The following is a 144179-nucleotide window of genomic DNA, read 5'->3' as shown; positions in this document are numbered from 1 at the left end:
CGCCTCCTTTTCTACCCTTCCTGTCCCGCCTGAAGAGTTTATACCCCCCCCCATAGCTGTAGTCCAGTTATATGAGTCATCCCACCATGTTTCTGTGATGGCAACGACATCATAGTCACCATGCCCTACAACGGCTTCCAGCTCCTCCTTCTTATTGCCCATGCTGCATGCATTGGTGTAAATGCACTTCAGCTGGGCTGACGACCCTTCAGCCCTCATAAAGGGAATAGAGTTCATTCCTAATTGACTGGTCCTTGGAATAACTAACTCCACAGTGCCAGTTTCATTCTTGCGGTCCCCAGCTGTACTCGCCTCCACTTGCTCTTTGGTGGTGTACTGGCGGTCCACTCCAGCACACCATATCTCAGTCGCTGGAGTCCCACTTCCAGGCTCATTCCCCACTAACCTGGTCTCCACCCCCTCCCCCTTCACATCTAATTTAAAGCTTTATTTAAGAGTGTAGCTAGATTTTTAGAAAGTACTTTAGTCCCCCTTGGAGACAAGCGTGTCCCATCCCTAGTAAGAAAGCCGGGGGGTGCGTGGGTCACTGCATGATCAAAGAATCCAAAACCTCTCTCCTCACACCAGGCTCGGAGCCAGGCATTAATCAGCTGTTTGTCCTTGACCTCCTGTTCCATATTCCTTAGTGTTGGCATGGAACTAAACACCACTTGTGCTCCAGAGCCCTGCATCATTCTCCCTAGAGCCCTGAAGTCTCTTTTGATGGCTTTCAGCTTTCTGCACTGTAAGTCATCAGTGCCTACTTGAAATACTAGCACGGGGTAATAATCTGTTTCCTTAATCAAGGAAGTTTCCTAGTGACATCCTTCACTGATGCCCCCGGTAAGCAGCAGACCTCCCTGTGGAGCAGGTCTGGTCTGCAGATGGGTCCCTCCGCTCCTTTTAGAAGGGAATCCTCTAGGACAATCGCTCTCCTCTTTTTATTTACAGAGGATGTTTTTAAGGTCCTCTGAGGATGCCGGAGCCTAGGGAATGTTTCTAGGCTGTGGGAGACATCGTCTTCTTCCTTGGGGATAGGCTCCACCTGCAGCGCTTCATATTCATTTTTGAAGGTGATTTGGGGGTTTGTTGTCTGGGTGGGGGGAGCAGGTTTCCTGCGCCGGGCAGGAACTTGCTGCCATTCCCCATCTCTTGTTCCCCCAGCCTTGCAGTTCGTAGGTGGGAACTGCTTAGCCACACTGACTCCAGCAGCCTGCTGAGTTTGTGAGAGGGCACTGCTCCAAAGATCTATTTCCCCCTTACACTCCCTGGTTGTCCTTAACCTATTTACTTCCTCCCCCAGCTCTGCCACCATGTGAAGGAGTTCCCCTACGCGAGCACAGCTCCCACAAGTCCACAGCCGGTACCAGAGGCATGAGCTGGTGTGGGAGGGGGGCACTGCCTACAGCCCAGGGTCTGCGTAGCTGCGTGGACTCACTGAGGCTCTGTCGGTGTGGCAACATCCATCCTGTTCGCTGCGGCACTCGGAGCAGTTTTAATCTTCTGCCTGGTAGCCACCACGGTCCACGGCCCCGTCTGACCAGCCACCAGCCTCTCCCTGAGCCCTTCCTGCTCGAACTGCCGCTCGAACTGCCCCTTTGTACTAACATGCGACACTTCTCTACACCATGCTCCCAAGGGACCGTTTTAAATCTCCTGCGGTATCCACCGGGACCACCCCCTCCCGTCAGGCATCGCGCGGGACCGTCCGCTGCTGCGTGTCAGGAGTCGAGCGCCGCCCGCCCCGTTACCGCTTGGGTTTTCCTAGGCTTTTCCCGTCTCAGGGAAGTGCCCCGCCGCCTCAGAAGGCCACCCCACCGCAGTACTCACCGTCCTTGTTGTAGCATAAAGAGGAAGGAAAGAAAAGGAGACAAGCTCAAACATGTGATCAGCTATCCCCAACAGAGAGGCTGCCACGCATTTAGCTTCAATGGTCTTAACGCTTACACAAAATTGTTGTGGTGGGACCAATGGCTCGAATTTTGTGAAGTGCATTTCACAGTGACAGTTCTGCAAGAGATGTGATTCACTTCATTTATCCATATTATCCTCACCTCCTCAGATCTACTCTCCAAACTATGTTTCTGAACACTCTTTTCCTTGATTTAAAGAAAATGATGTAATAAAGTAGATTACACAGTCCTTAAAAGTCCTCCTCACCACCGGGTTCGATCTCCCTTTGCAGACACGTCCGTATAGATCGGTTCCTTCATCTGGTCACTAGATGGCGGTACCGCTCCACCACCCGCACTTTGTGTCTACAGTTTCCTGTTCACGGTCCTTTTCAAACAGACAGTTTGGTGGCAGTGGCCGTTTGGTTTTCGGCCCGCAAGTCTGTCAGTGCGTCTAATGCTAAGCACCACGTTGTTAAAACTGCACTTGCGTTTAAATCTCCCTTGGAGGCACCCTCAAACAATTTTTTGCCTGCCTCCTTCGAAGTCCCACTATCAAAAACACGTGGGGATTCTGGGGGGATGTTATTGCCTCTTAACCAGGCTAATAACAATTCCAGTTTATGTTCTTCATACAGAGTTCCTTTCCTTTTCCAAATGTGCTTAAACACCTTTATTATTGCCTTTTCTTCTGTCGACATATAACCTAAACATAACCCTAAATTTTAACCCACACCCTAAATCCTAATATGAACCCTGAACCTAAATCCTAACCTTAAGCCTGAACTTAAATCCCAGCTTTGAACCTAACCTTACCAGTGCCCTTTACTTGGCACTGGTGAGACCACACCTTAAATGCTGTCTTCAGCCCTGGGCTCCTTGCCACAGGAAGGATGTTGACGCTCTGGAGCGTGTCCAGAGAAGAACAATGAAGCTGGTGAATGGGCTGGAGAACAAGCCGTACGAGGAGGAGCTGAGAGAACTGGGTTGTTTAGCCTTGAAAAGAGGAGGCTGAGGGGGGACCTTATTGCTCTCTACAACTACCTCAAAGGAGGTTGTGAAGAGGATAGTGCTGGCCTATTCTCCTAAGGGACAGGGGACAGGGCAAGGGGGAATGACTTCAAGCTGAGCCAGGGGATGTTCACACTGGATATCTGAAAAAATTATTATACAGAAAGGGTCATCAGGCACTGGCAGAGGCTGCCCAAGAAGGTGGTTGAGTCACCATCCCTAGAGGTATTTAAAAGACCGGTAGACACGCTGCTCAGGGACATGGTTGAGTGGCAGACAGGAGTCTGTTTTATGTAAAGGCTGGAATTAGGATGTACTTTTAGGCTTAAGATTTAGGGTTAGGATTTAGGTTCAGATTTTGGGGTTGGGATTCTGGATTAGAGTGAGGGTAGAATATAGGTTTTGAGTTAGGATAGGTTAAGAGTTCGGGTTAGTGTTAGGATTTAAGCTTTGGGTAAGGTTAGGTTCAAGGTGTGGGTTAAGATTTAGGTTTAGGGTTAGGTTTCTTCATTTAGATTTTGATTTGTTAACATAAATAATAATCTGTAATTCTCCAAGGAACAGAGAATTATAGAATTCTAGGCTTAGAGTTAAGCTTAGAGTTAGTATTCAGCTTCAGGGTTAGGTTTAGATTCAGGCTTAGTATTAAAGTTAAGATTTCTTTTCAGAATTAATATTAGGTTCAGGGCTAAGGTTAGGTTTTAGGTATTATAGATTCTTCACATAAACATATTGTACATTTTACAGTGACAGTTCTGCAAGACATGTGATTCACACACAGCTTTTTAGGAAACAAGAAACTTCTCATTGTTACTTAGGCAGAGAGGTTTTGCTGCGAAGAGGAAAGTCACAGGTCTATAGTACAGTGTTCTATTCGCGATTTGCTGTTTGCAATGAAGGCTTTTCCGTGACAAAAAGCTAACGACCAGCAGCATTCCGGGCTAGCAGGTTACACTGCAAAGGAAGGTTGATCTTGAAAACACCAATAACCTATTGTGGAATTATAAATGGCCAACTTCCAATTCCAAATCATTCATTTTAAATCTTGAAACATAATTCAGAATTTAATAAAATGCTACAACTATTGAATTAAACTGTTTTAAAGTTTTGTTACATATATACTTTAAATTATCACAACTCATTCACAAACGAATCTTTGTTGGATCAAATATTTGAATGCTTGAAGTTTTATATGACATGCAATTCAAAAAATTGCAAATCAAAAAATTTAGTTATTCAGATGATCAGAATATCACTATCTATGTTGGCCAAAGGCAATGTTTCTGTAATGAAGGCTTAACCATGTAAAGTGACCTGAAGTTTAAAGAAGTGGATTTTTTGTGTACTATAGATTCTTCCGCTGTAACTTTCCTGTGGAGACCAAGACCTGTCTGTCTAACTAACAATGAGAAGTATTTGTTTCCTAAAATGCTGCGTGCGAATCACATCTCTTGCAGAACTGTGATTGTAAGATGCCCAACATGTTTAGGAGTCTGCTTAAGTATTAGAATAGTCAGCCGCGACAGGAATGTGCTCAGGAAAGATCTGCTGGCGAATTAGAAACATTCACCAATAACAGATACGGGGAACGTGCTAGCCCAGAATGCTGCTGCTCGGTACCTCTTGGTCCCAGGAGCGTTTCATCACAAAACGCAAATCGCCAAAGGAACACTGTACTATAGACTGTTCACTTATGACTTTCCTCTTCACAGCAAAACCCGACTGCTTTAACTAACCATGAGAAGTATCTCGTTTCCTAAGAAGCTGCGTGTCAATCACATCTATTGCAGAACTGTCACTGTACAATGCACAAGATATTTAGGAGTATGCTTGAGTATAGATTGGTCATTTGACACAGGGCTGTGCTCAGGAAAGCTCTGCTGGTGAATGCGAATTATTCACTAATAACAGCTAAGGGGAACGTGCTAACACAGAATGCTGCTACTCCTTAGCTCTTGGCGCCGGCAGCGCTTTCATTGCAAACTGAGAATCGCCAATAGAAGAACAATGATTGTTAAACTGTGACTTTCCTCTTCACAGCAAACCCTGTCTGACTAAATAACCATGAGAAGTATCTCGTTTCCTAAGAAGCTGAGTGTGAATAACATCTCTTGCAGAACTGTACACTGTACAATGCCGAATATGTTTAGGAGTCTTCTTAAGTATACATAAGTCAGCTGAGACAGGAATGTACCCAGGAAAGCCCTGCTGTTGAATTGAAAGCATTCCCCAATAACAGACCAGGACAACGTGCTAGCCCAGAATGTTGCTGCTCGTTAGCTCTTGGTCCCTAGAGAGTTTTCATCGCAAAATGCTAATCGCCAATAGAATAACACGGTACTATAAATTGTTCACCTATAACTTTCCTCTTCACAGCAAAACCAGTCTGTCTAACTAACCATTAGAAGTACCCTGTTTCCTAAGAAGATGCGTGTGAATCACGTCTCTTATAGAACAGTCATTGTACAATGACCAATATGTTTAGGAGTCTGCTTAAGTATAGATCGACCAGCTGCTTCTGTTTAAATCTTGGTCCCGGGAGCGCCTTCATTGTAGACTGAGAATCGCCAATAGAAGAACACTGTACTATAGATTGCTCAACTGTGACTTCCAGTTCAATGCTAAAGCTGTCTGTCTAACTAACCACTAGGAGGCTCTTGTTTCCTAAATTGCTGCCTGTGAATCACATCTCTTGCAGAACTGTCACTGTACTATGCACAATATGTTTAGGAATCTGCTTAAGTATAGATTGGTCAACTGGGACAGCAATGTGCTCAGGAAAGCTCTGCTGCTGAATTGGAAACATTCCCAAATAACAGCTACGGGGAACGTGCTAGCCCAGCATGATAGTTCTCGTTAGCTCTTGGTCCCGGCATCGCTTTCATCGCAAACTGAAAATCGCCAATAGAAGAATACTTCAGTATAGATTGTTCATCTGTGACTTTCCAGTTCACAGCAATACCTGTCTGCCTAACTAACCCTGAGAACATGGAAGAAAAATCTAGTTTTCATAAAAAGCTGCGTGTGAACAGCAGAACACTGTACTATAGATTGTTCAACTGTGACTTAACAGTTCATTGCTAAAGCTGTCTGTCTAACTAACCATTAGAAGCTTCTGATTTTCTAAATTGCTGCGTGTGAATAACATCTATTGCAGAACTGTCACTGTAGAGTGCACAATATGTTTAGGAATATGACTAAGTCTAGATTGGTCAACTGGGACAAAAATGTGCTCAGGAAAGCTCTGCTGGAAAATTGGAAACTTTCATCGATAGCAGCAGAGGGGAACGTGCTAGCCCAGAATGATGCTTCTCGTTAGCTCTTTATCCCGGCATCGCTTTCATTGCAAAGTGCAAATCGCCAATAGAAGAATGCTGTAGTATAGGTTCTTAATCTGTGACTTCCCAGTTCACAGCAAAACCTGTCTGCCTAACTAACCATAAGAAGTATCTCGTTTCCTAAGAACCTGCGTGTGAATCACGTCTCTTATACAACTGTCATTGTACAATGACCAATATGTTTAGGAGTCTGCTTAAGCATACATTGGTCAGCTGCGACAGGAATGTGCTCAGGAAAGCTCCATTGTACAATTGGAAATTTTCCCCAATAACAGCTACGGGGAAGTGCTAGCCAGAATGCTGCTGCTCGTTAGCTCTTTCTCCCGGGAGCGCTTTCATTGCAAACTGCAAATCGGGATCACAAGAACACTGTACTATAGATTCTTCATCTGTGATTCCCCTGTTCACTGCAATTACTTTGTGCCTAAACAAATATCGGAAGTTGCTTATTTCCTAGAAAGCTGCTTGAGAAACAGATCTCTTGCTGAACTGTCACTGCACTCTATGTTTATGAATCTGCTTATTTAGGAATTGGGCAGCTGAGACAGGAACGCGCTCAGGAAAGCTCGGTGGTGAATTGGAAACCGTCATAGATAACAGCAGAGGGGAACGCGCTAGCCCACATTGCTGCTACTCGTTAGCTCTTTTTCCTGGCAGCGCTTTCAATGCCAACTGCAAATCGCGATTACAAGAACACTGTACTATAGATTTTTCATATGTGATTCCCCTGTTCACTGCAAATTACTTTCTGCCTAACCAACCATGGGAAGTTGCTTGTTTCCTAGAAAGCTGTATGAGAAACAGATCTCTTGCTGAACTGTCACTGCACTCTATGTGTATGAGTCTGCTTAAGTATAGATTGGGAGCTGCGACAGGACTGAGCTCAGGAAAGCTCGCTGGTGAATTGGAAACGTTCAGTGAAATCAGATAGGAGGAATGGGCTAGCCCAGAATGCTGCTGCTCGTTAGCTCTTTCTCCCGGGAAACTGCAAATGGCTATTACAAGAACACTGTACTATAGATTCTAAATCTGGGATTCCCCTGCTCTCTTCAATAGCTTTCTGCCTAAGGAACCATGGTAGTTGCTTGTTTCCCAGAAAGCTGCATGACAATCAGATCTCTTGCTGAACTGTCATTGCACTGTATGTTTAGGAGTCTTCTTAAGTATAGATTGGGCAGCTGCGACAGGACTGTGCTCAGGAAAGCTCGCTGGTGAATTGGAAACCGTCATAGATAACAGCAGAGGGGAACGCGCTAGCCCAGAATGCTGCTGCTCATCACTGATGCTGCTTATCAGTGGACCCCAGATGAAGACTCTATAGTATAGTCTTCTTGTAATCGCAATTTGCAGTTGGCATTGAAAGCGCTCCCAGGAGAAAGAGCTAAGCAGCAGATTATTCTGGGTTAGCCCGTTCCCCTTAGCTGTTATTGTTTAATGTTCCCAATTCTCCAGCGAGATTTCCATAAGATAATCCTTTCGCAGACGCCTAATCTATACTTAAGCAGACTCCTAAACACAGAGTGCAGTGACAGTTCAGCAAGCGATTTGATTCTCATACACCTTTCTAGGAAACAAGCAAGTTCCCACGGTTCCTTAGGCGAAAAACTTTTGCAGTGAACAGGGGAATCCCAGATAAAAACTCTAAAGTACAGTGTTCTTGTAATCGCGATTTGCAGTTGGCATTGAAAGCGCTGCCAGGAAAAAGAGCTAACGAGCAGCAGCAATGTGCGCTAGCGCGTTCCCCTCTGCTGTTATCTATGACGGTTTCCAATTCACCACCGAGCTTTCCGGAGCACGTTCCTGACTCATCTGCCCAATTCCTAAATAAGCAGATTCATAAATATAGAGTGCAGTGACAGTTCAGCAAGAGATCTGTTTCTCAAGCAGCTTTCTAGGAAATAAGCAACTTCCGATATTTGTTTAGGCACAAAGTAATTGCAGTGAACAGGCGAATGACAGATGACGAATCTGTAGTACAGTCATCTTCTAGTCGAGATTTGCAGTTTGCAATGAAAGCGCTCCCGGGAGAAAGAGCTAACGAGCAGCTGCATTCTGGGCTAGCACGTTCCTTTCTGCTGTTATCGCTGAACGTTTCGAATTCACCAACGAGCTTTCCTGCGCACAGTCCTTTCGCAGCTGACCAATCTATACTTAAGCAGATTCCTAAACATAGACTGCAGTGACAGTTCAGCAAGAGATCTGATTCTCAAGCAGCTTTCTAGGAAATAAGCAACTTCCCATGGTTGGTCAGACAGAAAGGTTTTGCAGTGAAAAGGGGAATCCCAGATGAAGAATCTTTAGAACTATGTTCTTGTAATCGCGATTTGCAGTTTACAATGAAAGCGCGCCCGGGAGAAAGACCTAACGAGCAGCAGCATTTTGGGCTAGCCCATTCCTCCTATCTGTTTTCACTGAACATTTCCAATTCACCAACGAGCTTTCCTGCGCACAGTCCTGTCGCAGCTGCCCAATCCATACTTAAGCAGACTCATACACATAGAGTGCAGTGACAGTTCAGCAAGAGATCTGTTTCTCAAGCAGCTTTCTAGGAAACAAGCAAGTTCCGATATTTGTTTAGGCACAAAGTAATTGCAGTGAACAGGGGAATCACAGATGACGAATCTGTAGTACAGTCTTCTTCTAGTCGAGATTTGCAGTTTGCAATGAAAGCGCTCCCAGGAGAAAGAGCTAATGAGCAGCAGCATTCTGGGCTAGCACTTTCCCCTCTGCTGTTATTGGTAAACGTTTCGTATTCACCAGCAAGCTTTCCTGCGCACAGTCCTTTCGCAGCTGACCAATCTATACATAAGCAGATTCCTAAACATAGACTGCAGTGACAGTTCAGCAAGAGATCTGATTGATTCTCATGCAGCTTCCTAGGAAACAAACAACTTCCCATGGTTGGTTATGCAGAAAGGTATTGCAGTGAACAGGGGAATCCCAGATGAAGACCCTATAGTACAGTCTTCACCTAGTCTTGATTTGCAGTTTGCAATGAAAGCGCTGCAGGGAGAAAGAGCTAATGAGCAGCAGCATTCTGGGCTAGCACGTTCCCCTTAGCTGTTATTGTTAAATGTTCCCAATACTCCAGCAAGCTTTCCTTAGCATAATCCTTTCGCCGATGCCCAATCTATACTTAAGCAGACTCCTAAAAATAGTGTGCAGTGGCAGTTCAGCAAGAGATCTGATTCTCATGCAGCTTCCTAGAAAACAAGCAAATTCCCATGGTTGGTTAGGCAGAAAGGTTTTGCAGTGAAAAGAGGAATCCCAAATGAAAAATCTATAGTACAGTGTTCTTGTAATCGCGATTTGCAGTTGGCATTGAAAGCGCTGCCAGGAAAAAGAGCTAACGAGCAGCAGCAATGTGCGCTAGCGCGTTCCCCTCTGCTGTTATCTATGACGGTTTCCAATTCACCACCGAGCTTTCCGGAGCACGTTCCTGACTCATCTGCCCAATTCCTAAATAAGCAGATTCATAAATATAGAGTGCAGTGACAGTTCAGCAAGAGATCTGTTTCTCAAGCAGCTTTCTAGGAAATAAGCAACTTCCGATATTTGTTTAGGCACAAAGTAATTGCAGTGAACAGGCGAATGACAGATGACGAATCTGTAGTACAGTCATCTTCTAGTCGAGATTTGCAGTTTGCAATGAAAGCGCTCCCGGGAGAAAGAGCTAACGAGCAGCTGCATTCTGGGCTAGCACGTTCCTTTCTGCTGTTATCGCTGAACGTTTCGAATTCACCAACGAGCTTTCCTGCGCACAGTCCTTTCGCAGCTGACCAATCTATACTTAAGCAGATTCCTAAACATAGACTGCAGTGACAGTTCAGCAAGAGATCTGATTCTCAAGCAGCTTTCTAGGAAATAAGCAACTTCCCATGGTTGGTCAGGCAGAAAGGTTTTGCAGTGAAAAGGGGAATCCCAGATGAAGAATCTTTAGAACTATGTTCTTGTAATCGCGATTTGCAGTTTACAATGAAAGCGCGCCCGGGAGAAAGACCTAACGAGCAGCAGCATTTTGGGCTAGCCCATTCCTCCTATCTGTTTTCACTGAACATTTCCAATTCACCAACGAGCTTTCCTGCGCACAGTCCTGTCGCAGCTGCCCAATCCATACTTAAGCAGACTCATACACATAGAGTGCAGTGACAGTTCAGCAAGAGATCTGTTTCTCAAGCAGCTTTCTAGGAAACAAGCAAGTTCCGATATTTGTTTAGGCACAAAGTAATTGCAGTGAACAGGGGAATCACAGATGACGAATCTGTAGTACAGTCTTCTTCTAGTAGAGATTTGCAGTTTGCAATGAAAGCGCTCCCAGGAGAAAGAGCTAACGAGCAGCAGCATTTTGAGCTAGCACTTTCCCCTCTGCTGTTATCGGTAAACGTTTCGTATTCACCAGCAAGCTTTCCTGCGCACAGTCCTTTCGCAGCTGCCCAATCTATACTTAAGCAGACTCCTAAACACAGAGTGCAGTGACAGTTCAGCAAAAGATCTGATTCTCAAGCAGCTTTCCAGGAAATAAGCAACTTCCCATGGTTGGTTATGCAGAAAGGTAATGCAGTGAACAGGGGAATCCCAGATGAAGACGCTATAGTACAGTCTTCTTCTAGTCGAGATTTGCAGTTTGCAATGAAAGCGCTCCCGGGAGAAAGAGCTAATGAGCAGCAGCATTCTGGGCTAGCACTTTCCCCTCTGCTGTTATCGGTAAACGTTTCGTATTCACCAGCAAGCTTTCCTGCGCACAGTCCTTTCGCAGCTGACCAATCTATACTTAAGCAGATTCCTAAACATAGACTGCAGTGACAGTTCAGCAAGAGATCTGATTGATTCTCATGCAGCTTTCTAGGAAACAAGCAACTTCCCATGGTTGGTTATGCAGAAAGGTATTGCAGTGAACAGGGGAATCCCAGATGAAGACTCTATAGTACAGTCTTCACCTAGTCTTGATTTGCAGTTTGCAATGAAAGCGCTGCAGGGAGAAAGAGCTAATGAGCAGCAGCATTCTGGGCTAGCACGTTCCCCTTAGCTGTTATTGTTAAATGTTCCCAATACTCCAGCAAGCTTTCCTTAGCATAATCCTTTCGCCGATGCCCAATCTATACTTAAGCAGACTCCTAAAAATAGTGTGCAGTGGCAGTTCAGCAAGAGATCTGATTCTCATGCAGCTTCCTAGAAAACAAGCAAATTCCCATGGTTGGTTAGGCAGAAAGTAATTTGCAGTGAACAGGGGAATCACATATGAAAAATCTATAGTACAGTGTTCTTGTAATCGCGATTTGCAGTTGGCATTGAAAGCGCTGCCAGGAAAAAAGAGCTAACGAGCAGCAGCAATGTGCGCTAGCGCGTTCCCCTCTGCTGTTATCTATGACGGTTTCCAATTCACCACCGAGCTTTCCGGAGCACGTTCCTGACTCATCTGCCCAATTCCTAAATAAGCAGATTCCTAAACATAGACTACAGTGACAGTTCAGCAAGAGATCTGATTCTCAAGCAGCTTTCTAGGAAATAAGCAACTTCCCATGGTTGGTTAGGCAGAAAGGTTTTGCAGTGAAAAGGGGAATCCCAGATGAAGAATCTTTAGAACAATGTTCTTGTAATGGCGATTTGCAGTTTACAATGAAAGCGCGCCCGGGAGAAAGACCTAACGAGCAGCAGCATTCTGGGCTAGCCCATTCCTCCTATCTGTTTTCACTGAACATTTCCAATTCACCAACGAGCTTTCCTGCGCACAGTCCTGTCGCAGCTGCCCAATCCATACTTAAGCAGACTCATACACATAGAGTGCAGTGACAGTTCAGCAAGAGATCTGTTTCTCAAGCAGCTTTCTAGGAAACAAGCAAGTTCCGATATTTGTTTAGGCACAAAGTAATTGCAGTGAACAGGGGAATCACAGATGACGAATCTGTAGTACAGTCTTCTTCTAGTAGAGATTTGCAGTTTGCAATGAAAGCGCTCCCAGGAGAAAGAGCTAACGAGCAGCAGCATTTTGAGCTAGCACTTTCCCCTCTGCTGTTATCGGTAAACGTTTCGTATTCACCAGCAAGCTTTCCTGCGCACAGTCCTTTCGCAGCTGCCCAATCTATACTTAAGCAGACTCCTAAACACAGAGTGCAGTGACAGTTCAGCAAAAGATCTGATTCTCAAGCAGCTTTCCAGGAAATAAGCAACTTCCCATGGTTGGTTATGCAGAAAGGTAATGCAGTGAACAGGGGAATCCCAGATGAAGACGCTATAGTACAGTCTTCTTCTAGTCGAGATTTGCAGTTTGCAATGAAAGCGCTCCCGGGAGAAAGAGCTAATGAGCAGCAGCATTTTGAGCTAGCACTTTCCCCTCTGCTGTTATCGGTAAACGTTTCGTATTCACCAGCAAGCTTTCCTGCGCACAGTCCTTTCGCAGCTGACCAATCTATACATAAGCAGATTCCTAAACATAGACTGCAGTGACAGTTCAGCAAGAGATCTGATTGATTCTCATGCAGCTTCCTAGGAAACAAGCAACTTCCCATGGTTGGTTATGCAGAAAGGTATTGCAGTGAACAGGGGAATCCCAGATGAAGACCCTATAGTACAGTCTTCACCTAGTCTTGATTTGCAGTTTGCAATGAAAGCGCTGCAGGGAGAAAGAGCTAATGAGCAGCAGCATTCTGGGCTAGCACGTTCCCCTTAGCTGTTATTGTTAAATGTTCCCAATACTCCAGCAAGCTTTCCTTAGCATAATCCTTTCGCCGATGCCCAATCTATACTTAAGCAGACTCCTAAAAATAGTGTGCAGTGACAGTTCAGCAAGAGATCTGATTCTCATGCAGCTTCCTAGAAAACAAGCAAATTCCCATGGTTGGTTAGGCAGAAAGGTTTTGCAGTGAAAAGGGGAATCCCAGATGAAAAATCTATAGTACAGTGTTCTTGTAATCGCGATTTGCAGTTGGCATTGAAAGCGCTGCCAGGAAAAAGAGCTAACGAGCAGCAGCAATGTGCGCTAGCGCGTTCCCCTCTGCTGTTATCTATGACGGTTTCCAATTCACCACCGAGCTTTCCGGAGCACGTTCCTGACTCATCTGCCCAATTCCTAAATAAGCAGATTCATAAATATAGAGTGCAGTGACAGTTCAGCAAGAGATCTGTTTCTCAAGCAGCTTTCTAGGAAATAAGCAACTTCCGATATTTGTTTAGGCACAAAGTAATTGCAGTGAACAGGCGAATGACAGATGACGAATCTGTAGTACAGTCATCTTCTAGTCGAGATTTGCAGTTTGCAATGAAAGCGCTCCCGGGAGAAAGAGCTAACGAGCAGCTGCATTCTGGGCTAGCACGTTCCTTTCTGCTGTTATCGCTGAACGTTTCGAATTCACCAACGAGCTTTCCTGCGCACAGTCCTTTCGCAGCTGACCAATCTATACTTAAGCAGATTCCTAAACATAGACTGCAGTGACAGTTCAGCAAGAGATCTGATTCTCATGCAGCTTTCTAGGAAACAAGCAACTTCCCATGGTTGGTTCAGGCAGAAAGGTATTTGCAGTGAAAAGGGGAATCACAGATGAAGAATCTATAGTAACTAGTGTTCTTGTAATCGCGATTTGCAGTTTACAATGAAAGCGCTGCCAGGGAGAAAGAGCTAACGAGCAGCAGCATTCTGGGCTAGCCCGTTCCCTCTGCTGTTATCGCTGAACGTTTCGAATTCACCAACGAGCGTTCCTGACTCATCTGCCCAATTCCTAAATAAGCAGATTCCTAAACATAGACTGCAGTGACAGTTCAGCAAGAGATCTGATTCTCAAGCAGCTTTCTAGGAAATAAGCAACTTCCCATGGTTGGTCAGGCAGAAAGGTTTTGCAGTGAAAAGGGGAATCCCAGATGAAGAATCTTTAGAACTATGTTCTTGTAATCGCGATTTGCAGTTTACAATGAAAGCGCGCCCGGGAGAAAGACCTAACGAGCAGCAGCATTTTGGGCTAGCCCATTCCTCCTATCTGTTTTCACTGAACATTTCCAATTCACCAACGAGCTTTCCTGCGCACAGTCCTGTCGCAGCTGCCCAATGCTATACTTAAGCAGACTCATACACATAGAGTGCAGTGACAGTTCAGCAAGAGATCTGTTTCTCAAGCAGCTTTCTAGGAAACAAGCAAGTTCCGATATTTGTTTAGGCACAAAGTAATTGCAGTGAACAGGGGAATCACAGATGACGAATCTGTAGTACAGTCTTCTTCTAGTCGAGATTTGCAGTTTGCAATGAAAGCGCTCTCAGGAGAAAGAGCTAACGAGCGGCAGCATTTTGAGCTAGCACTTTCCCCTCTGCTGTTATCGGTAAACGTTTCGTATTCACCAGCAAGCTTTCCTGCGCACAGTCCTTTCGCAGCTGCCCAATCTATACTTAAGCAGACTCCTAAACACAGAGTGCAGTGACAGTTCAGCAAGAGATCTGATTCTCAAGCAGCTTTCCAGGAAATAAGCAACTTCCCATGGTTGGTTATGCAGAAAGGTAATGCAGTGAACAGGGGAATCCCAGATGAAGACGCTATAGTACAGTCTTCTTCTAGTCGAGATTTGCAGTTTGCAATGAAAGCGCTCCCGGGAGAAAGAGCTAATGAGCAGCAGCATTCTGGGCTAGCACTTTCCCCTCTGCTGTTATCGGTAAACGTTTCGTATTCACCAGCAAGCTTTCCTGCGCACAGTCCTTTCGCAGCTGACCAATCTATACATAAGCAGATTCCTAAACATAGACTGCAGTGACAGTTCAGCAAGAGATCTGATTGATTCTCATGCAGCTTCCTAGGAAACAAGCAACTTCCCATGGTTGGTTATGCAGAAAGGTATTGCAGTGAACAGGGGAATCCCAGATGAAGACTCTATAGTACAGTCTTCACCTAGTCTTGATTTGCAGTTTGCAATGAAAGCGCTGCAGGGAGAAAGAGCTAATGAGCAGCAGCATTCTGGGCTAGCACGTTCCCCTTAGCTGTTATTGTTAAATGTTCCCAATACTCCAGCAAGCTTTCCTTAGCATAATCCTTTCGCCGATGCCCAATCTATACTTAAGCAGACTCCTAAAAATAGTGTGCAGTGGCAGTTCAGCAAGAGATCTGATTCTCATGCAGCTTCCTAGAAAACAAGCAAATTCCCATGGTTGGTTAGGCAGAAAGGTTTTGCAGTGAAAAGGGGAATCCCAGATGAAAAATCTATAGTACAGTGTTCTTGTAATCGCGATTTGCAGTTGGCATTGAAAGCGCTGCCAGGAAAAAGAGCTAACGAGCAGCAGCAATGTGCGCTAGCGCGTTCCCCTCTGCTGTTATCTATGACGGTTTCCAATTCACCACCGAGCTTTCCGGAGCACGTTCCTGACTCATCTGCCCAATTCCTAAATAAGCAGATTCATAAATATAGAGTGCAGTGACAGTTCAGCAAGAGATCTGTTTCTCAAGCAGCTTTCTAGGAAATAAGCAACTTCCGATATTTGTTTAGGCACAAAGTAATTGCAGTGAACAGGCGAATGACAGATGACGAATCTGTAGTACAGTCATCTTCTAGTCGAGATTTGCAGTTTGCAATGAAAGCGCTCCCGGGAGAAAGAGCTAACGAGCAGCTGCATTCTGGGCTAGCACGTTCCTTTCTGCTGTTATCGCTGAACGTTTCGAATTCACCAACGAGCTTTCCTGCGCACAGTCCTTTCGCAGCTGACCAATCTATACTTAAGCAGATTCCTAAACATAGACTGCAGTGACAGTTCAGCAAGAGATCTGATTCTCAAGCAGCTTTCTAGGAAATAAGCAACTTCCCATGGTTGGTCAGACAGAAAGGTTTTGCAGTGAAAAGGGGAATCCCAGATGAAGAATCTTTAGAACTATGTTCTTGTAATCGCGATTTGCAGTTTACAATGAAAGCGCGCCCGGGAGAAAGACCTAACGAGCAGCAGCATTTTGGGCTAGCCCATTCCTCCTATCTGTTTTCACTGAACATTTCCAATTCACCAACGAGCTTTCCTGCGCACAGTCCTGTCGCAGCTGCCCAATCCATACTTAAGCAGACTCATACACATAGAGTGCAGTGACAGTTCAGCAAGAGATCTGTTTCTCAAGCAGCTTTCTAGGAAACAAGCAAGTTCCGATATTTGTTTAGGCACAAAGTAATTGCAGTGAACAGGGGAATCACAGATGACGAATCTGTAGTACAGTCTTCTTCTAGTAGAGATTTGCAGTTTGCAATGAAAGCGCTCCCAGGAGAAAGAGCTAACGAGCAGCAGCATTTTGAGCTAGCACTTTCCCCTCTGCTGTTATCGGTAAACGTTTCGTATTCACCAGCAAGCTTTCCTGCGCACAGTCCTTTCGCAGCTGCCCAATCTATACTTAAGCAGACTCCTAAACACAGAGTGCAGTGACAGTTCAGCAAAAGATCTGATTCTCAAGCAGCTTTCCAGGAAATAAGCAACTTCCCATGGTTGGTTATGCAGAAAGGTAATGCAGTGAACAGGGGAATCCCAGATGAAGACGCTATAGTACAGTCTTCTTCTAGTCGAGATTTGCAGTTTGCAATGAAAGCGCTCCCGGGAGAAAGAGCTAATGAGCAGCAGCATTCTGGGCTAGCACTTTCCCCTCTGCTGTTATTGGGAAACGTTTCGTATTCACCAGCAAGCTTTCCTGCGCACAGTCCTTTCGCAGCTGACCAATCTATACATAAGCAGATTCCTAAACATAGACTGCAGTGACAGTTCAGCAAGAGATCTGATTGATTCTCATGCAGCTTCCTAGGAAACAAACAACTTCCCATGGTTGGTTATGCAGAAAGGTATTGCAGTGAACAGGGGAATCCCAGATGAAGACTCTATAGTACAGTCTTCACCTAGTCTTGATTTGCAGTTTGCAATGAAAGCGCTGCAGGGAGAAAGAGCTAATGAGCAGCAGCATTCTGGGCTAGCACGTTCCCCTTAGCTGTTATTGTTAAATGTTCCCAATACTCCAGCAAGCTTTCCTTAGCATAATCCTTTCGCCGATGCCCAATCTATACTTAAGCAGACTCCTAAAAATAGTGTGCAGTGGCAGTTCAGCAAGAGATCTGATTCTCATGCAGCTTCCTAGAAAACAAGCAAATTCCCATGGTTGGTTAGGCAGAAAGGTTTTGCAGTGAAAAGAGGAATCCCAAATGAAAAATCTATAGTACAGTGTTCTTGTAATCGCGATTTGCAGTTGGCATTGAAAGCGCTGCCAGGAAAAAGAGCTAACGAGCAGCAGCAATGTGCGCTAGCGCGTTCCCCTCTGCTGTTATCTATGACGGTTTCCAATTCACCACCGAGCTTTCCGGAGCACGTTCCTGACTCATCTGCCCAATTCCTAAATAAGCAGATTCATAAATATAGAGTGCAGTGACAGTTCAGCAAGAGATCTGTTTCTCAAGCAGCTTTCTAGGAAATAAGCAACTTCCGATATTTGTTTAGGCACAAAGTAATTGCAGTGAACAGGCGAATGACAGATGACGAATCTGTAGTACAGTCATCTTCTAGTCGAGATTTGCAGTTTGCAATGAAAGCGCTCCCGGGAGAAAGAGCTAACGAGCAGCTGCATTCTGGGCTAGCACGTTCCTTTCTGCTGTTATCGCTGAACGTTTCGAATTCACCAACGAGCTTTCCTGCGCACAGTCCTTTCGCAGCTGACCAATCTATACTTAAGCAGATTCCTAAACATAGACTGCAGTGACAGTTCAGCAAGAGATCTGATTCTCAAGCAGCTTTCTAGGAAATAAGCAACTTCCCATGGTTGGTCAGGCAGAAAGGTTTTGCAGTGAAAAGGGGAATCCCAGATGAAGAATCTTTAGAACTATGTTCTTGTAATCGCGATTTGCAGTTTACAATGAAAGCGCGCCCGGGAGAAAGACCTAACGAGCAGCAGCATTCTGGGCTAGCACGTTCCTTTCTGCTGTTATCGCTGAACGTTTCGAATTCACCAACGAGCTTTCCTGCGCACAGTCCTGTCGCAGCTGCCCAATCCATACTTAAGCAGATTCCTAAACATAGACTGCAGTGACAGTTCAGCAAGAGATCTGATTCTCAAGCAGCTTTCTAGGAAATAAGCAACTTCCCATGGTTGGTTCAGGCAGAAAGGTATTTGCAGTGAAAAGGGGAATCCCAGATGAAGAATCTTTAGAACTATGTTTCTTGTAATCGCGATTTGCAGTTTTACAATGAAAGCGCGCCCGGGAGAAAGACCTAACGAGCAGCAGCATTTTGGGCTAGCCCATTCCTCCTATCTGTTTTCACTGAACATTTCCAATTCACCAACGAGCTTTCCTGCGCACAGTCCTGTCGCAGCTGCCCAATCCATACTTAAGCAGACTCATACACATAGAGTGCAGTGACAGTTCAGCAAGAGATCTGTTTCTCAAGCAGCTTTCTAGGAAACAAGCAAGTTCCGATATTTGTTTAGGCACAAAGTAATTGCAGTGAACAGGGGAATCACAGATGACGAATCTGTAGTACAGTCTTCTTCTAGTAGAGATTTGCAGTTTGCAATGAAAGCGCTCCCAGGAGAAAGAGCTAACGAGCAGCAGCATTTTGAGCTAGCACTTTCCCCTCTGCTGTTATCGGTAAACGTTTCGTATTCACCAGCAAGCTTTCCTGCGCACAGTCCTTTCGCAGCTGCCCAATCTATACTTAAGCAGACTCCTAAACACAGAGTGCAGTGACAGTTCAGCAAAAGATCTGATTCTCAAGCAGCTTTCCAGGAAATAAGCAACTTCCCATGGTTGGTTATGCAGAAAGGTAATGCAGTGAACAGGGGAATCCCAGATGAAGACGCTATAGTACAGTCTTCTTCTAGTCGAGATTTGCAGTTTGCAATGAAAGCGCTCCCGGGAGAAAGAGCTAATGAGCAGCAGCATTCTGGGCTAGCACTTTCCCCTCTGCTGTTATCGGTAAACGTTTCGTATTCACCAGCAAGCTTTCCTGCGCACAGTCCTTTCGCAGCTGACCAATCTATACATAAGCAGATTCCTAAACATAGACTGCAGTGACAGTTCAGCAAGAGATCTGATTGATTCTCATGCAGCTTCCTAGGAAACAAACAACTTCCCATGGTTGGTTATGCAGAAAGGTATTGCAGTGAACAGGGGAATCCCAGATGAAGACTCTATAGTACAGTCTTCACCTAGTCTTGATTTGCAGTTTGCAATGAAAGCGCTGCAGGGAGAAAGAGCTAATGAGCAGCAGCATTCTGGGCTAGCACGTTCCCCTTAGCTGTTATTGTTAAATGTTCCCAATACTCCAGCAAGCTTTCCTTAGCATAATCCTTTCGCCGATGCCCAATCTATACTTAAGCAGATTCATAAATATAGAGTGCAGTGACAGTTCAGCAAGAGATCTGATTCTCATGCAGCTTCCTAGAAAACAAGCAAATTCCCATGGTTGGTTAGGCAGAAAGGTTTTGCAGTGAAAAGGGGAATCCCAGATGAAAAATCTATAGTACAGTGTTCTTGTAATCGCGATTTGCAGTTGGCATTGAAAGCGCTGCCAGGAAAAAGAGCTAACGAGCAGCAGCAATGTGCGCTAGCGCGTTCCCCTCTGCTGTTATCTATGACGGTTTCCAATTCACCACCGAGCTTTCCGGAGCACGTTCCTGACTCATCTGCCCAATTCCTAAATAAGCAGATTCATAAATATAGAGTGCAGTGACAGTTCAGCAAGAGATCTGTTTCTCAAGCAGCTTTCTAGGAAATAAGCAACTTCCGATATTTGTTTAGGCACAAAGTAATTGCAGTGAACAGGCGAATGACAGATGACGAATCTGTAGTACAGTCATCTTCTAGTCGAGATTTGCAGTTTGCAATGAAAGCGCTCCCGGGAGAAAGAGCTAACGAGCAGCTGCATTCTGGGCTAGCACGTTCCTTTCTGCTGTTATCGCTGAACGTTTCGAATTCACCAACGAGCTTTCCTGCGCACAGTCCTTTCGCAGCTGACCAATCTATACTTAAGCAGATTCCTAAACATAGACTGCAGTGACAGTTCAGCAAGAGATCTGATTCTCAAGCAGCTTTCTAGGAAATAAGCAACTTCCCATGGTTGCTTAGGCAGAAAGTAATTTGCAGTGAAAAGGGGAATCCCAGATGAAGAATCTTTAGAACTATGTTCTTGTAATCGCGATTTGCAGTTTACAATGAAAGCGCGCCCGGGAGAAAGACCTAACGAGCAGCAGCAATGTGCGCTAGCGCGTTCCCCTCTGCTGTTATCTATGACGGTTTCCAATTCACCACCGAGCTTTCCGGAGCACGTTCCTGACTCATCTGCCCAATTCCTAAATAAGCAGATTCCTAAACATAGACTACAGTGACAGTTCAGCAAGAGATCTGATTCTCAAGCAGCTTTCTAGGAAATAAGCAACTTCCCATGGTTGGTTAGGCAGAAAGGTTTTGCAGTGAAAAGGGGAATCCCAGATGAAGAATCTTTAGAACAATGTTCTTGTAATGGCGATTTGCAGTTTACAATGAAAGCGCGCCCGGGAGAAAGACCTAACGAGCAGCAGCATTCTGGGCTAGCCCATTCCTCCTATCTGTTTTCACTGAACATTTCCAATTCACCAACGAGCTTTCCTGCGCACAGTCCTGTCGCAGCTGCCCAATCTATACTTAAGCAGACTCATACACATAGAGTGCAGTGACAGTTCAGCAAGAGATCTGTTTCTCAAGCAGCTTTCTAGGAAACAAGCAAGTTCCGATATTTGTTTAGGCACAAAGTAATTGCAGTGAACAGGGGAATCACAGATGACGAATCTGTAGTACAGTCTTCTTCTAGTCGAGATTTGCAGTTTGCAATGAAAGCGCTCCCAGGAGAAAGAGCTAACGAGCAGCAGCATTTTGAGCTAGCACTTTCCCCTCTGCTGTTATCGGTAAACGTTTCGTATTCACCAGCAAGCTTTCCTGCGCACAGTCCTTTCGCAGCTGCCCAATCTATACTTAAGCAGACTCCTAAACACAGAGTGCAGTGACAGTTCAGCAAAAGATCTGATTCTCAAGCAGCTTTCCAGGAAATAAGCAACTTCCCATGGTTGGTTATGCAGAAAGGTAATGCAGTGAACAGGGGAATCCCAGATGAAGACGCTATAGTACAGTCTTCTTCTAGTCGAGATTTGCAGTTTGCAATGAAAGCGCTCCCGGGAGAAAGAGCTAATGAGCAGCAGCATTCTGGGCTAGCACTTTCCCCTCTGCTGTTATTGGGAAACGTTTCGTATTCACCAGCAAGCTTTCCTGCGCACAGTCCTTTCGCAGCTGACCAATCTATACATAAGCAGATTCCTAAACATAGACTGCAGTGACAGTTCAGCAAGAGATCTGATTGATTCTCATGCAGCTTCCTAGGAAACAAGCAACTTCCCATGGTTGGTTAGGCAGAAAGGTATTGCAGTGAACAGGGGAATCCCAGATGAAGACCCTATAGTACAGTCTTCACCTAGTCTTGATTTGCAGTTTGCAATGAAAGCGCTGCAGGGAGAAAGAGCTAATGAGCAGCAGCATTCTGGGCTAGCACGTTCCCCTTAGCTGTTATTGTTAAATGTTCCCAATACTCCAGCAAGCTTTCCTTAGCATAATCCTTTCGCAGATGCCCAATCTATACTTAAGCAGACTCCTAAAAATAGTGTGCAGTGGCAGTTCAGCAAGAGATCTGATTCTCATGCAGCTTCCTAGAAAACAAGCAAATTCCCATGGTTGGTTAGGCAGAAAGGTTTTGCAGTGAAAAGAGGAATCCCAAATGAAAAATCTATAGTACAGTGTTCTTGTAATCGCGATTTGCAGTTGGCATTGAAAGCGCTGCCAGGAAAAAGAGCTAACGAGCAGCAGCAATGTGCGCTAGCGCGTTCCCCTCTGCTGTTATCTATGACGGTTTCCAATTCACCACCGAGCTTTCCGGAGCACGTTCCTGACTCATCTGCCCAATTCCTAAATAAGCAGATTCATAAATATAGAGTGCAGTGACAGTTCAGCAAGAGATCTGTTTCTCAAGCAGCTTTCTAGGAAATAAGCAACTTCCGATATTTGTTTAGGCACAAAGTAATTGCAGTGAACAGGCGAATGACAGATGACGAATCTGTAGTACAGTCATCTTCTAGTCGAGATTTGCAGTTTGCAATGAAAGCGCTCCCGGGAGAAAGAGCTAACGAGCAGCTGCATTCTGGGCTAGCACGTTCCTTTCTGCTGTTATCGCTGAACGTTTCGAATTCACCAACGAGCTTTCCTGCGCACAGTCCTTTCGCAGCTGACCAATCTATACTTAAGCAGATTCCTAAACATAGACTGCAGTGACAGTTCAGCAAGAGATCTGATTCTCAAGCAGCTTTCTAGGAAATAAGCAACTTCCCATGGTTGGTCAGACAGAAAGGTTTTGCAGTGAAAAGGGGAATCCCAGATGAAGAATCTTTAGAACTATGTTCTTGTAATCGCGATTTGCAGTTTACAATGAAAGCGCGCCCGGGAGAAAGACCTAACGAGCAGCAGCATTCTGGGCTAGCCCATTCCTCCTATCTGTTTTCACTGAACATTTCCAATTCACCAACGAGCTTTCCTGCGCACAGTCCTGTCGCAGCTGCCCAATCCATACTTAAGCAGACTCATACACATAGAGTGCAGTGACAGTTCAGCAAGAGATCTGTTTCTCAAGCAGCTTTCTAGGAAACAAGCAAGTTCCGATATTTGTTTAGGCACAAAGTAATTGCAGTGAACAGGGGAATCACAGATGACGAATCTGTAGTACAGTCTTCTTCTAGTCGAGATTTGCAGTTTGCAATGAAAGCGCTCCCAGGAGAAAGAGCTAACGAGCAGCAGCATTTTGAGCTAGCACTTTCCCCTCTGCTGTTATCGGTAAACGTTTCGTATTCACCAGCAAGCTTTCCTGCGCACAGTCCTTTCGCAGCTGCCCAATCTATACTTAAGCAGACTCCTAAACACAGAGTGCAGTGACAGTTCAGCAAGAGATCTGATTCTCAAGCAGCTTTCCAGGAAATAAGCAACTTCCCATGGTTGGTTATGCAGAAAGGTAATGCAGTGAACAGGGGAATCCCAGATGAAGACGCTATAGTACAGTCTTCTTCTAGTCGAGATTTGCAGTTTGCAATGAAAGCGCTCCCGGGAGAAAGAGCTAATGAGCAGCAGCATTCTGGGCTAGCACTTTCCCCTCTGCTGTTATTGGTAAACGTTTCGTATTCACCAGCAAGCTTTCCTGCGCACAGTCCTTTCGCAGCTGACCAATCTATACTTAAGCAGACTCCTAAACACAGAGTGCAGTGACAGTTCAGCAAGAGATCTGATTCTCAAGCAGCTTTCCTAGGAAATAAGCAACTTCCCATGGTTGGTTATGCAGAAAGGTATTGCAGTGAACAGGGGAATCCCAGATGAAGACTCTATAGTACAGTCTTCACCTAGTCTTGATTTGCAGTTTGCAATGAAAGCGCTGCAGGGAGAAAGAGCTAATGAGCAGCAGCATTCTGGGCTAGCACGTTCCCCTTAGCTGTTATTGTTAAATGTTCCCAATACTCCAGCAAGCTTTCCTTAGCATAATCCTTTCGCAGATGCCCAATCTATACTTAAGCAGACTCCTAAAAATAGCGTGCAGTGGCAGTTCAGCAAGATATCTGATTCTCATGCAGCTTTCTAGGAAACAAGCAACTTCCCATGGTTGGTTAGGCAGAAAGGTTTTGCAGTGAACAGTGGAATCCCAGATGAAGACTCTATAGTACAGTGTTCTTGTAATCGCGATTTGCAGTTGGCATTGAAAGCGCTGCCAGGAAAAAGAGCTAACGAGCAGCAGCAATGTGCGCTAGCGCGTTCCCCTCTGCTGTTATCTATGACGGTTTCCAATTCACCACCGAGCTTTCCGGAGCACGTTCCTTGACTCAGCTGCCCAATTCCTATAATAAGCAGATTCATAAATATAGAGTGCAGTGACAGTTCAGCAAGAGATCTGTTTCTCAATGCAGCTTTCTAGGAAATAAGCAACTTCCGATATTTGTTTAGGCACAAAGTAATTGCAGTGAACAGGCGAATGACAGATGACGAATCTGTAGTACAGTCATCTTCTAGTCGAGATTTGCAGTTTGCAATGAAAGCGCTCCCGGGAGAAAGAGCTAACGAGCAGCTGCATTCTGGGCTAGCACGTTCCTTCTGCTGTTATCGCTGAACATTTCGAATTCACCAACGAGCTTTCCTGCGCACAGTCCTTTCGCAGCTGACCAATCTATACTTAAGCAGATTCCTAAACATAGACTGCAGTGACAGTTCAGCAAGAGATCTGATTCTCAAGCAGCTTTCTAGGAAATAAGCAACTTCCCATGGTTGGTCAGGCAGAAAGGTTTTGCAGTGAAAAGGGGAATCCCAGATGAAGAATCTTTAGAACTATGTTCTTGTAATCGCGATTTGCAGTTTACAATGAAAGCGCGCCCGGGAGAAAGACCTAACGAGCAGCAGCATTCTGGGCTAGCCCATTCCTCCTATCTGTTTTCACTGAACATTTCCAATTCACCAACGAGCTTTCCTGCGCACAGTCCTGTCGCAGCTGCCCAATCTATACATAAGCAGACTCATACACATAGAGTGCAGTGACAGTTCAGCAAGAGATCTGATTGATTCTCATGCAGCTTCCTAGGAAATAAGCAAGTTCCATAGTTTGTTTAGGCAGCAAAGGAATTGCAGTGAACAGGGGAATCACAGATGACGAATCTATAGTACAGTCTTCTTCTAGTCGAGATTTGCAGTTTGCAATGAAAGCGCTCCCGGGAGAAAGAGCTAACGAGCAGCAGCATTTTGAGCTAGCACTTTCCCCTCTGCTGTTATCGGTAAACGTTTCGTATTCACCAGCAAGCTTTCCTGCGCACAGTCCTTTCGCAGCTGACCAATCTATACTTAAGCAGACTCCTAAACATAGACTGCAGTGACAGTTCAGCAAGAGATCTGATTCTCATGCAGCTTTCTAGGAAATAAGCAACTTCCCATGGTTGGTTATGCAGAAAGGTATTGCAGTGAACAGGGGAATCCCAGATGAAGACCCTATAGTACAGTCTTCACCTAGTCTTGATTTGCAGTTTGCAATGAAAGCGCTGCAGGGAGAAAGAGCTAATGAGCAGCAGCATTCTGGGCTAGCACGTTCCCCTTAGCTGTTATTGTTAAATGTTCCCAATACTCCAGCAAGCTTTCCTTAGCATAATCCTTTCGCAGATGCCCAATCTATACTTATGCAGACTCCTAAAAATAGCGTGCAGTGGCAGTTCAGCAAGATATCTGATTCTCATGCAGCTTTCTAGGAAACGAGCAACTTCCCATGGTTGGTTAGGCAGAAAGTAATTTGCAGTGAACAGGGGAATCACATATGAAAAATCTATAGTACAGTGTTCTTGTAATCGCGATTTGCAGTTGGCATTGAAAGCGCTGCCAGGAAAAAGAGCTAACGAGCAGCAGCAATGTGCGCTAGCGCGTTCCCCTCTGCTGTTATCTATGACGGTTTCCAATTCACCACCGAGCTTTCCGGAGCACGTTCCTGACTCATCTGCCCAATTCCTAAATAAGCAGATTCCTAAACATAGACTGCAGTGACAGTTCAGCAAGAGATCTGATTCTCAAGCAGCTTTCTAGGAAATAAGCAACTTCCCATGGTTGGTTAGGCAGAAAGGTTTTGCAGTGAAAAGGGGAATCCCAGATGAAGAATCTTTAGAACAATGTTCTTGTAATGGCGATTTGCAGTTTACAATGAAAGCGCGCCCGGGAGAAAGACCTAACGAGCAGCAGCATTCTGGGCTAGCCCATTCCTCCTATCTGTTTTCACTGAACATTTCCAATTCACCAACGAGCTTTCCTGCGCACAGTCCTGTCGCAGCTGCCCAATCTATACTTAAGCAGACTCATACACATAGAGTGCAGTGACAGTTCAGCAAGAGATCTGTTTCTCAAGCAGCTTTCTAGGAAACAAGCAAGTTCCGATATTTGTTTAGGCACAAAGTAATTGCAGTGAACAGGGGAATCACAGATGACGAATCTGTAGTACAGTCTTCTTCTAGTCGAGATTTGCAGTTTGCAATGAAAGCGCTCCCAGGAGAAAGAGCTAACGAGCAGCAGCATTTTGAGCTAGCACTTTCCCCTCTGCTGTTATCGGTAAACGTTTCGTATTCACCAGCAAGCTTTCCTGCGCACAGTCCTTTCGCAGCTGACCAATCTATACTTAAGCAGACTCCTAAACACAGAGTGCAGTGACAGTTCAGCAAAAGATCTGATTCTCAAGCAGCTTTCCAGGAAATAAGCAACTTCCCATGGTTGGTTATGCAGAAAGGTATTGCAGTGAACAGGGGAATCCCAGATGAAGACTCTATAGTACAGTCTTCACCTAGTCTTGATTTGCAGTTTGCAATGAAAGCGCTGCAGGGAGAAAGAGCTAATGAGCAGCAGCATTCTGGGCTAGCACGTTCCCCTTAGCTGTTATTGTTAAATGTTCCCAATACTCCAGCAAGCTTTCCTTAGCATAATCCTTTCGCAGATGCCCAATCTATACTTAAGCAGACTCCTAAAAATAGCGTGCAGTGACAGTTTAGGAAGATATCTGATTCTCATGTAGCTTTCTAGGAAATAAGCAACTTCCCATGGTTGGTTAGGCAGAAAGGTTTTGCAGTGAACAGGGGAATCCCAGATGAAAAATCTTTAGTACAATGTTCTTGTAATCGCGATTTGCAGTTGGCATTGAAAGCGCTGCCAGGGAGAAAGAGCTAACGAGCAGCAGCATTCTGGGCTAGCACGTTCCTTTCTGCTGTTATCGCTGAACGTTTTTAATTCACCAGCAAGCTTTCCTTGGCATAGTCCTTTCGCAGCTGACCAATCTATACTTAAGCAGATTCCTAAACATAGACTGCAGTGACAGTTCAGCAAGAGATATGATTCTCATGCAGTTTCCTAGGAAACAAGCAACTTCCCATGGTTGGTTAGGCAGAAAGGTTTTGCAGTGAAAAGGGGAATCCCAGATGAAGAATCTTGAGTACAATGTTCTTGTAATGGCTATTTGCAGTTTACAATGAAAGCGCGCCCGGGAGAAAGACCTAACGAGCAGCAGCATTCTGGGCTAGCCCATTCCTCCTATCTGTTTTCACTGAACATTTCCAATTCACCAACGAGCTTTCCTGCGCACAGTCCTGTCGCAGCTGCCCAATCCATACTTAAGCAGACTCATACACATAGAGTGCAGTGACAGTTCAGCAAGAGATCTGTTTCTCATACAGCTTTCTAGGAAACAAGCAAGTTCCCATGGTTGGTTAGGCAGAAAGGTATTGCAGTGAACAGGGGAATCCCAGATGAAGACTCTATAGTACAGTCTTCTTCTAGTCGCGATTTGCAGTTTGCAATGAAAGCGCTGCCAGGAGAAAGAGCTAAGGAGCAGCAGCATTCTGGGCTAGCCCGTTCCCCTTATCTGTTGATGTTTAATGTTCCCAATTCTCCAGCAAGCTTTCCTTAGCATAATCCTTTCGCAGCTGCCCAATCTATACTTAAGCAGACTCCTAAACACAGAGTGCAGTGACAGTTCAGCAAGATATCTGATTCTCATGCAGCTTTCTAGGAAATAAGCAACTTCCCATGGTTGGTTATGCAGAAAGGTATTGCAGTGAACAGGGGAATCCCAGATGAAGACTCTATAGTACAGTCTTCACCTAGTCTTGATTTGCAGTTTGCAATGAAAGCGCTGCAGGGAGAAAGAGCTAATGAGCAGCAGCATTCTGGGCTAGCACGTTCCCCTTAGCTGTTATTGTTAAATGTTCCCAATACTCCAGCAAGCTTTCCTTAGCATAATCCTTTCGCAGATGCCCAATCTATACTTAAGCAGACTCCTAAAAATAGCGTGCAGTGGCAGTTCAGCAAGATATCTGATTCTCATGCAGCTTTCTAGGAAACAAGCAACTTCCCATGGTTGGTTAGGCAGAAAGTAATTTGCAGTGAACAGGGGAATCCCATATGAAAAATCTATAGTACAGTGTTCTTGTAATCGCGATTTGCAGTTGGCATTGAAAGCGCTGCCAGGAAAAAGAGCTAACGAGCAGAAGCAATGTGCGCTAGCGCGTTCCCCTCTGCTGTTATCTATGACGGTTTCCAATTCACCACCGAGCTTTCCGGAGCACGTTCCTGACTCATCTGCCCAATTCCTAAATAAGCAGATTCATAAACATAGAGTGCAGTGACAGTTCAGCAAGAGATCTGATTCTCATGCAGCTTTCTAGAAAACAAGCAACTTCCCATGGTTGGTTAGGCAGAAAGGTTTTGCAGTGAAAAGGGGAATCCCAGATGAAAAATCTATAGTACAGTGTTCTTGTAATCGCGATTTGCAGTTGGCATTGAAAGCGCTGCCAGGAAAAAGAGCTAACGAGCAGCAGCAATGTGCGCTAGCGCGTTCCCCTCTGCTGTTATATATGACGGTTTCCAATTCACCACCGAGCTTTCCGGAGCACGTTCCTGTCTCAGCTGCCCAATTCCTAAATAAGCAGATTCATAAACATAGAGTGCAGTGACAGTTCAGCAAGAGATCTGTTTCTCAAGCAGCTTTCTAGGAAATAAGCAACTTCCGATATTTGTTTAGGCACAAAGTAATTGCAGTGAACAGGCGAATCACAGATGACGAATCTGTAGTACAGTCTTCTTCTAGTCGAGATTTGCAGTTTGCAATGAAAGCGCTCCGGGGAGAAAGAGCTAACGAGCAGCAGCATTCTGGGCTAGCACGTTCCTTTCTGCTGTTATCGCTGAACGTTTCCAGTTCACCAGTAAGCTTTCCTGCGCACAGTCCTTTCGCAGCTGACCAATCTATACTTAAGCAGATTCCTAAACATAGACTGCAGTGACAGTTCAGCAAGAGATCTGATTCTCAAGCAGCTTTCTAGGAAATAAGCAACTTCCCATGGTTGGTTAGGCAGAAAGGTTTTGCAGTGAAAAGGGGAATCCCAGATGAAGAATCTTTAGATCAATGTTCTTGTAATCGCGATTTGCAGTTTACAATGAAAGCGCGCCCGGGAGAAAGACCTAACGAGCAGCAGCATTCTGGGCTAGCCCATTCCTCCTATCTGTTTTCACTGAACATTTCCAATTCACCAACGAGCTTTCCTGCGCACAGTCCTGTCGCAGCTGCCCAATCTATACTTAAGCAGACTCATACACATAGAGTGCAGTGACAGTTCAGCAAGAGATCTGTTTCTCAAGCAGCTTTCTAGGAAACAAGCAAGTTCCGATATTTGTTTAGGCACAAAGTAATTGCAGTGAACAGGGGAATCACAGATGACGAATCTGTAGTACAGTCTTCTTCTAGTAGAGATTTGCAGTTTGCAATGAAAGCGCTCCCAGGAGAAAGAGCTAACGAGCAGCAGCATTTTGAGCTAGCACTTTCCCCTCTGCTGTTATCGGTAAACGTTTCGTATTCACCAGCAAGCTTTCCTGCGCACAGTCCTTTCGCAGCTGACCAATCTATACTTAAGCAGACTCCTAAACACAGAGTGCAGTGACAGTTCAGCAAAAGATCTGATTCTCAAGCAGCTTTCCAGGAAATAAGCAACTTCCCATGGTTGGTTATGCAGAAAGGTATTGCAGTGAACAGGGGAATCCCAGATGAAGACTCTATAGTACAGTCTTCACCTAGTCTTGATTTGCAGTTTGCAATGAAAGCGCTGCAGGGAGAAAGAGCTAATGAGCAGCAGCATTCTGGGCTAGCACGTTCCCCTTAGCTGTTATTGTTAAATGTTCCCAATACTCCAGCAAGCTTTCATTAGCATAATCCTTTCGCAGATGCCCAATCTATACATAAGTAGACTCCTAAAAATAGCGTGCAGTGGCAGTTCAGCAAGATATCTGATTCTCAAGCAGCTTTCTAGGAAATAAGCAACTTCCCATGGTTGGTTAGGCAGAAAGGTTTTGCAGTGAAAAGGGGAATCCCAGATGAAGAATCTTTAGTACAATGTTCTTGTAATGGCGATTTGCAGTTGGCATTGAAAGCGCGCCCGGGAGAAAGACCTAACGAGCAGCAGCATTCTGGGCTAGCCCATTCCTCCTATCTGTTTTCACTGAACATTTCCAATTCACCAACGAGCTTTCCTGCGCACAGTCCTGTCGCAGCTGCCCAATCTATACTTAAGCAGACTCATACACATAGAGTGCAGTGACAGTTCAGCAAGAGATCTGTTTCTCATACAGCTTTCTAGGAAACAAGCAAGTTCCCATGGTTCGTTAGGCAGAAAGGTTTTGCAGTGAACAGTGGAATCCCAGATGAAGACTCTATAGTACAGTGTTCTTGTAATCGCGATTTGCAGTTGGCATTGAAAGCGCTCCCAGGAGAAAGAGCTAAGCAGCAGATTATTTTGGGTTAGCCCCTTCCCCTTAGCTGTTATTGCTTAATGTTCCCAGTTCTCCAGCGAGATTTCCGTAACATAATCCTTTCGCAGATGCCTAATCTATACTTAAGCAGACTCCTAAACACAGAGTGCAGTGACAGTTCAGCAAGCGATCTGATTCTCATGCACCTTTCTAGGAAACAAGCAAGTTCCCATGGTTCGTTAGGCGAAAAACTTTTGCAGTGAACAGGGGAATCCCAGATGAAGACTCTATAGTACAGCGTTCTTGTAATCGCGATTTGCAGTTGGCATTGAAAGCGCTGCCAGGAAAAAGAGCTAAGGAGCAGCAGTATTCTGGGCTAGCCCGTTCCCCTTATCTGTTGATGTTTAATGTTCCCAATTCGCCAGCAAGCTTTCCTTAGCATAATCCTTTCGCAGCTGACCAATCTATACTTAAGCAGACTCCTAAACACAGAGTGCAGTGACAGTTCAGCAAAAGATCTGATTCTCAAGCAGCTTTCCAGGAAATAAGCAACTTCCCATGGTTGGTTTTGCAGAAAGGTATTGCAGTGAACAGGGGAATCCCAGATGAAGACTCTATAGTACAGTCTTCACCTAGTCTTGATTTGCAGTTTGCAATGAAAGCGCTGCAGGGAGAAAGAGCTAATGAGCAGCAGCATTCTGGGCTAGCACGTTCCCCTTAGCTGTTATTGTTAAATGTTCCCAAATCGCCAGCAAGCTTTCCTTAGCATAATCCTTTCGCAGATGCCCAATCTATGCATAAGAAGACTCCTAAAAATAGCGTGCAGTGGCAGTTCAGCAAGATATCTGATTCTCATGCAGCTTTCTAGGAAACAAGCAACTTCCCATGGTTGGTTAGGCAGTAAGTAATTTGCAGTGAACAGGGGAATCACATATGAAAAATCTATAGTACAGTGTTCTTGTAATCGCGATTTGCAGTTGGCATTGAAAGCGCTCCCGGGAGGAAGAGCTAACGAGTAGCAGCAATGTGGGCTAGCGCGTTCCCCTCTGCTGTTATCTATGACGGTTTCCAATTCACCACCGAGCTTTCCGGAGCACGTTCCTGACTCAGCTGCCCAATTCCTAAATAAGCAGATTCATAAACATAGAGTGCAGTGACAGTTCAGCAAGAGATCTGATTCTCATGCAGCTTCCTAGGAAACAAGCAACTTCCCATGGTTGGTTAGGCAGAAAGGTTTTGCAGTGAAAAGGGGAATCCCAGATGAAGAATCTTTAGAACAATGTTCTTGTAATGGCGATTTGCAGTTTACAATGAAAGCGCGCCCGGGAGAAAGACCTAACGAGCAGCAGCATTCTGGGCTAGCCCATTCCTCCTATCTGTTTTCACTGAACATTTCCAATTCACCAACGAGCTTTCCTGCGCACAGTCCTGTCGCAGCTCCCAATCTATACTTAAGCAGACTCATACACATAGAGTGCAGTGACAGTTCAGCAAGAGATCTGTTTCTCAAGCAGCTTTCTAGGAAACAAGCAAGTTCCGATATTTGTTTAGGCACAAAGTAATTGCAGTGAACAGGGGAATCACAGATGACGAATCTGTAGTACAGTCTTCTTCTAGTCGAGATTTGCAGTTTGCAATGAAAGCGCTCCCGGGAGAAAGAGCTAACGAGCAGCAGCATTCTGGCTAGCACTTCCCCTTAGCTGTTATTGGGGACAATTTCCAATTGTACAATGGAGCTTTCCTGAGCACATTCCTGTCGCAGCTGACCAATGTATGCTTAAGCAGACTCCTAAACATATTGGTCATTGTACAATGACAGTTGTATAAGAGACGTGATTCACACGCAGCTTCTTAGGAAACGAGATACTTCTTATGGTTAGTTAGGCAGACAGGTTTTGCTGTGAACTGGAAAGTCACAGATTAAGAACCTATACTACAGCATTCTTCTATTGGCGATTTGCACTTTGCAATGAAAGCGATGCCGGGATAAAGAGCTAACGAGAAGCATCATTCTGGGCTAGCACGTTCCCCTCTGCTGTTATCGATGAAAGTTTCCAATTCTCCAGCAGAGCTTTCCTGAGCACATTGTTGTCCCAGTTGACCAATCTAGACTTAGTCATATTCCTAAACATATTGTGCACTCTACAGTGACAGTTTTGCAAGAGATGTTATTCACACGCAGCCATTTAGAAAATCAGAAGCTTCTAATGGTTAGTTAGACAGACAGCTTTAACAATGAACTGTTAAGTCACAGTTGAACAATCTATAGTACAGTGTTCTGCTGTTCACACGCAGCTTTTTATGAAAACTAGATTTTTCTTCCATGTTCTCAGGGTTAGTTAGGCAGACAGGTATTGCTGTGAACTGGAAATTCACAGATGAACAATCTATACTGCAGTATTCTTCTATTGGCGATTTTCAGTTTGCAATGAAAGCGATGCCCGGACCAAGAGCTAATGAGAACTATCATGCTGGGCTAGCACGTTCCCCGTAGCTGTTATTTGGGAATGTTTCCAATTCAGCAGCAGAGCCTTCCTGAGCACATTGCTGTCCCAGTTGACCAATCTATACTTAGGCAGATTCCTAAACATATTGTGCATAGTACAGTGACAGTTCTGCAAGAGATGTGATTCACAGGCAGCAATTTAGGAAACAAGAGCCTTCTAGTGGTTAGTTAGACAGACAGCTTTAGCATTGAACTGGAAGTCACAGTTGAGCAATCTATAGTACAGTGTTCTTCTATTGGCGATTCTCAGTCTACAATGAAGGCGCTCCCGGGACCAAGATTTAAACAGAAGCAGCTGGTCAATCTATACTTAAGGAGACTCCTAAACATATTGGGCATTGCACTATGACAGTTCTACAAGAGACGGGATTCCCACGCAGCTTCTTAGGAGACGAGATACTTCTTACATTTAGTTAGGCAGACAGCTTTAGCAGTGTACAGGAAATTCACAGAAGAAGAGTCTATAGTACCGTGTTCTTCCACTGGCGATTTGCAGTTTGCAATGAAAACGCTCTTGGGACCAAGAGCTAACGAGAACCATCATTCTGGGCTAGCAAGTTCCCCGTAGCTGTTATTAGTGAACGTTTCCAATTCACCAGCAGAGCTTTCCTTAGCACATTCCTGTCGCAGACGAAGAAGCTAATACTTAAGCAGACTTCTAAACATATTTAGGCATTGTACAGTGATAGTTGTGCAAGAGATGTGATTGACACACATCTTCCTAGAAACGAGAAACTTCTCATGGTTTGTTAGGGAGACAGTTTTTGCTGTAACGAAGAAAGTCACAGTTGAACAATCAATAGTACAGTGTTCTTCAAAGGCGATTTGCAGTTTGCGATGAAAACGTTCCCGGGACAAAGAGCTAACCAGAACCATCATGCTGGACTAGCAAGTTCCCCGTAGCTCTTTTTGGTGAATGTTTCCAATTCAGCAGCAGAGCCTTCCTGAGCACATTGCTGTCCCAGTTGACCGATCTATACTTAGGCAGATTCCTAAACATATTGTGCACAGTACAGTGACAATTTTGCAAGACATGTGGTCCACACGCAGCAATTTAGGAAACAAGAGCCTTCTAGTGGTTAGTTAGACAGCTTTAGCATTGATCTGGAAAGTCACAGTTGCACAATCTATAGTACAGTGTTCTTCTATTGGTGATTTGCAGTTTGCGATGAAAGCGCCCCTGGGAAAAAGCGCTAACGAGAAGCAGCATTCTGGGTTAGCACGTTGTCCTGGGCTGTTATTAGGGAATGCTTCCAATTCTACAGCAGAGCTTTCCTGAGCTCATTCCTGTTCCAGTTGAGCAATCTATACTTAATCAGACTCCTGAACATATTAAGCAATGCACTGTGACAGTTGTGCAAGAGTTGTGATTGACACTCAGCATTTTAGGAAACGAGATACTTCTCATAGTTAGTCAAAGCAGACAGGTTTTGCTGTGAAGAGGTAAGTCACAGATGAAGAATCTATACTACAGTTTTCTTCTATTATCCATTTGCTGTTTGCAATGAAAGCGCTCCCGGGACCAAGAGCTAACGTGCAGCAGCATTCTGTGGTAGCACGTTTCCTGTAGCTCTTATTGGTGAATGTTTCCAATTCACCAGCAGAGCTTTCCTTAGCACATTCCTGTCGCATATGACCAATCTATACTTAAGCAGACTCCTAAACATATTGGTCATTGTACAATGACTGTTCTATAAGAGACGTGATTCACACGCATCTTCTTAGGAAACAGGGTACTTCTAATGGTTAGTTAGACAGACTGGTTTTGCTGTGAAGAGGAAAGTCATAGGTGAACAATTTATAGTACCGTGTTATTCTATTGGCGATTAGCATTTTGCGATGAAAACTCTCTAGGGACCAAGAGCTAACGAGCAGCAACATTCTGGGCTAGCACGTTGTCCTGGTCTGTTATTGGGGAATGCTTTCAATTCAACAGCAGGGCTTTCCTGGGTACATTCCTGTCGCAGCTGACTTATGTATACTTAAGCATACTCCTAAATATCTTGTGCATTGTACAGTGACAGTTCTGCAATAGATGTGATTGACACGCAGCTTCTTAGGAAACGAGATACTTCTCATGGTTAGTTAAAGCAGTCGGGTTTTGCTGTGAAGAGGAAAGTCATAAGTGAACAGTCTATAGTACAGTGTTCTTTTGGCGATTTGCGTTTTGTGATGAAACTCTCCTGGGACCAAGAGGTACCGAGCAGCAGTATTCTGGGCTAGCACGTTCCCTGTATCTGTTATTGGTGAATGTTTCTAATTCGCCAGCAGATCTTTCCTGAGCACATTCCCGTCGCGGCTGACTATTCTAATACTTAAGCAGACTCCTAAACATGTTGGGCATTTTACAATCACAGTTCTGCAAGAGATGTGATTCGCACGCAGCATTTTAGGAAACAAATACTTCTCATTGTTAGTTAGACAGACAGGTCTTGGTCTCCACAGGAAAGTTACAGCGGAAGAATCTATAGTACACAAAAAATCCACTTCTTTAAACTTCAGGTCACTTTACATGGTTAAGCCTTCATTACAGAAACATTGCCTTTGGCCAACATAGATAGTGATATTCTGATCAACTGAATAACTAAATTTTGTGATTTGCAATTTTTTGATTTGCATGTCATATAAAACTTCAAGCATTCAAATATTTGATCCAACAAAGATTCGTTTGTGAATGAGTTGTGATAATTTAAAGTATATATGTAACAAAACTTTAAAACAGTTTAATTCAATAGTTGTAGCATTTTATTAAATTCTGAATTATGTTTCAAGATTTAAAATGAATGATTTGGAATTGGAAGTTGGCCATTTATAATTCCACAATAGGTTATTGGTGTTTTCAAGATCAACCTTCCTTTGCAGTGTAACCTGCTAGCCCGGAATGCTGCTGGTCGTTAGCTTTTTGTCACGGAAAAGCCTTCATTGCAAACAGCAAATCGCGAATAGAACACTGTACTATAGACCTGTGACTTTCCTCTTCGCAGCAAAACCTCTCTGCCTAAGTAACAATGAGAAGTTTCTTGTTTCCTAAAAAGCTGTGTGTGAATCACATGTCTTGCAGAACTGTCACTGTAAAATGTACAATATGTTTATGTGAAGAATCTATAATACCTAAAACCTAACCTTAGCCCTGAACCTAATATTAATTCTGAAAAGAAATCTTAACTTTAATACTAAGCCTGAATCTAAACCTAACCCTGAAGCTGAATACTAACTCTAAGCTTAACTCTAAGCCTAGAATTCTATAATTCTCTGTTCCTTGGAGAATTACAGATTATTATTTATGTTAACAAATCAAAATCTAAATGAAGAAACCTAACCCTAAACCTAAATCTTAACCCACACCTTGAACCTAACCTTACCCAAAGCTTAAATCCTAACACTAACCCGAACTCTTAACCTATCCTAACTCAAAACCTATATTCTACCCTCACTCTAATCCAGAATCCCAACCCCAAAATCTGAACCTAAATCCTAACCCTAAATCTTAAGCCTAAAAGTACATCCTAATTCCAACCCTTACATAAAACAGACTCCTGTCTGCCACTCAACCATGTCCCTGAGCAGCGTGTCTACCGGTCTTTTAAATACCTCTAGGGATGGTGACTCAACCACCTTCTTGGACAGCCTCTGCCAGTGCCTGATGACCCTTTCTGTATAATAATTTTTTCAGATATCCAGTGTGAACATCCCCTGGCTCAGCTTGAAGCCATTCCCCCTTGCCCTGTCCCCTGTCCCTTAGGAGAATAGGCCAGCACTATCCTCTTCACAACCTCCTTTGAGGTAGTTGTAGAGAGCAATAAGGTCCCCCCTCAGCCTCCTCTTTTCAAGGCTAAACAACCCAGTTCTCTCAGCTCCTCCTCGTACGGCTTGTTCTCCAGCCCATTCACCAGCTTCATTGTTCTTCTCTGGACACGCTCCAGAGCGTCAACATCCTTCCTGTGGCAAGGAGCCCAGGGCTGAAGACAGCATTTGAGGTGTGGTCTCACCAGTGCCAAGTAAAGGGCACTGGTAAGGTTAGGTTCAAAGCTGGGATTTAAGTTCAGGCTTAAGGTTAGGATTTAGGTTCAGGGTTCATATTAGGATTTAGGGTGTGGGTTAAAATTTAGGGTTATGTTTAGGTTATATGTCGACAGAAGAAAAGGCAGTAATAAAGGTGTTTAAGCACATTTGGAAAAGGAAAGGAACTCTGTATGAAGAACATAAACTGGAATTGTTATTAGCCTGGTTAAGAGGCAATAACATCCCCCCAGAATCCCCACGTGTTTTTGATAGTGGGACTTCGAAGGAGGCAGGCAAAAAATTGTTTGAGGGTGCCTCCAAGGGAGATTTAAACGCAAGTGCAGTTTTAACAACGTGGTGCTTAGCATTAGACGCACTGACAGACTTGCGGGCCGAAAACCAAACGGCCACTGCCACCAAACTGTCTGTTTGAAAAGGACCGTGAACAGGAAACTGTAGACACAAAGTGCGGGTGGTGGAGCGGTACCGCCATCTAGTGACCAGATGAAGGAACCGATCTATACGGACGTGTCTGCAAAGGGAGATCGAACCCGGTGGTGAGGAGGACTTTAAGGACTGTGTAATCTACTTTATTACATCATTTTCTTTAAATCAAGGAAAAGAGTGTTCAGAAACATAGTTTGGAGAGTAGATCTGAGGAGGTGAGGATAATATGGATAAATGAAGTGAATCACATCTCTTGCAGAACTGTCACTGTGAAATGCACTTCACAAAATTCGAGCCATTGGTCCCACCACAACAATTTTGTGTAAGCGTTAAGACCATTGAAGCTAAATGCGTGGCAGCCTCTCTGTTGGGGATAGCTGATCACATGTTTGAGCTTGTCTCCTTTTCTTTCCTTCCTCTTTATGCTACAACAAGGACGGTGAGTACTGCGGTGGGGTGGCCTTCTGAGGCGGCGGGGCACTTCCCTGAGACGGGAAAAGCCTAGGAAAACCCAAGCGGTAACGGGGCGGGCGGCGCTCGGCTCCTGACACGCAGCAGCGGACGGTCCCGCGCGATGCCTGACGGGAGGGGGTGGTCCCGGTGGATACCGCAGGAGATTTAAAACGGTCCCTCGGGAGCATGGTGTAGAGAAGTGTCGCATGTTAGTACAAAGGGGCAGTTCGAGCGGCAGTTCGAGCAGGAAGGGCTCAGGGAGAGGCTGGTGGCTGGTCAGACGGGGCCGTGGACCGTGGTGGCTACCAGGCAGAAGATTAAAACTGCTCCGAGTGCCGCAGCGAACAGGATGGATGTTGCCACACCGACAGAGCCTCAGTGAGTCCACGCAGCTACGCAGACCCTGGGCTGTAGGCAGTGCCCCCCTCCCACACCAGCTCATGCCTCTGGTACCGACTGTGGACTTGTGGGAGCTGTGCTCGCGTAGGGGAACTCCTTCACATGGTGGCAGAGCTGGGGGAGGAAGTAAATAGGTTAAGGACAACCAGGGAGTGTAAGGGGGAAATAGATCTTTGGAGCAGTGCCCTCTCACAAACTCAGCAGGCTGCTGGAGTCAGTGTGGCTAAGCAGTTCCCACCTACGAACTGCAAGGCTGGGGGAACAAGAGATGGGGAATGGCAGCAAGTTCCTGCCCGGCGCAGGAAACCTGCTCCCCCCACCCAGACAACAAACCCCCAAATCACCTTCAAAAATGAATATGAAGCGCTGCAGGTGGAGCCTATCCCCAAGGAAGAAGACGATGTCTCCCACAGCCTAGAAACATTCCCTAGGCTCTGGCATCCTCAGAGGACCTTAAAAACATCCTCTGTAAATAAAAAGAGGAGAGCGATTGTCCTAGAGGATTCCCTTCTAAAAGGAGCGGAGGGACCCATCTGCAGACCAGACCTGCTCCACAGGGAGGTCTGCTGCTTACCGGGGGCATCAGTGAAGGATGTCACTAGGAAACTTCCTTGATTAAGGAAACAGATTATTACCCCGTGCTAGTATTTCAAGTAGGCACTGATGACTTACAGTGCAGAAAGCTGAAAGCCATCAAAAGAGACTTCAGGGCTCTAGGGAGAATGATGCAGGGCTCTGGAGCACAAGTGGTGTTTAGTTCCATGCCAACACTAAGGAATATGGAACAGGAGGTCAAGGACAAACAGCTGATTAATGCCTGGCTCCGAGCCTGGTGTGAGGAGAGAGGCTTTGGATTCTTTGATCATGCAGTGACCCACAGCCCCCGGCTTTCTTACTAGGGATGGGACACGCTTGTCTCCAAGGGGGACTAAAGTACTTTCTAAAAATCTAGCTACGCTCTTAAATAAAGCTTTAAATTAGATGTGAAGGGGGAGGGGGTGGAGACCAGGTTAGTGGGGAATGAGCCTGGAAGTGGGACTCCAGCGACTGAGATATGGTGTGCTGGAGTGGACCGCCAGTACACCACCAAAGAGCAAGTGGAGGCGAGTACAGCTGGGGACCGCAAGAATGAAACTGGCACTGTGGAGTTAGTTATTCCAAGGACCAGTCAATTAGGAATGAACTCTATTCCCTTTATGAGGGCTGAAGGGTCGTCAGCCCAGCTGAAGTGCATTTACACCAATGCATGCAGCATGGGCAATAAGAAGGAGGAGCTGGAAGCCGTTGTAGGGCATGGTGACTATGATGTCGTTGCCATCACAGAAACATGGTGGGATGACTCATATAACTGGACTACAGCTATGGGGGGGGGTATAAACTCTTCAGGCGGGACAGGAAGGGTAGAAAAGGAGGCGGGGTAGCCCTCTATGTTGGAGAGTGCTTTGATACCCTTGAGCTGGATTACTGTGAGGAAGGGACTGAGTGCTTATGAGTTAAAATCAGAGGAACCCACAAGAAGGCAGATATTGTGATGGGAGTCTGCTACAGACCACCCAGCCAAGAAGAAGCAGCTGATGAGCTCTTCTATAAACAGCTGGGGATAGTCTCCAGATCTCTACCTCTTGTCCTCGTGGGTGACTTCAGTCTTCTGGATATCTGCTGGGAGTACAATACAGCAGAAAGGAAGCAGTCTAGGAGGTTCCTGGAGTGTGTGGAGACAACTTCCTCACACAACTGGTTAGTGAACCAACAAGGGAGGGTGCCCTCCTTGACCTGCTGTTTGTGAATAGAGAAGGTCTTGTGGTGGATGTGACGGCTGGAGGACGCCTGGGACTAAGCGATCATGAGATGATAGGGTTTTCGGTGCTAGGTGGAATAAAGAAGAGGATTAGCAAAACAGTCACCTTAAACTTCCAGAGGGCAGACTTTGGACTGTTCGGAAGTTTGGTTGGCAAAGTCCCATGGGAGACAGTCCTTCAGGGCAAGGGAGTCCGTGAGGGCTGGGTGCTCTTAAAAAATGAAATCCTAGCAGCTCAAGAGCAAGCCATCCCTGTGTTCCGGAAAAGGAGCCCGTGGGGGGAAAAAGCTAGCTTTGTTGAGCAGGGAGATCTTGAGATGCATCAAAAAGAAGAAGTCTATGAGCTTTGGAAGAAGGGGCAGGCATCTTGGGTGGACTACAGGGAGGAAGTGAGATCGTGCAGGGAAAAAAATCAGGAGGGCTAAGGCCCAACTAGAAATCAAATTGGCTAAGTCTGTGGAAGATAATAAAAAAATCTTTCTACAAACACATTAACAAGAAAAGGAGGACTAGGGAGAATATTCAGTCCCTATTGGATGCAGAAGGAACAACGCTGACAAGGGATGAGGACAAGGCTGAGGTACTTAATGCCTTCTTTGCCTCAGTCTTTAATAGCAAGGGAAGTTGTTCCACCTGTGTACAAACCCAGGAGTCAGAGGGGCAGAATGAGTCTCCCATGATCCAAGAGGAGGAGGTTAGAGACTTGCTTGCCCACCTAGACACCCACAAGTCTATGGGGTCGGATGGGATCCACCCAAGAGTATTGAAGGAGCTGGCTGATGTCCTTTCCAAACCCCTTTCCATCATCTTCCAGTGGTCCTGGCTGACTGGGGAAGTTCCACTAGACTGGAGGCTGGCTAATGTTGTGGCCATCTACAAGAAGGGTTGCAGGGAGGATCCAGGGAACTACAGGCCTGTCAGTCTGACCTCAGTGCTGGGGGAAGTCATGGAACAGGTAATCTTGAGTGCTATCATGAAGCACGTGCAAGAGAACCGGGTGATCAGGCCCAGTCAACATGGGTTTACGAAAGGCAGATCTTGCCAAACTAACCTGATCGCCTCCTGTGACAAAGTGACTCGACTACTGGATGGGGGAAGGGCTGTGGATGTAGTCTTCTTGGACTTCAGTAAAGCCTTTGACACAGTTTCTCACAGCATTCTGCTTCAGAAACTGTCAGCCTCTGGCCTGGACAGGTGCACACTCTCCTGGGTTGAAAACTGGTTGGATGGCGGGCCCAGAGAGTGGTTGTAAATGGAGGCCAGTTACAAGTGGGGTTCCTCAGGGCTCAGTACTGGGTCCAGCTCTGTTCAATGTCTTTATCAATGACCTGGATGAAGGCATTGAGTGCACCCTTAGCAAGTTTGCAGGTGACACTAAGCTGTGTGGAAGCGTGGACCTGATTGAGGGTAGGGAGTCTCTGCAAAGGGATCTTAACAGGCTGGACTGCTGGGCCGAGACCAATGGCATGAGGTTTAACAAGACCAAATGCCAGGTCCTGCACTTGGGGCACAACAACCCTGGGGGAAGAGTGGCTGGAGAGCTGCATGGAGAAGAAGGAGCTTGGGGTAACGGTTGACAGCCAACTGAACATGAGCTAGCAGTGCGCCCAGGTGGCCAAGAAGGCCAATGGCATCTTGGCTTGTATTAGAAATGGCATGACCAGCAGGTCCAGGGAGGTTATTCTCCCTCTGTACTCGGCACTGGTAAGACCGCACCTTGAGTACTGTGTTCAGTTCTGGGCCCCTCACCGCAAGAAGGATGTTGAGGCTCTGGAGCGTACCCAGAGAAGAGCAATGAAGCTGGTGAGGGGGCTGGAGAACTAGTCTTGTGAGGAGCGGCTGAGAGAGCTGGGGTTGTTTAGCCCGGAGAAGAGGAGGCTGAGGGAAGACCTTATTGCTCTCTACAACTACCTCAAAGGAGGTTGTAAAGAGGATGGTGCTGACCTCTTCTCCTAAGGGACAGGGGACAGAGCAAGGGGGAATGGCCTCAAGGTGAGCCAGGGGAGGTTCAGACTGGATATCAGAAAAAAATTGTTATACTGAAAGGGTCATCAGGCACTGGCAGAGGCTGCCCAAGAAGTGGTTGAGTCACCATCCCTGGAGGTATTTAAGAGACAGGTAGACGAGGTGCTCAGGTTTAGGGGCAGACAGGAGTCTGTTTTATGTAAGGGTTGGAATTAGGATGTACTTTTAGGCTTAAGATTTAGGGTTAGGATTTAGGTTCAGGTTTAGGGTTAGATTCTGGATTAGAGTTAGGGTAGGATATAGGTTTTTAGTTAGGGTAGGTTAAGAGTTCGAGTTAGTGTTAAGATTTAAGTTTTGGGTAAGGTTAGGTTCAAGGTTAAGATTTAGGTTGAGGGTTCATGTTAGGATTCAGGGTGTGGCTTAAGATTTAGCATTAGGGTTATATTTCTTCATCTAGATTTTGATTTGTTAACAAAAATAATTGTAGGACAAGGTCTGACAGGCAGTGGAAAAACCCAAAGTACAGAACGATTGCTTAAGGGGATGTGCTGGAACTTGTCAGCCACAGACCTTGGATAAGCTAAAAACAAGAACTTCCCTCAAGAAAACAACAAGGAGTAACGGCTACGTGGGCTATGTGCAAATGGCATAGCAACCATCTGGATAGGAGGAAATATTGTTACTGTCTAAAGAAGCTAATGTCCTGCAAAAAGAGTAGATATCTGTAGCTATGCAGCAATGCCAAATATTAGCTCATACAGCAATGGACTATGTGGTCTTGTTAACCAATCTGTGATCACCAAGTTTAGGGTAAGAACCAATCAGCGTGTAACGCGTCACTTATAACTAGTATAAATATATGTTAAGAATACAACAAAATTTACATCTTGTTTGCATCAGGCTGTGTCCCGTCTCTCAATCGCGGCAAATTGGTGAACCCGACATGATCGATACTAGGGCCTATGATCCACCTATCTGAGTGGCATGCTTCGAGTCCCACAGAGAAGGTTCTTGTGAACCTTGGGTTTTGTGTATATGTTATACCTGTGAGAAGGAGTGGTTGGCACTGAGCAACTCTCGCAAGGCGATGGTGTGAGGACTGTTTAGAAAAAGATTGATGTGGTAAGACTTTTGCTCCCCACAGGACATGAATTATCAGGGAATGATCGATATGTATGAGAGTGCATAAATTGGGCTAATATAGTAGAAAAAAGGGCACGAGAGACTATTATTTGTAATATAGAGTGCAGTAGAATAAATTTAGTACCTGCTATATGGACCGTCCTTAAACAGGAATGGACTCAAACAAAAGAACGATGCAAGAAACGGTTTGCATGGAAACTCGAAAAGGGACAAAAGGCATTTTTCAATTAGTAATTCTTATTATGATCATGTCAGGAAGCACGTGGAGCTACCCTTTTTTGCCCGCTCTACCTAAAGTTAATATATGGGTGACACTAGCAAATCTCACAGGACAAGACACGTTGTGCCTTGCCACTGCTTCTCCCAGTAATCCATTTTCTACATGTCTGGTGGGATTACCACTGGATAAGTGGCGAACACCTGAGAGTCTCTTGAAAACCCCTTTTCAAAACAGCATATCTAAAAAAGTCGCTGACCTTTGGGATGCATGGACCCCATATGTTCCTCCTGCTGCCCTAGAGCCACAGGAAATTGAACGCCTTGGATCAGTGAAAATGGATTTTTGTGTCAGGTTTAATTATGTGGGAAAAAAATCAATCCAAAGTATGGGATGTTTCTCCCATTCATCCCGTTTTTAGAAATCCTACTGTTTGGTGTCATTATACAGCGATAAAGTTATCCAAATCTTGAACTTCCCTCAAGAAAAGAACAAGGAGTAACGGCTATGTGGGCTACGTGCAAATGGCATAGCAACCATCTAGATAGGAGGAAATATTGTTACTGTCTAAAGAAGCTAATGTCCTGCAAAAAGAGTAGATATCTGTAGCTATGCAGCAATGCCAAATATTAGCTCATACAGCAATGGACTATGTGGTCTTGTTAACCAATCTGTGATCACCAAGTTTAGGGTAAGAACCAATCAGCGTGTAACACGTCGCTTGTAAGTCACTTATAACTAGTATAAATATATGTTAAGAATAAAATAAAATCGACATCTTGCTTGCATTAGGCTGAACCTAAATCCTAATGCTAACCCTAAACTCAAATCCTAACCCTAGCAGTATGAAACTGTAAGGAGATGATATTTAGTAACACGCTTATGAAGCTTTTCTTCCATTAAAATGTTGCTTCAGGCAAGAATGTGTTGCTTTATTAGTTTTTTTGGAGAGCAGATTTTCATTCATAATAAGGATATGCATCTCAGTCATAGTTACTAATTTGAATGAAGATGCTTTAAAAAAGAAAATTGAAAGAAATCAAGGCCAGAAAGCTGTCAGGACAGCTTAAACCACCATCAGATCTTGACAAGGTGGGCAGTCCAGTCTTATAATAATGTTTAGGTACCATGGGAAGCATACACTGCTCAAGAGTCACTGCTATCAGCAATGCGGTCATTCACAGAGCAATCAAATTGGATCATTCAGTGGTCTTGATCCTTTCCTCCAGTGGTTCTCTACTGTCCTTGGCTTTTAGGGTGTGGTGGACACAATTGCATGCTGCAGCTTTCTGAGGGCTGGATGCCTGCTTCTCATCTGTTGGCTGAAGAGACGAGTGGGTTTTTTTGCTTAAAAAGGGGGATCCTTACTGCAGTACCTTGCAAAGGGTTCACCTTTGTCCTGCAGATTGCAAGTGTCTCTCCTGATCAAGTGGAAGGTGAAATACAAAAGTAAAACAGACACCTCCTTGAAACAGCCAATTTTACTGGAAAGGGCCAACTTCAATATATTTTCCCTTTTTATGATAATCTGTGTTCTGCAGATAAGGCAGGACCAATGAGTTCTGCTGTTCAATGCTGTCATTCCTCTGCTCAGTACAAAGTATGGTGATTTGCACCTAGGACATCCACTGTGCAGAGAGGAGAGCAGGTTAATGCTGCCTTGTTTGCATGTTGCATTGACCACATGAATGCATCAATAGTGAGAGATAACACAACAGAAACTGGCAATAAAGTGAAATTGCAGTGTCTTGCAGAGAGAGAATTATATGAAGGACTTAGTCATCCCTTGTAGGTATGAGTTTGACAGGAGAGTTAGAGTGGATGAAGGTTAAACACAGATGGCAATGAATAATGGTAGTCAGAAATGAAGGACTGCCTCATGAGCACTAACAAAAGCTGAAAGGGCATCTTTTACTGCTTATAGATGAACTTGTGTCCTTCCCAGTCTTCACTTAGGTTCATCTTCTCTCTCCTCAGTGAGTTTAGCCCTGAACAGTCAAGGAAGTCCTTCCCAGCCCCACACTGAAACGAAACCCTTTGAGCGCAGGAGCTTTGAAGCACAGGGTTAAAGCCAAGATCAGCAGGCTGAGGCTTACTTGAGAAGTAGGTACCCAAGAGAAGAACAACTAGCATATCTGTGTGAGGTAGCAGAGCCTCCAGTCTGTCTGCCCTACAGAGAAATACGTGCTTGCTAGTTAGAGGTACCACTTTTAAATTGCTCTTCTGTCCTCCTGGAATCTGTTTACTAGGGGTCTTTCCCTTGAGATCTGAGCTCTGAGTTTTTGCATGGAGGATCCTGATTGCTCCCAAAGTTTCCTCTCCGATTACCTCCCAGCTGGGTTGAGAAAGCTAACAATGTGACTGTGGCCAGGCTGCCAAAACATAGTAGCTGAAAATTTTTCCCCTTAAAATCATCCCGATTTGGTTTCTTTCCTCTTAATTATAGTGTTGCTGCTACTGTATGAACTTTGGGATGTGATAAACTGAAAACAGTCAAAACTGTTACCAAAAAATCAAAATGAACTCTCGAACTTAAGAAAAAAATGTATGAATTTCTGTTTTTCTCCCCTGTTTCCATACTTAACTGCTTTTGTGTTTCCTTCTGATGTGGAAATTTCTATTACGATTGCAGCCTTGCAAGGAAAGCCAAATGCAGGAACTATTGCTGGATAACCTGTTCACAGGAGGTTTATAGGGAAAAAAGTAAACCTACCTAAATATCTTAAGGCTCAGACACTTCTTGGAGCTAAATTAAGCCACAACCCCTCTGCCCAGTTCTGCTCATTCAGTCCTTCCCTGAGTTTGATGTGGTTGACAAAATCCTACAAATTTCATGCAAGCTGCAGGATAGTTAAAATTTCTGCTGTTTCTCTTTTCTCCCAAAGTACTGGAGGTTCTAGCTCCTGTTCTTGATGATTTCTCCCTGCTGTAACACAAGCTGCTTGACAGATTATTAGCATGCATTTTTTATCTGTCAGTTTCTATTGTGTACTGTGAACCCTGGGAGTATTTTTATTGCCTGTCATTTTCTCCAGAAAATGAATGATTTTTTATACCTTTTTTTTTCTATCATGAGAGTTCAGGCAGGTATTGACACTTTCTGGGATAATCTCTACATGTAAGCACCTTTCACAAAAATATTGGCTTGCTCAACTGCAATTCTGCACCTTTTCGTGTACTGAATCTTTTGGTTCACAGGCAGAAATGTCACTCCACTTAGCTGAAGAGAGAAAGGCGGTGCAGTCCTTTATCTCTTTTCCAGACTGGGATTTTCATGCAGGTATACAAGGCAAGCTTCAATTCTGTCTTGCCCTCCAAAATGCTGACACGTGTCTGTGCATCTCTCTAAATCATGTTAATTTGTCTGCATGAGAAAATGAACTAATTATGTGGGAGGTCTGCAAGTATTTAAAACATAAGGTTGTTGTCTCAAAAGGCAGGAGTCACAGGGAGCTTCCCCCTGTGAAGGACCTATCTCCAGTTTAAAGTTTTGTGGCAGTTCATGATCTCCAGGCTTTGTGGCAGGGACTCCCGTACTTCATCAGTTAAAAGATGTTCTGCTGGAAGGGAAAGAGGAGATGCATGGCATAAGCAGAACCAAGTTTGGAAGAGGATTCAATGCCCTGAAATAACATCAGCTGTTTTCCCAATTTCTGTAGAGGATCTTCAGCTCCTTAAGGACTGTCAGTGTTTCATCAGCCCCCAACTGTCTTGTGTGATTTACATCCCATTCCTCCCATTTCCAGCTTCACAAGGCCAGGAACTGGCTTGTAGCACATTTTAGTCTGAGGCGTGGGTGATAGTTGTATCTAGGAGAACGAGGATCTGGCTTGTGCAGCAGAGGAGACTCTTCAACCTAGTTCTTACTTGTTTAGGCTCTTGTGGGCTGGAATGGCACCCAGATCTGGGGATGACAGGACATGGAACAAAGACAAGAAGAAATATTTGCTTCCAAAGACCACTTGTTGCGTTTATTGCAGAACGGAAAATTGTTGAGGAGCATTTTGTGAAATTGTAGTGGGTTATCAAGGTGCTATGCTGATTTAGTGTCTTAGAGAACAACTATCTGTGCAAGAACTGCTCAGGGGTGGTTCAGTTTAGAAAAGAAGACTGAAGAAGGATATAGTGAAAACTTTACATTCATAAGAAAGCTGCTTTTTCTCTGCAGAAGGGCTGTTAATTGTTCTCCATGTCTTCTTGGATAGGACAAGATATCAGGAACATCGTGCTTGATAAAGAGGTAAGATTGCCTCATAGATATGGAGATGTGGACCCACTTTGCCACTGGGCAAACCAAAGGCACTGCAGGAGAATTTAGTTTTCACAGAGAAAAGCACTGAAGGCGCTAAATGCTTTTCAGCATCCCATGGATTTTGTGTTCAAGATCTGGCAAGTTTTCAAACCAGATTTGAAAAACTTCATAGAAAAAAAGTGAAGCTAGACTTTGTACCTCAGTAGCTCACCAGCTACTATGTTTTATGGGACTGCAGAGGCACTTGGAGTTTGAAGGAGGGCCATTTCTCTCCTAAGTCCTGGGATGTATGGATGTATGGGAGTGGCTGCTGAATATGCTCTTAAGGGGATCAGTTACTGAAATCAGATTGTTGCTTAGGACATTCTTCACGATATCAGAAAAATCCAAGATAAATTAAAAACCTGAATACTCTATGTTATGTTTGGCATAAGACAGGGCAGATGGGACAGATCTGCTTCAAGAATCACTATCAAACGCATCTGGAGCAGAGTCCCTAGGAGGAATGAGGTGTGCAAACACAGCTGCATATGGAGGTCCAAGGACATCTCTCCCCAGTATGAGGGCTTATACTGACCTCAGTGTTCACAAAATCAAATGGAAACCCCCTGTCAGAGTTTGAGAAGAGTTTTCACGTCAACAGAAAAAAACCCTATTGCTTTTGTAGCATGGCACAAAATCTGGGAAATCCATCCTCTGCATTCCTTGTGCTGGTTGCAATCTGCCACACAGATCTCCAGAAAAAGGTACACCTCTGCTTCTCCATATTTTTTTGCTGAGGTGTATGAGAAGGACAGCAGTACAGGACATGGCAACCTGAGTCAAGGAATTAGCATAGCAACAACTTAAGGGATTTGGGAACCAATCAACCCATTTGGAAAAAAATAATTACATAAACATGCTGCATAACAACACTGGGAAATAAATTACAGAGAAAAGAAAAGCTGATACAATTATTGTAAACAAATCCAAGTACACAATTAGAGCTACTCAAAGCTTTTATTATGTGAAAGCCAGTTAATCCAACAAAATACTTGTTTGGATCTTCTTAAAAATAAGCCCAAAAAACTCAGAGAAGCAAATTCCACAGAGGAGTCATTACTTGATCTCTATTACAGCCTAAGCTGCTTGCTTAGTAGGATAGCTTTATTCATAAACATTTCACTATTGGCAACATGCTGAAAGATGGGAAAAGTGAAACACAGAAGTACTTAATTCCTGCACTGCTTTTGTTACACGCTTTCTTGTCAGGAATGGGAGAGTTCATTCACCTGCCATTCACCCTGCCACAACCAACAAGCCACATAGCTTTCTAATCGTGGTGTGATTTCATCTGTTTTCCACATACCACCTGGTCCTTGGCTCTGAGAACAAGGCTTGGAAAAGAACTATGAGCTATGACCCATGACACTCCGTCCTCTCCCCCAGCCCTTGGCTCATTCTCAGCCTTCAGACAAAGACCAGAGCTAATCCTCATATTTATTCTGTATATGATTATACATATATATATAATGATGTATAATACATCATGTATAATGTATAATGTATAATAAGGTTGTCTAATCCTTAGAGGACATTTCATCTCCACCTAAAATAGGCTGAGCATGCCCACTGTCTTACAGACATCACCTTTTTTTCTGCAAAGACCAATCTATTGCATTAGCAAATCAAATGCAGAAAACTGCCTATCTTTAATTTGTTCAAAGAAATATTTTCACATTTTTTTCTTCTTTTCAAAATTCAGGCTTTAAGTACCCAGTGCCGGAAATAAACATACCTACTTTATAACTCATTTTGAGTTATAGGGTTTGATTCCGCAAAACACTGTCACTGAGCACTTATGCTGCCACCTTTTCAAATTATTTGTCATGTATATCTGTTTTATAAGGCAAACTGTTACAGATCTTTCAGTTAACCCTGTGCTTAATGCATTCCTCACTATACACACAATGAAGGCTCTCACAACATCCTTTCACTTTTGCCAAAATGATGTGGGTTTCGACCTGATGTGTTGCAACTCAACACTAAATATACTTCAGGGAATACTACAGTTATTTTTAGATCATGTAACATCTATTATAGTTGTATTCTTCCCTTTCATCTCAAAGGCCCTCCATAAGAAAACCAAGCGTACACTTGTTTGGTGTTATTGTTTTTTGACAGAATCACAGAATCACACAAGGTTGGAAAGGACACACTGGATCATCGAGTCCAACCATTCCTAACACTCCCTAAACCCTGTCCCTCAGCACTTCATCCACCCGTTCCTTAAACACCTCCAGGGAAGGCGACTCGACCACCTCCCTGGGCAGCCTGTTCCAGTGCCCGATGACTCTTTCTGTGAAGATTTTTTTTCTGATATCCAACCTGAACCTCCCCTGGCGGAGCTTCAGGCCATTCCCTCTTGTCCTGTCCCCTGTCACTTGGGAGAAGAGGCCAGCTCCCTCTTCTCCACAACCTCCTTTTAGGTAGTTGTAGAGAGTAATAAGGTCTCCCCTCAGCCTCCTCTTCTCCAGGCTAAACAACCCCAGCTCTCTCAGCCGCTCCTCACAAGACTTGTTCTCCAGCCCCTTCACCAGCTTTGTTACTCTTCTCTGGACACGCTCCAGAGCCTCAACATCCTTCTTGTGGTGAGGGGCCCAGAACTGAACACAGTATTTGAGGTGCGGTCTCACCAGTGCCAAGTACAGAGGGAGAATCACCTCCCTGGACCTGCTGGTCATGCCGTTTCTGATACAAGCCAAGATGCCATTGGCCTTCTTGGCCACCTGGGCATACTGCTGGCTCATTTTCAATCAGCTGTAAACCAGCACCCCCAGGTCCTTCTCTTCCATGCAGCTCTCCAGCCATTCTTCCCCCAGTCTGTAACACTGCATAGGGTTGTTGTGCCCCAAGTGCAGGACACAGCATTTGGCCTTGTTAAACCTCACGCCATTGGTCTCGGCCCAGCAGTCCAGCCTGTTCAGATCCCTTTGCAGAGCCTCCCTACCCTCCAGCAGATCCACACTTCCTCCCAGCTTAGTGTCATCTGCAAACTTGCTGAGGGTGCACTCAATGCCTTCATCCAGGTCATTGATAAAGACATTGAACAGGGCTGGACCCAGTACTGAGCCCTGAGGAACTCCACTTGTGACTTGCCTCCAGCTGGAGTTAACTCCATTTACCACCACTCTCTGGGCCCGGCCATCCAACCAGTTTTCAACCCAGGAGAGTGTGAGCCTGTCCAGGCCAGAGGCTGACAGTTTCTGCAGCAGAATGCTGTAAGAAACTGTGTCAAAGGCTTTACTGAAGTCCAAGAAGACTACATCCACAGCCTTTCCCCCATCCAGTAGTCGAGTGATTTTTGTATACTTCTTCACTGTACTTTTATACTTAGTTTGTAAAATAAACCAGGAAAAGTACCTATTTCAAACACAGTCCTATTCAAAGGAAGGAGGACAGTTTTGTTTAATAAAACAGCATTTTAATAAAACAAGACAAATGGGTTTGTTCACGCTGGACTCCACAAGCAAGTGCTGAGAAGCCAAAGACACTTCAAGAACCTCAAGCAAGCTTGAAATTAAACCAGATAAAGAACAGAAGGTACTTACAAAAGTTTAAGGGAGAGGGTTCCGATGTTGTCCAGAAAAACAGAATCTAGCCAATATTATTTTCCATCTTGGCACAAACATGCCTGGTTTTCAGATGGTTTTGTGAAGATAAAAGGAAAGAAAAGTTGGTGACTTAAAAAAAACCCCCTGTTTATACTGAACAGTGAGATGCTCAATACGTTTCTATCTATTAGGCTAGACTTTGCAGTGGAAATTAAAGCACAATATTGTTCTGAAGCCTACAGTAAAAGAGGGCAGAAGTGAAATTGCTCCTTGTTTAGCTTTCCTGGTTTCTTCCTTGCTACATCACATACACTAACTCAGGATTTAATGTTCTGTGCAACTCCACATCATGGGTTCGATCAACACATCCTAATGGCATGAAGCTCTCTGAAAATTTTGGACAATACCATAAGCAAATTCAACTCATATTTTGCAGCTGCCAAGCAATTTACAAAATTAATTTAAAATCAAACTAAAGAAAGAATCTAAAGAAGGAATTTTTCACTTGTTCTCAAAGTTCTCAAAGCCCATATATCCTGGAAGGGATTAGATTCAAGATGTGCATGCAAGCTTTGGAAAGTTTTGCAGCACTGGGTTGTACCTAAGTCTCACAGCATAGGACATATGTCAGATGATGTAAGAGAGGGCAGGAGCCAGAACAGAGCTTGTCTAAGATAACGAGAAGTCATCAGCTTTGTTCCAGTGTCTAAAATGTGCATAAACTTGGTGCTGTATGCAAGCAAATGTGCCCCATGAACAGGCAATGCCATGCATGAGGGTCAGGTTACAAATGCCTTACATGGAGGAAAAGGCTTTAGACAAAGTAATCCCATCAATTACAGCACGATAAAAGGCAGAGGCTTTGCCATCACAACCTTTAAAAGGAAGCAGGCATATTTTATGTAGTCAATTTTAAATATCAATGTAAATATAACACACTAAATCATAGCAGTTTGGGCTTAACAGTCTACTGTAATTCTTCATCTAGATTTTCATTTGCTAGCAAAAGTAATATTCTGTAATTCTCCAGGGAACACAGAATCATAGAATCATTTAGATTGGAAAAAACCTTTAAGATCATTGAATGTAACCACAAACCTAACACCGCCAAGTACACCCCTAAACCATGTACCTAAGTGATGTCTAAGTGCTGCAGGGCTAGGGTTCGGATTTTAACTTTGAGTAAGGTTAGGATCAGAGTTAGGGTTAGGATTTAGGTTTTGAGTGAGGTTAGATTCACGGTTAGGGTTAAGATTTAGGTTCAGGGTTAGGCTTAGAGTTAGTATTCAGCTTCAGGGTTAGTTTAGGTTCAGGCTTAGTATTAGAGTTAGGATTCAGTTTCAGGATTAAGGTTAGGTTCAGGGTTAAGATGAGGTTTTAGGTATTGATTAAGGTAAGGTTAAAGGTTAGAGTTAGGATTTAGGTTTTGAGTAACATAAGGTTCAGGACTAGGGTTATGGTCTGGATGAGGCTTAGCATTTAGGTTTTGAGTAAAGTTAGGTTTGACATTAGGTTTAGGATTTAGATTCAGGGTTAGGGCTAGGATTCAGGTTTTGAGTAACATAAAGTTCAGGATTAGGGTTAGGGTTAGGATTTAGATTCAGGATTAGGGTTCAGGTTTATATTTTGAGTAAGTAAAGATTCAGGATTAGGGTTATGGTTACACTATAGGGTTTTAGTAATTTTAGAATAGGGTTAGGATTTAGATTTTGAGAAAGGTAGGTTGCTTGCCCACCTAGACACCCACAAGTCTATGGGGTCGGATGGGATCCACCCAAGAGTATTGAAGGAACTGGCAGATGTCCTTTCCAAACCCCTTTCCATCATCTTCCAGCGGTCCTGGCTGACTGGGGAAGTTCCACTAAACTGGAGGCTGGCTAATGTTGTGGCCATCTACAAGAAGGGTTGCAGGGAGGATCAAGGGAACTACAGGCCTGTCAGTCTGACCTCAGTGCCGGGGAAAGTCATGGAACAGGTAATCTTGAGTGCTATCATGAAGCACATACAAGAGAACCGGGTGATCAGACCCAGTCAACATGGGTTTACGAAAGGCAGATCTTGCCGAACTAACCTGATCGCCTTCTATGACAAAATGACTCGACTACTGGATGGGGGAAAGGCTGTGGATGTAGTCTTCTTGGACTTCAGTAAAGCCTTTGACACAGTTTCTCACAGCATTCTGCTGCAGAAACTGTCAGCCTCTGGCCTGGACAGGCTCACACTCCCCTGGGTTGAAAACTGGTTGGATGGCTGGGCCCAGAGAGTGGTGGTAAATGGAGTTAACTCCAGCTGGAGGCCAGTCACAAGTAGGGTTCCTCAGGGCTCAGTACTGGTCCAGCCCTGGTCAATGTCTTTATCAATGACCTGGATGAAGGCATTGAGTGCACCCTCAGCAAGTTTGCAGATGACACTAAGCTGGGAGGAAGTGTCGATCTGCTGGAGGGTAGGGAGGCTCTGCAAAGGGATCTGAACAGGCTGGACTGCTGGGCTGAGGCCAATGGCATGAGGTTCAACAAGGCCAAATGCTGTGTCCTGCACTTGGGGCTCAAGAACCCTATGCAGTGTTACAGACTGGGGGAAGAGTGGCTGGAGAGCTGCACGGAGGAAAAGGACCTGGGGGTGCTGGTTTACAGCTGACTGAACATGAGCCAGCAGTGTGCCCAGGTGGCTAAGAAGGCCAATGGCATCTTGGCTTGTATCAGAAACGGCATGACCAGCAGGTCCAGGGAGGTGATTCTCCCTCTGTACTTGGCACTGGTGAGACCGCACCTCAAATACTGTGTTCAGTTCTGGGCCCCTCACCACAAGAAGGATGTTGAGGCTCTGGAGCGTGTCCAGAGAAGAGCAACGAAGCTGGTGAAGGGGCTGGAGAACAAGTCTTGTGAGGAGCGGCTGAGAGAGCTGGGGTTGTTTAGCCTGGAGAAGAGGAGGCTGAGGGGAGACCTTATTACTCTCTACAACTACCTAAAAGGAGGTTGTGGAGAAGAGGGAGCTGGCCTCTTCTCCCAAGTGACTGAGGACAGGACAAGGGGGAATGGCCTGAAGCTCCACCAGGGGAGGTTCAGGCTGGATATCAGAAAAAAAATCTTCACAGAAAGAGTCATCGGACACTGGAACAGGCTGCCCAGGGAGGTGGTCGAGTCGCCTTCCCTGGAGGTGTTTAAGGAACGGGTTGATGAAGTGCTTAGGGACATGGTTTAAGGGAGTGTTAGGAATGGTTGGACTCGATGATCCAGTGTGTCCTTTCCAACCTGATGATTCTATGATTCTATGATTCAGGACTTGGGTTGCGGTTAGAATTTAGCCTTTCAGTAAGAGTAGGTTCAGAGTTCAGGTTAGGTCCAGGGTTTCGGTTTTGAGTAATGTTCAGGGTTAGGGTTAGGTTCAAGGTTTGAGTTAGGATTAGGATTTAGGTTCCGATTAAGTTTAGGTTCAGGGTTAGCATTTGGTTCAGGCTTTGGGTTAGAGGTAGGATTTAGGTTTTTGAGTGAGTTTAAGTTGAGGGTTAGGGTTAGGTTCAGGGTTTGAATTGGGATTTACATTTAGGTTTTGGGTTAGAGTTAGGTTCAGGGTTAGGATTAAGGTAAGGGTTAGGATTTAGGTTTTAACTAAGGTTAGTTTTGGGGTTAGGATAGGGATGTAGGTTTTGAGTAAGGCTAGGTTCAGGTTTAGGCTTAGAAACTAGGTTTTGAGTAAGGGTAGGTTCAGGACTTGGGTTGGGGGTTAGATTTAGGTTTTGACTAAATTTAGGATTTATGTTCAGTGTTAGGACATACGGTTTAAGGTTAGGATTTAGGTTCAGGGTTAGGGTTAAGACTTAGGTTTTGAGTAAGGTTATCTTCAGGGACAAGATTAGGTTCCGGGTTAGGGTTAGGAGTCAGGTATCAAGTATGTTTCACCTCAGGATTAGTGTCTGCATTTAGGTTTTGAGTAAGGATTAGTTTAGGTTTACAGTCAGGTTTAGGGTTTAAATTCAGAGTTAGGATTAGGATTTAAAGTTAGGGTTAGGATTTAGGGTTAGGATTAGGATTTATTTTAATGATTAGGTTTTCAAGTTAGGGTTGGCATTCCATTTCAGGGTTAGGACTTAGGTTCAGATTTGGTGTAAGATTTATGGGTTTGTTTCAGGGTTAGGGTTAGGATTTAGGTTCAGGCTTAGTATTTAGGGTTAGGATTTATGGTTAGGGTTAGCATTTAGGGTTAGGGTTAAGATTTAGGATTAGGGTTAGCATTTAGAGTTAGGATTAGGATTTAGGGTTAGGATTAGGGTTTACTTTCAGGGTTTGTGTTAGGTTCAGTGTTAGGATTAGGATGCAGATTTTGAGTAAATTTAGGTTCAGGCTTAGGATTTAGGTTCAGGGATAGGATTTAGGTTTTGAGTAATGTTAAGTTCAGGATTAGGGTTAGAGTTAGGATTTAGGTTCTGGGTTAGGATTGGGATTTAGGTTCACAGTTAGGATTAGGGTTAAGGTTTGGGGTTAGAGTTACAGTGAAGGCCTTGATTAGGGCTAGGGTTTAGGGCTTACAGCTTAGGGCTGGGCATGGATTTAGGGATAGGGTTAGGTTTAAGACTAGGGCTTAAGGCTAGCCCTTAGCATCAGAGTTTGGTTTAGGCTTAGGGTTGGTGTTAGGGTTAGGGCTAGAGTTTGTGGGTTAGGCGTTAGGGGCATGGCAAGGACTTAGGGCTAATGTTAGGTTTAGGGTTAGGACTAGGCTTTACAGTTTAATGTCAGAGTTAGGCTTAGGGCTGTGTTAGGGTTAGAGTTAGGGCTAGTGCTTAAGGCTAGGCTTTAGAGCTTAGCATTAGAGTTAGGCTGAGGCTTACGGCTGACGTTACTGTAATGGTCAGGGTTTAGGGCTTCGGTATAGGGTTAGCACTAGGGTACATGGTTAGCCCTAGGGTATACGGCTTTGTGCTAGAATTAGGGTTAGTTAGCATTAATGTAAAACCTGTCTGCCTAACTAACAAAGAGAAGCTGCTTGTTCCATAAGAAGCTGCTTGTAAATCACATCTCTTGCAGAACTGTCACTGTAAAATGCACAATGTGTTTAGGAGCCTGCTTAAGTATAGATTGGTCAGCTGAGATTGGAATATGCTCAGAAAAGCACTGCTGCCAAATTGGAAACATTCACCACTAGCAGCTAAGGGGAAGCTGCTAGCCCAGAATGCTGCTGCTTGTTAGCTCCTTCTCCCGGGAGCGCTTTCATTGCAAACTGCAAACCGCGAAGAGAAGGACACTGTACTATCTGTTCTTCCTCTATGACTTTCCTGTTCACAGCAAAACCTGTCTGAGTAACTAAGAATGAGAAACTGCTTGTTATGAATGCTGCTTCTTGTGAGTCACTTCTCTTGAGAGATGTCACAGCAAAGTGCACGTCTAGGAGTCTGCTTTAGTATACATTAGCCAGCTGTGACTGGAATATGCTCAGAAAAGCTCTGCTGCAAAATTGGAAATGTTCACCAACAGCAGCTAAGGGGAAGCTGCTAGCACAGAATGCTGCTGCTTGTTAGTTCTTTTTCCCAGGAGCGCTTTCATTGCAAACTGCGAATTGCGAAGAGGAGAACACTCTACTATCTCTTCTTCCTCTATGACTTTCCTGCTTACAGCAAAACCTGTCTGCCTAACTAAGAATGAGAAACTGCTTTTTAACGAAAGGTGTTTCTTGTGAATCACTACTCTTGAGAGATTTCACTGCAAAGTGCACGTTTAAGAGTCTGCTTTAGTATAGATTAGTCAGCTGCGACTGGAATATGCTCAGAAAATCTCTACTTCAAAATTGGAAACATTCACCAACAGCACCTAAGGGGAAGCAGCTAGCACAGAATGCTGCTGCTTGTTAGTTCTTTCTCCCAGGAGCGCTTTCATTGTAACCTGCAAATCGCAAAGAGAAGAACACTGTACTATCTATTCTTCCTCTATGACTTTCCTGTTCACAGCAAAACCTGTCTGCCTAACTAAGAATGAGAAACTGCTTGTTACGAAAGCCGCTGCTAGTGAATAACGTATCTGGTAGAGCTGCAATTGTAAAGTAAACAACATGCTTAGGAGTCTACTTTAGCATAGGTAGTACAGCTGTGACTAGAATATGCTGAGGAAAGCTCTGCTGAAAATGGGAAACGTTGACCAATAACAGCTAAGGAGAAGCTGCTAGCACAGAATGCTGCTGCTTGTTGGCTCTTTCTCCCGGTAGCACTCTCATTGCAAACTGCAAATCACGAAGTGAAGAACACTGTACTATCTATTCTTCCTCTATGACTTTCCTGTTCACAGCAAAACCTGTCTGCCTAACTAAGAATGAGAAACTGCTTGTTACAAATGCTGCTGCTTGTGAATCACTTCTCTTGAGAGAGGTCACTGCAAACTGCATGTTTAAGAAGTTGCTTTAGTATAGATTAGTCAGCTGCGACTGGAATATCCTCAGAAAAGCTCTGCTGCAAAATTGGAAACCAACAGCAGCTAAGGGAAGCTGCTAGCCCAGAATGCAGCTGCTTGTTAGCTCTGTCTCCCGGGATCACTTTCATTGCAAACTGCAAATCACGAAGTGAAGAACACTGTACTATACTTCCTCTATGTATTTCCTGTTCACTGCAAAACCTGTCTGACTAGCATTCCAGTTACTTAATTTTTGTGTCCCTTCAGTGGACTCACTCCATTATATCCATGTTTTTCTTATGTTATATGGTAAAATATTTTGCATAATATTTCTTAGGCTCCTCGTAACTTGAAGATGACTTTGCTATCAAACTTCAGAGGTATTTTATTGTCTGTTATGAGTTCATGTGATTTGTAATGGTTCAAAAAGTTAGATGGTAACTGAACAAGTTTGTATTATCACTTATGCAGGTCAGTGTCTAACATACCATGATATTTTGCTCATTTATCTCTGCCATTTGAATAATCCTGCTTAGTTCTTCCAATCCATAGAGGATTGGAGACCTATTTTGGTGGCCTTTACAGAAGTTGTCAGAATAGGAATATGACTCCCTTCCAGCTGACCCAGTTACAATTTTTCAAGAGTTAAGGACTCACAACTGCTTAGCCTTTGGCTCATCAGTCATGGTAGTTTTTCACTTAAAGGGCAAAAATCACAGCTGTTACCAATTTGTATAGGTCTATTAACTTGGAAGAACAAAGCAAAGTGATACTACAAAAGGATCCTGCCCTCATGTCTTCCTTTGATCAGATAACAAAATTTGGTGAGTATTGGAGCAGGGGTAGATTTTTGCTGCAATATTTTTTCATCCAGCTAGGAAGCAGTAGCTCCTAGTTTCTGTGTAAAGCCTTTCCCCACATTTCTAAACAAACAAGGAATAAAGGCACCCAATGCCAAGTTTTTCTGCAGATGTCTGAGGTCCAACAGAAGGGGAGAAGTCTTTTCCAGCCTGGTTATGTGCTGTGTTCTTCTATTCATCAAGATACAAGGTATTAAGAAAGGTGATATTTTCTAGTTTCATCTTCTTCATGACCTGTGAATAACAGATTGGGAAAGAGATGGCCAAAGCTGAAGAAACCGTGGCAGAGGGAGGGTTTGGAAGACCCAGTGGCAGGATTCTGTTTTATAGGACAGAATATCCGAGTGTAATAAATGTAACAGTTTAACATTGATCCAGGTTATATGGCTATTATCTGTCATGCAAAGGGCTACTTTATTTTACCTTCTAGTGTCTTCAGCCCTTTCAAGGCCAGGTTGGATGGGCCCTTGGGCAGCCTGATCTAGTGGGACATGTCCCTGCCTATCAGAGGGAGGTTGGAAATAGATGGTCTTTAGGGTCCCTTCCAACCCAAACTATTCTATGATACATCACTGCTTTTCTTCAGCAGCCATGTTCTTCCCTATACACAACTTTGCTAATTTTGCTACATATTTTTTTCACTTTCTCTGCCAGTTCTCAACCTGACTTCCTTCCTTAATTCATATTTTCTCATCCTCTCCTTATTCATCACTATATTCCCAATACATTGTTCAATTGGAGCTAATGCATCCTACTTGAAATGATGCCATGTTGTCAATGTTTGAAGTAATTTTTACCCATTTCAACTGGAATAATCACAGCAGCAACTTCATTCCATCTTCTTCCCTAAAAAACTATTTTGGGGAGAAAGTTTTTATCAGAGGAAAAGGATGTTCTCCTGTTCCTGTATGCCCTTAGAGAAAAGGTTTGCCTTCACAAATGCAGCACAAGCAAATGTTAGGCTTTTTTATGTGGAGGAACACTTCTTTTGCTAATATTGAATCTGAACTTGCAAAGCCACTCCTTGCAGCTTGGTACACCTCACTGTACTGAGAAGAGTTTGACTTATATTAATTACAAACTTTAAAGCTAGTCATAAGCCACAACTAGGTGCCTACGGACTTTTTTCTTCACCAAACCAAACAAGCACAACTCTCCTCAAACATTACTGGCTTAAGAGACTCCAGAGCCTTTCACTGAACCACCTCCTGTGTATCCACTCCCTCTTGAACCAGGGGACCCAGCACAGGACACAAAATCAAATATGCAATGTCATCAGTGCCATGTAGAGAGAGAATCATACTTCCTTCACTCTACTGGCCACTTCCCATTTAATGTTGATAATTATGTAGTTCGCCTTTTATGCAGTGAGAAAACGCAGTGAGTCATATTCAGCCTAGCTCCATCACCCACCACCTAACACCCAGATGCTTTCCATCAGGACTCCTATGCAACTTCTCAGCCTGTACCTGGAATAATGCACAGGATTATTCCACCTCAAACACTGACATTTGGATTTCACCCAGGCTAATGACAAAGCTAGCAATAAGCCTGAATCTTCCAAGGGCCAGCACAGTGTTATTGCCAGACTCAGCAAGTAGCAAAGCAGCCTCAAACACAGCTGCCTTTACTGGAAATCTGAAGTAATAAATGCTTCCCTTTCCATTTTCTCTTAAGCATCACCCCACTTTGTTTCCACAGACTGTAACTTCGTGACTTTCACGTGTACTTATACATTACATATATAAATTCAGAAGATGCTTTCAAAGTCTTTATTTCAAACATGCTTTGTTACACATACACTTTTACCACCATGACATTTTTTTTCATGACAGTACTCTTTCTTGAGATTTAACAAAACTGGATAAGAAATACATTAGCCAAGCTAAGTTCCCATGGCCAACTATCACCCTTAGGTAGCCACAGACATCAGCAGGATTTGTATTCACATGTCTGAGGGCAGAATTTGTCCCCTAAACAGTATGAACACGAACTTCCACCAAGGTACATATTAAAACTGAAGGACTGGCCAAACATCTGTGTGTACATACATCTCTATGCATAAACACACTGCTTTTGGCCTCTTAACTGATATTGCTTATTGATTCTAGCACGGAATAACTTTTACCCATGACTGATTTAAAAAAAGTCATGAAGGACAAATAATTTTCCCTTTGAAATAGAACAGATTAGAGTAAATGCAGTGTGTTTTCAAAGCAGTTTGCTCAATCACATATAGAACATACAAGAAGAAGTGAGGAAACCAACCATAGGGCAGATGGTTGAACTCCAAGGAGTTCAGGACAAAAACATTCATCTTTATTCTGGAAACAATGAAACTAGAAAGTTTTCCTGGTGGTCCATAAAACATCAGCACTATGTTCAAGGATGAGCAGTCAGCTATCATCTGGATTGACAAAGAGGTGGAGGAGGACAAGAATAGGTGCCAGAGCAAGTCATTCAGTATCTGAAGCAGAAGCAGCAAGGAGATATTCAATCTCTGCCTGTTAGTTTTGCCAGCTGCTGAGTGCTTTTGAAAATCCAATGCCTCATTTGGCTGACTAAAGAGTGATTGAGCTGAACCAGAAATACAGACCCAGCTGTCAGAGAAAAATGGAAAATGTGTCCTGGAGCAGTTCTGAAAAACATAAAAAAAACAAAAAAAACCCACAAAACAATTATTTTTATATATATAGAACGTGGGTTTATTTAAAAACTATTTAATTAGGCTAAGTTTAGCTGTGTATCACTTGAGAATAGAGACAACACACTAAAACTATGTAGGTTAGCCCAATTGCATGCTGACTAAAACTTCATGCACCTACTAAACACCAGATATTTGGGACATAGCAGAGAAAAACATTGTGACAAAGAGTGCAGAGACATGAAATTTTTACCTGCTGATTATTTTTTTCCTTATCCCTCCACCTAGAAATTGAAGTATTCAATTTATATTGAGATAGTATAATGAGACGGAGTTCCATAGCCCAAAACTTTGAGGATTGCTTTGGAACACTCTAAACTGGCTACTGTTGGTAATAGCTATAAGGGTTTTCATGTCTGAAGGGTTTTAAGACCTTCAAAAGCTCTAGGAATGTTACAAAGAAAAGGTGGGATGGCCTGCTTCCACTTTGGTCACCATTTGAGCCTCACGCCTTGAAGATATGAAATAAAATTCTACTTTATAAACAAAGGAGATGTGGATGATTATTAAAAAAATGACAGTTTTGTGGAGCTAATCTAAGAACTTGAGGTGTGAGACTAAATGTGAGCTGAAAGGAGTAGCAGGAAATCAGAGGCTTGTAAAACACTGAATGACCAAATGCTCTACAAAGTATCTCACAGAGGTCCAGTCTCAAGCTATATGGCATGTGTTTCTACAACATACTCCCACATTCTGAAACCTTTTCATATGGTACCACTGTGCTCTACACAGGAAAACTATCATTGTCACTTGACATTTCAGCGTACCACACACCTTCTGCCCCCTTGGGGCTGCTTTCTTGTATGTGATTTATTACAAATCACTGAAATCTATTTCATACCTTCTGATCTGTGTCTGAACAATAATTTGTGAAGGTCATTCAAGTAAAATGGAGAAATTTGTTTATTTTATTTTCCTGGCCCCATCAACTCATCCCCATGGGCTAGGATAATAGTTTTGCTCTCTGCTCTTTAATTCACATTCTCTGTTCCCCCACCTCCAAGAATATTTCAGCATCCTGTGTGCTAGGGGACCTCCTGTTGTTTTGGCAGCACTTCATGGTATGTCAGCATTCCAGAGGTCAGCTGAGGACAAAGTCTAATTCGAAGTTATGAAAATAGGCTGCACAGGACAAAAAAAATCAACTCCCCATATCTATCATAATCTGTTACCGATGTAGCATCTGAGCTGGCTGCATGCTTAAAATATACATCAAAAGTAATCTTGCATACCTACTTTTCAGGTCTCCATTGGCACCCCCCGAGGAAATTATTTCAAACTGTTCAGAGAACAGCAATCCTGTTCTGGTCCTTGAAAACCTTTGAGCAACACATACCCACACAGCAGCATTATTTTCTCACCTCCTCCATACAAAACCAAAACAGAAACGTGAGAACAGTGGGCTGGAGATGGAGCTGCAGAAAGTGAAGTTGGAAGGATTAATTATGTAATACACCCCCTCTCCCGCCCTTATCCACAGCACCACCAGTGAGGTAAACCTAATCCTCCCAGCTGACAACTCAGAACTAGTAAGTTCCTGGAGGAGTGAACGCCAAGATAAACGTGTGGGGAAGGTGGCAATGCACACCCACAGAGAAATATGACGTTAGGAAAAGGCTAAAAAGAAGTTCAAAACACCTTTAGCCCCTTCCCTCCCCCAACAAGTCCTATTCCTTCTTCTTCGCCCCCCCCCCCCTTTCAGTAGAAGCTGCATCCTGATTGAGATTTATTTCTACAATTCAAAGCTACCTGATGGAGTGTGGATCCTGCTGAACAACTAAAACAGAAGCTGGGAGAACACATGTGAGAAGATAACATTAAGAAAACAGGTTTGCTACTTGGAGGAAAGAAGCTGGAGGAGGCTTCTTTGGTTACCTTGCTAAGAGTCCTTGCAAACAAAAGTGTTGCTGATTCAAAAGGAAAGATGGAGGAGAAAAAAAAAATCATGCACGTCTGTGCAAGAGGGAGACAAAATGTGTGAATATGCGCTTGTGTGTGCGAGTGTGTAGGCGACAGGCGGGGGGAGGTTGATATAATGTGTTTTTCTATGATAAGACACGTCAATGCAATTCCCAGAGAAGGGCACCGAGTTTTGCCCACAAGAATGGGTAGGGAGAGGGAAGGGGTAGATGAAACAGAAGGGAAGGGAGGAGGGAAGAGAAGGGAAGGGGGAAGGGAAGGGCAAGAGGAAAGGGAAGGGATTGCTATATCAGAACACATCCGTAGAAAAAGCATGGCAAATTCTGTGACCATCTTTAAAGGAAGTTTCCTGGGACCTAGAGAGAAAGAAAGAAGCCCAAAGATGGAAAATAAAGGGCTATGATTTCATTGTCCTGTTGCTTTGTCTCTGGCTCACTCTGCCTCTGCAAGGGTAGCTACAAGACACAAAGATGCCCAGCTGGTCACTGAATGTCCAAGTTCAGTGTAGCTGATGCTTCTCTCATTTAGCCCGACTGCCGTCTCTGAAGGGGAGGACTCAAAGCCTGACTGCTTTTTAGTTTAACCTGAAGAGTGTGTGCCGCCTCTCTCGGCCCACCCAAAGATCTCACTGGAGGTGGAGGAGAGGGGAGAAAGAGGAGGACTTGAAAGTGCCCAAGGAGCTCCCGATGCTAAGAGGAGAGATATTCCCAGGGACGACGCAGAAAGGACAAAGATTTATTGCCGGTTTCCATATTTTTTTTCCTCCCTGTCCTTTGGCGCACAGCAGTGTTTGGAGATAACTGAAAACCCAAAACAGAGCAGTAAACCTGAAGCCCCAATCCCCTGGCTAGCTCTTATGGGAATGAAACACTCCTCCCGCTGCCTGCTCCTGCGGAGGAAGATGGCGGAGAACGCTGCTGACTGCACCGAGGTAAGGATGCGAGGCAGAGCCCGGCACCACAGCTCCCCCAGCCCCGAGCACAGTTCCTTCAACAGCAGCAGGAAGTGCAGATAAACTTTCATGCCTTCTTCGGCCAGCCCCTGCCTCTGCTGCTGCTCTGATGTGCTGCACGCTCCCCCCCGTCCCTCGTCCCCGCAGGCAGAGAACTCCGTACCCCTCGGCCGCTCGCGCCGCTGCCCGGACTCCCCGCTGCCCGGCCGTGGCCCGGAGAGGCGGGGAGAAGGAGCGGCTCCGCGCGGCTGCGGGCGCCGGGAGCAGAGCGGGGTGTCTGGGGCCGTGAGGAAGGGAGACGGTCATTTGTGTCTTTGAGGAGGCTGAAAGGGACAAAAAAGGTCTTTTGTGACAACACGCTGGCCAGCTCTGAGTGCTTTTTGCCTGGCAGAACGCCGTGGAGCCTTTGCAGGGATTATGTGGGGTGCTTCAGGAGGAACTATGTCTCTGCAGCATCCCGGATCGTTCCGAGCAGAGCTGCCTGAGGCTTCAGGCTGAGTGCTACCCTGCCAGCTCTCGGGGTTTCTGCGAGAAAACCGCTTCCCCTCCCCCCGCATTACCTTCAATATCTTCCGCCTTTCGCATCTCAGCAACACTAGGGTTCAGCAGCCCTTTTTTACCTGTCTAGGGCCGTCGTGACCTCACTGAGACTTCTCAAGGGATGCAGCAGTGTGGGAAGTTTCAGATCTAAAAAGCAGGATAGTCTCAGCTTCTGAGAAGGAGACGGGCAAAAGTGTGTGCGCCAAACTCCCAGGTTCTATTAATAGACTCTGCCTAGCTCTCTGAACGCTTAACACATGATTAAGCGACATGCAGCATAGTCATGTGCAGACCCCCATGGACGTTGCACCCCAGACAACTTCCAACAGCCTTACCCTTAGGTGCAGGGGTGGCACTGACCCTCCTCCCTAGTTGCGCTGCAGAGGTAATGGAGAATGAAAGCAACACTTCAGTGTGTGTGAGCACATGGCTGTTTCCTCCTTTATTCTTTCCACGTCTCTGCCAAATGACGCCTTTCAGATAGTCTTCCCCCTAGATGTCCTGCTCCTTCATGAATTCCACATTTATCTTCCTAACAGTGCTGTCTCTGTTTGAGCTTCATAAGTATATCTTCTTTGCTATGTCAGATGAAGAGCAGAATTTTCTTAAATGAATGTGGTGCTAGCACTAAATAAAAGAAAATGCCTGCTACTGTGTTACAGCATTGTTTGCAGAAGAGGCATCTATAAATAGCAAGAAGCCTGGCTGCACATCTGTAAACTGTCAGCACGTACTGCATTAAAAGGTCCCAGGATCCTGGACAGCGTTGCAAGGAGGAATGTAAAAGCGCAGCTGGTTCCTTCCAATTTCAAAGGCATTTTACAATGGAAATAGTCTTTTGACAGAGGAAGTAGGTCAGAGGACTTTAAATGTTCCTTTCCTTCTTTAAATGTTCCTCTCCTTTTTCGGTTCACTACTGGTATGGTTTTTTGTCTTTCTGCTTGTGAAATGTTGCACACACTGCAGTGTTGTTTCATGGCAAAATCTTTCTTAACAACAACAGTTTTATTCCAGTGCTGCATACAGGTTAGGAGAATATTAAAATGCTGCGCTTCCTCTCCTCAGAGTATCCATCAGGGACAGATTTGTGAAATGAGAGTGAAAATATTGCACATTAGGCATGTCCTGCTGCCTTTCTACATTAAGAAAACCAGAAGGGATACATTCGTAACACCTGCCAAAATATTTTCCATTTTATTTATTTTCATATTTGTTATTTACTGAGAAGAGTATACATGCAGCCTTAAAAATGCAGCAAGCAAAACATGCCAAGATCTTTGAAGTTCTTCCATTCATCAAGCATCTATATTTAGCAAAGTCATATGATACCAGTTTGACCTTCAAACCTGTATATCTCTAAATTTCTCCTGAAGTTAGCAAATGCTTTGTGATAGAAAGAATACAAGGACAAAGCGTCTTACTTCTGGACTTCTCAGATTGTCAGAAAAAAAATAGGAATTGGGATAGATTTGCTTTATTTGAAACAATGGGATCTCAGTAATAACTACAGTTTGATACTGATTAAATTTCTGAAGTACTTTGATGGGCATGGTGTGAAAAATGTTGCCTGTAATAGAAAATGTCAAACATTTAACAAATTGCCAAAATGCCCCACTTCCAAATCATTCAAAAAATCATGTGGTTCTTACACAGATTGATTTGAGCCACTTACTTATGTTACAGCTTCGTAACAATTTTTTTTTTTCAATTTTTATTAGATTTACCACAACTAAGAGCATTAATCAACCTTCTGGTAAAATATGGCAAGTATACTGTTTCAGGTTTAAGGCAGTTTAAGAATATACATAAGGCAAAGAACATGGACACCGTATGAGAAACTTTTTATTCCCTTATCAATCCTCCGATGACCATAGGGCTAATTTATTACCTAAAGAACTTAAAGAAGTTATGACAAGAAATACAAAAAAGGGAAAACTAAAGCTACAGTAAGACAATACTCACTGTTTCCTCAAGCAAGAATACAAGAAAGTAAAAAAGCAACAGCTCACTAGCATTACTGTACAGTCAGGGACACATGTTACCTAGAAACTAACAGAAGTGTGCTCCCATGGTACCAAATTGTACAGGCATTTATATGACGAGTATCCCCGTAGTCGTATATCTTGATACAAAACATAGTGAACTGAATGGAAGTGCTGTTCCACAGGTGCTGTTGAATCTTGGATCAGGCTTGGAATAGGTCTGTAATTTTATTGTACTGTTAAGAGCCTGGTATCAGTCTGTCTGCTGGAGTTTAAGTGGAACCAGTGGGTTTTTGTATCATTTATGGCAGCCTGAGAGTACACAGTACTTCGTATAAAAATAAAAGTCAAGGGAAATAAAGCCATAAGTCTTTTCTATTTAGACCCTTACTGAAGGCCATTGGGGTCCCACTAACAGGAAGCTTGCTAGAGTGTTTTCAGATCCTTGTTTGGAGTGCACAGAAAAAAAAAGATTCAGAAAATCATTATTCCCCTTGACCATCCTATGAACTTCAAGAGATGTTCCATTGGAACAAAAGCTGTAGAACCTCTCATCAAGATATAAAAATGAACCTCTGTATCTTTAGTCATGACAGCTGACTTGCCTAAATAAAACAGGACTGTTTGCATAAATAACACATCCAGAATTGAAACACAGAACTTGAAACCAGACTGTTTTTGTACAATGCAGTTGCACTGTAACTTCATAAAAAGGCACTTCTTACACTGAAGACTTCTCAGTGCCTGTAGAGAGAGAAGATGCCTGTTTCACTGCTAAGAATAGAGACATCAGGTAATCTATTCATGGCAGCAAAATAGAGTCCTCTGTGAATGTCCTGTTACACAATGCTTCGGTTTTGGTTAGGAAAAAAAAAAATCTTGGGGTAGTAGTCATAATAGATGTGATCCCCATACAGATACATAACAGGTGCAGAATCCTGAGATACAGTCCTGTGAAAGTAACTGCTCTATTATCAGAAGTGGGGAGATTGCAGTGCCCTATCTATATGAAACCCAGCCATACCACTGCTGAGGGGAAAAGAGATTAAAATCGGTTGAAATCTTAAGCTTCTGTTTGTGCCTCCTGAGTCAGAAGAGGGTTTTTAACTTTAGCAAAGAAGGTTTTTAACAAGTTATCAAAGTACAAATTAACAGAAGCAGACCAAGAGTGTGCCTAACAGAGTACAGTAGACTGAATTTACTAAGTAAACATAAGTTCCTGGCTATTACACTGGATGATCTTGGAAATATAGTTTAATACCTCTGAAATTCCCCCTTTGTACTGTTGAATTCTGTGATTTGTTGGTGAAAGGTGCTGTAGAAGATTATTACGTTGTTTAGAACGCTATATATGGATGAACATTAATGAGTGCATGGTACTTACCCAAGAGAGAAATAGCACTGCTATGTGGTGTGGTTCTCAGACTGATCTGGCTTGGTGTCATCTAGCTAGCTAAAGAAGCAGCTTATGGCATACCTTTCAACCTCAGAGTGGTGTGCTGCATGCCTGTGTCACGTAACTTTGAACAGGGAAAGCTGATGTGTGCAAGTGGTATAAGGAAGCTGTAGAGACCAGACCAGTGTCCCATGCTCTAGTTGTTTTGCACTGCTGACAAGGCAGTCAGAAAGCTGATCTATGATGTCGGTGAAGAATAACTACACGGTGGGTGTGGTCAAATACTCAAGGGGTATAGAGGCAGCTCAGAGTTAAAGCAAGGAGTATTCTATTTTACCATATTTTGATCCTGTACAATGTGCCTACTAGGACAAAGTAAGCCATGCTATTTAGGCTATTCTACAAGGCAATTCTAATCTATTCAAGAGGGGTTATTTTTGTTTTCTAGCTGATGTAGGAGTGGAGGAGCAGAAATATGGCTCTCAGCCATCTTCTCCCAACTTCAGCTGTGCAGAAAATTAATTTAGCTCAGCTGAAGATCTCAGTGTAGTTAAAAGCATTCCATTCTTTTCTTAAATTCAATATTAAAAATTCGAGATATTGACATAATATTTTGGCCCCACTGAAGATATAACTTTTTGTTTGCATTAATAATATAAATAGGATCAGAAAACATTTACACTTGAAGAAAGAGTATTAGCAATCACTCAAAGCAGAGTTTCAATACAAAGATATTTGAGCATAGATCATCCTCTTCCAGCATAGTGTTGTTCTAGTGCACAGGATTTTAGTGTCAAGAAGACTAGTAAGTTTTAGAAAGGGCATAGTTCATCTTGGTGACATCATGTACCAGATCATACTGTGTTATTGTGACAATGCTAAAAGACGGGTTCCCTACTAGTGAGCACTTTGCACAAAAGTTGCCATAATAACTGTTTCCAACCTCAGAGTGTGGAAAGTACCAAATTCTTCAGAGAGTAATGCAAGAAATTCTGTAGATGACCACCTTTATAATTGTTCTACCTCCATGCCAAAAGTGAGTTTAGCAAGACTGACTTACATGCCTTCCAGAGCTTCCCTCACAACCTGATTGTGTAAAATGAAAGGTTGTGCCCTTAGTGGTACAGGATGGGCAGAGAAATACAGAAAGGTACAAAAGCATTGGGCCTAACATCTCTTTGTAAGATTTTGCCTGAATCTTTCTGAGTTTGTAACAAAGTTCACTCTGTTGACAGATGAGGCGATGAACATTTAAAGGGGGTAAATGATGAAATTGTTTATTCCTAGCTGTGATTCCACAGAGAATCATACTGCCTGCTGTCCTGCTCACTAGCTTTGATGCCAGTTTTATTTTGATCTACAGTTCAGGATAAAATGGGATTATCCTTTCCGTAATTTTCTTTCTGCTTTGGAAATAACCTCTAAAGAGCAAAACCAAGAAGGAATCATCTCAAGGAAGCAAAAGAGATTGCTCACTAAGTGGCTGATGGCCACAAAGGTGTCTTCAGCACACCGGAATAGGGCAATTGCTGACTAATCACACCCTACCTGGCTCTTCCCTGTATTCTTAAGCAAGTACCAACTGGCTTCATGGAGTATCTCTGCCTATCTATTGTTGAGCAGTAAAAGAGGTAAGCGCCATCATTACCCTTTCAGTTAACAGTTACATCAGGATTTGATGTAACCCATTAGATTCTCTGCAAATGTGAAGCAGACCAAAGGTGTGAAATAATAAAACTGAGAACAGTTATTGGACAGAGAAGACAAAAAAATGAACATTTTTTTATTGTGCAAAAGTGTGTTGCAACTAAAATTTCAGCTAAATCATTTTTTGCTTTGTGTAAGTTTGATGATCTCCTGGATTTCTGGGATTAGAAGTTGCAAACATGAAGTTGCTTTCAAGTAAAAGTTTTGTGGAAAATACTATATTTAGTCATGGAAAAAGAATGTGCTTCGTAAAATTACTGGAGGTCAAAGGTCATATTGAGATTATTTTGTAAAGATAGAAAAGAAAAGGGAGAAGAGAGGGAAGGAGGGAAGAAAGGCAGCAGGTAAGAGGGCAGGCAGGTGAGCAGAGAGGGAAGAAGAAAGGAGAGAATGTGGAGGGAGGAACGGTGAAAAAAGGAAGGCAGGCAGGAAGGAAAGATAGGGAAATACGGAGAAGCTGCTTGTTTCCATAAAAGCAGGAAAAGTAGAAATATATACATAAATTTACTGTCAAAAAGCCACAGAATATCACTGTGGGTCCTGACGTCTTACTAGTAAGGACCAAGGTGAAGAACACACTGAGTACCTTGGCCTTTTCCGTATTGCCTGTCACCAGGGATACCTGCCCCATTTAGTGATGGGCCCACATTTTCCCTAGCCTCCCTTTTGATGCCTGTGTACTTGCAGAATATTTTCTTGTGCTTCAATGCCCCATTGTCAGATTCAACAAATATCAGGAATCCAGGAGCTGTCAGTGGAGGTAGCAGGAGGCCTGCTGATTCACTCTCCTGAGTGAATCAGTTCACCCTTTTAGAGCTTGTAAATAATAGGGACTTTTGCGATAGCTGGTACTATCTGATGAAAGTCTCAGTTTCTCTGTCAGAAAGAGAATAAAAATGATGTTGTCTTTTTTTTTTTGACTACATTAGTCATTTATTGAATAAGAAGAGATAGTATGTAGTTCTAGCTTTGTGAATCATCCCAAACAAGAAAGAACATAACAGAGAAACACAGAAGTTTTTTTAATTAGATATTAAGATGTGTATTAAATCTTCCCTGAAATTCTCCATTGAAATTTGCATTTACCAGCATTGAATCACAATTGATTAATCAACGGTTAATCTCACAAGTAACTGACTTTACATACTGTGAGATAGACTGTGTCAGTGAAAGCTTTTCACCCACTCTCATACCCACACCCACACATTGTTTTTGAGACCTACCCCAGTCACCACTCCAATGAATAGAGCCAGGAGAAAATGTGACATTCCTCACTAGTCTCTGTGTCAGGATCTTGAGCAACAGCTCAAGCCCAACTCAGTGCAGTTCCATCTCAGGCACTCATAATGGTTCTTACATCACCTCACCTCATGTTTGAGCACACATTGTCATTGCTTATCTTGAAGTGTTACTGAGAAGATAATTTTCCCAGGTTGTGTGTTTAACTACGTTACCCTTTTATTAATATCTAATCTGCTGAATATTTATATTCTATTAAATAAAAAAGCTGATTGTCATTTTCAGGGCCGTTCAAAGCATGTATCCTGCTGCCCATCATTTGTTGTACCAATAGGCTAATTCAAGCCTACAGTGCCAAACTGCATCTCACACTTACTGGATTTTTCAAACATACTTTAATGAATTACAACATAATACTAGTAGTATGACTGTGTATACAGTTTTAATGAAAGTTTGCCTAGAACTTTTAACACTAGGCATAGTCAAAATTGGTTTTATATTTGTTTTTTCTCTGTATTTGACAACCAGTTTCTGTTCTGCTTTTCTAAGTGTAATTTTGTTTAAGCAGATAAACAGTAAGAGACAGATAAGGATTTTAAACAAAGAAGGTGCTTTCATTTGCTACTGTGAGATTTTCAAGAAGGTGTGAAACTATTCTTTTAGGATTTCTTTCTTAAGATGTGCTTCGTGTAGCCTCAATACAATTATTGAAGAAAAAAGTCTCTGTGCATCTTTCTATCTGATAGGTAATGATCCTTGCTGCTCATAAAAAATGTCTTTATAATTTTGTAAAGTGGAAGGCAAAAGTATTTATGCTTGCAAGATCTATTTCAACAAGGCAAAATTGAGTATTTGAACCACACCTACTGGAAACAAAGGCATTCTGATCTCAGGACAGGTTTACGCTCATGTAAACACACCATTTTCAGCAGAATTATTTGTGATTTATATAGATTTATAAAGATGCCCCATCCCCAGAGGTGTTCAAGGACAGGTTGGATGAGGCTTTGAGCAACCTGATGTAGTGGAAGGTGTCCCAGCCCATGGCAGGAGGGTTGGAACTCTATGACCTTTAAGGTCCCTTCTGACACAAACTATTCTATGATTTTATGATTCAGAACCAATTCACATATATATGTAAATTTATATTGAAAAAGAGGAATCACCAGTGGCTTTGCTCAAGAATGGAGTTCCCATCATTCTGTTTCATGACTGTGTAAAAGTGTTAGGAGTATACTTTCTCATATCCCTTTCTTACCTGTTTTTAAAAGATGGCTCTGAAATAGCAAAAGCTTATTTTCTTGTTAACACAAAGCTATACCTGCCTGAATTATATGAATATAACCATGACAGCCGCTTTTGAAACACACTATGTAGATATCTTTTAACAAGTGGAGTTCTGAACCTAGTAGACTTCACATAAATTCCTGAAGATCTTTGAATAATTCAGCAAAATCTCTGTTAATAATGCAAAAAATGGTGAACACACCGGTTTACTCGTGTATCATTACCACTTGGAGTGATTATTTATTGTAGAAACAACATCTGTACGAACAGGATATTTAAGAACACTCCTCATATTATACACCTTGTATAATATGGAGCAAAAGTAATTCCACTGGAAATAGTGGGACTAGTGGGATTATCTGTGTTATAAATGTTAGATACATATCGAAGGTAACTGCTGAAAACAGATTGAAGTTAATTGTGGTATTTGCAGCCCTCTTGAGAACAAATATGCTACCCAAGCCTGGAATTTGTGGGTTATTAATCTCAGTCTCATACAATGAAAGTTCTCAGACTTGGTAAAACAAAACTAAATAATGTTTAATGGCCACATATAAGCAAGTGTACTTAATTAGGGTAAATTTACAGAGGTCTTAAGGACATATATATCGTCCTTGCTGTAAATGAGGACTAGTCAGTCTCAAAAGCACACACAATTGCCTTTAAAGCCTGAAGAAAAATTATTATTTCTTTGGCCATCACTAAGAAGACTTACAAGTTTTCTTTTACCATTTTTTTAAACTTGATATTTAAATTCAGTTAGCTCCTTCAATGCGTTGGCAAAATACCATCACCATTAAAGAAACATTCACATCCAGTATAGTTCCAGATTCTGATAATTAATGAATTACCAACAAGATATCCAGTCCCGCTGATACAAGTTTCTACTCTGGCACTATTCAAATCAAGAAAAATACTCTGCTCCTCATCTTCAGATTACTATGTAAATGCAATACACACTTCTAGTTATGAATGAGCAAGATTATGCTATTTAATAATTCAATAACTGCCTTAACATTGTGATCATCTGTCATTTCAGCCACACAGAAAAGTATGCGGATCCTTAAATGCACACTTAATGCTTACTTACAAAATGACTTACCGTAGTATATGTCTGTATACAGATACTTACACCCATACACTGTCGGGTAAGCCGACAGATGTGATCTATCATCTGGACTTATGGAAAGCCTTTGACACAGTCCCTCACAACATCCTTCTCTCTAAATTGGAGAGATATGAATTTGATGGGTGGACGGTAATATGGATAAGAAACTGGTTGGATGGTCGTATTCAAAGAGTAGTGGTAAATGGCTCAATGTCTAGATGGAGATCCATGACAAGTGGCATTCCTCACGGGTCCATACTGGGACCGATGCTGTTCAAGATCTTTATCAATGATATTGACAGCAAGATTGAGTGCACCCTCAGCAAGTTTGCAGATGACATCAAGCTGAGTGGTGTAGCTGCCACACCGGAAGGATGGAATGTCATCCAGAGGGACCTGGACAGTCTAGAGAAGTGGGCCTGTGAGAACCTCATGAGTGTAAGGTCCTGCACCTGGGTTGGGGCAATCCTCATTTTCAGTATACAGTAGGGGATGATGTGATTGAGAGCCGCCCTGCAGAGAGGGACTTGGGGGTGCTGGTCAATGAGAAGCTCAACATGAGCTGGCAATGTGCACTTGCAGCCCAGAAGGCCAACTGTATCCTGGGCTGCATCAAAAGAGGTGTGGCCAGCAGGTCAAAGGAAGTGATTCTGCCCCTCTATTCCTCTCTTGTGAGACCCCATCTGGAATATTGTGTCCAGTTCTGGAATCCTCAATGTAAGAAGGATATGGAACTGTTGGAATAGGTCCAGAGGAGGGCTACAAAGATGATCGGGGGGCTGGAGCACCTTCCCCACAAGGACAGGCTGAGAGAGTTGGGTTTGTTCAGCCTGGAGAAGAGAAGGCTCAAAGGAGATCTTATAGCAACTTTCCAGTACCTGAAGGGGGCCTACAGGAAAGCTGAAGAGGGGCTATTCACAAAGGGTTGTGGGGTTAGGACCAGAAGGAACAGGTATAAACTGGAGAGGGCCAGATTTAGACTGGACATTAGGAAGAATTTGTTCACTATGAGAGTGGTGAGACACTGGAAGACGTTGCCCAGGGAGGTTGTGGATGCTGGATCCCTGGAAGTGTTCAAGGCCAGGTTGGACGGGGCCTTGGGCAGTCTGATCTAGTGGGACAGGTCCCTGCTCCTGGCAGGGGAATTGGAACTAGATGATCTTTAAGGTCCCTTCCAACCCTAACTATCCTATGATTCTAAATGTATGCACCCTGATCTAGTGAGATGTCCCTGCCCATGGCAGGGGGATTGGAACCAGATGATATTTAAGGTCCCTCACAACCCAAACTATTCTATGATACACATTTATTTACACAATTTGAACTGCATATTACACTATGACTTTCATTTCTTTTTGCACCCAGGTTATGAGTGTTATTAGAACTGTGTCAGAAAAGACACTGTTGTGCCAATGTGGGCTTATATGCTGTACAATGATAAAACCTGGTTGAAGTCTTATACCACATCAAATGTTTTTATGTATTTGTTTATTTATTTTTCTCTGTTGACAGAAAAGCTGTGTTTAAAAAAAGGCAGTTTTACAGAAAAGTCCCAGCTTTTCATTCAATAACATCCTTTATATTCACTCTGTATTGATCTTCTGACAAAAATCAGTTTAGTTGTGGAGAATTACAATTAAAATAGAGCCTTCCATTTTAAGTTGAAATAACAAGATCACATTTCAGATACAGTTCTAACAAAGCTGTAAAGTAAGTTTAAATTCAGCTATCTTCGTAAGCTGTTAGGCATACAAACTCCCAATGCAGAAAATGAACATTTAATAATATTTGCCTCTTTCAGTATAGATCACTTCCAAACATTCACATAATTGATTCATCAATTAGATATAACTAGTCTTGTTTTCTTAAATTGTTTAACACCTACACATCTCAAAAGTCAGAGAGTAAGACAGCACACTTGCAAGTCAGACCAATTCAAAATACATAAAATGCAGTTTAGTTAGTCTCACAGAGGTCATCGATTTGAGCATTTTTGCTTGTAAGAATACATTGAGAAATATTTAAAAGCCTGGTTCTAAAAAATATTTTTTTCTTCATAACATCTTCAGAAATTTAGGCACTATTAATATCATTCTGTCTGAGTCTCTCTGTTCAAGCACTCCTCACTGCCCCAAAGCATCTCTTATAGGCAAATATATTGAACTCAGAAGCACAGAGCAATTATTTATTGTCTAACATACCAAAGGCAGCTATGATTAACAAGTAATTAGGCAAAGCACTAATATGCTTATCATTCCCAATATAAGATACATAAAGAGTCTTTACTGCCCTAGTAATTATGAAGCAGGCGCTGAAAGGTCAGATTTTGCCACTGCTGGAAACATTCATGTTGTTTTACTTTGCTTCATGTTCATTCTTCATGTTGCTGTTGCCATTTTTAGACTCCTTTAGGGTGTTACATCTCTTCACTTTGTTGGTTTTCTTCCTGAGTCCTCGAACATTAAATTTGTATTTCATCTTATTTTATCTTTCATGGCTCTATGCTGCAGATGTTGTCAAAGCTTTCTTACTATTTTTCTTGAGTCTGAGCCAGGGTAACACATCTGGACAGCTGATCATTGCTAGGCATTGGGTTGCAATGCTAATCCCCTCAGAAGAGGGGTTGGAGGCTGCCGGGAGTGAGATGCAGCAGCTGGAAAGACACTGAGCTGAGCGGGTACTTCTGAAAACCACAGCTGTGTATTTCTGAATAGTTCTTATCCTACATACTGTTAAGTGATAGAAGAAGCTGGGCCCACCTCCTCCAGACACTTTGGCTCAGGACCTCTACTGCCTGGCCACTGGAGCCCAGCCTGGTGCCCTGGGGACCCAGAGCTGCCAAGGACATGGCTGATGCCTTCCTGTTTGCAGGTTCAGCACACATACAGAGGATGCCCGTATGGCCAGTCAGACAGGCACTGCCTTCAACAGCACCTACATACAGAACTGACATAAAAGGTAATCCACAGACAGCCAGTCCTCTGCCTTCTCTTCAGTGGGCAGAGGCAGGTCACTAGTGCAGGCATGCACACAACCCTCCACCTCACTCTCTCGGTTCACAAGCTCACACACATGTCTGCAGATCCCTTGATTACTGGTGTGGCCCCTCCTCCTGCCCACCACCTTCACTTGGATCCTGGGCCCACTTACCTGCCCTGCAGGATCCTCAACACGTCAGTTGGTACAGCTTCATGATTGCTGCAAACATACAGTGCTCACACTTGCTCCTCATGTACCTCACATTCAAAAGTCCCCCTGGGTGTACCAGTACTGACCCCCCTGCCAGGGGCACCCTAGCCTGGACCCCAGGCACCTGTAGTCATGCTTAAGAGTTTGCTGGTGCGTACGCATATGCACCCCAGGCATACAAGAACTGAGGAAGGCATAGAATTTTCCTCCGCAGCCAGCACCAGGTACATGGGCAATGACTCACGGTCCCATTCCAGCAGTGCTGAGGTCCTCACTTGCCTCGTTCACACTATCCCTCTGACAGCTGTTTAGGGGGACACTGTCCCCACTCCGCGGGCTGCGAGTTAAAGAGCCCCCACTAGCACCAGTAGCTGACACGCAGACCCCACTCACTCCAGTCACTGGCATCACAGGCCAGGGTGCTCACCCAGGGGCCTGGTCCCAGGACCCGGCACCAAATTCTCCTCATGCACGCACAGGTCTCACCAGCAGCTGGCGCTGAGTCCTTGCAGCATACATTGACATGAGAGGGAAGTAGCAGAGGCAGAGGGGTGCTTAAGGTTTAATAAGAACATAGAAGACGCTCAGCTGAACTGCAGTGATCATGGAGGGAGCTCAGCCAGACAAGCATGCTGACCAGCCCCGTTTTACAGCCAGCTCCACTTTCACCTCTTTCTGTCTACAGTAGAAGCTGATTGCTGTCGTTTGGGAGCCATATTGAATGAAAATAGGGCATATATAAGAGCACTTTCAAGAGAATTGTTACCGCAATGGCTTTTTTTTTTTTTTTTTTTTGGTATACTCTATGTTGTTTACATCACTATGGAAGCTCCATCTTTAGATTGGAAAGTGGGAAAGTCATTAAGCAAGGCACGGCCTTGCTTGGTGATGTGTGAATATGATTTGCTTTGGTTTAGCAGCAATTTAGGATTTATTAATGTTTTTTTAGATCACAAGATTAGGTTATGTGATTCTTAACATCACTTCATGGGCAGCAATTTAGCAAGGGAGTTCAATGGAATTTGTTACAATTAAAATAGTAACTTAGTTAAAGATTCAAGATTGGTGGTGTTGCCCCAGGCATACAACAGTGAATTACTCACTTTTACGTACTAGCATTCATCAACGGGCAGTCATCAAACCTTGCAAAATTGGGCATTCGAGTCCTTGTGAAATAGTCAACAGATGATCTTTCAATCCTTGCAGTATTCACCTTGAGAGGCATCCCAGCTCAGGGGGAGATACCGGGTCACACAGCCCACAGCGGTCTCGGAGAGCTCAAAGAGTCTCGCTTTGGATCACTGCTTGTAGGATGTTGCCGCGGATAGCCGGACCTCTTTTCCCGGTCTCTGTTCTCAGTCGCCTCCCGGGTTCGTGTGGACGACCCGGCCTCTGTTTGGGTGCTGCTGTAACCCCGAGCTCCTCTTTGGAGTGCCCTAACTTTCTCGCCTTGCCTCTGCTGGTCTCTCTTAGAGTACCCTCTCTTACTCCAAGCTCCTCCTTGGAGTGATCTTCTTCTGAGCGGTCTTCCTAACTGCTTTGCCACCCAGGCTTTATACACCCTTATCACCTCGTTAGCAGCTACCCTAGTGATGGCCACTTCTCAGGATCTCACAGCTGCAGCAATTAAGTTCAACTCAGCTGGCCTACAGTTATCTCTTGTTTACATCATTTTACAACATTTACATTTCCCTACAATTCCGCTTTCTTTGTTTTCACTTATCTAGCCTACAATTCTTCGTTTCTGTGATTTTACGATTATCTAGCCTGCAATTCTTTGTTTCTATAACTTTCTTCCCCTGTCTTTGTTTCTAACATAGTTCCCAAAGTCTCTACCTTTTGGCGCATCTTCTCTTTCTTCAACTCAGCTGGCCTCCGATTATCTCTTGTTTATATCATTTTACAACACTTACATTTCCCTACAGGATGGTGAGGTGATTGGCTTTGGTCAGTATTCCCATTGTGGAGTTATTCTGGTATACAGTTCAGGCAGCAGATGGCCCAAGCCTGGCCAGGGAGTACCCGATTGTCCCAACCCCACCACTGTACTTGCAACCACGATAACAGCACAGAGTTCTTTCCAAAGCACGCATGGCTCGTCCTGAGATTTCAGAGTGGTCTGGGGAGCTGCACCACCACAGGTGATCTCAAATCACGAGGAAAAACAAAACCAGAAAATAGCTCAAGCATTGATTTTACATCCAAATAAACACAAATAAGCAAATCAAGGCTGGAGGAGTGGACTGACAGAAACCTCATGAAGTTCAACAGTAGGAAGTGTGAAGTCCTGCACCTGAGAAGGAACAACTCTGTGCACCAAAAACTCTGGGACACCCAGCTGGAAAGCAGCTTGGCAGAAAAGGACCTGGGTATCCTCATTGACAGCAGGTTGAACAGAAATGAACCTTTGTTGCAAAGAAGGCTGATGGAGGCTGAGGAAAGTCATCCTACATCTTCATTCTGTACTGGGAAGGTCACAACTGGAGTTCTGTGTCCAATCCTGGGCATACTGGAGAGAGTCCAACAAAGGACCACATAGAGGATGAAGAGATTGAAGCGTCTGTCATCTGAGGAAAGGCTGAGAGAACTGGGAATGTTTAATCTAGAAAAGAGAAGGCTCAGAGATATAATCAGTGTATATGAATACTGAAGGAACGATGGAAAGATGATGGAGCCAGGGTGTTTTTCTGTGGTTCCCAGTGACAGGACAAGAGGCAGTGGGCACAAACCAAATCACAGGAGGTTCCAGCTGAACATCAGGAAATACTGCTTTAGAGTGAGGATGACTGAGCACTGACACAGGTGGCCGGGGAGGCTGTGGAGTCTCCCTCCTTGGAAATATTCAAAAGTCATCTGGATGTAGCCCTGGAAAACTGGCCTGCTGGAGCCCTGCTTGAGCACAGGGGTTGGACCAGGTGACCTCCAGAAGTCCTTCCAACCTCAATCATTCTACAATTCTGTGATTCCGTGAAATCAAACACAAGATGTAAATAAAATCTGGAATCTAAGAACTTTATATATGTATTTTACACATTGCATTCTTTTTCTTTCCTTGATTGATATTTTTAAAATCAGCTAAATTTAGGAATCTGAAACAAACACATTCCTTGGATTTCCTTGGGTCACAGCACATTCTGTCCTCTGAAATGCTGAGTATGTTCACATGTCTACTGTCTGCATTTTCTTTTATGCCTGGCGAACTGAGGTCTCAATAAAATGAATTTATTACAGTTGCTGAATTGTGTAGTCTGCACAATTCAGAACAAAAGAAATCAAGACTTAATAAAAGTATTTGCCAACAATTCTGTTATTTACCTTTTATCATTTTGCATTAGTTTAAGTCTTAACTGCTGGATATGACTTCACCATCTCTGACACCAAGTTAAGATAAAAATCCTACTTAATAATCTGTTTTTATTGAGAAATTCTAGGTTGAAAAAAGATGGTGTTATTTCTTTGAACCTTTTTAAGGAGGTAGAGGAGATGCTGTTGTTGGTTTCCTTTGTTCTTCCTTGGTCTTTTTATAATTTCAAACTTTCTTCATGTTATGGTCTTCAAAAGAAACCTTATTGCTTGTGATTTACAATTTTTAAGTCGTGCTGCTCATGTCAGAAGAGTGCATTCCCCTGACTCACATCATGCTTCATAATTCTGCTGAAAATTAGTATGTTGTCAGTAAAAGGAGAAAAATAAGCTTCATTTTTTATTTGATGCTCAATGGTTTTGCCTCCAGTGATTCAGTGTCCCAAGAAAAAACATTTTTAAAAGGCTTTTTGCTATGCTTGAGTTCCTGGAAAGGTTCAAGAGTTGTTAAAATCATTCTTTTGGGATCTTCTTGCTGACAGTAATTTGTTTTCCATGCTATGCAGAAATATGCACAACGCACTGGTTAGGGTCCTAATATTCTTTATCATTGGGTCAACAAATCTACATTTTCTATTATCATTTTAGTTTAAATGGGTAGAGTAGGGTCTGGATTTTGGTCATATAAGCTCAAGAGCTTTAACAAAGTGTCAAGAGTTGGTGGCCTGCTTGTCCTGTGTGATCAGCAGAGACTTACACCTCTGAATCACAACTCTGCCCGTGTCAAATCTGAATCATACTTTAAAGTAGCCTCTTTCTTTCTGTTGACTCTAGGCATAGCCTAGGGTGGCCTGGTTGCCAACCTTCAGTACTATTAACAAGACAAACACAGTATTTTTTCACTAGTATGGCAGTATTGAAAACATGTTCTCCTGATACGTAGTCCTGTGGAAAATCCCATTCTTTTCTCTGTTTTTCACAGATTTGGATGATTTTTGTCAGAAGGCTTTCCCCATTAATTCTGAACGTGCAACCAGTTCAGGAGTGAGACCTGCTGCTGCTGCTCTTCTGTCCCTTTATCAGCTGCCTGGACAGGAGAAATATGTAGAGAAACATGATCCCAAGAAGCTTGATATGTTCCAAAAAGGAGAATCAAAGCAATCTTATGTGTCAATAAAACCTTGAATCACTTTGAATCTTCTCCCACTCTCCACGTTATTTATTGTAGCTTTCAACAATCACCTCGCAGACAGACTGGGAAAGAAGTTTCTTTCTTGGAAATGAGGTATGAGTAGTACTGGAGTGAGCCAAATGCTGTTCTTGTGATCCTGAGATTAATGAAAAAAAGATGCATCAGCCCTGGCAGATCTGAATTCAGTGACACGGCCAGCAGCAAGCTATAGAGAAACACTATTTTTACTTCTATTATTATTCTCTCTTTTGTTTGTTTTGTTTCTTTTCTTGCTTCTTAAATCATGTTGATGTTCAGAAAACTATCAAGCAGAGCTTTTGGTGCTATTATCCTTTGATTCACAGTTATCTTAGACAATGCTCAGACTTTGACAGAGTTTGGGTTTTCTTTTTGGCACATCCACCAGAACGCCTGTCCTATCATCAGAACACAGATAGGCTTGGTGCAATAGAGAATTTTGCATTTTTGTGCATCGTGCTGTGCCTATACTGTAGCTAAAGGGCAGTAATGCCAGCCTTGTATGTGGAAAGGTGAGAAGACGGCCTAAAAAAAGACACTGAATTTGCGTCAATGCATTGCTTTTATAGGCCTTTTAGTACCTGGAAACTTTTACTCAGTGTTTTCAAGTTTTCTTCACAACTGTGAATAGTAAAAAACATACCTAAAGCTGAAATTCAGTCCTTAAGATTTTCAGGTTAAGAAAAGTCACATGAATTGGTGAAAATCACAGGTCAGAAGCGCTTTTATCAGAGACCATTAGTTTTCATGCTAATCAACGTATTTATACAGCATCAATGCAAGACTAATTTCAGCAGAAGTCTAGTTATGCAGATCTTTCTCCTGTAAGTTACGTTTTCTGCTCTTGCTGTCTCTAGTATTTCCTTTTTCTTCTACAATTCTTCTAGGTGAAGACTTCTTCAGTCTGTATTGATTCTAAAGCAATTATTTTAATTACTTGTTTATTACTGCATAAGTAAAGGAAAAGATGAACTACTTATGCACATATATGCATGTCTTGCTGCCCACGTGCTCTTGTGAATGCATGAAGCAGAGCCAAACCTTTTCATAACAAGAAGGAAGAATTAAGACCAACACAGGATGTCAACAGAAAAGCGTGACAGGGTGGGTCACAGCTACAGAAGTGGGACAGCAGAATGCAGGCTGCCCTTGCATGCCTGAAACTGAGACCTACAGGAAGGTGGTGCAAGCAGCAGTTGCTTATTGCTGAGGTCACTGACTGACACTGACTGTCAGTACAGTCACAAGTTAGTTTTTGTGGACAAAGCATTCTACTTTGTGTCCATAAATCAGGAAAGGATTTCCATTTGTGTTAGCCAAGCATGGACTAACTCTCAGCACACAATAACATATGCTGCCATATGAATCAGCAAACAATGGAAGTGCTGAGACAAAACACCAACTCCTTGTGAAGATGGCAACAGTGAGAAAGGGAAAGCAAATGGTAACAGCAAAAGCCGGGATGGAGACAACTCCTTAATGAACAGCAGTAGAGGTGGCTGAAGGCAGACTGTTAGTGATACTTTAACCTGAAGCCATTCAGTATAAAATTAAATTCTCATTCCAAGGTGAGCCTAGAGAGAGAAGAAAATGCACTTTTTATTATGAATCTTGAGAGGAAGAGTTTTCCTGAACTTCCAGGTGCCCAAGAGAGAACAGAGTCAGAAATTTCCTCCCACCATGGACTTTTGGGCCCTTTGCATCTAATAAAAATAAAGCTTTCAATGTTCTCAAAATACCTTTATTCTAATGATTGCAATTGAAAATACTAGTTGCAGACAGGCGCAGAGTCCAATACTCTCTTGGCCAGTCTCTTTTAGATATTCCATGCATGGAGGGTGTAATGTTCAATATCAAATGTCTGTTAATGTCTTATTTGAAGACAAATGGGATTTCTGATTTAGTAGAGTGATACAAAGTATGAGGTCTGGCACATAAAAAAATGAGATTAACCTTGTAGCATGGGAACCAAGAGTGGGATGGGATAGACAAAGAGGTGCTTATGGAACATGTTCTAACCTCTCACAGTGAGACAAGGCTCAACTCAATCACTTCACTCAGTACGAGTGGACGCATGTTCAAATATAGACATTTTCTTACCCTTAGTCAGAAAATGTCAGTGTGCACCAGCCCACAACTCTTTGTCTGTGAAGCAATTTCTAGCTAATAATATCCCTGTGCTAAATTATCCACTCTATTCACCAGACCTGACTCCCCAGAGATCAAGGCGCTGCTCAAAGGAACCCATTTTCTGTGGGTAGAAGATATGAAAGCTAAAGCAACCGAGATCCTCAACAGCCTTTCAGAAAATGATCTGCAGAATAGCTTTGAATGATGACAGCATCATATGCAGCTGTGTGTCAACTCAGAAGGTCATTGTGAAGGTCATCATAGTTGATTTTCTTAATTTGTTAAATAGCAAGAGTTATAGGCACAGTCTTGGGTTCTTTTGTGGCAGACCTCATACAGTGAAAACACAACGCAAGTGTAAGTTACAGTTAGCAAAATATAGGCATTGTAATGGCAGTTCAATCATACTACTAATGTGATTCCCATCACTGTTTTTTGTAATATACTTACTGTCGTGGTGCAAGGTGTCCTCAGTCACTGTGAAGGAATATGTGAGTTGAAGGCAGATCAAGCCCACTGCTCTCATTGAAATTATTCTGTTAGTTGTTCAAATGCAGTACTTCATGTTCCACTGAACTATGTAATCACTTGCCCCGCACACGTCTGGCTAACTCAGGGAGACATTTACACTCTTTTAATGAACTCAAGGAGAAACATTTAAATCATCAGTTGCAGTTGATCTGCTAAACTCTTGCCAGCTGCTTATCTGAAACCATCTAGTTAGGCCATCATCTAGTTCCCTTTCTACTGACCTAAAGTTAGCTTCTTCGCAACAGCTGTGGTCAGTCACACCCTGCATTATTTCCTGAGTTTCATGAGCACATCACCCTTACCTGCAGTGAGCCTTCTTCCATTTTAGAGGTTGATTCAGAGAGTCATATTCCACTTCTAGGTGTTCCACCTCTTGGTCACAAGATGATGCAATACTCCGACCGCCCACACTATGAGATAGCTGACTCCTCCAAAGTCACACAGACAGACATAAAATCAACACAGAGGACAAAAAACCTGCCAGCCTGTTTTTTTCAGGAGAAAATCTGTGCTATAACATATTAAAACCCAGCGAGCTACAGCTCCAAAGGAAGTCCAGAGTGTCTTTGCTCTGTACAGTGAAACAAACCATTTTTGGCTAATTGACAAATGAAAGTGCTTAATATGAAACTATTCAGTGTTGGTACCCATTTGCTGGTAGTTCTGAAGGTGCACTGAACAGTGTAAATCAGCATGCTGATTTCCTCTGGCACTTCAGCCATTTCTCAGTCTTGTTCTACTTTCTGTCCTCATTTATCCTGCAAAGGTTAAGAAGTAATAATGGATAAACCTGGATACTTCTTAGGCAGAGACCTTGTCTAGGACTGAACTGCATCTGAAACTACAACTGAAGTGTAGATCGAAAGCTTGGCTAGGGCATGGAGTAGTGCACAATTGGAAATTCTTTCTCCTCCCCCTACAAAAAAAACCCATCATATCCACTGATAACGGGGGCTGTAGCCTCTTCCCTTTTCTCAACAGTTGCTATTTCTAGAACAAGCTTTGCCTTGCGCTGTGTGGTATTTAAAAGTAATTTGACACATGAATAGTCACTTGGAGATGAATAAAAAACATTGGTCAACTTTACATTTCTGCTCACTGCTTCCAGATAATAGTGGCTTATCAACTGGCTTATAGTTGATCACAAAGTGAAAACAACTGATAACAAAGCTAGTGTTTCTTGGCTTAGAAAATGATCTTGTACTTAAAAAAAAGAATTGATTTTTTTCCCCCTCAAAAAGAGCTGCATTGCCTATTTATACTTAAATACAACTAACTACCATTTGTTAACAGGCCTCTAATTTTCTGACTAGAGATTCCTATGCACCATTCATGGCTTCATAGCCATGATAATAAATAGTCTGTAATTCAGAAGTTACGTGGAGTTATGTCAGCTTACCTGAGTGACCCACCAGACGTTATGGAAGCTTCTTTTACAGGGCATTGAACACTGAATTTGGACTTTGCAGTGAAGTGAAAGGGCAGTCTTTATTCTTCAGTGCAGTCTATATACACTGTGAGCTATACTGTAGAAAAGAAGTATTAAGGTGACACTTATGAGTCACTTATGGCTCCTGAACAGTACAATGTACATGAATGTTGTTGGTACAGATGTGCTTGCCTGATCAGGCCAGATGGTACACTAAGATATCAGTATCGGTGCAAGTAGTGAGCATTTAATGTTAACAGTTGTCACTGACAAATATAGAGGTGACTCTACAATGATGGCCCAGGAATTAAATTGGTATGGTGTATTTTTAGATGCCTTGAGTTTGTGACCAGTATTTTAAAATTAGGTCCTGATTTCAAAAGGGAGAACCTGATGCATTTTATTAATACAGAGATATTTCTCCCCCTTGTGCAACTTCCTGAAAGGCAAATCAGAAATAAAATGACACTAAACTTGCAAAACCTCTTTCTTTCCCAGAGGCTATTGCCTAATTCAAATGGAACATTCTGTCAGCTTTTCCTCTTTCAACACCTTCAACAATGGATGGGCAATAAACATAACTCAAACCTTCCCTCTGAACTACCACAAAAGCTAATCTTCCAATAGTCCTGTCAGAACAACAGGCTGTTTCCCCCCTCTTCTATGTATGTGTCTTGATTGCTTTTGTTCTATAGAGTTTTGCCTGTAGTGCTACAAAGAGATCTATCAAAACTCCTGAAAACAAGAAATCTCAGAAGGAAAATCTGTTGCAGGAAAACATACAACATAGTTTATACCTTCTACTTTTTTTTTTTTGATAATTTGAATGGAAGAGAAGGAAAAGTATTTCATGGTGATCACTCAATTTAAGTGCTTCCTGGCCTTTAATGGATGTTTTAGGTATTAGTTGTCATTGTTTCCCACAATTAATTCAGATTTTGATAGAAGTAATACCAATTATGTAACATGTGGCTGGCAACAACATACATTGCTTTCACAGTTGACCTCAGTTTTTAATTTTAAACTCCCATGATGATGTCAGAATTTCAGCAAGTCATCACTGATAGGCTGAGGACCAGTTGTTAAGGCATCTTCCTGTTTTTCACTAGGGCAATGTCTCAGCTTCTACGAAATAAATGAAGAATGATGAAATTAAATGAAATTTTCACCTTCTTTAGTCAGAAGATGAGCAGCTTAAAAAATAGGAAGTTAGGAAGGATTCTTTTTTCATAATTTGGTTTTATTTGCCTTTCATGAATCCTTAAAAAGGATTCGATGCCCTAGCAGTGTTACCATGTCATACTTGGCTGTAAATCTGTATGAGACCAGAAGCTGCAACCTGCGAGGTTGAAGTCTGTGTTGCTCTGTGATCAATACATCAGAGTCAACATTTCAAACTGGGTATTGGAACAGGAGAAAGGGTGATGTAAAATGCAACAATCAAAAAGCCTACGCTTCTTAGTAAGGCACCAAATTCAGAAGAGCTCTGAATGGCTCGCCTTTATTTTTCAGCCTGCCAGATTTACCTACATGTATTAATCTTGTGTCAAAATAACCAGTGTGCTTCAGTATATCCACCTTTTCAATTTCTGATTACACTGAAGAATGGAAACAAACCCACAGAATCCTTTCCTGTGAGACCTCATCTGAAGTATTGTGTCCAGTTCTGGAATCAAACAATCACCAGATTGGAAACGACCTTGTGTATCATCGAGTCCAACCATTCCTATCTGCCACTAAACCATGTACCTGAGCACCTCATCTACACATCTTTTAAGTACCTCCAGGGATGGTGACTCAATCACCTCGCTGGGCAGCCTGTTCCAGTGCCCAATGACCCTTTCTGTGAGAAGTTTTCTTCTGATATCCAGTCTGAACCTCCCCTGCTACAGCTTGAGGCCATTCCTCCTTGTCCTGTCCCCTGTCACTTGGGAGAAGAGGCCAGCACCCTCCTCTCCACAACCTCCTTTCAGGTAGTTGTAGAGAGCAATAAGGTCTCCCCTCAGCCTCCTCTTCTCAAGGCTAAACAAACCCAGTTCCCTGAGCTGCTCCTCATAAGACTTGTCCTCCAGCCCCTTCACCAGCTTCGTTGCTGTCCTCTGAACATGCTCTAGAGCCTGAACATCCTTCTTGTGGTGAGGGGCCCAGAACTGAACACAGTATTTGAGGTGCGGTCTCACCAGTGCCAAGTACAGAGGGAGAATAACCTCCCTGGACCTGCTGGTCATGCCGTTTCTGATACAAGCCAAGATGCCACTGGCCTTCTTGGCCACCTGGGCACACTGCTGGCTCATGTTCAGTCGGCTGTCAACCAACACCCCCAGAACCTTCTCCTCTAGGCAGCTTTCGCCAGACTTCTCCTAGTCTGTAGCACTGCACAGGGTTGTTGTGCCCCAAGTGCAGGACCTGGCATTTGGCCTTGTTAAACTCATGGCACTGGTCTCAGCCCATCGGTCCAGCCTGGTCAGATCCCTTTACAGAGCCTCCCTACCCTCCATTAGATCCACACTTCCTCCCAGCTTAGTGTTGTCTGCAAACTTGCTAAGGGTACACTCAATGTCTTCCTGCCCCATAGACTTGTGAGTGTCTAATTAGCCAAGCAAGTCTCTAACCACTTCCTCTTGGATCATGGGAGCTTTGTTCTGCTGCTCTACCTCCTGGGGTTGTATTCACAGGGAACAAATTTCCTTACTATTAAAGACTGAGACAAAGAAGGCATTAAATACCTCAGCCTTGTCCTCATCCTTTGTCACAGTTGTTCCCTTTGCATCCAATAATGACTGAATATTCTCCCTGGTCCTCCTTTTACTATTAATGTATTTATAGAAAGATTTTTGTATTATCTTTCACCGAATTCACCAGTCTGAGCTCTAGTTGGGCTTTAGCCCTCCTGATTTTTCCTCTGCACAATCTCACTTCCTCCCTGTAACCCACTCATGACACTCATTCCTTCTTCCAAAGTTCATAGAAATTGCTCTTCTTTTCGATGTCCACCCATATCTCCCTGCTCAACCAAGCTGTTTTCTATCCCTGCTGGCTCATTTTCCGGCACATGGGGACAGCTTGCTCCTGCACTGCCAGGATTTCCTTCTTGAAGGGTACCCAGCCCTCTTGGGCTCCCTTGCCCATAAGGACTGTCTCCCATAGGACTATCTACTAGCCTTCTGAATAGTCCAAAGTCTGGCCTCTGGAAGTTTAAGGTGGCCATTCTACTAACCCCCCTCCTAACCTCACCTAGAACTGAGAATTCTACCATCTCATGATCACTTTGCCCCAGGCGTCCTCCAACTGTCACATCCTCCACAAGGCCTTCTCTATTCACAAAGAGCAAGTCCAGGAGGGCGCCTTCCCTTGTCGGCTTATTCACCATTTGTGTGAGGAAGTTGTCTTCCACACACTCCAGGAACATCCTAGACTGAGTCCTCTCTGCTGTATGGTACCTCCAGCAGTCATCTGGTAGATTAAAGTCTCCCACAAGGACAAGAGCTAGAGATCTTGAGACTTCTCCCAGTTGTTTGTAGAAGAACTTGTCAACTTCTTGGTTAGGTGGTCTATAACAGACTCCCATCACATCTGCTTTCTTGTGGGCTCCCCTGATTTTTACCCACAGGCACTCAATCCTGTCATCACCATAATCGAGCTCGAGGGTATTAAAGCACTCTCTAACACAGAGGGCTACCCCTCTCCTACTTTTCCTGTCCCACCTGAAGAGTTATATCCCACCATAGCAGCACTCCAGTTATATGAATTGTCCTGCCACGTTTCCATAATGGCAACTATATCATAGTCTCCTTGCCCTACAATAACTTCCAGTTCCTCCTGTGTATTGCCCATGCTGCTTGCATTGGTGTAAATGCACTTCAGTTGGGCTGTTAATCCCTCAGCTCTCATAAAGGGAATAGCATTCATTCCCAAATGGCTGCTCCTTGGATTACCTAACCCATAAGTGCCAATTACATCTTTTCTGTCACTAGATGTACTCGCCCCCACTCGCTCTGAGTTGATATACTGGAAGTCCTCACCAGTACACCATCTCTCAGGCACTGGAGTGCCATGTCCAGGCTCACTCAAGTCTGGCCTGGCTTCATCCACCTCCTCCTTCACATCTAGTTTAAAGCTCTATTAATGAGTCCTGCCAGACTTTTGGTCAGGATTTTTGTATCCTTAGGAGACAAGCATGCCCCATCACTGGTAAGGAAGTCTGGAGGTGCATAGACCAGTCCATGATCAAAGAACTCGAAGTTTTGCTCCTCACACCAGGTTTGGAGCCAGGAATTAATTGACTGATTTTTCTTGATCTCTTCCTCTTCGTTCCTTGTTATTGGAATGGAGGTAAACACTACTTGTGCCCTGGAGCCCTTCACCATTCTCCCCAGAGCCGTGAAGTCCCTCTTAATTCTCCTCAGCTTCCTCCTCTGGATATCATTATTGCCTATTTGGAACACTAACAGAGGGTAGTAATCTGTAGGTTTTACCAGGGAAGGAAACTTTCTTATAATGTCTTTCACAGAGGCTCCAGGCAGCCGGCAGGCCTCCCTGTGTAGAGGATCTGGTCTGCAGATAGGGCCCTCTGTTCCTTTAAAGATAAGAAGGATATGGAGCTGTTGGAATGGGTCCAGAGGAGAGCTACAATGATGATCAGAGGACTGGAGCACCTCCCCCACAAGGACAGGCTGAGAGAGTTAGGGTTGTTCAGTCTGGAGAAGAGAAGGCTCAGAGGAGATCTTATAGTGACCTTCCAGTACCTGAAGGGCGCGTACAGGAAAGCTGGGGAGGGACTTTTTGCAAAGGCTTGTAGTGACAGAACTAGAGGCAATGGGTATAAACTGGAGAGGGGTAGATTTAAACTAGTCATAAGGAAGAATTTCTTCACGATGAGAGTGGTGAAGCACTGGTTACCCAGGGAAGTTGTGGATCAGGGCCAAGTGGGATGGGGCCTTGGGTAGCTTGATCTAGTGGGATGTGTCCCTGCCCATGGCACGGGGTTTGGACCTAGATGATCTCTAAGGTCCCTTCCAAGCCAAACTGTTCTATGATTCTGTGATTCTATGATTCTATGAACATCTATCCACAGCACATCAGTTTGCCTCCTTGAGTTTTAAAATTTTCTTCTATTTAATTCTCAGTCTTTCTTAAATCGTATGACAGAGACCATTATACTGTAGCATATTGGAGGGAACAGCCTGGTTGTACACGGTGATTCATTTCCACAATATTGATTGCAGCAACTTAGAGTCTACCCCATGAAATGAAGAATGAAGTTAGCATTCTAACAGCTGTACTTCACTTTTAATATTATTCATCAGAGGACAACAGTTCTAAAACAGTACCTTCCTCTCCCCCCCAGCTTAATCTGCAGACTCTGACTTAATAGAAACAGGTTTGAGACTTTCACCAGCACTTGAGAAACTCCTCGCCATGCAATTTAGTTCACTCCTCATGAGGCTTATGGGGGGGCTTCAAAGAAACAGATGGGCAACAAAGTCTAGTGATAGACCATCTACTCTACACAATAACATGTAGGTGAAATCACAAGGCATTTCTCCAGCTGTTCCTTGTAAGAGGGATGTTGGAAACAAAGAAAGTGTTGCAGTTAAATCTGTGACATTAAATCTAAAACAATAGCAGATATTAGGTCTATCACATGCCAAAGTGAATCAAAATGTAACCTTGTCCTAAAGAAAGGTATAAATAATGATTTGCTATCCTTTCATGATGTGCTTCACAAAGGCTAAAGTTTAGTTCACAGTAATAACATTTCTCTCATAGTTCTTTCTGTTCAATGCTGCACTTGGACTGTTCATGCCCTGTACTGGCACTTCTAATCTACATGCATTGCAAAATCTCCATCTTTTTATAAAGGAACACAATTTCAATTAAATGTCAACATTCATAATACAATTTGTCACCTGTTTTTTTACTGCTGTACCCAAGCTGCGCTGTAATGTGAAGTAAGCAGTCAAGAGGGCAAGTTGGAAGAACATTTTTACTACCTGCACTGGCACACAGAAGGGTATAGAACTGCTCAGACTTACTAAATGCTACAGATACCTAACATTACTCTCATTCTGTCATCTCATTTCCTATCATTTCAGTCCAATTCTGTTACATGAAGTTTCAAAAGCTTTTAATTCCAGTGTCATGTCCTCATGTTATTCTCATAGTGTGTATTCTTTAATATCATGAAAACAGATTATACTCCTATCATGTGTAGAAATCTATAAAAGTAAATTTATAACCCAACCCATAATCTACCCCATAACCTAGGCTCAGGTTCATAAGTTTATCCTGCCATTGCCACCTGTATCTCCTGCATAGTACAAATATAACTGCCTGCGTCTTACTATCATAGAACAATGGGTGGAAGGGACCTCTGGAGGTCATCTAGTGCAGCATCCCGCTCAAATAAAGATTACTTTAAAGCTAGGACAGGCTGCTAAGAACCTTCTCCAGCTGAGTTTTGCAGTCTACAAGGTTGGAGACCCCACAAACCCTCTAAGGATTTGTTTCAGTGGTCAACTTCTATTAGCAGGAAAAATTATTTCCTTACACCCAACTGGAAATTTGCTTGCTTAATCTGTGACCTGTCACTAAGAAGTTTCTGGCTTTTCCTCAATAGATAGGCCCTGTTAAAAATCTAGATAGTAAGTAGTGCTCTAGGTCAAATCCACAAATGTTCCTGTCTTGTATTTACATTTAGATGTCTAAATTCCTTTTAACTTTCGAACAACAAGTAACAGATTTGTAAACCTTTGTGATATTTGCATTCCTTCTTGCTACTCGGTGTTATTTCTACTGCAGCCTAAATATGCCAGCCTTGCCTTTGGCATGCCGAAGACCTTCTTTTACTTTGATTTATTGAGGATTTTGACGTAGTATATAATCAAGCTCCTTGTATGACTGCTCAGTTTTCACTTGTTCTGGACAGGGGCTTGGTTCTAAAGCAAATAATAAAGTCTCAGATTTCTGAACGTGGCTCAATGTTTTCACAATATTTTTGCTATCACCATTACTTTAGGGATAACATGTAGCAACTGTAATTTACTCTAAGCTATACTTGTCTTTAAGGGACAATTAATTTCCTGCATTAATAAATGGACAGGTTTGCCTGGGACAGGTTGATATGGCATTTTATATACTCCGTGTAGAAAGTTCAGAGCAGCACTTGACTTCGAAATGGCTGAAAAAAAGAGTAGCTTCAAAGCGAGCAGTTTTAAGAATCGGTTCTTTCTCCCAGTTTTCCTACAGAATCCGTCTGGCTAGATTTGCAGTTTTAAAGTTTAGAGAGATTTGCATTTGCATTGAACTCATAGTTATCTGCAGCTTAAAATAGACAGAGCCTAATTATTATCAGGCAGAAAGGAGATTCATAGCTGCTGAGGAACTGAGTATTTCATCCCGATTTTGGGAAATTTCACAATATAAAGCCTCCACTAAGAAAATGCACAACAAAGGGCAAACATTCTTTACTGGTCATTGAAGGCTCTGAAAATACCTACATAATGCATTCTTGCTTCCAAGCAAGTATGTCTCTCTGCAGTTGAATGTTTGTGTCATCTAGTCTGTGTTGACTTGACTTGACTTCTGGCTGGTTTGCACTCCTTGTAAACTTCACGTCCTTGGCATAAAACACTTTTTCCATGAGCAAGGAAGCTAATGAAACCTGGTTTCCTGCAAGTATGTGCTCTTTATTCCTTCATCTCCCAACTTAGTTCTGAGCTCTGCCTAGGCTTCTTCCTACATCTTCATTACTGCTCATACAGTATGGTTAGTCTGGAGACTATATTACACATGTAACACAAGTCAGTTGGCTTAATAAACTTCAAGGAAGTAGAAGAGAAACAATGGAAATTTGGCTTCTTCATTTTCAGTGGATCATCAAATTGGCTATTCTACTAACTTTGGATTTTCAGTAAGTTTATAGGAATACAAACGTGTTTGGTATTTCCAGTCTTTCGAATTAGACTGGGTTGGCAAGCTCAAAAGTTATCAATGAGAGACACTGACAAGATTCTGTGGCAGTTTCCTTGCTTCAGAACATCAGATTAAAGCTTCTCTTCTGCAATAATTGCTGAATCCAAGGATCACTTAAGATATGTTCCCACAAATGTGGGACAAAGACTTTTTTCCAAAAGGATACAAGGTAAAGGAGTCAAGAGAGCTTTTAGACTCTACCATTGTGTAATGACTTCCAAGAAGCTGTTGTAGAAGTAAGAAGGATGCCAAATGCTTCTTATATTTGGCTATGCCTTTATATGTGCAGCAGGAAGAAACTGTATTGTTGAAACTGCTATGGTGACTGCATGTGAGATGATAGTATCTTGCAGGCTAAAAGTGTATATTCCTAAATTCCAACTAATAAAAATGATGCTAGGCATATTCTGTTCTAGTTTTCTAACACAGGAAGCTCTCTGGCCCAAGAAATAGGTATTATCAACTTTTAGATATGGTAAAACTATTTATTTAAGAACAAGAGAATGCTGAAATTAAATAATACTAAACTATAATTGCTTTCTTAATGAGTGCAGTTTCTTAATGAAAGAGTTGGCATTTCTAGACAGAAGATGCTGTTAACTTCTTCAATGTCATAAAAATGACATCAATAACTAGAAATTTGTCAAGGAGAAAACACTGCTACCTTAACAGCAGTGTTACAAGGAATGGAATTTTAACCTCCAGTCCTGTGTCTCCGTAGTAATATCGAGGCACTAACTCTGAAATTCAAGTTTATTTTTACTCCACACACCTCAGCTTTTATCACAGACCTAAAAAATAATTTATGCATATTTTACCATTTTGCCTCTCTGTAGGCAAATGGGTGTATCTAAAAGGCTTAAATTTTCAAAACGGGCTATGATTTTTTAATACTGAGTTCTCTTTTCTGTTGTGGTAATTGTACATCCAGACAGCCTCCTAAGTCCATTTTTTCTTAGATCCAGTTTTCAAGAAAGAAGAACAGTTTGCATTGATGCATATGGACAGTTCCACATATTTGAAAGTCACATCTGTCATTGAAGTACCTATATGTGTTTTAGAAACCTGTGTCAAGGTGTTCAATGTGAGATTTTGAGAAATTAATGAGGCTTATGAATCTTGCCTTTTGTTAGAATTCTAAAAAAAATAATTCTTTTTTAAAAAAGTGGTCCTGTGCTAATGCCTTCAATGCATCGGTAAACTATCAGTCTTGGACATAAAGAAAGAGGAGAGAGAATTTAGTTGATGTTTAAAAGTAGGCAAGTATTTCCCTAATTTCCTTTGACATAAGTGTTGAAATGGTGCAGAGGAGCAGGACTTAAGTCCCACAGCAGTGGTAGATTATTTGTTAGATCCTTCAGACCCTCCAGCTCTCTCTGGGAGATGGAAAAATAGACTCTGTAATGGGAGATGGAAAAATAGAGGGGTGCACGTTTACCACTGTGATGAATGGGTTCTGAGGCAGCTGCTTGCATTCTTTCAAACGTGATCTGCATTAACAGTAACCAGTGTTCTGGACTGTGTGCAGCTGGCCAGAATTTGTATTTGTAATAAACATGGTTTATTCAGAATTTTTTCATTGATGTGAGGTTTACCACCCAGCCCAGATGCTTTCTCCTTTCAGAAGTTATTCAAAAGATGAGTTGTTTCTGACAGGTGGGGTATATGTGTGCTAAGCTTGTAAATCATATCAAGGATTCCTTTCAGTTTGCTAAAGAATATAGGAAGCTGGTTTTCCCTGACAGCTCTTCTCTTAAACACGTTTTGTCCCAAGGCAGTTTTACCATATCCATAAGAGCTTAGCTTCAGCTATGCACCTGAAGGCTTTGTCATTTCTGATACAAATAAGAGCTTTAATTTAATTTAATTTAATTTCATTTCATTTCATTTCATTTCATTTCATTTCATTTCATTTCATTTCATTTCATTTCTTTATTTTGTAATTGTCCACTATGTTTGTATGTTTTCCCCATTATTCTCTTTACTCAGAATAAGCCTTCTTCTCACGGCCCTGTCTAGAGAAATTACATGCGGCCAGGAGAAGAACTGCTATTGCCTGAGACCCAGATAGAAGATTCATCTTCAAAACTAGTTTGTTTTTCTGTAGGAAATGCTTTCTATTGTACAGCAAATCAGATCTGAATTTGTGGTTCAACACCGATAGAAATGCTAACTCTCCTTTGGTTTCATTTACAAAACCTGACAGATCTTGCCTCCAATAGGTAGCTTTTGAGCAACTGCCTGTGATGTACTACCTTGTGTCTGGAGAACTTCTTATCTAAGGCAGGAGCAAAATGAAGGGTTCAATGACTGTTATATTTACATATTTTGCTTGTAAAATAATGTGGAGGACAAGATTTAGAAGAAAAGCATAAGACCTTACAGAGTTCATATTAAATTAAAACAAAATTCCAAACTTCTACAGTTTAAGTCCTTGTAATACAGCAGACAAATACAGAAAGGACAAATAAAGAGAAAGGGAACTGCAAAAATTTGATACTGTGTACACCAACAGAGAAAAAATGTCAGGATATAACCTCAAGAATGCAATTAAAAGTATCAGGATTAAACCTGGAAGGGTTGAATACTACAAGCAACATCTTGACAGAATGAGCAGTATTCGTTTTTCACAGACGGACCAAAGAAACCATCAAAAGATGACACATTTAAATCTTCAAATGAAAATGGGAAAAAATGTGGTTGTTTTTTCTCTATATTAAAGGAAACTGAACTAGGCTAATTGATGCTATTCTAAGAGTTACAAGGGACTGATGTGTCACAGTATCAAGCTATAGAAAATAGAGTGAACTTCATTGACAGTATCTAGGTAGTATCTGTCTTGCTCAGGCATATCTGATCCCCACTGAGAAACTATTAAATCTGAAAATTAAAAAAAAAATACCATATGAGGTGTCATATTTTAAGTAGGATTGACTTTCTTAGTATACAAAGTTGTTGATCTATAATTTGCAAGTGGCAGTACACGTGTGAAGCTGTAGTGCCTTGCTTTGTCTTTCTCGGTTTTCAACATTTTACTTCATATTAAGAAAGAAAAATGTAGATATACGTATGGGGCAGACCATGGTCTGTCTCATGTTTGTGAAACATTCTGTCTTCTCTCTTAGATGCTAGAAGTGTTAAATTTGTGTCAAGGTGGTGTGAGCATTCTGTCTCTATTGAAATTCTGCTGTTGGAGATGCAACACACAAGGAAAACAAAGTGTAGTGGGCCAGGTGGTGTTCATTACACATAATTCCTGCATCTCCCAACAACAAGAAACTAAATTAACAGATCACGTACACCACACAGTCCCCTACAGGGCTTTCTGGACATGCTGAGAGACTGTAGGGTAGTGTTGGTGGCTTTCAAATATTGTGAATGCTCTCAGACCTACCTCGTCAACACAGCCAGATACATTACCTGACAATTAAGAATGAATTTTAAATTCTGTCCTTCTTGTTGTCAACACTGTATTTGAAATCCTCTGGTTATAAGCTTTGCAGGGGAATGTTTGGTGTCAACGTTTGGAGTCACCCACTTCAGCCAACACCAATAATTTGCCATTACTTTGCACTGGTATAGGTATCTGCAGAGGAACATAATGGAAAGAGCCATTATGGAAATTTTCCAAGACAGAGCAAATAAGTTAAAGACTCAGGAACAGAAGGCAGCCTAAATTTCATGTATGATATCCCAGGTGTCTTTGGTCTTACTATCTCCAAACTAGTTACGAAAATATCACTATGGTAGACAGAGAAAAATATTTTCTTTTAATGTATGCCTCTTAATATTCCACGTTCTCCTAGGTTTGCCCCATCCCAGCCCAGCCTCCTCAGCCTACTGTTGTTCCAAAGCCAGTTCAATCTGTCATACATGTCCCACTGCAACCAAGCTGCCCGGGAAGAGGCAAGATGGCAAAGCTCATCAATCCAGAAGAGATGACATCCAGGGATTATTACTTTGATTCCTATGCTCACTTTGGAATTCATGAGGTAATGTTTATTTTTATTTCAACAATTAAATAATAACAATTGCAATAACAATAATACTGATGTTTTCTTTGATTTATTAGTTATTTATCCCCCTCCCACTTGCTCATGATTATATTCTTCTGCCTTTCCTCAGAAGGTTGTATAATCTGGTCAAGTGCCAAAGATAGCATCCACTTCTTTGGAGACCAGTGCTCAAAACCTCTGGCCCACTTAGATCCTCATTTATACGAGCTCTCCAAAGAGCTTTTATTAGCTACCTGTACTGTGGTGATCTTCCTGAGTGCATCAATTTAGTGCATTTGTAAGGGCTGCAAACTAAACCAACCACAAATGGAACTTTATTACTATTAGGTCTTTTGTTCTCTTGCATATTTGAGCACAGATGCCAGCAGAACAGCTACTCAACTGCCGTGAGAAGCCAAGTAATTTCTTGACTTCTGGCATGTTACTTGATTGTGTGGGTTGCATTAATGAGAATATATAGGCCACTAATATCTAGTAAATGCAGTCCTGGAAAGAATTCGAAACACACAGTGGACCATATTTACCATCAAAAAGTTGACTAGTGTTTTTCTAAAGAAAGCACTAATCTTATATATATGTGACCAAAGACAACAGGGTGCAAGACTAGGATGCAAAAATGCCCACAATGAGAAATTAGTGACACTTTTCACAAATCATATAGCAAACAGTACCTATTTCCATTACTCCAGTAATTGTTTGTGGGGCATATACTCAAACAGAAGATTTCTGTCTGCCAGTTACATCTTGCCAGCGTAGCATTCAGAAATTCAAACCAAGAGTGGAAGAAGATCGAGGAATAATTCAGTGTGATGGAGATCTAAAATAAATATTGAAGGCGCATCAGAATCCTCAAGTCAGATTGAGCTCCTATTCGAATGATGCAGCTCTGTTGGTCTTTGGAAGTACCCAGGGCCTCTTACTGAGGGTGGGAAGTGGAAAGTTGCCTCCTTGCCTGCAGGAGGTTTGCATTGGTAGAGGATCTGTGTCAACAGCTAAAGGAGCTGCTAGAGAATGTTGGCAGACTTTGCAGCAGCAGGGACATGTAGAAGAGACTAACTGGATCATCTACAAGGTGCAAGAAGATGCAAGGCTCTTGAAGATGCGAGAGCCTAAATCCCCAACTATAGTGAAGGAGAAGCAGTCAGAGTCTGTTCATCAGGTTTGGAAGTGGAGAGTTCTTTGATGGTGATGGCTGGAAACTTGTGACGTCTGGCTACAGTTTAAAAGCTCCTGATTCACCCGCAGATCTCTAGCTACAGAATAGATTCAGTGCCTTCATTGTAGATGATGGACAGGAATTTCTGTCCAATGAAGCATCAGAACCACTTGGCCCTGAGCCTCACAGAAGCACTGGGAGGAAGTGACAAGTGATAGTAGTGGAAAGCTATCTCCTGCAGGGGACTGAGGCCCCCGGTTGCTGACTGTCCTGCTATCTAGATGTTTGGATCTGGGACATTGCAGAGAGGCTGCTGACATTTATCAGTCTTTAGACTAGCCTTGGATTTCTACTGCTGCTCTTTCACATGAGCACCAATGAAACTTGGAGCATATCGAGTGTGACTACATACTTCTTAGGATGATGAACAACAGCAAGTAGTGCCAGGTGGTTTTTTACCTCAGTGTGAATAAAGACTTGAGAAGTGTTCCTGCAGGTCCACAACTGGTTATGCAGCTGGCATCAGTGACATGTTCTCAGCTTTTATGTCTATAGGACCCTCTTTGAGGTCTGCTAGGGAAAGATGGGACCCACCTGACAAACCAGGCCAAAAGCATTTCTGGCAGCAGGCTGGCCAACCTGTTGAGGAGACCTCTCAGCTAAGAATGATAAGAATGATAAGAATGATAAGAATGATAAGAATGATAAAGACATGATGACCCACAATCATCTGGAGAAGTGGTGGACTGTGTTAGTAATCAAAAGGTGCAGGGCGGTAGTGTGGAAAAGACCAGTCAATAAAACAGAGCAGAAAGGACCCACCCCAAGTTTAAGCACACAAAAAAGGAAATACCAAAGAAGTACCATTATGCTGGAAGGTCTTACAGCTTTTCTGGAAAATCAGCATGACCGAGAACCTCTCACAAGTGCCTAACACACTAATACATGCAGCCTGGGAAATGAACAGGAGGAATTAGAGGTCAGCGTGCATTTGCTTGGCTACAGTCTCACAGGGATTACAGAGATGTTGTGAGATTGCTCATGTGAGTGGAATGCCACAATAGCTGGATGCCTTTTAGGGACAGACTGGAAACGTGAAAGTAAACAGAGCAGCTGAATACATGGAATCATGTCTACTATGGGACAGGTAATGTTTCGGCTGAGAGCTTTTCAGCTGGGGATGTGATGATCAGGACAGACTTGGCCTGCTTTCAGGATCCATGCTATTTCTTTTGTTGGCAACCCAGGTTTCAGGAGAGCAATCTTCATCCTTTTCAAGGATCTGATCAGAAAAATCTGAGATGGGAGATGGTCTTGCAGAGAAAAGGGGTCCAGGAAAATTGGTTGATTTTAAAGACTCACCTTCTCCAAGAACAGTCTGTCCCAACATGCAGAAAGTCAAGTAGCAGTGACAGGAGGCCTGCATGATTGAACAAGAATCTCCTAAAAAAATGCAAATAAAAAAAAAGAATCATATAAGAGGTAGAAGCAGGGTCAGGTGACCCAGAAGTAATTTCAGGGCCAGGGTTCGAAAAGCTAAGTTGCATTTGGACATGAATTTGACAAGGGATGGGAAGGGTAATTCCAGGTCTCTAAGATGAGTGGCAAAGTCTAGAGTGTGGAATACTTGCCCTCAGCGGGGAAGAATCACTTAAACAGATTGAACTTACACAAGTCTATGGGACTTGATGGGCTGTCTCTACCAGGGCTGAAGCAGCTGGCTGATGTCATGGGCAAAAAATTAACTGGCAAAAAATATTCTTTACTGGGAGGTTGGTAAAATGCTCCCTATGGACCCTCCATCCTTGGACGTATTTAAAACCTGATTGAGGCAGGCTCTGAAAAACCCTTTCGTGCCATTTGTGCCTCTTATTCTTAGTTGTTTACCACTGAGAAGTGTCTGTCTCTGCCTTCTTTCCTCTCCCACCCAATAGACATTTGTATGCATTTGTATGATCCCCTTGAGTCTCCTCCAGGCTGACCAACCCCACCTCTTTCAATCTCTTCTCACATGTCAGATGCTCAGATCCCTCAATTCATCTTCATGAGCTATCACTGGATCTGCTCCAACATCTCTTGTTCTGGGGAACCCACAATTGGACACAAGACCCCAGGTGTGATCTTACTAGTGTTGAAGGAGTTGTCCCTTGACCTTCTATTGATGCTTTCCTTAGTGCAGCCCAAAGTGTTGCACAGGCTTTCCAACAGATTCCCAAGGTCATTTTCAGAAATGCTGTTTTCCAGACAGCTGATCCTTGGTCTATACTAGTGCATGAGGTTATTCCTCCCCACATGCAGGACTTCCCATTTCACCTGTCTTGAGATTTCTGTCAGTTCTTTCTTCAGCTTGTTGAGGTCCCTCTGATTTGCTGCACAACCATCTGGTGAATCAAACACTATTTCTATCAACTGCAGAGTTACTGAGACTACACTCTGTCCCATCATCCAGGTTATTATTGAAGGTATCCAACAGTATTGGTGCCAGTATTGACTCTCAGGTGAACACCACTAGCGACTGGCCTCCAAGATGGCCTCCAGATTACAAAATTTAGAGAGCAGTAGTTCAGTTGGTTTTCAGTCCACTTCTCTCTCCACTTATGCAATCATATTTCATATGTTTTGCAGAATCAAACCCTATAACCCAAAATGAGTTATAAAGCAGGTATGTTATTTCCAGCGCTGGGGTGCAAGGGGGTTCTCCTCCTAGCTTGCACACCATATAGCTTAACAAGCAGCTACTTATAGTGTAAAGACATGCATAGGTATAAGCGCCTACTACATATTCATACCCTTTCCCTGCTTCATATTATAATTAGTTCTGGAAAGTTCACTCCAGTCTTGTGGCTGCGTAGTACCCCTGATAGTCGTGGGCCGGGGTCTTTAGGAAGAAGTAGGAAGTCTTCTTCATGATGAATATTTTTCTTTTTAAACTTTGCGCAAGCTCAGTCTCCTCTGGCTGTTTTCAGACTCCAGAATCAAATGCAGCCAGCTTTCTGCATTCCAATGCCCACTTATCAGTAAACTTCTGCTAGCTGGCTCCTTCATTATCAACTTCCAAGGTCTTCAAGGCAAACTAACTTTAACTAAGCTCTAACGAACACTCCCAACCCCCCTTGTCTGCTTTCGCTCATCAATTCCCCCCTGTCTTTTTAACATAGGCAAATTCATTTGCCAACTGTGTAATTTATCTCTCAAAGGGGAATTGGATGTTATTTTGTTGGAAAATTACCTTTTAATGCATTCTTATGGGCACTAGACATAGAAGTCAAAATTTTTAGTCGTTGTAGCATTCTCCAATTCCAAATAAATAACATAGTTAAGAAAACAAAGCTAACTAAAACTAGCATCAGAAGGGCAATCGTGGGGTGACACAACTTATTTAGAATGCAAGTCGCGGTAGGAGATGATCCGAACAACATGTCCCTCCAATGATGGTTTACATTTTCTTTTCCCTTTTTAGGATCCCCTTTCTTTCCTCTGTGTCATGGTGGATTGTTATAAGGGTCTTGTCCCGCCTTCCTGGACCTCGTCCAGAATTATAATCAAGTCCTGAGGTTTCATTAACTGTTTCATTAATTATTTTAAGATTCATTTTAATGTAAGATTCATTCCAGTAAGTACAGGTAATAATTTGTGAAATATTGTACAACTGGATTTTATCAGCTGATGGGATAAAACTGGTGCTAAATAAGAAAAGTTGCGCCCAACAATCTTAACAAGATTACAAATACAGAAATTAGAAATTAGAGTGATTCTTACTATCCAGCATTATCTCATCTATTACTACAGAGGTACAAGCAGTTCTCAAATACACACAACCCTGGCCCATATATATACAAGTACAGTCCTCTGATTAGCATCTAGATGGATCTCAAAGTGACAGATGCTTTGTTCAATGTCAAGGCAGATGTCTTGAGCATCGATTGTATTATTTAGCAAATGAATCCTTGTTGTTCTCATGTAATGCAAGATTCAAAATTTACAGTTTGCCATTTCCCGTTCACTATTTGTGCCCGTGTCCTATGTTCAGAAGGACAGAGCACAGTTTTATCATGGCTTGATCCTAATGCAATGATGGGGTGGATTTCATATATAGAACAGTTATGTATGTTAAACACAAAGGCTGTGGCTGTATTAGTGATGAGGTCATAGGTGAAATTTACCATAGTCTACCAGGACTTAAGCTTCCTCTCTAAGCCAGTGGCACTTTCCCAAACCACTTTCCGGATTTTGCTGGGAAAGTACCCTCACCACCTTCTGTTGTAATCAAGGTGGCCACCAATTGCATCCATAATTGTGCCTGTATACAACTGAGGGCCAAAGAAATGTTTTCTTGGATCACACCGAGTGCATTTCCTATTAATTCATGGTCTGTTCCTCCACCTTTTCCAAGTTGGTGACATTTCTGATAGTCAATTCCATTTAGGACCTCCAATCATTAGGACCTAACACTCCTGCTAGGCCCCTTTGTGTTCTGCCCCTGAAGGGCACTTGTTTTCACAGCCAGGTTGTTCAGCCCTTGAAGGATGTTTTTAGGAAATGAGAGCATGATGGCTGAATTTCAGAAATATCAGTTTGGATTAGCAGTTCAAAACGTTTAAGAGAACACTCTGGGTTGAACAGCATTTGCTGTTTGCCTGTATTCCTGATTATATGGACGAATCTCATAAATTCTGGGTTGTAACAGGCTTAGCTATAATATTTATTTTAAATTTGAACGAGGGCCCAATGGTATCATAGGCCCAGAGACAAACCACCTTAACGGTCTGTACTGATGTAAAATTGTGCCAAGAGTCTAATTCATTTGAAATACATGTTTTTGTATTCTTATCTGTAGGCATAGTTGAGATAGTAATTTGGGATGCCTTTTTACAGATAGTCCTATTAATTATTCAGGATCCTACTTTGATTTCTCCTCCTACAGTCCCCTGAAGTTGCTGAATCCCCTGTTCTCTATCCACATTCCATTCTTGCCTCACATATACTTGATTTTCATGGATAACCACAATTGATAGATATAAACCCTTTCGATTCAGAATATTTCCCATGGCTCCAGTATACCAAATGAAAGTTTGAGACCAAAGTCATTCTTTTGGCTAGAGGTGCCTTTCCCTCCCTGGATTATAATTATAATCATGAGAAAAATAATTTTCCTGGTTGGACTTGCATGACCCTTCATGGAAATCTATGTGCTTTTTTCACTCGCGTGTGATGGATCCATGCACTCTGCTCCTTGATTTCGATTGCTGTGAAGGAGGCAAGGAACATCTAGAATGGTCCTTCCCACTGTGGTTCCAGAGTCCTCTCTACAAGGGGCTTTACATATACATAATCTCTAGGTCGTATGTTATGCACAGGTTCATCCAAACCTGTACTTCATATCTCAACCTCATGTTTTTCAATCTTTTGAAGCTGTTTGTCCAATGCTACCATGCAGGAGGTCATGATTTCATACGCAAATAGTGACTGATCTGTTGTACTACTTCTGAGATAAAATGTGGTCCCCTATCAGGAGACATAGTTGCTGGAACCCCTAAACTTGGTATTATCTCCTGTATTAATGTTCTGGTTATCTCCTTGTTCTAGTAGGGAGTGCCTCTGGCCAACCTGAAAAGGTACCAGTTAATACCAATAAGTATCAACATCCCTCCTGTCTTGGGAGTTCCAAAAAATCAATCTGCCATTATTGCCCAGGCCCGTTGCCTCTTCCAATATGGCCTATTTCTGGTTTGGGGTAATTTTGGGATTAGTCTGGAGGCAAAGTTCACACTGCTGAGCCACTTGTCTCACAATGGTATATAAATTTTTAGCTGCAATCCCTTTAATTAGGTGTTTATATAAAGCTTCTGCTCCCCCCATGTCTCTTCCTGTGTTCTTCCCTCATCAAAAGCCATGTTAAATAAGGGGGAATGATTAGTTTCTCTTGTGGAGTGAGGACCCGCCCCTCTTTACTATATGATCCTTCCTCAGGTCTATTATAAAGTTTTGATTATCTGATCATCCTTGGTATATTCTGGCTTACCTTCTACGGAGATTCACCTGTCAGGGATCAAAGCCCCTTTTGTTTTTACCTCACCTTTGGCTGCCAGTTTTGCCTCTCTGTCCGCCAGCTCATTTCCTCTCCCCAATTCCGAATTCACTTTCTGGTGCGTCTTGATTTGCTTGATTGTCATTTTCTCAGGTAGCTGGACTGCTTCCAGCAGCCTCAGCATCCCTCTGCATACTTGATGTTTTTGCCCTGGCATGTCTTTTATTGCTTAAGACATAGCTATTTCCATCCATGAACCAGCCCTCAGCGTCTTCCATGGGACTGTCTCTCAGGTCCGAACGGCTCAAGTATGCGGCCTCGATGGTCTCTAAGCAGTCCTGGTGCACTGGTTCTCTGTATTTCCACTGTGAAAAGAAGCTGGGTTGATGATATTAGTAACTACAATTCCCATATCATGTTCCAACGTTATAGCTTGGTATTTTAGGAACCTTTGTGGAGAAAGCCAGTGCCCACCTTTCGCTTCCAGACACAAACACAGTCGTTTTCCGGCCAAGGGTAAATCTTCCTGCCTCCTGGATGTTCAGCACGATGGCTGCAACCACTCGTCAACAGCCAGGCCCTAGGGCAATCCCTTGCTTCTCATGAGAGAAAAGGAAAAATGGCTTACTCACATATTGAAGTCCTAAGGCCAGGGCCGACATCAGGGCTTTCTTCAGTTGTTAAAGGCTTGCACAGCCTCTTTGCTCTCTTGGAGGTATTTCTGTTCGGAGGTGGTTAGTGCATACAGGGGTTTAACAAGCAGTCCATAGTTATAGATCCATAGCTGACACCACTCAGTCATCCCCAAAAAAGTTCATAAGTCTTTCACTGTTTACAGGCTCAGGGTTTGGTATATTGCCTCTTTTCAGACCTGTCCCAAAGTTCTTTGTCCAGCGCTGATTTCATAGCCCAAGTAGATTGCCTCATGTTGCATTATTTGGGCCTTCTTTTAGATACCCGGTATCCCTGGAGCCCCAAAAAGTTTAACAGACTCACCATCCAGGTCATGCAAGCGTAGTCTTGGTGGCAATCACAGTATCATCTACATACTGCAACAATCTCCCTTCCTCAGGTGGGGCTTCCACACCTTAAGATCCTTTGCAAGTTGATTACCAAATATCCAGGTGAATTGAGTTCTGCACCTGCTTTCAGGGTTTTCCATTCAAATGCAAATATTTTCTGGCTGTCTTCATGGAGAGGGAGGCAAAAGTAGGCATCCTTCAGGTCTAAAACAGTAAGCCAAGTTAGTTCAGGTATTAGTACAGTTAACAGGGTATATGAATTTGCCACCACCGGGTAAAGGTTTTTGTTGTTTTATTTACAACATCGGTGGCCTATACCTCGGGCTATACTTGGTTCATGATTTCTTCGCTGATTTTTCTTTCTGTGGGAACACTGACTAAGGAAAAACCCATTATTTGCATATACTGCTGGTCGTTTACCTCCAGAGTAATCTCTCCCTTTTCAAATTTGATTATTGCACCCAATTGTTCTAATAAATCTCTCCGCAAAGGTGCCTTCAGGGAGTTGGGCATACACAAGAACCTGTAGATGCCTCGTTGTATTCCCAGTTTATATCTTAGAAGTCCACAAAAAAACACCTTTTCACTTTGGCTAGTTGCCCCTTTTACCACGATGTAGTCATTTCCTAGGGACATCAAAGTTTGGTTCAAAACTGAATACGCTGCCTCTGTGTCAACTGAAATTCTACTTTCTTCTCCTCTTTCCCTGGCTTCATTATAACTAGTGGATCTGTTAGGGTGGATTCCCCAAGTTCCCATCAGTCTTCCTTTACATGAGCCACTATTCCTCTTTTAGACTGACTCAAAACAAAAACCTAGTTGTTGTATTCCTACCCTTGACCCAGGATCCAGCAGTGTGTTGCGGCACGTAATATCCCTCAGTCGATTTAGGAATTCAGATGGTGATTCAGAGGGACCTTGTTTACTTGTTTGGGAATGGCCCTTTTAATTCTCTTCAGTCCTGATATACCTGTATTCTTTCTATATGTTTAGGTCTGTCTCTATCCCACATTGGGTCTTAGATGGGAAATACTCTTTCCAAATCCCCTACAGTTTTACAGTTTTGTTTGTTCTTGTTGGCTTTTTTTTTCTTCTTTTTTTTTCTTTTTTTGTTTTTTTTTCCTCTCATTCTTCCCAGAGAGGTGCTTGTAAAACTGTCAAAGCAGACCTTTCCCTGACGCAGGAAAATACCAGGCTATTCGGGCAGGACCTGTCCGAGCCCGTATCCCATTCCTGTGATCGAGGGGGAAGCTTAATCAAATCAGATAAAACTTGTTCTGTTCTGATGTCCAGTGAATTTTATTTATTCTGGTGCACCCTTGCTCTATACTGCACGTCATGCAACACCGCCTCAGTTTACCTTTAAATTGTTATTTTCGCACTCAAGGGCAAGTACCATAGGGTCCTGCGGTGGCAAAATCTCACTGTCCCTTTGCCACTCCGGATGGTTTTGGAGGGTGAAAAACACTTCATTCCACTTTCCCTCTCTTTAAAAATGACATTAGTTGCAAACAGTACTGCAATCCTCTTCTTACTCATTGAGCCTCGGGCTCCCCCCACCAATTCCTTCCAGTGCTGTAATATGCATCCTAATGGGCTTGCCCGAGGAAATTCTTGCTGGGTTTTGCCCCCATTATACTAACTTCTGACTCTACCTTTCTCCAACTTCCACAAGCAATTTAAACACTTACAAATGTCCTGTCTCTAAGTTCTCAGGGACTTCCCACAAGACCAGCAACAACAACAATTTCCATCTGCAGATTCCAGACACTCAGGACAATAGAGTGATGCCAACCTAGCTGAATAGCACAATAAAGCTTTATGATAGTCCCCCCTTGTCTGCTTTTGCTCATCACATTGTTTTTTTAATGAAGATGTTAAGTGAAACAGTTTTGAAAGTCTTCCAAAAATAAAGAAGCATACGCTCCTCTTATTTTGTCCACAGAGCCTGTTATTACACCTTAAAAGCTATCAGGTGGTCAGTCATCTCCAAACCCATACTGAACACTTCTAGTCACCAGCTTGTCCTTAATATGCTTGGAAAATTTCCATAAGGGCGTGCTCCATCACTTTTCCAGTGTTGTTGGACTGTTCTTTTTCCTCTTTCTTTGCCTGATACCAAACTATGCTTTACGATGATAAAAATAGCCTTTTATTCATGTACAATTGTTGAGTACATATAGTCTTCTGCCCAGACAGATCCAGTGTGCTAGTGCTTCAGACTGCTGGGCAGTGAACTGGTTCTTTTTATCTTGGTATTCAAACACTTATTTGCCTGCTTGCTTAACTAGAAAATGATGGCAGAAGTATAAGCAAAAGTTCAGCCTAACAGAAGCACTTTGAGAAAATTAAAGTGTGTATTGAGTGGTCAGCACTTCTCTCAAAAACAACACTTGGATCTTGACTTCAGTGCTCTTTATCAATATAGTTGGACAGATACATACACACTTGAGAGCAACGTGTCAATGGAATAAAATGCATGTATTGCTGCTGTCAATGAAGCAAAAATCAGTACCTAACAATGATAATTTAAAATAGTGAGATAGCAGTCTAGGTCATACATTAATATCTTCTAGAAATCAGTCATAGAAATGAGTGAACAGAAAGGGAGTACCATACATCACAGTATCTCTAAGCTTTGCTAAGGACTTCCTGCATCACTTCGGGCAAGGCTACTGAGACGGCAGACTTATAGTGGTTTATAGAACAATTTCTTTTTGTTTTGAAGAGGAACCTCAGAAAGTCCATCCATTCTAGGTTGTGGTTGATTTAGGAGAAAAAGAAAGCTTGGTTTTCTGTATGGCTTCTGTCTGTGCCCAAAGCAGTGCAGTGGTTAGATTACATTCTGGTTGCATATTTTAACAGTGAAGAAATATTAAGAGAAATAAAATCATACAAAGGACATCATTCGGTGTCTTAATATTTCAGGTCTAAGTAGCTAACATTTCACAGTTGCTTTGCTGTGTGCAAGTACCCCAAGGTATTTGAAAAACTCTTCAGATTGTGTGTTAATAATGCTTAAATTATGATTAGGGAACGATTTCAGCAACAGTGCTGAATTTGTATAAACAATTAAAATAATGACCTAATGCTTTTTTTTCATCACAGGAAATGTTAAAGGATGAAGTTCGCACATTAACCTATAGAAACTCAATGTATCACAATAAACATGTTTTTAAGGATAAGATTGTCCTTGATGTTGGAAGTGGCACGGGAATCCTCTCTATGTTTGCTGCAAAGGCAGGAGCCAAGAAGGTGTATGGGGTAAGAAGGCTTCCTGTCATATTTTGAGTTTATTTGTGCATTTTGGCTGAAAATCTGGCTCAGTGATTTATGTTTTTTTACTTATCTTGAGTTTAGATTCTTCTTTCCAAGCTCCTGTATGGCTCGATTTACAGTGACTTCAGTGGAGTTTATTGCTTTCTGTGATCTCCATTAGTGTCCCTTCTCCAAATCAAGATATTATGCCTTTGTTTGCGTGAAATTTTTGGTGATCTGTTACATATCCACATTTCTTCTTGACTGCAAAAAGTGTTTAAGGGACTGACTCCTGTTTTCTATGTCAACAATATCCCACTTCAGAGACAGAAGGGAATTATTACCTTAAAGTTATTGAACTTTACAAGCATAAATGTGCAGTTCTCTGCAGAGAATTCATTAGAGAGAGCACAGATTTGCTTCCTAACTATATTCAGAGTTATTTGTACTACTCTAAAATGACAAGTACAATTTCTTTTTGCTTTGGACTTCTTTTTGCCCTGCAAACACAACACAACACAACACAGAGAAGGGGAACTAGAGTCTTTTTCTCTGCGTACTTCCTTGACAAAATTGTTTACTAAAACTTCATTTGCTCTGTCTCTGCATTTGAAGACACTGGTGTTATTGAGTATCTGAACTGTGAGTCTGGTAATGATACATGAAATGCAGAGAATTCTGTTCAGTGCTCAGGCCTATATTTTTATTAATCTAATGTTAATTCTGTGTGCCTCATCTGAGTATCAGACTAGAGTATGGAACTGTAGATAGCTGAAACCAGAAGACGCTGGCAAAAGGTCTGGAGTTTGAACATGAGACAATATACAGAATAGGCAGCTACAATGTATTTCTTGTAAACCAAGTACACAGTTCATTATCTCAAAGCCTCAGGGAGAATTAACCTGTGGCCTTCTCTGATGCAGGAATGCAGGTCTCATGTAAGGATGTTGCGGTGTTGTAGAAATATAAGCATACAAAATGCTGATGCTGTGCTTCCACCTTCCCATCTCCTAGGGGCCTTCCCCTGTGCTAGCTCTGGTGTTTATCTGATTTGGCAGTGAGTGAGCTAAATTCACCTAGGAGAAGAAAAGTAAATACTTCCCCACAAGTTTCCTGTTGTTGGGTGGTTTTGGTTTTATTTTTTGTTTGTTTGCTTGTTTTCGTCTTCTTTACAGTTCAGGGTGTACCTCAGGCCTTTATAAAGCTCAGTGGCACACCAGGGTTGGCTCATGCAAGAACCGTTCAGCACTGAAGCTGTGCTATCCAGGAAACTTAGCTTCCAAAGGAACTCTCTTAGGCATGAAACTCCTCTGCAACAGCCTAAGAGTTTCAACCTTCTAGTCACACGAAATACCTCACCATAGACTGTGTCACACAGCAAGCTGCAGAGTTGTTCTTGTGTTGGAAATATAGATTCTTCAGAGGTCTGGCAGTGACAATCTTAGAGTCAAATTCAGACTTTATGATCCTATTGTCAAAGACTGTGAGTGTTCCTTTTAAAAAGTAAACGTTTGCCATGAATTATTACATCGAGTTTCCAGTTTCTTCTTTAAAGTTAATATGATTTTTCAAGTAGCGTGATGTGGGAACTGTTGACAGAAACAGGGTATAGGACTACAGAGCCACTGAAATCGTTGTCCTTTCTCTCACTCTTTCCCTTAATCAGGTTCAAATTCATCCACTACCCTGCCTGGTTTTTCTTATCCCCTCTTACTCACTATTGGAACTTATTCCTTGCCACTACTTCAGCCAGCAGATGGAATGACCTCTGAGTCTTCAAGAGGTGTAAATCGCAGAGTCACAGAGAGATTTAGTTTAGAAGACCTCTAGAAGCATCTAACGCTACCTCCTGCTCAAAGCAGATTTATGTTTAAGGCTCTATCACGTTGCTCAAGGCCTTGTGCAGTCCGATTTGGAAAATCTCCAAGGGGCGAGAGTCGAAGTTGTCTCCTGGCACTTTTTCCAGTGCTACAATCAGCAGAAATTTCCCTTGCTGCAGCTCATGATTACTCTCTTTTATCCTGTCACTGTGCACATCAGACAAGAGATTGATTTTGTTTTCTCTGCAATCCTTTTTAATGTAGTTGAATAGATCTATTGGATTGGGAGAATCTGTTCTACCAGCTGAACAGAACCAGCCCTCTCAGTTTTTCTTCTTTTTTCATGTGCTGTGACCCCTGACGTCATGTGAGGATAGCAGCAGATCATGCAATGACGTTCATCTATCTGGTGAGCTATTGTAAGACTTGTAGAGATAGAATTGGCATGTGGCTGTTGGTGCTTGGGAGGGGTAAGTAGGGGACAGAAAAACACATTTAGTAATCCCTTGAAACCTTGATTCTGCTGCTGCATTTAGTCATACAGAATTCAGGGCAATCACTGTATAACTATCTGAATTCTATGGTATCTTCAGACAAACAAGATTGTGTAGGTAAGAAGGAGTCAAGTCAGGTCAGATATTATCTGATTTGGGTAAAAAGGTGATGATGAGGACACAGACCAGCAGAAAAGGAAATCTGGGAATGTGGTGACTGTTTCAGAAAAAGACCTCAGTAAAAGAGGGGACATTTGTAACTTTGACATTAACACTGAGAAGTGAAAGTTGAGATGAATAGACACAACACAGAACTAGATACAGGTGAAGAAACTCAAGGATCCCTCAAGGGTTCATACTGGGACGACTACTATTTAATATCTTCATTAATGACGTAGATAGTGAGATTGAGTTCATTCTTAGCAAGCTTGCAACTGATATACTTGAGTAAAAGGATGCCATCCTGAGAGACTTTTTACAGGTTTGAGAAGTGGACCACTGTGAACCTCCTGAAGTTCAACACAGCCAAGTGTGTGGTCCAGCATTTGAATCAGGGCAACCCCCGGTGCCGGTATGGAATGAGGAATCACTTGTTTGAGAGTACCTTTTCAGAGAAAGATTTAGGGATACTGGTCTCAGAAAGCCTTTTTTTTTTTTCCCAAGCTGCATAAAAGGAAGCATGGCCAGCAGACTGAGAAAGGTGATACTGTCCTTCTACTCTGCTCTGGTGAGACCCCACCTGGAGTACTGCATCCAGCTCTGGGGTCCACAGTACAAGAAAGACAATGGATCCAGACAAGTGCCACAAAAATGATCAGAGGGCTGGAATATCTCTCCTATGAAGAAAGGCTGAGAGAGTTGGGGTTGTTCAGCCTGGAGAGGACAAGGGTCTGGAGAAGCCTTATTGTGGCCTTTCAATACATTAAAGGAGACTTACAGGAGAGACAGAGAAAGACTTTACCAGCTCCTATAAGGATAGGACAAGGGGCAATGGTTTTAAGCTGAAATAGGGTAGATTTATATTGGATATAAGGAAGAAATTTTTTATAATGAGTGACGCGACACTGGAACAGTTTCCCCAGATAAGTCATGGATGCCACATCCTGAGTGCTGTTCAAGACCAGATTGGATGAGGGTTTGAGCAACCTGATCTAGTGAAAGACATTCCTGCTCATGGCGGGGAGTGAGGGGGTTGGAACTAGGTGATCTTTGAAGGTCCCTTCCAACCTAAACTATTATGTGATTCTATGACTGTAAAATGAGGTACAGACATATTTTCATAAAATCCAAACGCTTTGTAAAATTGGACAGATTAGAGCAGATCACTGACTTGAAAGAAGTCAGATTTAGATATCCTAAAGCAAGTTTATTTTCTGCAATATATCTTTCTTCCTTGCCGCGATTAAGAGACGGGACGCAGCTTGATGCAAGCAAATGTCGTCTTTATTGTGCAGCTAACTTATGTTTATACCAGTTACAGCTAATTTAGGCTCATACATATTACAAAAAGCGAGCTCAGTATTGGCTAATACAAAAGGGTCTTCTGCCTCACTTAACGACAATTTCCTGCCATTCAACAACGAGTACCCGCGATCAAGCCAGCAATCTTTGTTAAAAGTTCTTGTCTCACTCCCTCCCAGGGCCTGTGGCCTACAGGCTCCAGCACGTCTGCCTTTATCAACTGATCTGTGCTGGGGGTCTGTTGCAACACTTCCTGGAACATTTGAGTGTTGGGTTTTTATTATTTTGCTGCTTTGAGAATAAATCTGAATTTTGGAAACTCATAGTCATTCACAAAATAGAATGTTTTATATCTTTGCATCTTTTTTTTTTTCAGAAAGGTTAGAAAACCACCTCCAAACACCTACATACCCATGGTTTATTTAAAAATCACCCAAAATACACAAAAAGAATGGGCAGTGGTATTGAAAATGCCAAACACGTGTGAATACAGACAGGAAAACTGAGTATGTTATAATGGCTGTAAGCATAGACAAGGTATATAGTCCATAAGTTTACAATAAGGGAAGAAGAAGGTGGGTGGGGAAAAAGAGTGGAGTCCTCTGTAAGGAGTTTCCTCTTTGGACTGTCTGGACTGGCACTCTGGTGCATGCCAGTTTTGGTTTTTGTTCAGGCCATTAAGTCAGACATCATAAGGAACAATTTAAATCCAGATGAAGCCTAAGTAGAATTAATGCTCATGTTACTATGAGGACAGGGGTTGTTAGTATGACTGCTATTACATCTAGTTGTTCCATGGGCTATATAAAAAGAACAAGGAATTTGTATGTCCTATCCGCTGTCCTGCCTTCTGTGAGTGCCGTTACAGAGGTCGAGCACTGTTTGGCTTTTAGAAGTTAATTGGAATTCATTGGACATATAAAACACCTCACTAGAGGTAAAATAATTCTGTTTGCATTCCCATAGGGGAATTAGAGAGACGATGATTATGCAAAGTAATATAGGCAACTTAATGTCAGATTTGGAAGAGGTGAATTAGGAACTGATTAGATGACTACCAGCTGCTTTGGCCCTCATGTTTAAAAGGGCATAAAACCCAGAGAGAGTCATAGAAAGCAGTATTTGTCTAAAAGGTATCAAAAACAGTTGTTAACATGGTCTTTTATACTAGAACTCTGATTTTAACAAATTTAAAGGCAACTAAAACTAGAAGGTACTTTTTAGTTCCTTTCGTAGTAAAAACACAGAACAGGTCATAGGAAAATACATGTAGATCCGGATGTTTTTATAAATGCAGTAATTTCAGTACTTTCTTATATGTAAATGTCTGTATTAGCTTTCAATAGCATGCATTGTCAAAGATGATGATTTTTTCATGGAGAAAAACAATTGCATCTTGACACAGACCAGTATTGGCATATTTGGAATTTTAACATTGTTCACGAAGTTTGTATGTATTTTGTTTTAAAATACTTGAGGAAATGTAGCACCATGGTGATTCATTCTCTTGAGCAGATTTTTTTTTGAGGGGGGAGAGGCAATATCCTGAAGTAGAAGGAATAAATTAAATAATGTGATTAATAAATAATGTGATTTCGTAGTTAGTATCTTTTTTCCCACATTTCAGTAATTTTAAAAACAATGTTTTCTATATCATCCAGTTTAAATGAAACACAGACTGCACTTTAAATATTAAGATAGCATTGATCATGATCCTGCCCACCCAGGTTTGATTTACTCTTTATCAATGGTTATATGCTCTGTAGAGTCTTTGCTGCCTTCAGTAGATTTTGGTTTTATTCATATAGCTGAGATCTCTAACACATGATTACTCTTCCTCTTGTTTTTCTTTGTTTCCTTTTTTTCCTAGATTGAATGCTCAAGTATATCTGACTACTCAGAAAAAATTATCAAGGCCAACCACTTGGACAGCAGTAAGGCCATTTTAAAATAATTTCTTCAGAAGAAAGAGAAGATAACTGTTCTGCTTTTTCTGATTAATTTATGTTGTGTGGTTTATATGTAAAAGTTAGTTTTGTATAAGTTACTTACATAAATTCAGAACTCAAGACCTCATTGTAGGCACTACCAACAACTCCTCATGGAATAAGTTACTTCTACCTTTACTTCTAGGCTCACAAACAACCGAAGCAAATAGGACTCATCAGCGAGCAATTTGATTTAGTAAAGCAAACAGAAGGCCCCATACTCAGGCTTAACTTTTCAAATAATTTCTGCCACTTGAATTCCACCCTGTCTCTTAAATAGAATACACACACACACACACTCAAATTGAAATAAAGTTCAAAGCAAAAGGTACATGATATCGATACAGAGTTTTCAGTAAGAGTTTCTTCTGGAATCCAACTTTAAAAAAATATATATATAAAAAAAGAATTGAAACACACACTCATACAAATCAAAATGTACAATTATCAGAATAACAGTATCATAGAAGACTTCTATTTTCCTTGAAAGAAAAACTATTGAAACGTCCAGGAGTGTAGAAATACTAAATATACCCCCAGCCTACTGAAAAACTATTAAGAAAATATAACCTCCAACAAGCTCTATTTGATTCTTTGGTCCCCCTCCAAATCATTGCATACAAGATATCTTTCTAACAACCTAAAAAAATCAAGCTTTTTTTAACTGACGCTGCAAGACAGTTCTTGTTTAAAAGAGCTCTTTGTGGAGAGCTTGTCTTTTCTGCAGAGCAGTGCAGGTCATGACTGGCTAGACTTGGTAATTTGCTCCCACTGGTGCTATGTTAGCATATACACAGGAACAGATTTCTGTTCTTGTTTGAATTGAATTTTTATTGCTGTCACTGGCAGCTTCTGACTAATGTGCAGCTGTTTGGAAGGAGAATTTATTGTACAGCATATGTAATCTGAAAGAAGCAGCAGTGATATGGGATGTAAGAGGCCAGCCCGTGTACACAGCTTTTGGTTCAGAAAAAGAAGGAAGTAGAGGACCAGAGGATAGTCCCCTCCACAGTATAGATAAGGCAATAAGACAATGAGGTGTTGACCTCAGCCTGGTACAGAACTCATATGTTCCCTGAATGGCCTTTCATCAAATAGCTACACAAACAGCATATCACAAAAGAATTCACATTTGGATTTCCAGCAACAGGAACAGTCTGCTAAGGGAACATCATCAGAATAAATAAGAAGGAATTAGTGTGCTCCAGAAGTTGCAGAAGAAAGGAGCAAGTACTTGAAAAAACTGTGGAGGAAGAAATAGAGACCCTTTCTCTCTGGCAAGAGACTTGCCTGGACAGGCTCAGCAGTCTGTCCTACTGCAGTTTGGTATTCAGTGTAAACAAATTAAACAACTGAATTATCATTTATACTTACACACTTATACACTGACTGACTTCTATTTTAACGCAACTAGGTGCTAAACCAAAGGATCCTGTTGCTTATGGAGATTTGTCTTTCCCCCTAATTGTTTGGAGAAATGTAGAGTAGCAAAAGGGACTGAACCAAGAGGAAACCCACTGTTTCCAGAATGAAAAAATACTGCTGGGGACAGCACAATGTCTTCCCACATGGTGCCTCATGAAGATATTTCATCAAAGTGAAGGGAAGTGGGAGGAACTTTGTGCTGGTGCTGCTTACACTGGGACTAAGTATAAAAAGAAGGTTTCAAAGTCTGCAGGTGTGTCACTTTGGCAGCTGTCAAGAGTGCAACAATTCACTCCAAAAGACTCATGGCAAGTGAAAGTTCTTGGGAGAAAAGATAACAAAAGAAAACTGGTGGCTGGAGCTTATAGACATGATGAGTTCAGTGTAGCAACAGATGAACTGTTTAGCTACTAACTGTGAAACGAAGGAGTTTAAAGAATGAGAAGGAAAAGAGAACTCAGTCCTTTTTGAATCAGGTTGCTCTCACGAGCTGGTACTTTATGTTACTAGTCTGAATCGGAGTGTTCCCAATTTCTTAGAGTGTCAGTCTGGGTTAAAATTTTGCCATGCAAATAAAGTGGCCACATCTGGTTAGAGCAGTACTAGAACTGCATATATTTTGGGAAGAAGAAACCTCATTTTTGCTGGGCTGAATTCTAAAAATCACTTAATCTACACTTCCACACTTGAACAGCTAACCTAGTTCTAGCTCAGTGAAAGTACCTTCATGTTCCTCAAACTGGATGTTGACCATTTTCATCAATAAAATTGCCATCATTAAAAAATGCCATTTTTTAAAACTAATGCAACAATCTTAACTATTAGTAATGGAAAGTAAAATATTTCTTACTCCATTCATTGCTGAATTTCAAGTGCATCAGCTACTAAACCAGACAGAAAATTCAGAGTGATAATATTAAAAAAAATTCAGTCATGAAACAGAAAGGAATGAGACATGATTTTTCATGAAAGAACTGTGTTTGTACAAACTTTCTTGTTTCTGCGCTATCGGGCTCAATCTGACTTTCTCAGTGAAGATAACCAAGGGAAAAATAAGCCTTACCTTTCTGATTGTGAAGCCAGCATAATATGTTCGAAAAGCAGATGAGATTTAGATCCTATTTCCATTAATCTTTAGTAGGTCAGTGATGAAATCCTGTATGTGCAACTCTACAGGTACATTTAAAGGATTCTAGGTGGATTCTTTGCATTACTTGGTCAATGATCTAGAAATTTTCCAAATTCCAAAGGGCGTTTAAAATGATATCATGCAGGTAACCAGGTAAGACCTGTTCTTCCAGATTTCAGGATTTGCGGTTAAATGGACTTGCAAGTCGCGGATAGGAATGATTGGGCTCAATGATCCAAGAGGTCTTTTCCAACCTGGTGATCCTATGATTCTATGATTTTTTTTATACATAGGTTTTGCTGGGTTTGGGTGGGTTTTCCCCCTTTTTATACTGATACTAAAACTTAACGTTTATTATACTTAATGCAAGTAGTTTTAAGCTAGTGTAAAACCCATTCAATCACATGGAGTCACTCCTTATCTACAGGTGTTCAAGGAGAGAATCTTATTGAAAAGATCAGCCTGATATTCACCAGTAAGGAACTTAGTGAGGTGTTTTATTATGTGAAATATATTTATTTGTATTCTTTTTTCAGTAATCACAATATTTAAAGGTAAAGTGGAAGAAGTTGAATTACCCGTGGATAAAGTAGACATCATCATCAGCGAGTGGATGGGTTACTGTCTGTTCTATGAGTCAATGTTAAACACAGTCATCTTTGCACGAGACAAGTGGCTGGTAGGTACTTTACATGTTGTACTCTTTGCTGGAGCAATCATCATTTATTTTCTGACTACAAGCCTTCCCACTCCTACTTTCACCACAACAAGACACAGTTGCATCTCCAAGTGCCATTTCTTAGTCTTTAATGAAAAGGTTAACAAAGGGAATCTCAGTGGAAGAGCTTTGCTTTTGATTAACTGTTGGTGAAATTCATATAGACACTATCTAATGACATTGCCACAGGCTGCGGGAGTTGCTGAGATTAAAGCTGATGTGACAATCTGAAGGAAAGTAAAGGCATGCAAGGGGTGCTTGCCTGGTTTTTGTATGTGCAGTTCAAAATGTGATGTCTTTGTCAGGTGAATAGATTACGAGATCCATTTCCCCACAATTCATCAACAGAAACCTGGAGGGCTAATGTTTCCAGACCGAGCTGCTTTGTACGTGGTAGCAATTGAAGACAGACAGTACAAGGACTTCAAAATTCACTGTGAGTAAATGCTTTACAGTAACTCTTTTCTATGGTTATTTCCCTAAAATAATTGCTTTATAATAGCCTGTAATCTTTTCACTGGCAAAGTTTTGCAAAAGCCAAGAAATCATGATGACCAGGCCATAATTCTGATACAAACATAAACACTGAGAAAATTCTAGTCTGATGATAAATTCAGTAAGCTTGCAGTAATCTAAAGTGGGCAAAGGCAAGATGCATGACTAAATTTATGTAGACCTTGCTAAGAGTTATATTGATACCTTTTCTCTATTTTAAAATGTGGATTTTAGGATATTGAGTTTTGTTGGAGTTTTGATAACTATATCATCTCACATAACTGCTAATAAAATTCATAATATTCTCTTGACATCCAGGTGCTGAGATTTGTTCTTAAAATAGCAAGAATGGAAAAATTAATAAGATGGAAATGAACTCTAAATGTTACAAAATAAGGCTAGAAAAATTATATCACTAATAAGTTTGTCAAGGAGAAAAAAAAGTAATGCTTTTTTATCTTTTTAAAATACTTTTTGTGAGAATTTTTAAATTAAAAATAAGAATCAGAAATTTCCACTTTATTTCAATGTGAAAAAAGTTCTAATTTTTTTTTGTTTACTTCCTAGATGCATAGAATTTCCTTTACATTTAAAATGTTTGGGTTTTTTTTCCCCTTGAATTTTCATTGAATAACTGGTGCTTTTAGTGACCTCTACAGGTCACCTAGTCCAGCCTCCTGCTCAAAGCAGGCCAGATGTCACCATTAAAGCAGAACACTCAGGGCCTTGCCCTGTAAAGTCAGGAGATGTTTATTCTCTGGGCACTTGCTGAAATGCTGAAGAACCCTCAGCAGGAAACAAATTTCTATCCAGTCATAATTTTCCTTGCTGAAAATTGCCTTCATTGTCACCTGAAGGGAATCTGATTTTTTTCTTTGCTTCTAAAGCAGCAGATAGCAACTAGGTCCCACCATTAGCCTTTACTGTCTTAGGTCAAGCAAACCTGATTTTCTTGGACGCTCCTCATATCATAGCATGGAATTCACTTTCATCACCACAAGGTCATATTCCTGGTTCACGTTCAACTTGTTGTCGCATGAGTCACCTAAGTTTGAATTTATTTAGTCACAATAGTTGTGATTAAGTGCGTGAATTCTACATTATTTTACTCTTCTTTTCTTTTTCTTTGCCTTTTTTTTTTTTTTTGGCTTTTATTTATTTTTTCTGAGCTGGTTAATTTAATCTAAAGGCATTTTCCATTGCTGGGAGGGAAATCACAAGATTCCTAAGCAGTTTTATTAATTAAAGATGCGTACAAAAGCTCAGGTAGAATTAGAGGATTCACTCACCCCTTAAAAAGAAAATGCCTAACTCCTCACTCCTTGCCTTTCAGCTTGTCTCAAAAAAAAATGTTTGGTGTTTCTGTAATCAAACTCAGTATCAATGCACAGAATGGCCTGTGGGCCAAAAATGCTGTTTTGAGTCAAAAGCAAGCCTGGTGCAGTAGGGCAATTACAAGAAGTCTGTGTAGGTGCCAGAGAGAATTGTATCTACTCTTCAAGCACAGCCAAGGTTTTTCTCCTCAGTTATGCAATGACCTTGACAGCTAAATTCCTTAAAAAATTTGCAGATTCAAAAGGATGTATGAAGCATCCATTCTGTAAAGGAATCGAAGCCATTTTGGCCTAAAAATTTCCTTTATGTCTTCTTTCACCTTGCTTTTGAACCCTTTCCTTTCTAGGTCTTGAGCCTTTTTCTTTTCTCACAGACAATACACCTATTTTCAACTCTTTCTTTTTTTCATCATTTAAAAAATGTTTCAAGTTATTTTTCTCTTCTAAAATGTTTTCTTTTAATACACTTTTTGTTCTGATATCACCTCTGATTTCCTTTCCCCCCTCACTTTTTATACCTCTGTGTCTTCAGACTTTTGCATCTTACTCCTATCTGTGCCACCATTTTGTCTGTCTTTTCAGTTTATAAATCCTTGACAGTGTCTCCTTTCTTTCCAATTTTTCATCTTTTGTCTGTTAAGGTGGATAAAGTCTTGCTTGCATGTGAGATGCAGAGCTGAACATTACAAAGGGCACTCAGGAACTGTGATATTGATTAAGAAATAAAGCAATATGAGGTTTCTAAAAAAATCTGACTTCTGATTTCTCAAACTTTATTAATGCCACAGAGTAAAACTATAGTCAATTACTCTGATTTCTTGGAAAATGTAAAACATATAATTTTATCTTTTAACTCCTGCAAGAGATCTCTATCCAATACAGACTGTGGCATATATTTCAAAGGCATCCCATGTGGGCTGAAGTACATCAAGCGATGGAGGCCCCAACAAATTGATAAATTATTCCTTCAGGTTTTCCTAGTTAATCTTTTCTGAGTAACCACATAAAAACATAGGGCTTCTATAACTATAATCTGAAGCTTCTACCTGCTCGTGATGCCTTAAACCAGAGTTTTGATCACCAGCTCCCCTGAAATATCGAGAAACTCACAGTCCAATAAAGAGATGACAAATCAAAGAGCTGTTCATGTCCAGATTTGTTCCAGTTTAGATATTTCATTCATGCTACATTTTCAGTCGTAATTCTCCAGGAACATCAATAGCTCCAATGCTCTAGAAAAAAAGACATTTCAAACATGCTCCCTATTGCTGTTTATCAGTTTACTTTTCTTGTGTTCAAACAATTTTTTATAAGTTCACCGTATTCGGTTTAGACTTTCAGGTAGAATATTCAATGGACTGGGACTCCTACAAGTCATAAGATTAAGATTGTGCTTTTTTGGAAGTTATTGTTTTCATTTTGTTAAACAATCTTAAAAGCAAAGACAGTGTACTTACCAATATTTCAGTGTTTTCATTTTGTTCAAGAAAAAAAAAAGGAAAAACTCAGCAAGAAGTGTTTATCAAAACAATCAGAAGAACAGTTCAAATACAGAAGACCAGCATGGCTTTTAAATCTTTTAGAAAGCGGGGGTTTTTGTCATGGTGTACATGCAGATTAAAACTTGGATGCCCCAAACAGTGACACAGACCTGTAATTCTACTCCTGTCAGTAATTCACTTGCTGAAAATTACACTACTTAAATAATTAAAAGAGCATGCAAACTGCTGATTGAATATCAATCAGTTAAAAAAAGAAATATTAACCAGAGTGAATAGGAAGGGATAGGATAGAATAGTCTTAGTAGCTCTTCCAAAGTCTCAGCCTGATCTATTATATGATTTTGGGCAACACTCTCAAATGTCTACAGCCATGAAAATCATCAACAATTCCCATATAACACGGTTTTGGGTACACCAAGAAACAATGGCCACTTGTTCAAAGATGTATATTGAGGGGTTAATTTGCCACGACTGCTTTATCCTTAAAATAGCAATGGTGACATAAACAACTGGGGCAGAGAGCAAAGACCTGAAGAGAGAAACTGAAAGTTAGAGGATGGTAGAAATTCTTTCAAATAAAAGGTACTTTGAGAAACAGAAAATATTTTTATTATTACTGCTAATATTTGATACATCCATTTGCATTGACAGGGTGGGAGAATGTGTACGGCTTTGACATGACCTGTATTAGGGATGTTGCCATGAAGGAGCCTTTGGTGGACATAGTAGACCCAAAGCAAGTGGTGACCAATGCCTGTTTAATAAAGGTTTGGTAATTCCAAATATACCTAATTCTGAATGTTTACACCTAACTGTAGCTGTTTTACTACTATCTTTGTATGCTTCTAACTAGCTGCAGAAGTCATCATCGTAGAATTACATCACACTTGGAAGGAAAAATGGAGTTTTAAATTAGTCGATTCTAGTATGTTGAATGCTGTCACCTGAGCTAACAATGAATATTGATACCTTGATATATGGAATAAGATGGTCCTTGTGAGTCTATATTCATCTGGCTACTGTATCTTAAGACTCTTATAAATTATACGCATACAGATACTGGATAAATAGAGACATGGTGTATTTAGATATTAGTTTTAATTGCAGTGTCTTGTAAGTAGAGGTTGGAAATTACTGGTGGAATACTGCCAAGGAGAAGGGGTAAATTAATTGTTTGCAATAAATAAGACTGAAGCATCAGTTTCTGAATTGCTCAGCTCTGATGCAAATAACTGTAATTTAGTCCAGAGCATGAGATCAGAATTAGAATCTAATTTATTTATAACTTCATAATTCTTAGTCTTATCCAGAGTTACTGTGCTGTCCCAGCCCCAACATCTGCAGTGAGTGGTTAGCTTCTATCCCGTTCTAGATATAAGACAGGATGATCACTTTTTGCCACTAATAAACATAGCATCAAGTGAGACACACCTTTAGTATGCAGAACTAAACTGAAAGCAGCAAAAAGGAACATTTGAGAATAAACAAAACTGTAGTGTTTAATTATTCAAAAGTTTTAGTTTAGGATTTCAAGATGGCACGGCTTAATCCTATTAGATTCACTAAGAGATATTTTGTACAGCTACATTCAGCCCCAAACCAGCTAACTGGTGAGTTTCAGTTCCCTGTACATTAGTCAGGAGTCTGACAAGTCAATAGATACGTTCCTAACAGACCAGTCAGAGCCCTGTGCTTCTGCCGTCATTTCAGTTCCCAATTCAGCAGCTGTGAATTGTTCTACAAAATCAGCTAAATAATACATCAACCCCTGCATGCTGTGTAACCATGATACTTACCTAGAATGCTGGAGACTTGAGTAAAATTTCCTTGATAGTAGTCTTCAGGAACTGGATGTAACCCAAGTCTTGAACTGTTAAGGAACTCTAGCCACCAAGCCACAGGGGCACTGGAGCTGGTGCGTGCAGGGAATACAGCACCTTCTCAGTTGTGAAAGCTATTCTACTTTGAATGATCTCTTAAATATATCCCGGGACATAGGGATTTCCCTGACAAGTAGGAGTCCTCTGTTTAAATTCCAGACCAAATCAGCCAGAGAGGGTAGTGGGACCAAAGCATCTTCAATCTCCCACAGTCAGTAATTGATTTCAGGAAAAGTGTACACATGTCCTTCTGAAGGCCTACTGCTTTCACTTACATTGGCTGAAAAAAAGGAAAAGCGTTTTTCAAACTCAATAAAACAGTTGTGTTTTCTTCTCTGATTCCTTTGCACATTAGAGAAGTACAAATGGGCTTGGGTTGACCCAAAACTTTTTCTCTATGTTAGTTTTGATTTGGTGTCAGCACCAGAGACTACAATAAAATAAACCAATTGTTCACACAGCTGTAGGTGAGACTTGCAATGAGAGAGTGGCACTAACTCACCAAACCAGACAAGAATGAAAAACGTGCCACATCCAGTTTATAATACAGTTGGGCTTTCCTTAATACCCTCCCCAATCTAGACACAGAGAAAGAACAAGAAAGAAATCTGCACAAACGAAAAAAAAAAAAACAAAGAAAGCAAGCAACATTCTTGTTTATGAGAGAACATAGCATAATAGCAAAAGACATTGATCTATATGTTCAAATATGTAGTTCTCTGAGGAATTTCTAATGTTTTGGAAATATCATGGTTCACCTGTATGAAACCTTATTTCGAAGTGTTTTCTGCAAAAAGGTACTGTTGCTCAGAGACATCCAGCCACATAGGTAAGGCACTTGAGATCTGTGAGCTCCAATGAGTCCCATGTTCTTCTCCTGTAGTAATCTTTGCCCATGATGTTTAGGTGTTTAGGTGTTCCTCATGAGACTTTTCCTCCACTGCAAATCCTTAATCACAGTCCGTTCTCCTAGCTTCTCTTAAAGCAAAGCAAGAATGACTAATTTTCCATCTTTCTTCAAATGCTACTCTTTTTCCCTCATTTTTTTTCTCCCTTTACTTTTCTAAGTGACTTTTCCTGTCCTTCTTTTCCAATTCTGCCCACAGTCTCCAGTCAGTATCCTCAGATTTAACTCTACCTATTCCAACCGAAAAAAACCCAAACCCAAACATCATCCTAGTAATTTCAGGCATTTCCTTCTGTTTAAACAGGAAAAGGTGGCAGAAGGGGGGTCCTCACTGGAGACCGAAGACTTTGTTATCTTTAAGCCATAACTACACTTGCTTCCCTGTTATTTAATCTAATAGAGAACCAACATATGCTGCAATATCTAGTCAAAACAGTCTCAGATATTCCATTCTTCCATTTGTTGCACCTTCAAAGGCCCAGAATTTAGTGTTGTTTCTTTTCTCCATGCATTTAAAATGTTAGTTCTCTGCACTCTTTAAAAAAATTTAAAAAATGAAGAAAAAAGAAAAAACAACAAAAAATCTTTTTTTTTGGACAAGTGAATGTGTTTGGGGGGAAGACCATTGCATTCAGCGTTCCACTCACATCTGTACGCACGTGTGCAACTGACAGTATAGGTAATTTTCTCTATTTTTTTCAGTAAAGAGAGTTCGGCCCTTTTGTCTTCCTGTAGAAATTAATTTTACTTCTCAGCCCTCAGATCAATATTGAAGCTGGCAATACTTCTTGTACCAATGCCCCCTGTCCTCCAGCTTTGCATCTTTACCTGCTATGATTGGCGCTGCCTTCACTGCCACGTCCTGTGTTAGGGTGACCATTTCCCTCCTTGATCAAAGCAAGACAGCTGGTGCAATGGAAGAGAGAGAGGGAGGAGGGGAAAAACGCTAAACTGTTTTAAAAAACAAATCAAAACAAAAAAAAACAACCAAAAAAACCTAGCAAAAAAAGACATTCACTGAGATCTGAATGTTTAACTCATCTATCTCCATGCTTACACAGTCCTAGCTGAGTTAGCTGACTGGCTGGGAAGAGGATGAGAAGAGAGATATGGTGGCATCCCAGAAGGAAAATGAATTACGATTCACATGAGGAAGTGTGTCAGGCAGCAAGTCAGCATTGTTCCTATCAGCAAATCGGATTCAGGAATGTTTCTCCATTTTGTTAGGTTGTCTTCAGCTAGAGTGATACCATTCAAACAAGAAACTGGCAACACATCATTTCAGCCTCACTGTCATGATTCCTATGATTCTAAATTATCTTTGTTGCATCATTTGCTCAGCCCTAAAGCAATCTGTGCAACAGGACAACCCAAGAAACATTCTTTATGCATTGAATGTAGAAAACTTGACCTCTATCTGTCTCTCTGCAACACAGACATAACATGGGATATCTTATGGTCTTCCATGTAGTGTCAACCACTACCTGGTTAATAATTATCTAGCTGGTTAAAGAATTATCTAGCCAGTAATCCTGACACAATTTTGTTGCTCAGCTTAACATTTTTTTTTCCTAATAATTAAGGGCTGTATCTCGATCAGATCCCTGCTTAACTATGCCCATTTTATTATTGTAGTTTTAGAAATAAGGTAAATAATGGCTTTTCCACTTGTTTTATGCGAATATAGCATTTGTCTTCTGTGCTGTTAGCTGCAATTAGCATTTGATGACCAGTGACATTTAATGTAAGAAAATATGATAGCCAAGGTACGATCCCAAGACATCACCAAAACAAGATGAGGCCCATTTCAAAACTATTCATTAATAAAACTCCCACATTTGTCTCATATCTTGGATAGTAAAAGAGGTACATTTTTGTCCTTAAAAAACTGACTACAAAAGTGACCAACATTTCATCCAGCGTATCTGTTCAATATTCCTGAGACATTTCCGCTAACTTCTCTAATAAGAATGTTTCACACTGCCTTTCATTCCACTTTACCCTCCAGAGCCAACACAGCTCACAGAGAGGGAGCTGGATGCCTTTTATGTGCCTCATCATCGGACTTAATTCACAATTTCCCCACAGTGATACCAGTAAAAAGACACCAAAGATTACAGAAATCTGCAGCTCTCTAGTCTAGTTCGTCAAAGCAAGTTTTGCAGGCCACTACGAAAGTCTGCCAGGAGACTTCAGAAATTCCTAGTATGCTTTTTTAATTATTTTCTTTTGAGAAAAAAAATACATTTTAAGCTTTAAATGACCGCTTTTAAGCACTAGTGACTTGGGGTGCCATTGCAATCCAGCGGTAGAATTATTTTCATTATGATTAAGTCTTTCTTGAGCAATATTGCTGATCAGGCAAGCCAAAACTTACTCAAATCATCGTACCATAGGTTTTGAGTCTCAAATATACATGATATGTAGTCTATGCAAAGATCTCAGTAACTGAAATATGGCTGCATTGTTTGAGCTCTCATGTTGTGCCCTAAAAAAGACTGTAAGAGCCCTCTAATAGATATCATAGACTGCTTTTCATTTTTGCGGTGAGAGTGTGAAGTAACGCTGATGAGGTCAGTAATGCAATTCCTGGCTTATGTTGGTAGAGTAGAGGAAATTTAGATTTTTGCCAACAAAGCTTCTATTTCTCTGCCTGCATGAGCAGTTTCATTGTTAATAGACAGAAAAACGTTTTAGGTTATCTGCCTTTGATGGAAATAAGCAATCTTGGAGACTACATCATTGCTCCTGACTACTGCAATCAACCCATAGTACAATCTATATGATTTGTTTCTGTCAAGTTCAAGAGTAATGATCCTTATGCTTACTATTTGAAATCAGTTATCTGACACAGGACTAGAAAGCATAATCAGCAAAAAGCAGGCCCCTGTCATGCCCCAAAGAACATTATCTTCCAGAGATGCTCAAACAAATCCTAAGTCTTTTATTAAAAGCCCAACTCTGCCATCTTTCCTCATGCTGTCTTAGAGATGGGACCTATATCTCCATTTTAACATCCATTGTGCCTATATTTGTCAAAGCATGTTTTCACCTTGATTTCCTCCAGCTCCTGTAGCCCCTCCCAAGGACACACACTGCTGTAAGTGGCCTCTTATCATACTCTCAGCTTAGTCAGATAACGGAATCATTTGCTGATGATTTGATATATTCAAATATACCTTGATTTCTTACAGAGCGAAAGGGCTGCCAGTTGTCTTTATTGCTGACTTTTAAATAAAGTGTTCGAGTATATCACTTAGCACACACATCTGCAGGTAAATGGCTTTTTCTTTCTCCTCAAAACAGGAAGTAGATATATATACAGTGAAGACTGAAGAATTGGCATTTACTTCTGCATTCTGCCTCCAAATTCAGCGTAATGATTACATTCATGCCTTGGTGACCTATTTTAATATTGAATTTACGAAGTGCCACAAGAAAATGGGATTTTCTACAGGTAATCTGTATTTCTTTCAATTTCATTTCTAGTGCTATCAGTAGGTCAGTGTTACTGGTCAGATGGTACACAAAAGTTTACTGCATCACCAGGTTTGAATTTCAGCGGTAAAAATTGTTGTCACTTTGCGGGAGGTGAGCAGGATGGGGAAAGCACATTTGCTTGTAGGAGTTCTGCAAAAACAGGGGCAGGATTTCATAATGGCTACCAAGCTGAGAGGTCAGTAGGAATTATGACCCAGGAGTTTAGCCTGTCACCAGTTATATTTAAATCCTGTGTCAAGTTTCTCAGAACAGGGCTCAGTGAGAGACAGCAGCTCTGCATCCTATTTGATCCCAAAGCTAAAACTGCACAGAAGCTCATGCTTTTCTCAGGGTCTAGAATAAAACTATCATTTTTTTCCCCAAGATATGACCACAAACATACTGCTGATGTAAATTGGCTCTGAGAACCCAAATGTGAAGCCCTAACTTACCTTGTGGAGCAGATATTTAAAGGAATAACTCCATTCCTGTAAGGCATTGTTTGTTGGAGTGAATAAACTAGCCCTGAATAAACTAACTCTTGCAAAAAATGAAAAAAACTCATGACGGCTTTAATGACAAGAATAATAAATTACAGTTGGTGCTGCCTGCGGTTGGCCCTATTACACAATTCAAACAGGTATAAATTGGACCCGATGTAAATTAAATATGATTAGAAATTTTTTTCCTCCCTTCACGGGAGTTCTCAGCCCTTTGCTTGAGAGTCAAAGCTCAAAATACTTCGTCAAAATATTTATATTTGATTCTAGAAGTATAACCATATGGATGATGTTACTAGGTGCTTCATATTCTTATGTTTTTCAGTAACCTTGTTTCTCTGGTCATACTAGAAAGTGTTATACTGTAGTATATCCCATGCCATGATATGCTGGGAAACCAATTGTAGCTAAGGGAAACACGAACAATCTGTGAGGTACTGCAGGGGTATCATGAATTGCTAATACTTCCAAGTTTGCACCAAACAAAATTCTCTAAGATGCAAAACACTTCAGGTTTTAGGATTTTTTTTTTCACAGAAGGCTATTTTTTTTTCACCAGAAAGCAGCCCATCATCTTTTCTATACAGTGATATAGTCAAACCTCCAATTTTATGTGAAAAATGGCTTTGAATGAAGAGTGTAGTTACTGTGTTGTGATGTTAACTGAAACCTGCCTTAGTAAAGGAGGTCTACCTATATTGCCAGAACTACATGAAAGAACTTTTATGTGATTGAGAATGTGACTTCATCTCAAAGAAATAATCAAATGTGATACTGGTTTCTGTGTGCATATGAACATACATGTTTCGAGAAACATTCTTTGACTAAATTAGGATATTTCATTAATGTTTTTCCAGTTAATGGTGTCTCATAAGCTAATCTGGCCCTCAAACCCAACCTTCCTTCCTTCACTCTTGGACATTCCAGTGAATAGTCATCAAAAGTGGCAAGGAAAAGTACCTATTATGTTATTGCAAAGAGTTGCTTGTCTGCACAGTAGACGTAGACTTGCTTCAGTACCAGTATAGTAAAATGTGGCTGGGATAAGTACTTTTTTGACTCTTCCTACCTTTTAGGTGTATGGAATACAGAGCACTTCAGGCACTTAGTAAATGTTGTGCAAGACCACCATAGGTGGGCTTAGCTTCCCTTAGCACACAGAAAGTGAAAACTTGATGAAGGAGGGAGGTTAAACAGTCTTAGGGAGAAGAGGCTACATTTGTACAAAAGTCTAGGATATCAAGTTTGGCATAGTGTTTTTCTTACTGAGAGGTTTTTGCAGACCCACCTCGATTTATAAATGTATGTATAAGGTGTTTTGCGCTTTTGTCATAAAAAAGAGGAGAGAGAAGTCAAAATCTCCAATACTTCTGAACCTCTATCAAGAATGGAGTTCATCAGCTGTTCCTGAGAACCTAGCTTCTCTGCTGTCTGTAGCTCCACAGGCTGCTGCTTCACAGATTCTGAATGCTTAGTTGTACACTCCCATTCTAGGATACTTTCGACTTTGATGACTTTCTCATCATTCTTTCTGCAACTAGATCTCCAGACAAGCTATTCTATGATTCTCTGTTTAATTGATGGTGGATTAGAGTGCAGTCTCAGCAAATTTGTTGGTGATCCCAAATTGGGAAGAGCATATGCTGGAGAGAAAGGACTGCTGTTCAGAGAGACCTACACAGGTTCAAAATGGGCTGATGAGAACCTTATAAAATTCAGCAAAGCCAAATGCAAAGTCCAGCAGCTGGAATCTAACAACTTCATGCTATTGCTTGGACCAACTGGATAGAAATAAGCTTTGTTGGAAAAGACTCCTAGATTCTGGTGTGCAACAAACTGAACATGAGTGAGATGTATGCCTTTGCAGGAAATCTTGCCAATCATCCTGACCTGTACTAGCATGAAATTGAAGGAATTGGTTCTCTGCCTCTATCCGGCACATTGTAATAAGGTAGATGTGGAACAAGTTCTTACAAAGGGCATTTAGCCTTCTGTATCTGAAGGAGTAGACATCACTGTCTAGAGGATGTCTGTATTCTCAGCTAGCTTCTGTTGGCAAAGCTCCATTGAATTCTGAAAAATATACAACTTTGTAGGACATGAGGAAGTGGCAGGTTTTTCTACAGAAGACAGCTCTGCATAGGGGTATGTGCACATGTGTACATGTGTATGTACAAGATAGCATTTAAGATTTAAAATAAAAGTTCAGTTTAGTCTTGGTCTAACATGCTTTCAGTTGTTTTGCAGACACGTCTGTATGGAGAATAGATTCTGTATCTCAGGTCCTGCAAGATCTCTCCACTTAGCAACTGAGACTAAAAGTCATTAAAACTGTCTAAACACATAGTCAGAGATTATCTTTTCAAATATTTTTCTTTTAAAAGATATCAATTTGTCAACACAATTTCTGACAAAAGTTTGCTTATATCAGTTTTCTGATTCTAGAATTTGGAAAAAAAAAAACCTATTAAAAATTCCTGTCCTGGCAGTTTATTAAAAAAGTCATTATTTCCCCAATCATAAACAATTTCTAAAGCCAAATATTATTTTTAAAACACTGATGTTGAAATGAAATAAGATTGTTGCTTTATTAAACAGCATGAAGGTATTATTAGCATGATTCAATACAGTGGGTCCATGTGTGCATCAAAAAAGTTTTTGGATAAACAAATGGAAGAAAAGTAAATTTATCGGACCTTTTTGCCAGGTCAGGAAGTCACTGAACTCATGCATCTATTTGTAGCTTTCTATAAGCTCTGAGTTGCAGGAATGCTAGGAACAAGAAGTGACTAATGTAATTTCATTAAGCATTGCTCAAAGATTTCAATTTAAATAAAAAATAATACCAAATAAGTCAAATAAAAACCTGAAATAGCAGAAAAAAACATCAAAGTATTTCTGCTAAGCAAGACGAGAAATTAATTTAGAGCAGTATGCATCTCTGGGAAACTGTCCATAGCATATGCCTTTAAAAAGTCCAAAACCAGGTCAAGGTGCAAGTGCCTTTTCCCCGACTGTATACTCCTGGAAAATATAAACTCTGCTCACGAGTGTCAAAGAGCTTACCTGTGCCATTGTGATTAATTGTTTTTGATGAACTTTTCTTTCATGGTTTTATGTAATTGTTTCTTGAACTAATTTAGACTTCCGATTTTCAAAACACTTGTCCAAATCTAATGTGTGTCGATTGAAAGGAAAGCATCAAAAAAGTGCCTATCATGCCCAGTAACATCCTTTGTGGAATCCTTGCTGAGTGTGATTCACGTATGATGTATTCCAGGAAAAATCAGAAGACAACCCATTCACAGTCAATGGAATTGTGTTGTTGTAAAGCAGGTTTGCTAATATAGCATTAGTTAAAGTACCCTGTGAGAAGAAAGGCTTTTTTTAATTGTTCCCAGGTCTTAATTTAATTCTTAAGACAAAGATTAAATTTCTGTAAATAATACTCATATATATTTTTTAGCACCTGATGCTCCCTATACTCACTGGAAGCAAACTGTCTTCTATTTAGAGGACTATTTAACTGTGAGACGAGGAGAAGAAATCTATGGGACTATATCGATGAAACCAAATGCAAAAAATGTGGTGAGTCAGCATCACTGATTCTAATTCCAACTGTATTTATTGATCACAAAATACTCTTGATTGAAAAAGTAAATAAAATGCATATAAGTAAAACAATGACTGTTAGCACAGGCTCTAAATTCGTGTTTATTAGTAAGAGCTCTAGTCATAACTTCACCAAAGCTGGTAACAGCAATGATAATGCAGTACTAATATTACAGAACTCAGCTTGCAAACGAGCTAGCATGGGAAGGAAGAAATTATTGAAATACATCACCAAGTCAACTGCCCTCTGCTATCAGCCTGGCTCACTTTTTGTGACACAAGTGCGCAAAGGGCTTTTCATACTGTAACTAAAACCAGTGGTAAGATCCCTTCTGCCAGCACAGGATAATCAAGAGTAAGTTCTTCTGTTCCATATCTATAGCCAGATTTCAGTGCCCAAATTAATTTCCTTAATTTCCTTTAAGGAAATTAAGTAACAAATTTCAACTGAATGTCTAGATGAGTACCTGGCTCTGAGCCTAGTGTGAGGAGCAAAACTTTGGATTTTTTGACCATGGGTTGGCCTACACCACATCAGGCCTGCTGGCAAATAATGAGGTACACCTGTCTCCAAGGCAGAAAAGGATGTTTACCACAAGGTTAGCAGGGCTCGTCAAAAGAGGTGTAAACTAGATCTGAAGGGGGAGGGGGACAAAACCAGACTTGCTAGAAATAAGCCTAGGAATGGCACTGCAGTGTGTGAGGAATGGTGTGCTAGTGAGGCCTTTTGGTCTGCCACCTCGGAGGAAGTGGAGGATAGCACTCCCGAGTGGCCACAAAGATGCATAGGGTGAGTTAGAAAAAACTGAGTATTCACTTAGGAATTAAGGCTATCCTCCCCATAAGAGTGGCAGTATCAGTAGCCGAACTGAAGTACATCTACACCAACACACACAGCATGGGCAACAAACAGGAGGAATTAGAAGTCATTGTACATCAAGAGAACTATGATTCCATCATGCAAATGTGGTGGGATAACTTGCATAACTGAAGTGCCGCCATAGTTGGCTATAAACTCTTCAAACAGGACAGGCAAAGAAGTGATGGGGTAGCTCTCTATGTTTGAGTGTTTTGATTGCCTTGAGCTCAGTGATGATGATGTATGTCTATGGGTAAAAATCAGCGGAATGCCCAACAGGGCAGATACCATAGTGGAAGTCTGCTATAGGCTGCCCAGACAGGAAGAAGAGACCAATGAGACTTTCTACAAGCAACTGGGAAAAGTCTTACAATCACTAGCCATCATTCTTGTGGAGGACTTCAAATTATCAGGTGCCAGCTATAATACAGCAGAAAGGAAAGAGTCTAGGAGGTTCCTGGAGTGTGTGGGAGACAACTTCCTGACACAATTGGTGAGTGAGTTGATTAGGGAAGATGCCCTCCTGGACCTGTTGTTTGTGAACAGAGAAGGCCTTGTGGGAGATGTGACAGCTGGAGGACACTTGGGGCACAGCAATCACAAAATGACAGAATTCTCAATTCTTGGAGAAGTAAAGAGGAGAGTCAGCAGAACTGCCGCTTTGGTCTTCTGGAGGGCAGACGTTGGACTGTTTAGAAAGCTGGTTGATAAAGTTCCATGGGAAACAGTCCTTAAGAGGAAAGGAACCCAAGAACAATGGGTTTCTCTCAAGAAAGGCACAAGACCAGGCCATCCCTGTGTGCCAAAAAATGAGCTGACAGTGAAGAAAACTGGCTTGGCTGAGTGGAGAGCTTTGGGTGGATCTCAGAAAAAAAGGAAAGTCTTCTCTAGAAGGGGCAGGCATCTCAGGAGGACTTACAAGGATGAAGTGAGGTCATGCAGAGAGAAAATCAAAAGGGCTGAAGCCCAGCTAGAAAAACTGGCCAATTCTGTGAAAGATAACTAAGTGTTTCTAGAAATACATTAACAACAGAGGACAGCCAAAGAGAATCTCCAACTTTACTGGATGCAAATAGAACAATACCGATGAAAGATGAGGATAAGACTGAGATATTTAATGCCTTCTTTTCCATAGTCTTTAATAGTAAGGTGAGCTGTTCTCTGGGTACTCAGCCCCCTGAGCCAGAAGACAGGGATGGAGAGCAGAACAAATCTCGCAGAATCCAAGAGAAAATGGTTAGAGACCTGCTTGGCCAATTAGGCGTTCACAAGTCTATGAGATCCATCCAAGGGTATTCAGGGAGCTTGTGGAGGTGCTCACCAAACCCCTTTCCATCATATACCAGCAGTCCTGGATGATCGGGGAAGTTCTGCTTGGCTGGTGGCCAGTAAATGTTACACCCATTTAAAAGAAGGTTCAGAGGGAGAATATAGGAGCCTATAGGTCTGTCAGTCTGATCTTGGTGACCTCAGTGCTGCAGAAGGTCATGGAGCAGATCTTGTATGCTATCACACAGCATACACAGGACAACGAGGTGATCAGGCCCAATCAGCATGGATTTATGAAAGGCAGGTCCTGCCAAACTAGCCTGATCTCCTTCTATGACAAGGTGAACCACCTAATGGATGAGGGAAAGGCTGTGGGTGTAGTGTACCTGGACCTTGGTAAAGCCTTTGGCACTGTTTCTCACAGTTTTCTGTTTGAGAAACTGGCTGCCAATGCCCTGCACAGACGCACCCTCTGCTGGGTAAAATAACTGGCTGGGTGTCTGGGCCCAAAGAGTGGTGGTAAATGGAGTTAAATCCAGTCACAAGGAGGCCCGTCACAAGTGGTGTTCTCCAAGGCTCAGTGTTCTCCAAGGCTCATCTCCAAGGGATGAAGGGATTCAGTGCATCCTTAGTAGATTTGCAGATGACACTAAGATGGGAGGAAGCGTTGATCTCCTTGGGTGCAGGAAGGCTCTGCAAAGGGATCTGGACAGACTGGATTGATGGACTGAGACAAATAGGATGAGGTTCAACAAGGCCAAGTGTCAAGTTGTGCACTTGGGACACAACAACTCCATGCAGCACTCCAGGCTTGGAGAAGAGTGGCTGGAAAGCTGCCCGGCAATGGAGGAACATTGGTTGACAGCCAACTGGACGTGAAGCAGCAGTGTGCCCAGGTGGCCAGGGAGGTCAATGGCGCCTTGAAACAGTGTGGCCAGCAGGACCAGGGAAGTGTTTGTGCCCCGGTACTCAGCATTGGTGAGGCCACACCTCAAGTGAGGGGCCAGACTTTTGGGCCCCTCACTACAAGAAAGACATTTTGGTGCTGGAGTGTGTCCAGAGGAGGGCAACAAAGCTGGTGAAGGGACTGGAGAAGAAGTCTTACAAGAAGTGGCTGAGGGAACTGGAGTTGTTCTTCCTGGAGAATAGAAGGCTGAGGGAAGATCTTATCACTGTCTAAAGCTCCCTGAATGGAGGTTGTAGTGAGGTGGGTGTTGGTCTCCTCCTAAGTGATGGATGATAGAACGAGAGGAAATGGCTTCAAGTTGTGTCAGGAGAGCTTCAGATTAGACATCAGGAAAAATTTCTTCACCGAAAGGGTTCTCAGGCACTAGAACAGGCTGCCCAGGGATGTGGTTGTGTCACCATTCCTGGAGGTATTTAAAAGACAGGTAGATGAGGTGCTCAGGGATATGGTTTAGTAATGGATATGTACGGTTGGACTTGATCTCCAGGGTCTTTTCCAACTAAACAATTCTATGAACTCAGTAATCAAATGTACTCACTAACCAAGTGATATGGTTGTTTAAAATTTGTGGGTTTCCAGAGAAAATATGGGGTTTATTTAAGATTAAAAGCATGATGGGTATCAGACTATCATGACTGGTGAAAACTTGCTGAATTTGTCTGCTATGGCCTGAGTCTTTCACCAAGTATGTTAGTTATTCAGTGCTTCTTTTAACTTGTAAGGGATCTTTAAGATATGGTGTGACGGACAACTCATGCCTGTATAGAACAGCAAGACATGAGAAGTGTGGCTTATGGGCGAAAGTGGCACTCTTTTCTGTCAAAACTCCTGAGGAGAATCTCCTCATTTTCTGTCACAGTGTACAGTCTGGTTATAATCTGTCCATGCAGTTGTTGTAATTGTTAAAGTATTGCATTTATTGACTGCAGCAAATTTTAACATTTCATTGCCTTGCTTCTTTGCATTAGTTTTTCTTTTTTTGTACCAAATACAGATTGGATGTGGTTTTCATAGTAGTATGGATACAGAGAAAGAAATAGACACAAAATAAACACTACATTAAACTAAACAGATTCACTCCTGAAGCTACCTCTTAGTGTGAACATAGAGGAAAATAGTCTGTTTCCCAGCTTTGTCTCATCCTTGGGGAGGTGGAAAATCTTTTGGGTTGAATGTATCAATTTTGTTTTGAAAGAAAGATGAAGAAAATACTTCAAATTTGTGCAGCAGTAGGCACCAGAATGCTTATTTAGGTGCTAAAATTGTGTTCTTGATAGTTATCATAAGACAAAGAGACCATCTTTGTTCTTCAGAAACATGAAATTCTTCAAAAGCTTTTAAAGAAACAGCTTCATTTTGAAGGGCTATGTAGTACCTCTTTCCAAAAAACATGTCATTGTAAGATAAGGTTTCTCTACAATTGGAAATTTACTAGATCTATTCTGGAATAACTCCTAGCATGAAAGCCTTTTGGCCTAGATTAAAAGTGTCAGAATAGGGGATACCCTTAAAAAAAAAGTTATAGAATATGTATGATAGCACAGCATTTCAGAACCTTCTTAGTTGTACCAGGACACTAAATCAGCCTTAAGAAGAATACACATATGTGCCCTAGAGGCAGACTGTAGAGTGAATGCTATTACATATCCTAGACTCTGCTTTTTCAGTGATAGCAACATTTATAAACAAAAGGAGATAGAAACCACAGTATCTCTTGAATCTGCAGGTCTTTTCAACATGAGCAATAATAACTAAATTCGTACACTAAACTTACGGTCTTACTTATATGTTACATTTATATCTTTTTACAGCGTGACCTGGATTTCACAGTAGACTTGGATTTTAAAGGACAGCTATGTGAAATGTCAGTATCTAACGACTACAAAATGCGCTAGCAAGAAATCTTTGAGAGCAATGAAAAGGAGAATTTTATGAAGTCCAGAATGGCTGAACTTCTGTTCATAAGATTATTAGAATGTTTACTCTGATGGAAAAGTGGTAACCTGATCCTTCTTGCAGACAGTACAGAGGACTGGGATCCCACAGTGAATGTATAGTATACAGAACTGTAGCTTTTGTCAAACACATAGGATAAATAACCACAGTCTTGAGTGTTCTGGTTAACTTTAGGATGGCAGAAGATGCATATACAAGTTGTACTACTTACTGTGAATTTCTAGTTCTTCCAAGCTTTGCATGTTAAAGATGATTAGGGCAGTCTTCTCGCTATGAAAGACTACTACAGACATTACTGTAATAGTATCACTGGACTTATATTCAATATAAATTTATATATATATATATATATATTTACAGTGCATGAGAAAAAAATGTCATTTCATAACAGGAATTTGTTTTGTGATTATTTAATTCTCATTATGCAGTTACGGAAAGATATTTATGTTAACTCTGGCATTACTCTAGGCAGTGATATATTCCATGACTAGTCCAAAGTTAAAACTTTGATAAATATTACATTGAAAGTGTAGATTAGAGCTGGGCTTTTACAGAAAGTTCATCAACTATCTTTTTGAATATCCTCTGGAAAATGTGGACCATGAGTTTTAAAATATACTTTCACAACCGGCTGGCTGTCAGAGCTTTAAAAAAAAAATAGCGTTTTATCCTTGAAGATATTCTGTGGTGAGTTTTTATAGCTGGATTTTTGCATGAGATCTTCTGAAATTAGACACTTGGTGTTTAAATGTGATGAATGCGAAGTCTCTGAAATGGTGGGTAATTTCTTGGCCATGACATATTTTCAGTTCTTTGGAAGATTCTTAATACAAAATAATTTTTTAAAAATAGGAATCAGTGTTTCCTTCTGGTGATGTTTTAGATAAATTTGACATTGCAAATACTGTTCTCAAGAGTGCAGTAATTTGCAGGAACAAGCTAATGTCTTTTAGAAAAGTGTGTGGCTTCTCATATTACTAAGATGTCTGTGGCTTCCCTACTCCTTTCTATACCTTGTTTTCTTACAATATCTCCTGCTTATAGTTCAAATATTACCTGTGCATAACAATTCATATATATGTATCAAGGCTTTTTACTATATGAATGTTGGCCATTTAATCACATGCAATTTGTCAAAAACTGCATTGTCGGTCGTATGTACCGACTCTCCAGTCTGTCTGGCATTATGCATTAAATCATGTTCCATTATGCATTGGATGAGATTGGCTAGTTTTTTGCCTGAAAGTGCAAATAAAGCATATCTGAAGATGTATTTTGCTAGTATTTGTCAACTTTTCAGTTTTTAGAAGCCTCCATTTTCTTATGGTCTAAAGATTATGGTCTAGAGATTGTATCACATGGTATCTATGTAGAATGAAATTAAATTGTAATTCAACAGTAAAAGATACTGTTTGCAGTGTAATTCATTATTGTTGTTTTAAAGCACTTTTCTCTCATTTTTTTGGAAATGAGAATTAACAACTTTCCTCACTAGGATTTTATCTGTCAAATACTGCTATCATTTTCAAGGGATCAGCTCGTAGCTAGTTCAGCTACTCTTTCAGTAATGGCTTGGACCAGAAAAGCCTCTAGAAGTCCCTTTCTGCTAACACTTCTGTAATTCTAGGATTTTAAAGTAAGGAATTCTACTTCAGATCTTTTTTCTCAGCCCCCTCCATTTATATAAACATACTCAAACTATGTTTTCATTTTCTCCTTTGCCAGTAATCACTGAGCTGACTGTAACTGAAAGAGGAAAGAGAGTTGCTTTGTTTGTCTAGCTTACACCTGGACAGCACTTCAAACCGTCCCTTCTCTTGCCCACTGCATGAATCATTAATATCTTTAATGCTAAAAGAACAATAAAGAAGGGAAAAAACCCACTACCTTCTTTAAAAAAAAAAACGTAAAGACAAATCACACACACACACAAGTAATACTTCACAAAAATTTGCCTGCCTTTACTGAGATGGAGTCATTTTTGCCAGACAGAAAGCATTAGTCAAGAAGCAACAAAGAAAACTTGGGAACCGAGCGGTTTGATGCATATTTTATTTACTGCTCTTTCTGCCTTATATTTTACCTTATAACAGTGGAATGTAGGTCTTCTGTTCAACAGTGGCCACCTTGCCTTCCTTCTACAAGTGACCATTCACTTCATTGTTGCAAGATTAAGTCCTTGCTGATATTGTTGTTGGCACAGTTCTAGTGTGATGACTAGGCTTTGGTCACATCAGCACGAGGAAACTGACTTAGGATTTTCGTCACATCAAAAGCATATCACATATTACTCCACCATATAAAGAACTAAGAATGCCTACTGCAGTGCTGAATATCTTCAAATAAAGTGACCAAAAAGAAAATCTAGGCTTCCAAGGCCATTACAGGTGTTACCTACCACTAAGGTTTTGAAAGCATAAATGAATTCAGCCTACATAGTATCTGTTAGGTCAGTATTAATGAAACAGATATGCAAAGAGCTTGCACACCAGATGCAATCCGGGCTTTCCTCAACAATCCTACACATCTAGGTAACTATCACAGAGTCTGAGACTAATCTTGAATAAGGTGGTCTATCATGGACTACAGGGTTGAAACCAAGACATTCATCCTCAAAGTCTTGTGTTAAAATACTGATAAAACTAACACTGATGTCTGAAACAGACATATATTCTAAACTTTTCCTTTCCTTACCACTGGCAGGAAAAAAAGATTGTGAACTGAGGACAGAACATGAGAAACTGAAGTACAATATTTAAACAAAAGACTGTGCCTGATGAGTAACAAATACAGCACAGGAGAAAAGATAAAGTAGGTTGCTTATGCTTTGACTTTACGCAAGAGTATTAAAACTCTTCTGAAGATTTGTCTTGTCTCTTGAAACACAAAGGAACATCAAAATAAGCTAGATACTGAGCAAGCCTCTAAAAGGCACAGTGTGCAATTAACACTTGCAGTGCTTGTAGGTTTAGCCCTTGCCTCCACCTCCCTCCTGATGTTAAGAGGGCTACTCTGTGTTCCCAAGGTCCTGTACAGAACAGTATATAGTATGACTGTATTGTCATATGTATTTCTCATTCCCAGAACCAACTAGCCAGATGTTATTAAAGTTTCATAATTTAGTGCTGGGGTGTTTTTTGGTTTTGATTTTACAGGGCTTCTTCTGGTGACCTTCCTCTGTGCAGAACTAGGAGATTTAGACCCCTTTTAAGATTGTCTTAGTCTTTTAATAGAGGTTGAAATAGTCCAGAATATAGACAGGAATATTATTCAAGACAACATTTTTTTACTACAGAGCTAGTTTGAAGAATCTTTCCAGAGATCATTTCTTACAGAATTTATCTTAAATTTAATATTAAGAATTTAATATTAAGAAATTTAATATGAAGAATAAATCTCTGCTTTAAGATAATCTAAGCCACTCTTCTTTACCTGTAAAATACCTCCCATGCATGCTACTTACATAAACCCCAAATATATATATCCTGTCATTTCAATATCTTATGAATAACATTGTAAGCCCAATTCATGAAGATTGAACTCAGTGTAATAAGGACAATCAGGAACTTCAAGTACTGTCCAGAGAGGCTGGAAATGTTCAGAACTTGTCTGAACCAGACCCTGAGCAACATGGTTTATCTCTGAAGTTAGCCCTGCTCTGAGCAGATTATTAGACTAAAGACTTCCAGAAGTCTTTTCCATTGCAAATTATTCTAAGATTCTATGAGGTTCTATAGCAAAATAACCCCAGCTACTCTATTTTGCTGTCTCCTTTGCATTTTTAACACTTTTTTTCCCTCAGCCCCCACCTGTCCTCTCTATATATAGCCTGTGACTAATCTACTCTTACTCTGCTGAGAGGAGTTCTGAGCCCCTGACTCCACCTGCACAGGGGAACTGATAAACTGATAAGAGTTAGGTCACTCTGGTGCCTTCCTGCTCCACCACCCTACTGATAGAGCATATCAGAGAAAATAGCTCACTGTTTCGCTTGAGGATATTGCAGTTGGAACCAGTCCAGAGGAGGGCTACAAGAATGATCAGAGGCCTGGAGCACCTCCCATACGAGAACAAGGTAAGGGATTTGGGCTTGTTCAGCCTGGGGAAGAGAAGGCGCAGAGGAGATCTTATAGCGACTTTCCAGTACCTGGAGGAGGCCTACAGGAAAGCTGGAGAGGAGCTATTGCTAAAGACTTGTGGTTATAGGACGAAGGGGAACGGGTACAAACTGTAGAGGGGCAGATTTAGGCTTGATATAAGGAAGAGTTCTTCACCATGAGAGTGGTGAGACACTGGAACAGGTTGCTCAGGGAAGTTGTGGATACCTCATCCCTGGAGGTGTTCAAGGCCAGGTTGGATGGGGCCTTGGGCAGCCTGATCTAGTGGGATGTCCCTGTTCATGGCAGGGGGTTGGACCTAGATGATCTTTAAGGTCCCATCCAACCCTAACTATTCCTAGCTATTCCTAACTATTCTATGATTCTATGATTCTATGATATGGAAGAATTCATCAGCCAAAGGTATCCTTTACCAGTAAAGATGTGAGGATAACTGAGAAAAGAACTTCTGAAAATATTCAGACCAAGTAAATTGGTCTGAACACCTCCCACTAACAAAAGCATAATATTTTCTGTGAGGACTTTCTGTTTGAGGTCTATTGCTAAATGGTACCATTAAGTAGGAGTTCTGTTAAGGAAAGGGACATGTGGTCTCAATCAGTGTCAATGCCTAGACCTTCCAATCTAATATTTATGGGTCCAGATGCAAAATCCACTTCTGCTTGCCATTGTGTTACGTCCTTCCATCCTTGCTCTTTCAACAGCAAAGACACAATAAATTTTCCTTCGATAGCTTCTCACTTCTACTTCAGTGATACACAGAAAAAGGGAATCCACTTAAAATCAAAATTAAACCTAAATCAAACTTTTCTTCTAAGCTGCCCTCATGTCTTATTTGCCTTTATGTCGTGTTCTTTTTGTTATGGTCCACATTCACAAAATTACCTGTGATAACGAGGATAAATCCAGTCAGCTAGTCCATGGGGCTCTGAACATTTTATAGAATTAGAATTTCAGAAGACAGAAACTACCACTGTGATCCTCCAATCTCTTGCAAATGTCTTGTCCAACCCCTCTGCTGAAGCAAAACAAACTGGAGCAAGTTGCCCACGACATTTTACAGTCGGGTTTTTAATATCTCCAAGGGATGGACACTGCATGACCTCTCTGGGAAAACTATTCCAGTGCTTAACCACCTCCACAGTAAAAAAGGAGTACTTTCTTGTGTTCAGATGGAATTTCATGTGTTTTAGTTTGTGCCTGTAGCCTCTTTTACTGTCACTCCTGAGAAAAGTCTGGCTCCTTCCTCTTCATTCACCACCTGCATTGGGTATTCAAACACTCTGATAAGATCCCTCTGGAGATTTCTCCTCTTTAGACCCTCTGGGCCCAGTCAGTCCTCCAGTTTTCAAAGTACTTTCCTGTCCAATTATCTAACCTGTACTTTGCCATCTTGTCAATGAAGTTGTTATGGGACATAGTGTCAAAAGTGGTACTAAAGTTGAGGTAAAGAATATCCATGTCTCTCTTCTCATCCATCAAGCTAGCTATCTCGTCGTAGAATCCATCGGGTTTGGTTAAGCACAATTTCCCCAAAGTAGGGGATGACTATTGATGACTATTCCTGATGACTATCTTGTCCTTCATGTGTCTGTAAATGGTTTCCAGGATTAGTTGCTCCATCATTTCCCCAGGAATTATGATAAGGACTACTGTCCTGTAGTTGTCTAGACCCTCCTTCTTGCCCTTCTGGAAGACAGGACTGACTTTTGCTTTCTTGCAAATGCACCACAGAGTGCTTTCACAGCTCCCTTTGATGATACATTGCAGGTGTTGTAGTGGGCTTGATTAGCTGTTGGTCTTTGATGTTGATATATAAAACAGACCTGCAGAATGGTTTGCTTGACAGAAAGATTATCTGTTTTTTCCATCTGTATCATAGAAATGTTGATTGCAAGGAAATCTGGAAGGTTTCTAGTTCAACTTAATTTTCCAAGCAGAACTTTCCCAAAAGCTATGTCAAATCACTCTGGCTTTGTGTAAAACCTGTCCTGAAAACTTCCAAGGACAGAGATTTTATAAGCTATCAGCAGATAAGATAAAACATACTCCCCTTCACAACAGGCCATGCTTTACTTATTTAGCATAATAATTTGAGATCTGCCAGCAGATATTTTGCAATCATTTGATGGATGTCTGTAACACTGATTTTGTGTAACTACTTTTTCTTGATCCACCCTCCAGAGGTAGTATACTATGTTTGCACAGCTACATTGTCTCCAAATCAATACCCTAAAGTATTTAGCTACTATTCTACACAACCCTAAAAATCACGTCAGAGGAACAAAAAAATATTGAACAAAATTTTCACTACTTTACTTTGTGTGCATATTCTCCATTTGCCCTGATGTGAATAGCACTTGACTTTAGTACAGCATATCCTACATGGACATGACAAAAGCAAGAGCTTCAGACATCCTATCTGATTTTGGTAGTTCCTTGCACAACCTCCCCTGGGGCTTTTAATGATACATTGTAGATGGTGACTTTACAGTGTGGTTACAAATAAAAATATCTATAGCACACACGTGGAAAGTGTCACTCTTATCATTCGTCATTCTCTGCTGACAGCTCTGTCATTTAATGCAAATCAGCTTCTCTAGCAGAAGTCCTGTCACTGAGAAGCTGCATTAGTGTTTTATGCCTTATTTCAAAGGCATGAACAACAGCCTTATTACAGCTTCATAAAATGAATCCATATGACACAGGGTTGCTACAGCAATTGATGAGCCTTACTAGTCTAGATCCAAATGGCTTTGATAAAAACTGTCTTCTAGTGGAGTACAGCATATTTCAGTTGTTTGCATTTGTAGTGACTGAGGGCTAAGCCATTCAGAAGCAAAACAGTGCACTCACATTCACAGGGGAACCACACTGAGCTTTGCAGCTCAGTGCTATCTCTCTGTGCTGCGCGAGGAACATCATCTTGAAGGTCTTGAGGCTTTTCAGCCCTTAGCAGAAGTATCCATACTGCTGTTTGGCTGCAGCAATACCAAACTCAGCACTGGCCCACAAAGCCACAAGAGAAGCATGGTAAAGTTCGCATCCAGTTCCATTCATGGGTATTTAAAGATGAAGTTACAAACAAATGAGACAATTAAACACATTTCTGCTACTGAATATGGGCTGCCCGCCCCCCTAGCCCTTTTTTCTCACACCTGTGACCTTAGCTGTGTTTTTCCACCCTTATCCTCCCCCTAGTTCCACTATTTGTCAGATTTTGTTGGGCCAGTTCAGCTAATTTCTTTTTTTTTTTTTTTCTTGAGTTACTGCCAAGACAGTAACTCAAACTAGTTTATTGCAGAGTTCTAATGACTTTTAAAGTGCAAAATGGAGGAGTAATGACTGGCAGGGACAGTGAGTCACAAACGTGCTCTGTATTGTCCTCCCTGGAAAAGATGGCACCTGAGCTTTAATAACAGCTATACAGACATAACATTATAACAGCAATATTCACATATATTGCTCCTGCTTCATATATTTGATTTATACTGCAAAGGCAAGATTTAAGTTCAGTGCTGCAGGAGCACTGAATCCTGCAAATAGGCGGACTGATTTTCCAAAGTGGATAATGTTCACTGGTTATTGAGAAAACAGCAAAAAAAAGCTGAAGACATATACAGTGGCAAAAGATCTGGAAAATATCTCTATT

General features: G+C 41.9%; 1 protein-coding gene across 4 annotated transcripts; it reads left to right on the top strand.

The window, feature by feature from the left end:
• The first annotated feature begins 63336 nt into the window (after positions 1 to 63336).
• Positions 63337 to 137815, top strand: PRMT8 (protein arginine methyltransferase 8). Of its 4 annotated transcripts, XM_054059696.1 has the most exons (11): positions 63391 to 64087; positions 80842 to 81144; positions 96940 to 97125; positions 108464 to 108619; positions 114259 to 114322; positions 117467 to 117609; positions 117997 to 118084; positions 121631 to 121746; positions 127073 to 127223; positions 131213 to 131334; positions 136265 to 137815. In XM_054059696.1, the coding sequence occupies exons 3-11, from the start codon at positions 97045 to 97047 to the stop codon at positions 136346 to 136348; spliced, it is 1005 nt and encodes a 334-aa protein (XP_053915671.1). In that variant the 5' UTR covers positions 63391 to 64087; positions 80842 to 81144; positions 96940 to 97044; the 3' UTR covers positions 136349 to 137815. The 4 variants fall into 4 exon arrangements, with proteins under 4 accessions (XP_053915662.1, XP_009569575.1, XP_053915671.1 ...); XM_009571280.2 differs by lacking the exon at positions 80842 to 81144 and having other exon boundaries at positions 63376 to 64087; XM_054059700.1 differs by lacking the exons at positions 63391 to 64087; positions 80842 to 81144 and adding an exon at positions 65322 to 65502.
• The last annotated feature ends 6364 nt before the right edge of the window (positions 137816 to 144179 follow it).

The sequence above is a fragment of the Cuculus canorus genome, chromosome 1 (assembly GCF_017976375.1).
Source record: "Cuculus canorus isolate bCucCan1 chromosome 1, bCucCan1.pri, whole genome shotgun sequence".
Lineage (NCBI taxonomy): Eukaryota > Metazoa > Chordata > Aves > Cuculiformes > Cuculidae > Cuculus > Cuculus canorus.
Note: the sequence above shows the minus strand (reverse complement) of the source record. Positions and strands in the feature narration are given on the sequence as shown.

Bases quoted from the DNA above. Each gene is read 5' to 3' on its own strand.
- PRMT8 (XM_009571280.2), top strand. From the start codon at position 64,013: ATGGGAATGAAACACTCCTCCCGCTGCCTGCTCCTGCGGAGGAAGATG. The intron at 114,323-117,466 runs GTAAGGCCATTT...TTCTTTTTTCAG, and splicing joins GGCCAACCACTTGGACAGCA to TAATCACAATATTTAAAGGT. The intron at 121,747-127,072 runs GTTTGGTAATTC...TCCTCAAAACAG, and splicing joins CCAATGCCTGTTTAATAAAG to GAAGTAGATATATATACAGT.